This window comes from Lepidochelys kempii, chromosome 9 (genome assembly GCF_965140285.1).
Source record: "Lepidochelys kempii isolate rLepKem1 chromosome 9, rLepKem1.hap1, whole genome shotgun sequence".
Classification (NCBI taxonomy): domain Eukaryota; kingdom Metazoa; phylum Chordata; order Testudines; family Cheloniidae; genus Lepidochelys; species Lepidochelys kempii.
The window spans coordinates 64,811,014-64,949,515 of record NC_136388.1 but is presented as its reverse complement, the minus strand read 5'-3'; the positions used below and the strand labels follow the sequence as shown (position 1 = coordinate 64,949,515).

The 138,502-nt window shown below is 47.5% G+C and overlaps 6 protein-coding genes across 20 annotated transcripts; 4 read left to right on the top strand and 2 right to left on the bottom strand.

The window, feature by feature from the left end:
• The first annotated feature begins 5,114 nt into the window (after window positions 1-5,114).
• TMEM35A (transmembrane protein 35A) lies at window positions 5,115-9,738 on the top strand. The gene is made up of 2 exons (XM_073360818.2): window positions 5,115-5,370; window positions 8,467-9,738. Exons 1-2 carry the CDS (start codon window positions 5,251-5,253, stop codon window positions 8,851-8,853), a joined length of 507 nt encoding a protein of 168 aa, XP_073216919.1. The 5' UTR covers window positions 5,115-5,250; the 3' UTR covers window positions 8,854-9,738.
• A 2,939-nt stretch (window positions 9,739-12,677) lies between these two features.
• Window positions 12,678-41,507, top strand: CENPI (centromere protein I). Of its 3 annotated transcripts, XM_073360815.2 has the most exons (21): window positions 12,678-12,864; window positions 14,232-14,604; window positions 15,022-15,159; window positions 17,246-17,364; window positions 18,037-18,144; window positions 19,760-19,808; window positions 20,248-20,294; window positions 21,807-21,896; window positions 23,920-24,048; window positions 24,341-24,505; window positions 24,774-24,894; window positions 28,388-28,479; window positions 28,825-28,942; window positions 29,034-29,098; window positions 29,685-29,782; window positions 30,838-30,973; window positions 33,477-33,601; window positions 35,867-35,915; window positions 36,066-36,299; window positions 38,913-38,954; window positions 40,145-41,507. In XM_073360815.2, the coding sequence occupies exons 2-21, from the start codon at window positions 14,385-14,387 to the stop codon at window positions 40,274-40,276; spliced, it is 2,277 nt and encodes a 758-aa protein (XP_073216916.1). In that variant the 5' UTR covers window positions 12,678-12,864; window positions 14,232-14,384; the 3' UTR covers window positions 40,277-41,507. The 3 variants fall into 3 exon arrangements, with proteins under 3 accessions (XP_073216916.1, XP_073216917.1, XP_073216918.1); XM_073360816.2 differs by lacking the exons at window positions 17,246-17,364; window positions 18,037-18,144; window positions 19,760-19,808; XM_073360817.2 differs by lacking the exons at window positions 12,678-12,864; window positions 14,232-14,604; window positions 17,246-17,364 and having other exon boundaries at window positions 15,054-15,159.
• A 14,955-nt stretch (window positions 41,508-56,462) lies between these two features.
• On the top strand, window positions 56,463-104,464 carry DRP2 (dystrophin related protein 2). Of its 2 annotated transcripts, XM_073360814.2 has the most exons (24): window positions 56,464-56,887; window positions 69,980-70,145; window positions 79,175-79,308; window positions 80,399-80,555; window positions 81,655-81,775; window positions 85,567-85,835; window positions 86,434-86,580; window positions 87,104-87,182; window positions 88,763-88,823; window positions 89,770-89,831; window positions 90,268-90,342; window positions 90,962-91,163; window positions 91,505-91,590; window positions 92,040-92,197; window positions 92,516-92,682; window positions 93,778-93,889; window positions 94,436-94,572; window positions 94,976-95,041; window positions 96,143-96,208; window positions 96,500-96,643; window positions 97,559-97,796; window positions 98,028-98,148; window positions 98,594-98,680; window positions 99,562-104,464. In XM_073360814.2, the coding sequence occupies exons 2-24, from the start codon at window positions 70,026-70,028 to the stop codon at window positions 99,579-99,581; spliced, it is 2,829 nt and encodes a 942-aa protein (XP_073216915.1). In that variant the 5' UTR covers window positions 56,464-56,887; window positions 69,980-70,025; the 3' UTR covers window positions 99,582-104,464. The 2 variants fall into 2 exon arrangements, with proteins under 2 accessions (XP_073216914.1, XP_073216915.1); XM_073360813.2 differs by lacking the exon at window positions 99,562-104,464 and having other exon boundaries at window positions 56,463-56,887; window positions 69,980-70,133; window positions 98,594-98,745.
• A 2,528-nt stretch (window positions 104,465-106,992) lies between these two features.
• LOC140917608 (aryl-hydrocarbon-interacting protein-like 1) lies at window positions 106,993-114,039 on the bottom strand. Its single transcript, XM_073360794.2, has 6 exons — window positions 113,268-114,039; window positions 112,119-112,298; window positions 111,347-111,535; window positions 110,903-111,079; window positions 110,070-110,211; window positions 106,993-108,990 (listed from the first exon to the last, which is right to left on the bottom strand). The coding sequence occupies exons 1-6, from the start codon at window positions 113,361-113,363 to the stop codon at window positions 107,798-107,800; spliced, it is 1,977 nt and encodes a 658-aa protein (XP_073216895.2). The 5' UTR covers window positions 113,364-114,039; the 3' UTR covers window positions 106,993-107,797.
• Window positions 114,040-114,111: 72 nt separating this feature from the next.
• Window positions 114,112-125,709, bottom strand: TAF7L (TATA-box binding protein associated factor 7 like). 6 transcript variants are annotated; one of them, XM_073360808.1, is made up of 13 exons: window positions 125,616-125,709; window positions 124,981-125,031; window positions 122,772-122,845; window positions 121,747-121,825; window positions 120,762-120,895; window positions 120,229-120,355; window positions 119,880-119,938; window positions 118,593-118,665; window positions 117,990-118,106; window positions 116,570-116,758; window positions 116,315-116,427; window positions 115,868-115,927; window positions 114,112-114,876 (listed from the first exon to the last, which is right to left on the bottom strand). In XM_073360808.1, the coding sequence occupies exons 2-13, from the start codon at window positions 124,991-124,993 to the stop codon at window positions 114,832-114,834; spliced, it is 1,083 nt and encodes a 360-aa protein (XP_073216909.1). In that variant the 5' UTR covers window positions 124,994-125,031; window positions 125,616-125,709; the 3' UTR covers window positions 114,112-114,831. The 6 variants fall into 6 exon arrangements, with proteins under 6 accessions (XP_073216909.1, XP_073216906.1, XP_073216908.1 ...); XM_073360805.1 differs by having other exon boundaries at window positions 118,593-118,672; window positions 119,881-119,938; XM_073360807.2 differs by having other exon boundaries at window positions 118,593-118,672; window positions 119,881-119,938; window positions 125,193-125,705.
• Window positions 125,710-125,732: 23 nt separating this feature from the next.
• Window positions 125,733-137,678, top strand: LOC140917609 (magnesium transporter NIPA2). 7 transcript variants are annotated; one of them, XM_073360798.2, is made up of 6 exons: window positions 125,733-125,819; window positions 126,754-132,742; window positions 133,758-133,814; window positions 134,565-134,655; window positions 134,793-134,953; window positions 136,507-137,678. In XM_073360798.2, exons 2-6 carry the CDS (start codon window positions 132,544-132,546, stop codon window positions 137,133-137,135), a joined length of 1,137 nt encoding a protein of 378 aa, XP_073216899.2. In that variant the 5' UTR covers window positions 125,733-125,819; window positions 126,754-132,543; the 3' UTR covers window positions 137,136-137,678. The 7 variants fall into 7 exon arrangements, with proteins under 7 accessions (XP_073216899.2, XP_073216901.2, XP_073216905.2 ...); XM_073360800.2 differs by having other exon boundaries at window positions 125,743-125,819; window positions 132,595-132,742; XM_073360801.2 differs by lacking the exon at window positions 125,733-125,819 and adding an exon at window positions 125,829-125,941 and having other exon boundaries at window positions 132,595-132,742.
• The last annotated feature ends 824 nt before the right edge of the window (window positions 137,679-138,502 follow it).

Sequence of the window (138,502 nt, the reverse complement as noted above, 5' to 3'; positions counted from 1 at the left end):
TAAAAATAATAAACAAAAGAAATTGTATTTTTCAGTTCACCTCATATAAGTACTTTAGAGCAATCTCTTTATCATGAAAGTGCAACTTTCAAATGTAGGATTTTTTTGTTACATAACTGCACTCAAACAAAACAATGTAAAACTTTAGAGCCTACAAGTCCACTCAGTCCTACTACTTGTTCAGTCTATCGCTAAGAGAAACAAGGTTTTTACATTTACAGGAGATAATGCTGCCCACTTTTTAATTATAATGTCACCTGAAAGTGAGAACAGGCGTTTGCATGCCACTGTTGTAGCTGGCGTTGCAAGATATTTACGTGCCAGATGCACTAAAGATTCATATGCCTCTTCATGCTTTGGCCATTGTTCCAGAGGACATGCTTCCATGCTGATGACGCTTGTTAAAAAAATAATGCGTTAATTAAATCAGTGACTGAACTCCTTGGGGGAGAATTGTATATCTACTGCCCTGTTTTACCCGCATTCCACAATATATTTCATGTTATAGCAGTCTCGAATGATGACCCAGTACATGTTGTTCGTTTTAAGAACACTTTCACAGCAAATTTGACAAAATGCAAAGAAGATACCAATGTGAAATTTCTAATGACAGCTACTGCACTCGAACCAAAATTTAAGAATCTGAAGTGTCTTCCAAAATCTGAGAGGGATGAGGTATGGAGCACGCTTTCAGAGGTCTTAAAAGAGCAACAGTCTGATGCAGAAACTACAGAACCCAAACCACCAAAAAAGAAAATCAACTTTCTGCTGGTGGCATTTGATTCAGATGATGAAAATGAACATGCGTCGGTCCGCACTGCTTTGAATTGTTATCGAACAGAACCCGTCATTAAGCGTATGACTTCTGGAATAGTTGTTGAAGCATCAAGCGACACAAAAATCTTTAGCACATCTGGCATGTAAATATCTTGCGACACCAGCTACAACAGTGCCATGAGAACGACTGTTCTCACTTTCAAGTGACGTTTTAAACAAGAAGCAGGCAGCATTATCTTCTGCAAATGTAAACAAACTTATTTGTCTGAGCAGATTGGCTGAACAAGGACTTGTAGGCTCTAAAGTTTTCCATTGTTTTATTTTTGAATGCAGTTTTTATTGTACATAATTCTACATTTGTAAGTTCAACTTTCATGATAAAAAGTTTGCACCACAGTACTTGTAGTAGGTGAATTGAAAAATACTATTTCTTTTTTTACAATGCAAATATTTGTAATCAAAAATAAATATAAAGTGAGCGCTGTACACTTTGTATTCTGTGTTGTAATTGAAATCAATATATTTGAAAATGTAGAAAACATCCAAAATATTGATTTAAATAGTATTCTATTATTGTTTAACAATGCGATTAATCGTGTGATTAACTTTTTTAATCGTGTGATTAATTTTTTTAATCGCTTGACAGCCCTACATTGAACCAATTAGATAATTAAGATGAAAGAAATCCATGGTGACATTAAGTAGGATAAAATTGCAGGGACTATTAATCCTCATGCTTCATGGCAGAATCTGATCACCTGTTAGGGTCAGGAAGACATTTCTCATATAAACCCCAACTACAAAGTGCAAAATCTAACACTGACCACTGTTGGAGACAGGCTACCCCACTAGCTGGACCATCAGTCTGTTTGGAAATGGCTATTTGTATGGGGAGAAAATGAGGAGAAAACAGATTTCAGAGTATCTCCCCTCCACATATACTTCCTCTCCTATATATTGCTGATCCCTGCATTATGAATTGTCCCTGCAAGATGCCAGCAGCAAACTGCCATTTTCTTATTGCATTCACTGTAAAGTAGTCTGCACTGTCCCATTCGGAAATCTGGCCTTTCTCGTATTTGTACTGCAATCCACACTCTTTAACATTCTGTATCACTCCATTTACCCTTATACTTTGCTGATTAATAGCTCGCCCAGTTCTTCAAATGATGATGTTGTGACAGATTGGGGACATCAATTTGTCAAATTGTGAACCCCATCTTGTTTCAGGGGCTCTACTTTGTTTGTAATTTTCATTTTGGAGTATGACCTTTGATATATTGCAACCACCTCTGTGGATTACAGAATCCATTTTGTAGCAGGGGCTTGATACCCTGTGGAAACACTATGTCCGAGAAATTATGGCAGAGCCCTTGGTGTTGAATGGCTTGAACAATGGTTTTCTACCTGTTGGGCTATTTACTTTTAAATGACTCTCTATACAGAGCTGATGTGGACAGGGAGGGGCCTCCAAAGAGGACTACAACCCAGAACTTTCCCATAGTTAGCATATGGGTAAAAGAGGAACAGACAGTATTTTAGAGCCACTGTGACATGCAAAGAGCCCAGGTCTAGAAGGCAGGAAGGGCTGCCTGGCCTAAGGACTTGGACCAGACCCATGACTCACAGGAGGGATGAGATCAGACCAGAGGAACTGAATTCAGGATTTTGTTGTTTTCCATAGATATGTATCTCTCTAGGGTTGTTTAAGAGTAAAGTGTCTGTGGACAAGAAATTCCTTTGCTAAGTCTGTGTTCCTTACTGTACTGCCACATTATCTATAAAGGGGTAACTAAGAAACCAAAGCTCCCATGGCCAGGTGTACTCTGTGGAAAAACGTGTCTAAACCACTGGGGCTTGGGAAAGCTGTGGCAGTGGTTCCATGGTTTAGGCCAGGGGTTCTCAAACTGGGGGGTTGGGACCCCTTAGGGGCTCACAGGGTTATTATATGGGGGGTCACGAGCTGTGTTTCCACCCCAAACCCTGCTTTGCCTCCAGCATTTATAATGGTGTTAAATATATAAAAAAGTGTTTTTAATTTATAAGGGGGGTCGCAGTCAGAGGCTTGCTATGTGAAAGGGGTCACCACTACAAAAGTTTGAGAACCACTGGTTTAGGCAGAGGAACTATAGGTTTCCACTGCCTAAGAAGGGTGTCAGACACAGGGTCTACACCTCGGAGTGTGTCTAAGAGACCGAGAACAAGGAACAGTGACCAGTCACTATCCAGAGGCAGCAGGCTTTGGAGCAAGTGGGCCCAGGAGTTGGGTCCCTTAACAACAGGCTGGGGCCCATTCAGAAGAGGGGCCAGGCCAATTATTACAGAGGCAGTGTCTGACACCTTTCTTAGGCAGTGGGCCTAATTTTTTTGTTTTCCGCTAGCCCACTGATACAGGGTAGCCCTATGATGAATTGGGGTTCTGTCTGTACCACTTCTGAGTTTTGGATGATTGTATGAAATCGTATTGTGAATTTACTCTGTCATGGAAAGCCTATATCTACGGGAATCTACCACGAGTTAGAAGGGTTGGGTCATGTCGCTGCCAAGCCACAGACAATGGTGAATGATGAGCACTCAACTATCATCTATTCAGAGTAAAAAACACTTTAGGACAATTGGTTTGCTCTACCTGGGAGAAGATACTTCCTCCTCTTGTATGAAAGGAAGGGGATTTGGGAGTAACGGAAAATTATCACAAGGTGGAACAAAAGAAGCAAGTGACCCCAGCAGGAGTCTATAAAGGGGTACTTGGGGGGAGGGAGCCATCTTGCAGCAGATTAAGATGAGAAAGGCTGCTGCAGGGAAGGGTAGGCAAGAGGATGGAGGACCCTATCTGCCAGAACACAGATGATCCCCCAAGGGAACAGGAAGCTAGGAGGGACACTGCATTTAGGATGCTTTATTGTTTTGTGTGATCTAAATGTAACGAGCATAAAGTTGATACACAACAAAGTGTGTGCATGTTGACTGCTGCACAGCTACTGCATGCCCCAGGATGTTAAACTGTAAGCCATAAGCGTCTCACCTTTTGAGGTGGAATTCTGGGAGAGGGGTATGTTTGAGTCCTGGGAAGTCTGAATTGTCAGTTGTGCCCAAAAGGGCTAGACGGCTGGACAGCAGGTTCCTACACTTGGAGTGGGTGCCAGAGAGAAGGTCAGCATCCTGAGCATATGGTTCAGGACCCAGAGATTGGGGTAGTGGCTGGACTCCATTCAGGCTCCAGGAGCTTAAAACACCCCTAGGAATCCAAAGCTTGGCTTCTCTTGGTAGGATTCGAATAAATTCTGCTCAGCCAGGGTACATTTTTGTCAAAAAGAAAGTGACATTGTTTGCATTGTAAATTGGAGAAGAGATGATGAATTTAAATCAATGGGTAAAGGATTTAGAGAGACACTTCATCTGTGTATTGAGCCCTCGGATTAAACATATGGAGCAAAGAGCTATATATCTTGTCTCTGAGCTGAGGGTATGAGTTAGTGGGCTGAGTTTCAGCTTTTAAACACCAGACTCCACTGGAACCCGCCACAGACTCAAATTGCAGCAGGGATGACTCCATCTTTTATCCTTCTGATGTAGATAAATTGAGCATCACGCAATTTTCTGTTTGTAACATTTGAATGAGCCCTTGCAAACTGAAGTGCAGACTGCTCTGCCTGAGCATTAACAATCATAGAGCGCCTTTTCTAAGGATAGGGGATTGCTCCACTGCTGTTAGCCAAAATAGCCTCACCCTCCCAATGGGATTCACTGTGCTATGCACCTGGCTGCCTCTCTCAACCTCAGACTTCAAAAACAGACTTCAAAGAGAAACTGCTGAGCTACAATTCACCCTCAATTTGGGCTTGAATAGGGACTGGGAGTGGCTGACTCACTACAAAAGCAATTTCCCCTCTCTTGGTATTGACACCTCCTCATCAATTATTGGGAGTGGACTACCTCCACCCTGACTAAAATGGCCTTCAACATTGGTTCTCCACTTGTAAGGTAACTCCCTTCTCTTCATGTGCCAATATATATTTATGCCTCTATCTGTAATTTTCACTCCATGCATCTGAAGAAGTGGGTTTTTTTTACCCACGACAGCTTATGCCCAAATAAATCTGTTAGTCTTTAAGGTGCCACCAGACTCCTCGTTGTTTTTTTTCCCCCGAGGAGGGTGATTTATAAAGTACTTTTGGATCTTTGGAGAGGCAAGGTGCTACATAAATGTAACCCTGCCATAAATCATATTTATTTACTATTATTTATTTTGTTATAGGGCAAGTGGTAGCACAATGCAACTAACAGGTAGTATGACTGGTGGGGCATTAGGACCCAGAGGTTGCTGACTGGAAGAGGTAGAATCTCTCTCTCAGTGTCTGTCATTCTCACTGCCTCTGCAGCTTTGCTCCTGATCTCCTTCCATGGTGGCTGACCACCTCCTGCACGGACAGCGAGCAAGAGGCCTAGTTAGGACGTCCTCTCACTGGCCGAATGGCATCTCCCAGAACTGTAACCATTGTGGCTCTCTCGGTGGCTCTGGGGCTTTTCTTTGTCTTCATGGGGACGATCAAATTAACCCCAAGGCTCAGCAAAGATGCCTACAACGAGATGGTGAGTACAGCAGCAGTGGCAGGGACGGGAGACCTACCGCTAGCGGCTGTATGTTCTCTTCCCCACAACCTTGCAACAGGAGCAGCCATGCTGCAGGAACGTCTGCTGGAGGATACACAGCCAGCAATGCTGTGGAGCCTGGAATTCTGGGGCCGGGGGGAGAGGGCAGCGGGAAGCTCATTCTCCTCCTTATTTGGTGCTAAACAAAGAAACAGATAAAACCCAGCTGCTGAGAATCAAATCCTGCCGACAGGCCTTGGTCTGGTTCTGTTTGAGCTGATTTTGCAGGTGATCTCCGATGAATAGAAAGAGGGAGGACAGTGCAAGGAGGATGAAACCCCAAGCCAGTTTGGTGCCCCTATGGAAAGAGGGAGACCAGGACCAGTCAGTCATACTAGGGGGTGTTTCCATTCCCCTGACAAGAAAAGGACTTGGGGTGGAGAAGGGGAATGTGCCTGCTTTGGAAACCAGATACTCAAAGGTCCTTAAACTGTCTGTGCCTCAAAATGGGGGTGGTGACACCGAATGACCCTACCTCGCAGGGGTTGTGAGGACTAATTAACCACTGTAAAGCACTTTGAGATCCTGAGTCAGAAGGTGTTAGAAAAGGACTAGATATTCTCGTTCTCCTCAGCACCAAGCAGTGAGCCTGCCTGCCTGCCTCTCTGTAACACCGGAGAGGGCTGGAAGGAGAGCAGGGATCAGCATACGCATTTGTTTGTCTATCAGTCAGTGAGTTTCCTTCACTCTTTCGGCCCAGGGCCGAACCCGCTGCAGAAATTGACCCGCCGCGAGGTGCAGGCTGACAAAGCAGTTGTGCTTAATTCCTTCTTCTGTGGTTTTATGTGTTTCGTTGTCTCTTATTTACTAACATGACTGGAAGGTGTTGCATGCTGAGGTTCTTTGGATCACTGGGAAACAATGGTGGAAGCTTCCAGCACATTCTGTTCTCTCTCTTCAGTGCACCTGCTCAGCTGCCTTCCCCTTCCTGCCGAACAACATCTGCGTCTCCCTGGCCTTGCTGGTGCCCACAGAATGGGTTTCCCAGTAGGGGGAGGGTGTGAAGAGGTGGCTTGTGGGGCAGGGTGAAAGGAAGGAGAGAATATCCAGAAGCCACAGCTCCCAAGCTATGATAATGTAAATAAATAAGTTTTAAAAACAAGATTTTTAATTTAAACACACTTACAGAATCCTTGATCACTATGATTATAATCCTTTGCTCCTCTCTGCTTTGCAAACATTAGTGAATTAGGCCTCACAACAGCCCTGTGTGGATAGGTTAAAATTATTATCCCCCTTTTACAAATCAGGAAACTGAGGCATGCAGATTAGACATGATCTCCATCACCTGTACTATATTGTATTGTAATATAGCCGTGGCCCAGTAGAACTTCATGGTTTTTGTTATGCTGAATCCCATAGGGGACAATGGAGTTAGAACTCAGATCCTGCAGCTCTGAAAAGCGCAGGCCCCTGCCACCTGAGCTAAGGGAAGAACCTCTGTTAGCTGTTTACAGCATAGGACCTAACACTGAGCTGAGCAGTTCTAAGTCCATTCAAAGAATATACTTGTGAACCAGTTTATTATGGTATTAAAAATATCTAGTGATTAGGGAGTCCTACTGCCAAATTTCATTTTTAAACCAATATTTTTTACACATCTGATTACAAAGTTTGCTGCTTTGGGAAGAAGCTTTGCTTCAAAGCATATTTTTAAAGCCTGAAAATGTAGGCTTGGAACAGAAATGCTAACCTCTTTATAGCAACAAGAACACGCTGTGTGTGTGTGTGTGTGAAAAAAACACATCACCAACTGTCCTTGGAAGGGAGTGTCAACTTTACAAAGCTGAAAAAGCAAAGCTGTCTGAATGCATCTGACTGGATGTTCTGACCATGTTTCCATAATGACATTGAGAGTACTGAGAAATTGGCTAAGTCACTGATTCTTACCGGTCAGCTTTGCTGAGCTCATATTTGATCAGAACTGATTGGAATATCTATCATTTCTCTCCTCCTAAGAAATATGAAAATGGGGTGTGAATCCAGTATGTCAGGAATATCTGTGGTGACCAGTACGCTCCAGTGGAAGTGAAAATAGTGTTAGGCATTGTTAGTAAACCAGGGGCCTCTTTAAAACCCAGAAGAATTGAAAGTGTGCTCAAAGAGAAAAAAATTCTCACTGGGTGATGCTGGAATGAAAGAGCTTGAATATTTGTGGGGAGGTAAGTTAAGTTGTTCTGTCCAATACCTACTTTTCTCCCCTTGGCAATTTGGGGCGGGGGAACAAGATTGTTATTAATAAGGCTGTTTGTAAATCCAGCATAACCCTCAGAACCAGGATGACAAATGCCAGCCTGCTTTCTGTACAGGAAAGAAAAAATCATAAAAGGGTATGTGGAGAGAGACAGCCTGCTCTAGCAAATCCTACCTTTGACGTATAGCCCTCAGCTAAGTCTCTACTGTATGTGAAATTTAGAACCCTGGGAGTTTCTAGGCCATTTCGAGATTTGCCATGCATCTTGTTTTTATTTTCTGTCCCTTGGCTCTGCAGGGACTGAGGTGCGTTATTTGGGATCTTCCTTTTAATTAAAAAAGGCATTTCAGTTTGGGAGAGGGATTTTTTTTTTTGACAACCCTTTTCTGCATTGTTAATTTTAACAATAAATAGCATCTTCAGATTTTAGTAATTAATTTCCCAAGAACATGTAGAAAGTATGCCAACTACACTGTGTCTTAGCCAGTTCCTAGCCTGACAGTTACTTCCTTTTATTCCCATCTCAAAGAATTATGTTTTCCAGTTAGAAAAGAAGAGACCATGAAAGTGGATGTTGGGAGTTGGGGTGGGTGGGGAATATTGTTCCAACAGATTCCCTAGTGGGGATGCCAAACATCTGCTGTATACCACCCTAGAGGTATCTAGCTATACAACAGTGATGAGTGATGTGATCTTTATGTACAGTTTTATATATGAGGTTAACTCAATAAAAAATTGTGCAATCCTGTGGGATGAAATGTCAGATACAGTCTATCCTTCTCTACCCTTTACTGCTCTCTGTTAATGAGTGCTGTACCTGTACTGTTATTGTTTGATTCCAGAAACGAGCCTACAAAAGCTACGTCCGAGCCCTTCCCATATTGAAGAAGATGGGAGTCAGCTCAATCCTTCTCCGCAAGAGCATTGGTGCCCTGGAGGTGGCATGTGGCATTATCATGACACTGGTGCCTGGACGCCCCAAGGACGTGGCCAACTTTTTCCTCCTGCTGCTCGTGCTCGCTGTGCTCTTTTTTCACCAGTTAGTGGGTGACCCACTCAAGCGCTATGCCCATGCCCTAGTCTTCGGGATCCTGCTCACTTGCCGCCTACTGATCGCCCGCCAGCCTGAGGAGCAGCCACCTGAGAAGAGGATCCTGTTGGTGAATGGTGATGAGCAGCCACTTGCCCACGAGGCAGCTCCTGAGAAAGGCAAAGTAAAGGTGTCTTAGAGGAATGCATTTGAGGGACATGGACCCTCCAGGCAGCTCTCTCCAAAAAAAAAAAAAAAAAAAAAAAAGGTTTTTTTTATTCTTATTTGTTTCTTTATTTAAAAGGTTGCATTCGGGGCTTAGGAAACAGTCTGTCACGCAATCACCACATGTTGGCTTGTGCAACCCAAACACCGTAGAACTACCCTCTTCCCTAACCATATTCATACACATTGTCTTTTAATTAGTCCATGGGGGAAAAATGTACCTTGTTGAGTGTGTGTTCATGGGAGGGAGTCCCTACTCAGAACCACGTCTGTGACAAGTCTTCTGTGTGGACTGGTTATGAGGAAAAAGGTCGGTGATCCCTTTATACCTCACCTGCCTGGGTTTTCCCTTTTGTACAGGGTTTAACACTAGAGCAATGAACTGGACAGAGAAACTATTTTTCCTGCTTCGCATGAGCCAATTGTTGCATCCCTTCCATCTCTCTCAGTGGAGAATAAGGATTACGGATTAGAACTGTCCAAAGGTTGGTATTTGCCCAGTAATAAACCCACGTGCCTGTTGCTGGCAAAAAGAGGAGCCGTGGTCAGTGTCTCCCTCCAAAAATAAATAAATACCCTTTCCTACCTGCTCACCTACCCTTTCCTAACTGCTCACCCAGACTTTACGGAATTGCCAGCTATTGTTATGGGTGCCCAGGATCCTCATTTTCACATCCACACAGGAGGTCACTGAGCAAGTAGGAGACCAGTCTTGTCACAAAGCGCCTGATTCTCTGTGTTATATCTGAAAATTTGGCAGATGCATTTAAATTTTGTTGCTTTTCTTGGTAGTTATCTGTGGGTTGTTTTTTTTTTTTAATTATTCATGAAAATAAACTTTTTGAAATTTGGAGGAAAATGTCTTGGCAGAGTTGAATGTCTTTCTAGAATGCCATCTGCCCAAAAGTCCCTTCCTGGTTGAGTATGACCATTTCTATCATGGAAAGGAAAATGTAGAGCTGAAAAGTGCTAAATAATGTACATTGGAAAGAACAATCTGAACTACATCATTGTGTTCTAAATTTACTATAACCATTTAAGAAAGGGACTGACCATTATTATGAAGCAGTCATTGCCTCTCCACACTGAGCAGAGATTTTTTCAATCAGAAAGGCAAACTTGCTACGGTATGCGAAGAATAAGCTAGAGAGTAATACTGAAAATATTATCATTATATAAACCAAGGATACATATTGACCTGGAGTACTGTGTCAGGTCTAGCCAACCACTTTGCCGCTTTTTTAAGGATGTAGCAGAAATAGACTAGGTGCCTCCTATATTGCAGAAACCTTCAATCTCAGCCCTTGAAAAATTGTATTCAGCACATTAGACAGCATTCAGCTGCATATATGTTAAGGATGACCCCATTGTTAAGGGAGAGATACCATTTTTGTAAGTTTGTTCTGCATGTATATAATCTCCCCCATTTTTATTTCAAGTTCCCTGACATTTTGTCATGATGCAGTCATAAGGATACCTTGGAGAACAGATTCGGTTGGAGGTGAAAAAATACATTTATGGGGAGAACTGGATGAATATGGGGGATTGAGACTGACATTTGCAGAACTTCCAGTTGTGCTTAGTTACCTCTCACAACAGCTGTCCTGGAGAATACAGGGAAAATTATAAAAGAGACCACGCTTGTTATAGAATCTTCTGTTTTAAGTGACTATTCCAAAGTCAGCCCAAATGCATATGTAGTTTGTTCCACCTTCTGAAGTAATTTCTTACCTGATACCCAAAATTAAATGTCACTGTGTTTATTTTTAAAATATCTTTACAGAACCACCAAGACATGCACATGCTTAAACTAAGTGCCCACAGTTGTTGCTGTGATCCTCTGCATGGCTGCCATTCTCACTTGTGTCACATCTAAAATTTACATAAAGCTTTTGGGAGCAGGTTCATGTCTTTAGTGAAATATCTCACATAGCTTTGGACACCCTACCAAGAAAGCATAATCAGCATAAAATCTTGAAAATTTTATAAATTTGATGCAAACTCAAAGCACTTCATATGCCATGAAAGCCTGAAAACCTTCCCATCACTTCACTTCCATCCCCTTTTCAGAGCCTTTACAGTTCTCCCATATTGGACTATTATGATGATCCCCAACTGCAGCTACAACTTTCATTAAAGAACAAGATAAGGCCTGCTTTTTGGAGTCTACCAACAGAGCTCTCTATTTGCCTATATCGGGTTGCCCTCGCTGCCCCAATGTGTGTTGGCATGCTACTTTTGGAGCACTAGTCATTCCTGCTTGCTAGAAGTAAAGAGATAAGGGGCCAGAAATTGAATCCAGGCCCCAGCATGGCATCTTATCATGCTAACTTTCCCTTTCAGGTTCATAGAGTTATAGAATATCAGGGTTGGAAGGGATCTCAGGAGGTCATCCATTCCAACCTCCTGCTCAAAGCAGGACCGATCCCCAATTAAATCATCCCAGCCAGGGCTTTGTCAAGCCTGACCTTAAAAACTTCTAAGGAAGGAAATTCCACCACCTCCCTAGGTAACGCATTCCAGTGTTTCACCACCCTCCTAGTGAAAAAGTTTTTCCTAATATCCAACTTAAATCTCCCCCACTGCAACTTGAGACCATTGCTCCTTGTCCTGTCATCCGCTACCACTGAGAATAGTTCCTTTTTACTCCTCTCATTTTTTTCGCCTTTTGCCCTGAATTCAGCAACGTCCCCTCCCATCCTGCTGCCACCACTTCAGTTCTTCTGTGGGCAGCCCCTTTCAAGGGCCTATCCTCCCTAGAAACAACATAGGAGCTGCAGGAGAGAGACCTTGCTTGTTGCGACTGACACTGCAGCGACTTCCCTGCCAGAGACACAGGCTTGCAGGGCAGAGCCTCTCTCTGTGGGAGTCAAAAGGCAGCTTTGACAAAGCAAGAGGGATAGTGAGTTGGTGCATCAACTTCTGGCTTGCTGAAAACCACACACGCCTTCTGCTGTGTTTCCACTTGCGCAAGGCATGCCAGAGTGCATGTTGCTGTCCGCTATGCTGAGGTGCATTGGGGAATGTGCACAGGGGTGGGCAGGCAGATGGGTATGAGTGGGCAGGTATATGCATGTAGATGGGAATGGGTGGGTAGGAAGACGGGTGGGCAGGTGGGCATGTGTAAGTGGGCATGGGTGGGCAGGCTGGCATGTGTGAGTGGGCATGGGTGGGCAGGCATGTGTAGGTGGGCAGGTTGGCTTGGTCAGGCAGGTGGAGGCAGGTATGTGTAGGTCGGCATGGGCAGGCAGGCAGGCCTGAGTAGGTGGGCTTGGGCAGGTGGGTGGGCTTGGGCAGGCATGGGGGTCGAGGTGGGCATGGCTCCCCTGCATGCTCCTGAGCACACAGGTCTATTCGTGGGCAGTGGTGTGCGAACGCCTCAGAGACATCAGGGAGGAAACCTCTGGCGCCCCTGTACCCCCAGCGCACTGGGGAAGAGGCCCCCGGGGCTCCTCTGCGGGCAGGCACTACGCGGGCTCTCTGCCTGTTTGCCCCCTGCGGGGTGTGGCGCAGCCAGGGGAGGGGGAAGCCCCTTTGCCCTGATGAGGGAGGGTCCCCTACGTAGGCCTGGCCCGCGCTCGACCTCGCTCTTGGCTATCTAAAGGTTCTTCCTCCGCCCCGCGCGGCAATACCGCTGCAGTCACGTGACCACCTGACCCAACCGACAAAAAAAGTCCTCCATAGCACTGAGCAGGCGCATAACCCAGTCACGAACCTCAATCACCTTAATACGCATGCGTAAAGACATCCCGCTTCTTTCCCCCCGCCCGCGCGAGAATTGCGCATGCTCACAAGGAACATTGACGCTCTGATGAGGTCAGTTTTTGCCGACCAATCCGCACCCGAGGGCTCCGCACGCGTGCGCAATGATCATCTCCTCTCTCTCTGCTCCCTTACAATTGCGATCTGCGCATGTTTGGGGAGTGGCGCGGGGGTTTGAATTGATCGGACGGTTAAAAAAAAAAACCGGTACCAGTGGAGTCAGGTAAAGTGGGGGTGTTACCATGGCAGCGTGGGCAGCCACCTGAGGACGTAGATACTCGGGGGACAGGCGTGTTACCAGGGGGCCGGTCGGTGACCCTCTCCGTGCCCGGGGGGGTGAGGGAAGCGGGGGCCGACAGTTCTCGTGCAGGGCCCAAGGGCTTGCGGCGCAGAAGAGCTGGGGACCTCGCGGTCCTGTCCAGGGTCGGGCTCTGAGCGCCGCTGGGGCCGGGGCAGCTCCGAGCAGCCCAGAGGCCTTTGGGTGCTCCATGCAGAGGGCCCTGCTGCAGGGGTGTGCTGCGGGGGCCGAGCAGTGGCCCAGGAGGTGGGGAGCGTGGGGTGAGCGCCCGCGGAGCAGGGATCACTAGACGCGTGGGCGATGGCCAGGCTCCTGCCTGATTTGACTGCTCACGGTCCTGTTTCTGTCTCTGCACCGTTCTTTCCCCCTTCACTGGAAATTCAGAACGGTGGGTTATTTAAAGGGGCCCTGTCAACTTGAATGTTTAAACGCTGATTAATTGTAGAATATATGTGCTATGTGTTATTAGATGCCTGTTTTTCTGCTCTGCTGCTGATGTATCTAAGAACCTTTCCAGCCAGGGGGAGTTTGGTGGGCTGGAGAGCCAACAATACCAAACTGCTCGTGCCTGGGGTAGAATAGTAATCCCTGGTGTCATTTCTGTGGTGGGCTAGCAAGCATTCTGCTTGGTGTTTTGGTCTGAGTGCTAGAGGAGAAAGTCAGACTGCAAGTGCTAATCCATAGAAAAGAGCCCGTGGTTGCAACCTCCCCTGCTACTTAACTTCCCCTTGAAGGGAAAGCCAGAGAACAACAAGAGGTAGCTTAAGGCAGGTCCCTGCAGGACAGGGAGATAAAAAATATCAAGTCTCTGGCTGTGGCAAAATTGCAAATTCTACCTTGTAGGGGGTCATAACTCACAAGTTGAGGGTCCTTGGGATGGAAAGTTGTCCCCAATAAAACAATAAAACTGACAGTGCACAAATGGTGCCAAATGCACAAAATAAACTGGAAAAATAATTTGATTATTTTTGCTAATGTTTTCAGTGTTATATATTACAATTGTAAATGTCTTTCAGACATTTAATTTTCAAGATGACATTTCCCTTTAAAAATCCCTACTTGTGAGCTTTCCTTCATCTTTCTCTGCTGGAGGGAAGAATTGGGCTTGTATGTACACACTGGATGGCCTGTGTATATAGGTACTCTTCTAACTGGATTATCTGACCTTTCTGGGGCACATGATGCTCTAAGTGGTTTATGGCCAGTCATAGTTACATTATGCTGGATCCTTTAGTGGGTTTTTTGGAAAGGCTCTGAAACCTGTGGATAAACTGACTTTCATCTTCTTGCAGGCAAGTGGCTCTTTGATGTTCTTCAACTGCTGGGGGTATATCTGGCTGTGGGGCCTTGATTTATATTCTTGCCTCTTTGGGGGAAAGATTTGGAACCAGACTGGCAGATGAGTGAGTACTTAATTCGCCCTTCCCAGCTGGGAGACTGAAGGGATGCAGCAAAGAGAGAATGCCAAGAATCCAAAGCAGACTTTGCAGGTTCGCCATAGTAGCTTCTCTGCATGGCAAATAGGAGAGAGAACAACTGGCCCAAAGACTCTGGACTTGAAAAGTGCACAGAAACATGAGAAGGAGAAGCAGCAATCTGCCAGTGACCAGGCAGGCAACAGCACACAAGACCATCTGGAGCAAGCTCTGACCTATTTTGAGAGAGGTAAGAGCAGTGATATGACTTTGCTTCTGATATTGAAAAGGGCACTATCAACTTGAAATCTAGTCCATTTTTAAATGAGATTAAAATAGTTTCACATACAATTTGAGTCCATCTGGCTGTTTTTGTGGTGTTATAATCATTTTTCCTATCTTGAGTCTCTTCTCTCTCTTCTTCTCTCCCCCCGCCCCCGCAATTGCTTTGTAAAACACCCAGACAGAGAAAACAAACTATACAGGGGAACCATTAATGGGAGCTGTGGGTGGACAGAAGCTTTTGAAAACCAGGGTGTTTTCTCTTAAAGTGGTAAACTATGAGCAGAAGACAGATTTGGGGACAGAATGCATGTGGACATACACATTTCTCAGGAGGCTGATTATTAGGATGCACTTTAATCCCTAAATTTTTTTCTTCTTTTAGTTAAAGACTACATTCCACTGAAAAAGAATGAGGTTCTGCAGAAACACTTGGCTACTGTGGAAAACATTGCCCTGCAGAGAGGATTATCCCCAGAAGGACTTGATGTGTTGCTGAATGTTGCACTCAGTGGCCACCTTGGTAAAACATTCAGAAATTGCTAGCATGTTCACTGTGAATGTGGGAGGGAAGGAAGACGCCACTTTTTTACCATATCCATGGCTTTGAGAGAATATGTTATGATGGTTATTTTGTCATGGTTTGTCCCTTACTGTAAATTTACAGCATCCTTAAAGTTCTTTAATGTAAATTCTGAGTTCTTGCTAAAATAAGTGCAGCAAACTTAGTAGGGACAGGGAATGCTTCAGATAAAAATTGCAAATATATATAAAAAAAATATTGGATTACTGCTTGTCTTCAAATTTTAAAAAATTACTGCTGTTTCACTTACTTTATAAAATCTCTTAAAGGCTTGTAGTCCCTAAAAACCTTTCTCTCCTCTTACATGCTGGGGATTGTTTGGGTTTCTTCTCCCTTGACATGCAACTGACATGACTGCTTATTTTTAGCTTCAACTTTTGCAATGTCTCATAGGGACAAAGGAAAGGAGTGTCGGTGCAGACTCGATAAGTGTGTTCTTCAAAATTACTGGCCATCATTTTTTTTTTAAATTGGTGATGAGCCAATGGATTTAAAACAAATAACAATCCTCTACCTCAAAAAACTAAAGATGCATGTTAGAGCGTGGAGGATATTTTTCTTCTGGTTATTACAACTTTAGTAGGTCCCTTTTTGTTGGCCTAAAATAATTGGTTCTTTACAAAACTAAATTGATGTGCAACTGACAATCTCACATTTTACATGTAGATAACATTACAAATCATAAGTGAAATTTTAAACACTTAATTCAGTTCTCACTCTTACTCTGATATTTTTACTTTTCCCTTATCCTGAGTAATCACGATAGACTAGTCAGTTTCACTTTCTAGCTCTGGTGTACTAGCACCATGTTGCAAATGTTGTAATGAATGCCATTCAATATACTCTATTTGAAATTTTGAAAAGAGCTAGGGAAATGTTTGTTGGTTTTATGTTTACAAAACTCAAATTTTAGTCCATATTTGACCTGCCAGGTTCATTTAAATTTTCCCTTATGTCAGACTGGCAGAGACCCTGGGGGAATTCGTCTTTCTCTGTAGCATGGGGCATAGGTCACTTGCAGGTTTAAACTAGTGTAAATTAGTAATTCTTTGTAACATTAAGTCTTAAATCATGGTTTGAGGACTTCAGTAACTTAACCAGAGGTTAGGGGCCCATTACAGGAATGGGCAGGTGAGGTCCTGTGGCCTGCAAGGTGCAGGAGGTCAGACTACATGGATCACAGTCGTCCCTTCTGACCTTTAAAGTCTATGAGTTTAAAATAGGCACACTAGTGCTTTACATCATAGACCAGTATTGAATAGTGTTGGCTTGTAGTCCAAGTCCCTTTCAAGCACTGTCAAGCTACTGACTCAGACACTGTATGGCAACAAAAGAACAGCTGCTAATGTGTGTGTTTTGTATTATTTTCTTATGTTGTTTGTTCCTTAGTCAAATATTAGCTATAAAGAATTCATGTTACTTTTGCCTGACTCTAGTATTTAAATAGTGTTTAGTTCTTTAACTAAAGTCCTGGGGTGGTCCAATTTTATGTCCACTAGACAATAACTGTAGTTAGGATGAACTTGGAACTGGCTAATAAAATAGGAAAGTGGTGGTGGTTTTAGCTTTCAGGCCACTTGGATTTATAATCTGAAATGGTTTCGGATACTCTGACCTTGTGCTGATTCAAAGGAAATTCCTTTTTTTCCTTCAGCTCATACTTCCATAATACTCCAGGTATCTAGGCTAATAAAGGCAGTATGCATGTCAACTGGCTGTATTTTTTTTCCTCTTAGTTATGCTACTGTAAATCCAGAGTAACTGCATTGAAGTTAATGGAGTTGCACGTCTGTAAAACTGGTGTGAGGAGAATCAGGTTCCTACTTTTTGACTATTAACCAGTCTTAAAGCTTTTTGTAAGAATTTTTTCCAGTAAGTCCTTGTTAAATTCTTTTTCCAGCCTGTGATAGCTGCAAATAGGTAAATAATCTGTCCCAGAAAGGACATAATGGTCTCACCTGCATATGACATGCCAAAGAACCTGGAACTTGAAGCAATGTCTCACTCTACATGGTCTCTTTTCTAGCTGATACAGTAAATAGTCGGATCTTGAAGTGCCTGATTCCAGCCTCAGTAATAGCAGAAAATTCAGTGGTTTCAGCAGTATCCTGGCTCTGTGTTGGCAAATGCTCTGGCAGCACCCAGGTAACTTTACAAACACTTGTAGTAGTAATAGCTACTGGGGACAGATGATTCAGAGCAGGCTGCTTGTAGGAAGAGGAAATCCAGAGGCTTAATGTGCATAGTCATCACATAGTTGGTACCCGTTAGCAAAACTGCAGAGAAGCCTAGCACTGGAATAGCAGGTCTTTAACAGAGTTCTGTACTTTTGAGTTTCTTAGGGAAGCTACTTACATCAAGATGTTCAATATGCCTGTGGTGTCAAACATTTCCCCAAAAGGCAGCAAGACGTTCCTGCCTATCATGATAATTCAAGGTCTGAACAAAATATGGCCTCTAATAATCCTTGAAGGTGCATAGATTGAAGCCTTTGTCTTGGAATCCCATAAATCTGACTGGTCTGCATGGGAGACTAGTCAGAGCAGTCTAAATTCAAGTGAACAGTTCCCTAGAGGTTAGCATGTGCTCAAAAACAGGGCACTTTTTTCATTCTAAGTTTAGTGTTTACTGCTCTCCCAAGCTTTAACACCATTACAAAGAGATTGGCTATACCAAACTTCAAAATGTTCCCTGGCTGCCTTGCTGATCTCAAGGAGGGTGTACAACTTTAAATAAATCATCTGGAATGGGGTGGTGTTCAGTCTGTCTGGTCTTTTCCCTCATTTACTGCAGGGTGATTCTCTTGTTTCACTGCAGCTGCTCTTCTTAAGATGGCTGATTGCAATGTTTGACTTCATTGATCACAAAGAAAAGCTTCATGCGCTCTACGGCTTCTTCTTCTGCTCCCTGCAAGATGAGAAGCTGGTAAGGAGAACAAGAGAATGTTCCTTTGGCTCTGAACGAATTTAGAGTGTTCACCTGAACTGTACGTCTCATTTATGCTGGTCAGGAGTAACTAGAGTGGAGCCCTTTCCTCTAGTGCTGGAGTATGTGTTTATAGTAGAGTGACTGGCCCTCTTCACTCTGCTTTTTTCCAATGATTCCAAAATTTCTTCTGAACCTAGGACACCCAGCATGGAAGTTCAACATAAGATTACTCTAGTTTGGGCACCTACAGCAAGGTTGTGTAAATGATTATCGAGGACTTCATGCTCTGTAACAAGAGCAGAGTGACAGTGAATGCTATCTCAGTTCCCAAGAGACAGTGTGACACTGCAGTGTCTAGCATTGCCTTTAATGTCAGGCAGCGAACAGGTAAAACCTCCAGGTCCCAGGATGGAACTGACTGCACACCTTAGGCAAAAAAAGAGTCTTTTAAAGCAATGTTTATTTAATAAACAGAATCCAAATGCTATTTCACCTAAGATAAATATAACTTAAGTGGGAATCAGGCAGTCGTGACTTTTTTTTATATGGTAGTTACAGAAGTATTTTATGGTCACCACCCATTGTTTCATGTCGGGAAGGTGTGAAATACTGATCTCTTCAGAACTGTACTTGGGGTCAGAAAAGCATGTAACATTTTCATATGTTGCCCTCTGGGACTGTTAGAAAACATCAAACAAATGAAGATACATAGAGTTCTATAGAAATTATGCTAGAAACCTATAGAATTTGAGAGAATGAGGCCATTTCTGTAGAATTTTTTAATGGACATAAGGAATACTCTAGCAGGAGCATCATTCTATTTCTGTAGGGTTTTTAAAAATATAGTATAGTGAGAGTATTTTCTATTAAATCCTATAGGTATTTTCCATGAGAGAGCAGACACATTAATTGCTGTTCATTGTGAAAAGTCCTGCATGATGTCTGTTGTTTAAAATGTACTGCAGTACAGTAGACTTATATCCTCTTTGGTGTATTTCCTGCAGTATGTTTGGCTGGTCTTGCTCAGCTTTGCTTGTGACCTCTGCTGAAAATTGGATTCCTACAACTGAATTCCTACTCTTTAGGAATAGGTCAGTTGAAAGTGCAGCAAAGATTAATATCTGGCACAGAGAAATCAATGCCAGACCCCCAGTGCATTTGCCTCAATTATAAGCGCTGATAAAAGAAGCTGTTTTTGATACAATAATTCATGTCCTTTTGCTCACCAACTTCTGAATTGATTAGCCCTCATTTGAGAAACAAGGGCCCTCTCCCAAATGGACCCTGACTGAACAGCTTCACCAAGGAATGTGCATAATGGTGTCAAATGAAACTATTGGCATACACATTGGTTGTCAGTTCTAATGCAGAATTGTACTGGCACTGTATACATATGACAGCAAGGACTTCTTTCTGAGGAATCTGGTGCATGTTCTGCATCCTGGGAACTGATTGAAGCACTTCAACCTCGGTATCTCAGCAGGATCCTGAGGAGATTTACTTCAGTATGAGATACCAGCCTGTTAGTTGTGTCCAGTGGAAGTAGTTTCTGAATTTAGCCTATTAACCATCCTGATGAATCAGATTGCTTACTGATCCTTTTTCTCTGCAGTGCCCCTATGTTTGTCATCTACTGTATCTGCTAACCAGAAGAGAGAGCGGTGAGTCCATTCCGTCAGCTTCCTGACTGCTCCTATGGCTCCAGTTGATTTGGTCATACAGAACATAAATATGCATTGACCATCCATTTGTGTGATACAGGGCTGGTTTAATGTGCTCAGAAAAGTGATGACCATTATCTTCCCCAGTGCTTTCTTCCTGCAGTGCTAACATGATGGCTTCAAAAATTCATCAATTTTAAGACCAGAAAGGACTCATTATACTCTTTTAGGCTGACTTGTATAACAGGCCAAAAACCCTTGACCAGTAATTTCTGCATAAAGCTGATGATTGGTCTGTCTGTTCCTGCTGTTTCTGCCCTTTTCCATGTGTAGCTTGATCTGTTTTGGTGTATTGGCTAAGAAGCTTCTCGTTTGTACCGAAATGTCTGATATGTTATATTCTACCCATAATGTTCTTAAATGTTTTTTCTTTTCACAGTTAAGCCTTTTCGTGTGAGGAGACTGGTAGATCTACAGGCAAAGATGGTGAGTCACTAGAAATCCTGAAACAAGTAAGCAAGGTAACTGGAATTAGGCTTACAACTCTTATGGTTAATGTTTTCACAGGAATGGCAGATATCATTGCAAAGGATGAGGTGGTTAGACTTCAAAACAGTAGCTTCCAGCCTTTGGATTGCCACAGTTTGCGCACACAGCTTGCCATTTAGCACAAGGGCTGTTCCAAACCTGCACACATCCCTAATTTGGACCTTGTGTCCCTTCCAAGCACCCACACAATGATACTTACAAAAAAGTTACAAAAATTACACATTTTACAGCTAGAGAAGATAAAATTAAACAAATTTGAAAGCCATCTCTTAGCTTCCCTTTTCCTTTCCTGCACTCTCTCTCTTATCTTCCACTCTCCTGTTCACTTCATATTTCTTATACTTCTGTAGCACTGTTATCCAAGAATATCAAAACAGTGGGCAGATATCGCCATTATATGAAAGGGAAACTGAGGCACAAATGCTGTGACCTGCTCATGGTACCCATGTCAGTATCAGAGCCAGGAATAAAGCCTGGGATGTTGATGCCAGGTCACTTCTTCTAACCACCAAACTGCTTCTTCTAACCCATACTTTTATTCTCTATACCTTTTTTCTTTCTGTTTGATCGGTTCTTTTTGTGTTCTCTCTTTCCCTTTGCTGCCAATCCCCTGTCTGCCCTTCTCTAGGTGTCCTCCATTTCCTTGTCTTCTCTTGCATCTATAATCAATCTTGGACAGCATTTATTTTCCTTTGTTACATACTCTTGCGTTAGACTCCCAACTGCAGCAACTTTTTGGTTATCTCAACATCTCTTTTCCCCATACTAGAAAGGTAGTGGGAACCTGAACCCAGAGGGAGGAGCAGCTACTGCTCTTTCCCTACCTCCTACAGGCAAACTGAGATTTTTAAAAGATCTACCAAGTGAGATCATGGACCGTAAAACACACTGATGGCTAACAAGCTGTCCAACATAGTATTAGAATGCAGACACAGAATATAAATGCAGACACAGAATGTAAATAATTTGGGAGAGAGCTTTAGTCTCTCCAACTATAACACTTCTGGGTTTTATTGACTCTGAAATGTTTCACACAGTGCAGGACATAGGGGGTGGAAAACTGAAAAATGTGAAAGATACTCAACACTTGGATGTTGAGGACTCTCTCTCTCTCCCTCCCTCCCTTCTTCCACCCACCAAAGCTATTGCCATTAAAATAGCTGTCTTCATCTTTATGTTGGATTCTCAGAATACAAAAATGCCAAGAAAATAATTTAACTTTTTAAAACCATCAAACTGTCCACTTTCAGCTATACTGTTTTTTATTAGGATCTGGCAATGGCAGGAAGCAAATAACTTGGGGCTCTGCTGCTGAAGTTTTTGCAGAGGTTAATTAGGACGGATGGCTTTCTGTTCGAAACTGCTCAAGGCCACTGAAGCATTAAAGACCAAGTCTCACTCTTGCTGTTTCTTATGGTGCACATTTTAACTCTTTTCTTTTTCTTCCAGGGAATGCAGCCTCACCTCCAGGCTCTGCTATCCCTGTACAAACTTTTCTGCCCTGAGCTGGTGTCTATAACTTTGCCTGCAAAGATGAAGGTGAGGAATGGAGTGACTCTCATGTGTCCGTGTTGGGATTAAAGTGTGTACTGTCCTTCCTACATAAGCAGCTTTGCCTCATAATTCAGTGGTGAAAGAATAATTCTGTACCCTCTCTCCACTCAGTAAAATGAAACCATTAGTTTTCAATGGAATTTCTACCATTTATTTATACTGAAATGAGAAGACCTATAAAACAATTCAGCAGAGAAGGGCACACAGCAAGCAGGTGTAACCGTGTCCTTACTCTCATCTTCCCTTGCCTGTTTCCCTCCTATTGTTGTACTCTTTTTATGTCTTGTAAATATGATCATAAGTGCTGTGGGGGAAGGTAATATCTTCCTATGAGTTTGCTGGGCATTGTCCAAACACCTTTGGGTGCTGCTGCAGCACAATAATAATAATGGAAGACACCAGTCAGAGTAAACATTAGATCGGGGGTTCTCAAACTTCATTGCACTGTGACCCCCTTCTGACAACAAAAATTACTACATGACCCCAGGATGGGGGACCAAAACCCGAGCCCCCCTGAGTCCCACTACCCCACGTGCGGGGGCCAAAGCATGAGCCCCACCACCCCAGGGAGAGGAAAAGCCAAAGCCCAAGGGCTTCAGCCCCAGACGGGGGGGGCTTGTAACCTGAGCCCCGCCGCCCAGGGCTGAAGCCCTCGGGTTTCAGCTTTGGCTACTCGCGGTGGGGCTCGGGCTTCGGCCCTGGGCCCCAGGAAGTCTAAGCAAACCCTGGAGACACCATTAAAATGGTGTTGCAACCCACTTTGGGGCCCTGACCCACAGTGAAAGTTTTAGCTATATGAAAAGTAATGGTGGGGAAGATTACAATGTGTTCTGAGGTGGATTAGGGGGAGTTTCAAGGTAGGAACAGACTGGATGGCTTTATTTTCATAAATGTTTGTGTGCTGTGTACGCAGCAAGGTATTTGGTGAAGTTAAGATATGTACATTGACTCTTATTTATATGCTTCATACTATACAAAGACCCCCAAGAACTCTGCAGCAAACAAAACCTACATTTTGCAGCAAGGCTGCCTGGTTTTTCTGGCACTCCAGTGAGGCAGATTTGTCCAGGTCTAAAAATTGAGGCTTTTACTAACTACAGTATGAAAGCAAGTTACACAATCAGTCAAGTTTTCTTTGTGGCATTTGTTTTAATGTTCATTTCAGATTATTTTACGTTGCCCCAAATTTGCAGTTTTCATTGTGCTGCAGATTTATCGGTGGGAGTAGATGGAACTTTTGGTACCCACACATGCATTGGAGATAGATATTTCCAGGCTTAGGCCAGTTCACCTCATAAATTTTTTTTAAATCTATTTTAGTTAAATTGGTTCATAAGGCAACTTTAGAGTTGCCACATTAGGGTTGGGGGCTTGCATTAATTAAGGGTTATGATTTAAAAACTGATTGTAACTTCAGTGGTGCAGACTTTGTTCAGATAAAGACTTATGCTGGCAATTTTGCATTTGGTTTGTATTTCAAAAGCTTTCTTCACAGCCATGATATTTAGAAACTTAATCCAATGTTCAATGAAAGCTGTGATTACCCAGTTCTCTTCTATGGTAGATCTCACTGCTGTTTGAATGCATGGGATCTTCACTATAAACACACACACATACCTGGGCGGGTTTTATTTAATACATGAAATACTTTAGATCCAGTCTTTATGAATGGACAGCATATCAGCATCAAGATCCTAAAATAGATGCAAATTCCTATGCTTTTGAGATCCCGGGGACTTTTTTTTCTTACCTTTTAGAGAAAGGTCATATGCCTTGAAAATTACTTACACATCTTTCAGATTGTAGTTAAAGGATAATGAGTCCAGAGAAATAAAAGCTGTACTGTACTGTGACAGAGAAACATAGCACCTTTAGGACTGTCAAGCGCAGTCCTTACAATAGAGCACATAAATGTCACTGTAGTGACATGTATCAAATTGGCAATTGATTTTTCTGTCACTCTGCCTTAGTTTGGCCTCACACATAGGTGCCTGGATTGTGTTTTCAGACCTACTTCAAGAACTCAGAAAGCCTGTGGAAGGCAGCAATCAACACCATAAGGCGAAGAAATCAGGGAACGTCTCCAACATCCCAGCAACTGATTCTAGGCACATGTCACCCTCAGTCCCGGAAAAGAGTAAGTTATGAGAACTTATGTGAATCCTAGACAATGCCAAGCATGCTGAATTGTGGAAAGGAGCTGGGGTCTGGATAGACATTGGGGAAGGTAGTGTAACTTAATGGGAAACTCTGCCTTTATATTGCAAGTCTGGGATATGATTCACAGGATAGCACTTTGCAGGATAGCGAGTGAGTGAGTGATTCCCAGTTTGGGCTAATATTGGTTGTCTTGTTTATAGTGTATTTATCTGACTGCACTGAAATCCTGTTTGCTACTATTAATTTTGGTTTCCTGTTTCTCTCTCCAGAAATGGAATACCCAGTTGATTTTGCCTGCATGCAGCACCAACACGAACAATCCAACTAGGAGCAAGGAGATCAACCATGCTGACATCCTCAATCACAGTGAATCTTTCCCAGTGGAGCAGCTACACACCTTCTCCCAGCTCTTACAGAACATCCACCGCCTAGAGGTGAGTGTCATGAAGGCCTCAGCATGAGCATGTGTAATCTTAAAGGTGACCCAGGGATATATATATCAATAACCTATTTATTGGGGAATAGGTGCACATGTTCTCCATCTCCAAAGGGATATACTATATTGGGGAGTGATATGAAAACCTGGGACCTGTGTGTATTCCCTGGTGGAAAGGGTTTGGACTACTCTGATAGTGTCAGCTTTGTTCTGGCACCTTTCAGAAGCAGACATTCAATAGCTGGTTGTCCTGGTTTCTCTTGCAGTTTCCTTCCCAGATGGGCTCAGTGCTGAGGAACTCCTTGCTGCTTCACTACATTAATTGTGTCAAAGATGAATCTATCTACTTGAGGCTCTACTATTGGATGGGCCAGACTCTTCAAGAAGGTAAGAACTTAACATTACCAGGTATGGTGAGGAGGAAAAAGGATATCTTTGAGGCTGTAATGGTACTTAGCTGTACAGGCATATGTGATTGTTGTTTTACTGGTACATAAAAATATCTGAGATGACAGCATTGACTTTAACAGTACCCGTCCAGGGAAGGGGGGGTTTCTATTCATAGAATATCAGGGTTGGAAGGGACCTTAGGAGGTCATCTACTCCAACCCCCTGCTCAAAGCAGGACCGATCCCCGACTAAATCATCCCAGCCAGGGCTTTGTCAAGCCTGACCTTAAAAACTTCTAGGGAAAGAGATTCCACCACCTCCCTAGGTAATGCATTCCAGTGTTTCACCACCCTCATAGTGAAAAATTTTTTCCTAATACCCAACCTAAATCTCTCCCACTGCAACTTGAGACCATTACTCCTTGTCCTGTCATCTGCTACCACTGAGAACAGTCTAGATCCATCCTCTTTGGAACCCCCTTTCAGGTAGTTGACAGCAGCTATCAAATCCCCCCTCATTCTTCTCTTCTGAAGACTAAACATCCCCAGTTCCCTCAGCCCCTCCTCATAAGTCATGTGTTCCAGTCCCCTAATCATTTTTGTTGCCCTCCGCTGGACTCTTTCCAATTTTTCCACATCCTTCTTGTAGTGTGGGGCCCAAAACTGGACACAGTACTCCAGATGAGGCCTCACCAATGTCGAATAGAGGGGAACGATCACATCCCTCGATCTGCTGGCGATGCCCCTACTTATACATCCCAAAATGCCATTGGCCTTCTTGGCAACAAGGGCACGCTGTTGACTCATATCCAACTTCTCGTCCACTGTAACCCCTAGGTCCTTTTCTGCAGAACTGCTGCCGAGCCATTCAGTCCCTAGTCTGTAGCAGTGCATTGGATTCTTCTGTCCTAAGTGCAGGACTCTGCACTTATCCTTGTTGAACCTCATCAGATTTCTTTTGGCCCAATCCTCCAATTTGTCTAGGTTCCTCTGTATCCTACCCCTACCCTCCAGCATATCTACCTCTCCTCCCAGTTTAGTGTCATCTGCAAACTTGTTGAGGGTGCAATCCACACCATCCTCCAGATCATTTATGAAGATATTGAACAAAACCGGCCCCAGGACCGACCCCTGAGGCACTCCATTTGATAGCAGCTGCCAACTAGACATGGAGCCATTGATCACTACCCGTTGAGCCCGACAATCTAGCCAGCTTTCTATCCACCTTATAGTCCATTAATCCAGCCCATACTTCTTTAACTTGCTGACAAGAATACTGTAGGAGACCGTGTCAAAAGTTTTGCTAAAGTCAAGGAACAACACGTCCACTGCTTTCCCTTCATCCACAGAGCCAGTTATCTCGTCATAGAAGGCAATTAGATTAGTCAGGCATGACTTGCCCTTGGTGAATCCATGCTGACTGTTCCTGATCACTTTCCTCTCCTCTAAGTGCTTCAGAATTGATTCCTTGAGGACCTACTCCATGATTTTTCCAGGGACTGAGGTGAGACTGACTGGTCTGTAGTTCCCAGGATCCTCCTTCTTCCCTTTTTTAATGATGGGCACTACATTAGCCTTTTTCCAGTCATCTGGGACCTCCCCTGATCGTCATGAGTTTTCAAAGATAATGGCCACTGGCTCTGCAATCACATCCGCCAACTCCTTTAGAACTCTCAGGTGCAAAGCATCCGGCCCCAGGGACTTTGTGCTCTTCCAGCCTTTCTAAATAGTCCCGAACCACTTCTTTCTCCACAGAGGGCTGGTCACCTTCTCCCCATGCTGTGCTGCCCAGTGCAGCAGTCTGGGAGCTGACCTTGTTCGTGAAGACGGAGGCAAAAAAAACATTGAGTACATTAGCTTTTTCCACATCCTCTGTCACTAGGTTGCCTCCCTCATTCAGTAAGGGGCCCACACTTTCCTTGGCTTTCTTCTTGTTGCTAACATACCTGAAGAAACCCTTCTTGTTACCCTTAACATCTCTTGCTAGCTGCAACTCCAGGTTTGATTTGGGCTTCCTCATTTCACTCCTGCAAGCCCGAGCAATATTTTTATATTCATCCCTGGTCATTTGTCCAATCTTCCACTTCTTGTAAGCTTCTCTTTTGTACTTAAGATCAGCAAGGATTTCACTGTTAAGCCAAGCTGATCACCTGCCATATTTACTATTCTTTCTACACATTGGGATGGTTTGTCTCTGTAACCTTAATAAGGATTCTTTAGAATACAGCCAGCTCTCCTGGACTCCTTTCCCCCTCATGTTATTCTCCCAGGGGATGTTGCCCATCAGTTCCCTGAGGGAGTCAAAGTCTGCTTTTCTGAAGTCCAGGGTCTGTATTCTGCTGCTCTCCTTTCTTCCTTGTGTTAGGATCCTGAACTCGACCATTTCATCACTGCCTCCCAGGTTCCCATCCACTTTTCCTTCCCCTACTAATTCTTCCCGGTTTGTGAGCAGCAGGTCAAGAAGAGCTCTGCCCCTAATTGGTTCCTCCAGCACTTGCACCAGGAAATTGTCCCCTACATTTTCCAAAAACTTCCTGGATTGCCTGTGCACCGCTGTATTGCTCTCCCAGCAGATGTCAGGGTGATTGAAGTCTCCCATGAAAACCAGGGCCTGCAATCTAGTAACTTCTGCGAGTTGCTGGAAGAAAGCCTCATCCACCTCATCCCCCTGGTCTGGTGGTCTATAATAGACTCCCACCATGACATCACCCTTGTTGCTCACTCTTCTAAACTTAATCCAGAGACTCTCAGGTTTTTCTGCAGTTTCATACCGGAGCTCTGAGCAGTCATACTGCTCTCTTACACACAGTGCAACTCCCCCACCTTTTCTGTCCTTCCTGAACAGCTTATATCCATCCGTGACAGTACTCCAGTCATGTGAGTTATCCCACCAAGTCTCTGTTATTCCAATCACATCATAATTTCTTGACTGTGCCAGGACTTCCAGTTCTCCCTGCTTGTTTCCCAGGCTTCATGCATTTGTATATAGGCACTTGAGGTAACCTGCTGATCACCCCTCTTTCTCAGTATGAGGCAGGAGCCCTCCCCTCTCACGCGCTTCTGCTCGTGCCTCCTCCCGGTATCCCACTTCCCCACTTACCTCAGGGCTTTGGTCTCCTTCCCCCAGTGAACCTAGTTTAAAGCCCTCCTCACTAGGTTAGCCAGCCTGCTTGCGAAGATGCTCTTCCCTCTCTTCGTTAGGTGGAGCCCGTCTCTGCCTAGCACTCCTTCTTGGAACACCATCCCATGGTCAAAGAATCCAAAGCCTTCTCTCCGACACCACCTGCATAGCCATTCGTTGACTTCCACGATTCGACAGTCTCTACCCAGGCCTTTTCCTTCCACGGGGAGGATGGATGAGAACACCACTTGCACCTCAAACTCCTTTATCCTTCTTCCCAGAGCCACGTAGTCTGCAGTGATTCTGCTTCTGGTTGTTGCATCCTTGTCTGTACTCCTTGTACTCTGTTTCTTTATTCCCTCTGGTTTAGAATGCACTTGGTATAAGCTTGATAATCAGCAGTATGAAGAAGAGTTCAAGGACTTCCTGGATATCGTCTACAAGACGGAGTGTTTCTTGCAGGTAAGCACCTACTTAATGAAGCCCTGTACTCAATTAAGCCTTTTGCTTAGGATGTATTTGTGGCTCATCCATTTCCTGTGGGATGCCTTAAAGATTACAATCTTAGAAACAGCAATAAGAGATTAGCAAAAATGCATTCGCAGGGCAAGTCCAGGTTGCTGAACTGTCTCCTCTTTCTGGAAGAATGATAATTTGGGAAGCTGCAGTCATTAGCTGACGGATTGCATGAGGGAGGGGAAGAAGGAGGGTCTCTGCCCTTCTCTAGTGAATTGTGGCGGGGAATTGGAAAAGGGAAGGGATTGTGATTTTTTTTTTTTTTGAAGGTTTTAATCTTGTACCCTTCAGGAGGGGTTCTCTTCCTGTGAAGAATTCTTGTATAAGAGCCTTCCCCTCTGGGATGGTTTCTGCTGTCGATCGCAAATCCTCAGGCTGGTGAGCTGGATCCCCCTCAGCAGCTTCTCGGGTATGTAGTCTAGACTATGATCTTGAACTATATCTGGTCTGGCTGGATTGGATTCTTCCACAGATATTTGACTTCTCTCCTCTGTTTTCAGAAATGAAACCACATCTTTGTGAACCTCTGGCACAGCTTTTTTTCACATCATCCCTTTATTTTAAGGTAATTCAAGGACATTATATTGGTCACATGCAGATTTACTTGGTATTGCTGTTCCCACTAGGGGAAGTAGGTGAAGCAATCTACAGACAGTAAAATGGGCTTCCCAGTTTGGTGCTGGATCTGGGCCTGTCCAGCATGGGTCCTCTCCAGTTTACAGAGAGGGTTAAAATGTATAGTGGGGAGGTAACTATTTTAGGAAGCCCCTGGCCCTTTTCTTTTCTTATTTTTAATTAAGCAATTTCAACTGGAAATAAGGCACGGTGTTTGAATTGGAAATACAAATATATTTTGCACCCACCATGATGCTGATTTAGGTTGGTATAATCCAGCAAGACAGCTTTTCTTTTGTTTCATCGTTTCAGCCTGAGTTCTGTGTCCCTGCAGTTGTTACACCCTTTGTTAATCTCCCTGCCTTGAGTGCAGGTGTCCTACATGGAGGTTTCAGCTAGCTCTCTCTTTCTCATAGTCCTGATGATAAACTATCTGAAACCTTCACAGTATACTTTGAAAATGATGGCCTATTTTTATTTAGCATTCAGACATTCCTCTACAATGTACATAATCCACTGCTTTTTCCCTCTTGCAGTGTAGTGTTCTTGAGAGTCTGAAGGAGCTGTTGCAGAACTGGCTGAATTGGCATGTAATGCAGTTGGATATGGAGTCTGATCCTAAAATCAGTCCTTTGTAAGTTCATCTGAATTGCACACAATGCAGTATTTGTGTGTGATGCTCATGAAAATATCCTGTTTTTATTCCCCACCACAAATGCTGATTAGAGAGTCAGAAAATGCTTTACTGCTTCTGTGAAAATTTAGCTTAGTTGTGAATCCTGTTCTTTATTTTATTTTTAATTTATTGCAATCACTTCTATTAAGGTTGCTATGAAACAGTTTATTCATATCTTGTATCTTGCAGTAATGTCATTAAAAGTACATATCTTAATGTTTTGCATGTCTTTTCAGCAATGTAGTACTCAAAGTAGAATGAATGTACCAATAGCATGAACCACACTTACAGCATTTTTTTAAGGGAGTTCCGGAGTATGGCTGGATAGCCTCCGCATAATCTTTGTGTTCCCCAAGTCAAAATTCCTTTTTCACTCATTTCTACTTGACACAAACAAAAAGAAAAGGAGTACTTGTGGCACCTTAGAGACTGCCACAAGTACTCCTTTTCTTTTTGTGAATACAGACTAACACGGCTGTTACTCTGAAACTTGACACGCAGTATTTTCTAGGCTTAGAAAAGAACAATCATCTGCCTCGGTTCTCATACCCAACTCTTCATCATAGTATCTGAACATTTAATTCATATCCCTTCCTTTCTGACTTATGAGCGCTTTTTAAATTGTCAAAATGTAAATATCCCAACTTATCTTAGACCACAAAGCAGGCAGGTTGGGGTTAGTTTTTGTCAATCCAGGCTTGAGGCTGTAATACTGAAGCAGTGATGCAAAAAGCTATGTTAGTAAAAATACTAACATTGAGAACATACAGGCCCAAAAGTCAGCAGATTGAAGTCAAGAGCCCTCCAGCAATGAAGACGTGGCCATATTTTGTGTAGTATTTTGGATAACTCTGTTCTGTTTAATTTGTGAATGTATCCAAGTTAATGTTGCTGACTTCAACACTGAGGGTGGGGAAACCTAGAGTTCTCTTGTCATGCTGCTTAACTCTGTTCTGTATTTTAAAGCTGACGAGTTGTGTTAACATTGTCTGTTTCTCCGACTGCTGTTGTAGGAACACCACTCTTTCTGGACTGGTGAACTCTGTGGCTGAGCTGATCCACTTTGTAGGGTGGATCTCCACTGTAGCACTGCGTTTGGAGAACAATGCTACTTTCTTGCTGTACTTTATTCTGGATTTCTATGAGACAGTATGTATATCCCATTACTCTTAGCATTTTAAGATGTCCCACTTCTCTAAGAGCAGTTTCCACTCATTGTGCAAGAGCATAATGTATCCTTCCTTCTAATAATTTTTAGATGTTATGCTTGATTAAGTGCTAGAGCCTTCTAATTGCTGGACAGGTCCACTAGTCATAGATGATAGCTTCTGCATCCAAGTTTAAGGCCAGAAGGGACTACCAGATCGTCTAGTCTGACCTGCACATTTCAGGCCACTAAACTCCACCCAGTTTACCCCAAATTTAATCTAATCTAGATTTTTTTTTTTTTTGACTCCAGTACTTCAGTCCTCCTGGAGACGAAATTGTGTGCCACAGACAGAGAATAGGGGGGACCAAGACATATTAATGCCCAGGGTCTCTGTATTTGCACGGAATTGAGTAGGTGGGAGATGACCAGATGATCCTAGCAAGCCCCATGTTCCCAACCCATGCAACCTAAGGCCCATGTTCCAGTGGAAGGCAAAAAAATCAGAGGGTCCCTGCCAATCTGACCTGGGGGACAATTCCTTCCTGGACCCAAAAAGGGCAGTCTGATCCTGAGCATGTGAGCAAAAGCCAAGCATCTGAGAGAATTTTCTATACAGCCTGACCCTTCCAGGAGACCAGCTGAAGCCCTAAAGCATGGATCCAAGTAGCTATCCTAGAGAATTTTTGTATTTGTTTTTTTAGGGGGGGTTGGGTACTATTGATATTCTCTCACACACAATAGCAAGATATTAAAGGGATACTACCAACCTGAATCTTTTTAAACTAACTAGAAAAAACTCAAATTTCAATCCTTTTTAAAATATTTTTCTGAAAAAAGTAAGACCTTTTCTTTACTATTTGTTTCAGAGAGTTTAAAATGATTTAAAAATAAAGGGATTTTATTTAAATTACTTTTTCGTTTTAAAAATAAACCTATCTGAAACTGACGACAATGTTAGGGTCTAAACTTACTATAATCTATTAAAATCTTCTTAAAATTTAAAACCAACGCTCAAGTCCGTGTTTGTGGCCAAAGTTTTTTAAATAAAGTCAAACTACTAAACCTGGAGGAAGTCTCTGGCTAAACATCTGGAACCAGAGTTTATTGAAGTGCTAATCCAGCTTTTGACAGAACTGGTTGAATCAACTAGTTCATTCAAAGTTGAGAAATTGATGAGGAGCTGAAAAAGCAAAAAAACTTGTCTTCGTCTTTCAATCAGTGAATAAAAACAATGTGTGATATGATGAGGCATCCTAGTTCTAAAATCTTAAAGGATATTGTGACCAGAAGTAATTAGTTCAATTTACTAATACTTCCTTTATTTAACAGATCAGTTAGTTATTTAAACGTAAAACATATTTTGATTTTTTTTTCTTGTGTCCAGCACATTTAAGGTAGTTTTATTTAACTGTTTGTCCTTTGAATTGAATTTGTTTCTATCCATATACAATGTGATACAAATCATGAGTGTAAAATATTAATCTACTAAATCCAAAATGCATCCATCACCCTCTTCTAATGTAATGCATTAATTCAGATTCTTAATTTTTACTTTATTAATCTATATAATTGATTTAATAAATGCATATATAGTGTAATCTCGCAGTTGGCAAAAAGTACCAATTTTAGCATACATTTATTTAATTGCAAATCCTGTGTTTTAATGGTTACCCACCAATGAGAATCAACCTTCCTTTAGAAGAATAACCTGAAAAGTACAAATGCAAAATAAGATTAAAACTGATTTTAAATCAAGGTTTACTGCCTGCTGATTTTAAATCATGACTAAATCACATCTTTTCTGTATCAAGCTATATGTAGAGGGAAACAAATTCAATTCAAAGTGCACAAAAACAGCATTTTAATTTAAAATCTCTTGAGGGCAAAGCTTTCTGCTGTGGCCAATTATTGCTACTTGAACTGTCTAACTGATAAAATTTATTTGATCTCAATTATGTGATTCACTGGTAATACCTAACCCAGACTTGCTGTTAGCTTGGACTGGACCAGACCTGAGCTACAGATACAGAAGTATCAGAGAGAAAGTGGCTGCTGTATAGTCTCTAAAGGGAAAAATTAGATTTCCACTACCCAGTGCATGAGTGTAGGCCAATTTTCAGGGTTTAGACAGACATTTACACAAGCTCCTGCTCGAGGGTCATGGTGGATTCTACATCAGTGGCAATTTTTGAAATTAAGATTGGATGTTTTTCCAATAGATCTGCTCTAGGAATTATATTGGGGAAGTTCTATGGCCTGTCTTATGCAGGAGGTCAGACTAGATGGTCATAGTGGTGCCTTCTGGCTTTGGAATCTATGAAAGACTTGATGATGTGGTTAGGGAGGGAACAAATGGAATTGCTTCTCTCCCACCTTCCCTTCCAAGGTGTCAGTTAATAGGAGCGCAGACAAGTGATGTAATGCTCGTTTTTCTCTGTAGGTGTTGTAGGAATTGATAACGGTGGTTGTAACAAGCTGTATGGATTTGTTTCCTTCCTGCAGGTGTGCGATGTCTATCTTAAGTATAACCTACCCTTGTTGTTGATGCCTCCTCCTGGAGTTTTCTACCCAGCACTGCTCAGCATGGATTCTGTCAGTCTGAACCAGCTCTGCTACATTATGTACAGGTACCAAAGATGGGGAGGTCTTTTGACTTTATCACATCTTCTATTCTGATCATCCGTTGGGGAGATGCCTCTCTCTGTTGTCAAACAAGAGCATGGGAATTCCATGAAGTCTTCTGTGTTCTCTCCCACTCTCTGTGTGAAAGGGGCAGGAGTGGGAGTTCTTGGGCTATTCTGAGTGCTGGCCATATACTTTACAGCAGTGATTTTCAACCTTTTCTATATTGTTATCCCAAATAACAACAGAAACTAGTTTCAGGTCACTGATGCCATTTCGGAGGGAGGGAGGGAGGTATTCTCTTAATACTTTAAGACCTTAAGTAACTCACCTAACAGGTTCAATTCCTGACTGATGCCTAGAGCATCAAACTCCCAGGCTTGTGCTCTAACCCCGTAGTTCTCAACCAGGGGTCCGAGGTCCTCAAGCAGGTTTCGGGGGGCCTCCAAGCACGGCCAACATTAGACTTGCTGGGGCCCAGGGCAGAAAGCTGAAGCCCCACTGCATGGGGCTGAAGCCCAAGTCCCTGAGCCCTGCCACCTGGGGCTGAAGCCAAAGCTTGAGTAATGTGGCTTTGTGGGGGCCCCTGTGGCATGGGGCCCCAGGCAATTGCCCTGCTTGCTACCCCCTAATGCCAGCCCTGGCTTTTATATGCAGAAAATCAGTTATTGCAGCACAGATGGGCCCTGGAGTTTTTTAGCATGTTGTGGGGGCCTCAAAGAAAAAGGTTAAGAACCTCTGCTCTAACCATTAGACTCACATTTGCAGAAAGAGGAGTACTGTGCTGAGCTGCCCTGTTTAGGGCAGCACTGAGTATGAGGGGTTTTGCTGCCTCTGAGTCTAGAAGGCCTGGAGGCTGCCTGTAGGTCTGGAGAGAGCATTGTTCATTTCTCTGTAGGACCTACTAAACTGCTGCTGTTCTTGGTGGTGTGTGTTCCAGTGGTTGCATCAGATAAGAAAAGTAGCCAATTGCTGACAGCTGGCGTAGGGCTGTCCATGTGGCTTTCTCTCTAAGGAGACTGCAGGGTAATTAAAGTGACCGTGCGCTCTCCGAGAGATAAGAGCAGCTAGTGCTTATTTATACAGAAAAACTGTCAGGTTCTATTACTTGTTGAATGACAGGCTCCTTTTTAAAAGCACGTTGCATTTTTGTGCTAGATTTCAGGGCTGCACACTGCATATAGCCTGTTGAGTTGTATGAAGGTGATTTTGTCCCTGATTTGATTTGGAACACATTGCTCATGCAACAAGGAGGTCCCTTCCCGTCCTATATTCTCTGTTACTAAGGAACCTCAAAGTTTGTTAGTTGAACGAGAGCTCATCTCTTAGTATCTTCCTTCTCCCTAGTCCCTGGATGGAGGCTGGTCCTGTGCCAAGTGGTGAAGTCCCTTTGAACTCATCCTTCCATCAGTGTTTATAATTTAACGCTCCGTGTCCGTCACAGAGGTCACGGATTCCGTGACTTCTGCAGTGGCTGGCTCAGGCTGCCTAAACTGGGCAACCCCTGGGCCAGCAGCAGCAGTTTGGGAGTGGGAGGGGCTCAGGGCTGGGGTAAGAGGTTGTGGTAAGGGGTGGCACTTACCTCACCGGGGGGGAAGGAGGGAGGCTCCCCAGAAGCGGCCGGCACGTCCCTGCAGCTCGTAGGCAGAGAGGCCAGGGGGCTCTGCATGCTGCCCCTGCCTGTAGGCACCACCCCGCAGCTCCCATTGGTTGCGGTTCCCAGCCAATGGGAGCTGTGGAGCCAGCGCTTGTGGAGGGGGCAGCGCACAGTGCCCCCTTGGCCTTCCCTCCTGCTAGGAGCTGCAGGGACATGCTAGCCGCTTCAGGGGAGCTCTGCGGAGCTGGCCTCCCTCCTCCTCCCCCCCGCAGCACCAGCAAGGGTCCTGGGCCGCACACCGCTACCTGCCTTCCTTCCCCCTCCCGCCAGCACCAGCGGGGATCTCGGGCCACCAGCACCCGCAGCACTCCTGGACCGCCCCCTCCCCGCAGAGGACCCATGGCCCCCCAGCCCAAGTTTTAGTTAGGGGTATATAGTACAAGTCATGGACAGGCCATGAATTTTTGTTTACTGTCCATGATTTTTACCAAAAATACCTGTGACTAAAAGGTAGCCTTATTTATAATTGGAGGAGGAGGAAAGCTCGGTCTTACTAGTGTCGGATAAAAGCTGCCTTACTTGTTCTGAAGCAGCACACCTGTCTTTCTCTAGTATTTATCTGCATTAGAATTCAGAGGGCACTTAAGTCTCTTCCATTTGTTCATTCCTTTAGGTATCGAACCAACTTGGTAGCTGCGAAAGAAAATGAGCTGATTAAAAAGGTAGTATGAACAAACCTTTGCAGTAAAGTACTGTGGACAGTAATAAAAGGGTTATAAACAAGTTGTTGGGGAGGCAGTGCTTTAATGACACTGTTGCAAGGAATAAGGGTAGTACACCAGTGCAACAGAATTGTTTTCTGATCCCATCAGACAATACTGCAATTCAAGTTCAGTAGCCAGACTTACCAAGAGTACAACCAGTACATAATGGCCATGGTGGGCTGTCTGTGGACATCCAGTGCATTCCAGAAGGATATCCACCCTCAGGGCATTCGCCTAGATCCGGAAGTACTGAAGAAAACCAGAGTGCAGGAGGTCAGGAACAGCTTCAACATTGTCCACCACCCAGCCCTGACGGGCTATGCTATCCTATTCCTGCAGCAGGTAAGGGTGTGAGCAATGATTGGCAGCACAATAGTGGGGGGCCACTCTGAATCAGTCACTCCACCTTGAGAATTCAGCTAGAGAACTGTCCCCCCTCTTGCACTGCTTGAGTTGACTTGTGTTTTCAAGCATTGGTACTCTGCTAGGTGGGCTGAAACTAGTGCTTTGTGTTCATCTCAGCCAAGCAGCTCAGTCTGAACAGTTTAGTTTTGGTTGTTTGCTTGGTATAAAAGTACATAAGGCAATGGTTTTAAACCTGTTTTGCTTTTAAACTCCATGATTATAGTGTGGCCAAATCCTTTTGAGGCATGGGTAGAAGTAACATGGCTAAATATTAAATGTCCAAAAACTTCATTAGTGTGGAATTGAGGTTGCCCAGTGGTGCCTTGTGCCCTTCTAGAATGTGGAGAGAGTCTAAACTTAAACCTCTTGAAAATCAGGGAAATGCAAAACTGGGGTACATGCTCCCCCGCAACACAACCTTAGCTGTCCCCTGGAGCTGGCACTAACTACTGGCAATAGTTCAATAAGCAGTGGGGGAAGCATAATTAATAGAGATGAGGCTGTTCTATGAGAATTTGTGGCAGTCTCCACAGATTTGAATTCCAGCATTTTTATCTGCATGCATTCCAAATGCCTTCATTGTGTTATTTGTAGCTGTATTGAATGAGGGACAAATAAGTTGGAGGTTGACGGAGCTGCTGTTGTGATATGATGAGATGCATGTGTACTTGGAAGGATGAAGTATGCCCCATTTCAGCACTGAGTTTTGTACAGTGTTGCCACAGAGGTGTGCACAGGTGTCTTCCTTGGTTTGGAGATTGTCCGCATTCTGTGGCATACATAACAGTGGTCTTTAGGGCTTAATGAGGAGGAAATGAAGGTAATGTCTCAGAAGGAATCCTCAGGACCTGGATGAAAGGGCGGTAACGTTTAGCAAATCTGGGGTGGCTTATGTGGAGTAAACTCAGGTTATGCCTACACTGCAGTTAGACACCCGCAGCTGTTCCATGCCAGCTGATTCGGTTTGTGAGGCTCAGGCTAAGGGGCTGTTTAACTGCAGTGTTGATGCTCTGGCTGGAGCCCAGACTCTAGGGCTCTGAGATGGGAGAGTCCCAGAGCTTGGGCTGCAGCCTGAGCTGGAATGTCTACAACGCAATAAAACAGTCCCTTACCCTGAGCCCTGTGAACCCCAGTCAGCTGGCACTGGCCAGCTGTGGGTTTTTAACTGCGGTGTAGACATACCCTCAGTGTTGGAGTGTAGGCCAAGTGTAAGTAGGTTCTGTTTGCTACTCCTGTCTTAAACCTGAGTTTTGCCACAGCAAACAGGTTTTTAGACTTTGGCAAGACAGCACATGAGCACTAAGGGTTTTGCAGCATCTGTAAGGGAAGTGCTGGTATGTGTTTTATTGGCATGTTGGGACCTTACTCTGCTATCTTTGAGTTAAGGTCACATTGTGGGTGTGGCATGTATCTTAACTTTGTATTTCTGGTTTTCAGAGGTCTAACTTCAGTGCTCACCTGGGGGCAGGGAGAGGGGCTTATTCTCAAATAAATGTCTACACTTGGAGCTATTTATTTTGCTCCAAATTCACTCTCGATCTTAATCCAAGTTAACTTTCAAGTGTAGGCAAGCCTTCAATTCCATTGTTTAGGAAACATCATTACATTATTCTAACTGTCTTTCACCTTTCCTCTCTAGTCACTCACCGCTAATTTCCTTGACAATACTTCTAATGTAAAATCAAAGTCTGCATGTGTGTGTTAGAACACTTTTTAAAATATTGCTTTTAAACCAGAAGTCTTTGGTCTCAGGGCAGAATTTCCAAAAGGAGCCCATGCAGAATGCAAACAAAGCAAGGGACATGCATCATATGCATTCTCTGAAAACTGCCATGCCCTATCCTACCCTTGAACGTTCAGTGCATGGGTGCAGCTTATACTCCCTGAGGGAATTCTATGCCAAAAATATTTCTTTTCCTTCCATCTTTGTCCTGAGGTCCTCTTATACCTCCCCACACCCTGTAGAAGACATTGCTGATGGGCAGTGCTAGCATTCCTCATCCAGAATCACTGACTGTTCTCTACTTGGGAACCACAAACAGGTTTAAAGATTGTTAGCAAAACAAAGGAGAGGAAAAGTTCTTGTCTGCAGTGCCTGCTTCTCCTGAAAACATGCTCCATTGTTGAGTAAATCTTTCCAGAGCACCAGAGGGTGCTGCCCTGCAGCAGATTCAGAGAACAGTCCCTGAAACAGTGAGGCAATAAACTAAGCCTCATAGGATTCTCTATTCTTGCTCCCATTGGTAGTGTTGAGATGGTGGTTCCTTAGCCTTTGAGACACAGGAATTCAATAAGTTTATAAATATTCCTTGTTTCTGTCCAGAAGTATTGACTTCTGGCAGAGTATTTTCCATGGTACCTTGCTATTTATGGATTGGTGTCAGGAGAATGCTACAGCTCCATCCTGGTGCATATTCACAATTGCCATAGCTTCCTTGCACTCACGGAGCTCCTGCCTTAAGGGGACTCAGCAGGGCTGAGGCCTAACAACTCAGGACAGAGGGTTTTATCTGATCTGACTTCTGTTTACTTTTTTTTCCCCTCCACAAGGCTTGGCCCGAAGATAAAACTCTGAACTTCAACTTAATTAAGGTAATGTGTTTATTTTTAAATAGTATGTGAAAACTGGCTGTATTGAGCTATAGGTTAGTAATAAAAGTACAGGGGTGCTGTTCACCATCTTCAAAAATACCATGTCCAACGAGAAGGATAAGGAGCCTGAAAGGACGGTTTATGCTCTCGTCTGGTCATGACACATGAGAACTCAATCAAAGATGAAGACTCACTTGTGGATCCAGAGAAGCTTGCTTCAGTTGCATTCACTACAGAGTTCCAACTGTTCATAATGAGGACAGGACTGTGTGTTACCTGATGACTAGAGCAGTGTACTCTGGTCTGGGAGCATTTTGGTATAGCAGCCATGTACAGCCAGTGGACTTACACACCTCTGTCCTGAGGCTTCATTTATTGTAGGTCAAGAAGTTTTACTTAACTCTTAACTATTGGAGAATTTGCTCCTGGGGAAATTGTTCTCTCACAAATGGATTAAGCTTGTCAGAATTTCCAATATCAGTCTAAATAGCAAAAAGAAAAGGAGTACTAACAAATTTAGTTAGTCTCTAAGGTGCCACAAGTACTCCTTTTTGCGAATACAGACTAACAAGGCTGCTACTCTGAAACCAGTCTAAACAGCGTTCACATTCTGGGGTAGCAGTACATTCTTTTCTTTAATTTTAAAGTGAACGTACTGCTAAAGTGACCGTGAATGCTGCTAGACACAGAAATCCTCCACTGAATAGGATCAGCCTGGGCAGTGACGGTTCAAGCTTCCCCTTGTGCTGCCCTGTCAGTGTGCCTTAAAACTGAACTAGGGTAACTTCATTGTGGGACGGAGAGTTCTGTTTTATGGCTCATCCAATCCTCAACCACTTTGCTGGACCTGCCAAGGAGACAACCAGTGGGCTTCTGTCTCCCAGAAATGGGATTTATGTAGGTCCTGAATAGTTACCAAATGATAATGACTTTAGATCACTATCAAGATAGGCCAGATTTGAAATGGTGACCTATAGGTAAAAGGCTCAGTGTCAGATCCTATGAGGCATCCAGTCACTTGGGAGCCTGGGGTAGGATGTAATCTTTGTGCAGTGCATAATCATGTGGCAGGGCAGGTGTATTCAGGCTTTTTATAGTCTGTATTTGCATATTTCCAGGTTAAGGCAAAAAGAGGCTACAACTGCATCTATGGCCCCAGACACTTAACTGCCATATTTCTTTTTCTATAGGGGAGGAGGTGGAACTGGTATCTGGAATATCTCTACATGCAGGGGTTACAAGGCTTGAAACTCTTCATCGAAAGCAGCATCAATCGTGTTTCCCAGGTCTCCCAAACCAAGTCAGGGAATGTTCAGGTGTAACAAACTGGTTCATAAGGATTCTTCTGATTGTCCAGACCAAGAAAGCAGAGTATAGCAGGCTCTGCCTCTGACACCTCTGTAGTCTAGGGAAGAAGTAGACTGAGCAGCTAGCTGTGTTACATTTTGATACTGACGTCTCCTTAGCAAAACAAGGACAGGGAAAGAATGGTTGAACTGACTTCAATCAACAGTGCACTGAACCTGGATGTCCCTGCCAAACTTCTGTGGTTTGCTGCTGCTGAGTCTGTGTCCTGTGCAATGTCACTGTTCACTATCCATTTCCTCATACTGGAATGTCTACTTCAACTAAGCCACAAACACTTCTGCTTTTCTTATTTCATTATAGCACTTAGCAGTGCTCCTTCACATAGAAGTGATTCCTGACTTCCCTCTGCAGTGTGTAATGAGGAACACCGTGTGTGTGTGTAAACGCATGCATGCGCACACACCTTTCGAGGGTATTGTATATATTGACTCGGGGACTTTAAGGAACCTGCTGGGTCCTCTGTGTTGGTGTCTGTTTATACTGGTTTTGAGGGTCTGTAACAGGCTGGCCTAACTGACCCCTTAGATTTTGCTTTCAGTATGAAACCTCCTGAGGATGCTTTCCTTTGTACCACTCTGTAGGATATTCTCACACAGTAGCTGGAAGATTTTTGTGCTGAAGTTCATGTTTTATGGATGCTTTGAGCACCCTTGGGGCATTGCTAACAGCTCACTATTTTCTTGTGACAAGTCTAAATGCAGTTTTCCCTTTTGTGCTTGTAGCGATGTACATAACTGTGTATTATATGTTTATATTATGTAAAATACTGCCTTAGTGCCACTGCAGAGGAACTCTCTTGAGATATGTTTCTTCCTTCCCACCCTTTTTAAAACTCAGATCCAGTTAAAAGAAACTGAACTCCATTTCCTAAGCAGGATATTTTCAGTGAACTTCACACTGATGTTGTAAAGCAGGGTCGGGGCTCTTCAACTTCCATGCTCAGAGGACAAGAGAGAGAACACTGATCATGATTCCAAGTAGTTTGTACTTTCTTTCTGCCTCCGAAAAGGAGACACTTCAGGAAATGTTGACGTGTTTTTCCTTTTTCAGCAATGGTTACCAAGAGATGGTGGTGTCTTGCCTCTGAAAGATCCTGCTTGTTCCTTTGTCTCCAATACCGTATTAACCTTGGGGTCATGTTGTTGGCTAATGACTTTGTTAATAAACACTTATGTTCAAACAGTGGATCTGAGAAATGGCTTTTTACTTTCTCATCAGTGGCTATGCCCACAAGTGTGGCTCCTATCTTCTCAGAGAGCAGGAGAACCTTTTGCTGAAAGACTTTCAGAATAACTCTTGACAGAATGAACTTTTATTTGAAGTTAATGTGTGATGTTTTGAGACCTTTCCCACCCCATCTGTGGGGGCATAAAACTAGGTCACCCTCATGGAGTCGTAATAGCAAAACGATATCTCCTCATCCTTCCCCTTTAAGGGGTAGCTCAAGGCCCAGAATGCATCCTACTGACATTCTCACTGTGCTCCAGTCTCTATGATAACGGTTCCTCAGTACTGAAGCTCAGTGCCCACCACATCAGTACGAATGGCCTCTGTCCAGCTCTCCTTGGTATCATCAATCCCAGTACCGAAAGCTTTTATGGTGTCACATGATCTTACAGTGTAAGCTCTACCCAAATCACCTCTTCTCTGTGGTGAAAATACCCTTCATGGTACTGGCCACTAATACCATGCAATAGTAGTACAGAGACTGGTTTTGCCTGAAGTGCCTGTTAACTTAACTCCACTTTTAGAGGTGGAATATTCATTTTCAGCCTCTGAAGATAGCAGGGAGATATCACCTAATTGCTCTTCAAGGTCTCTCTCATTTAATTCCTTTTTCTCCAGTAGGGAATTTAGAGCACATTTTAATAGTCCTAGGTGTTCACTATGGCCATTCCCCATAGTGGATCTCAACTAGTTATAGACCCATCCACAAATATCATGAGCTTGTCTCTGACTTCTAGGGCATGTGGCTTCCTGTGCTTATGTAACATAGCATGCCAGACTTCACCTGCTCTGTGCAGTGAGTGGTTGAAATCTCTCTGCCCAACATATATCATCTAGAAGAAAAGAAACAGGTTTCCCCAGTTTTCATTTGGGGACAGGGAACATCTTTGCTGTGTGTTTATACAGTGTTTTTAGCACAATGGGGTCCTGCTCCATGACTAGGACTTCTAGATGCTATGCTTATGCAGATTATAATTGAACTTGTGTTAGAATCCTCTAAAGATATGCAAGGGGGGTACCCTTCTTTTTTTCTACTGTTGCCATCCAGGCTGCTTCTGACAAATGCTTCCATTCTCATGGGGCGCCCCCAACCCACCATCTTGACTTCCCAGGAAGTCTGCCTTGAAATAAGCAAGCTGGAGTTTAAGAGCGATTTATCAGGCATGCACAGCATTCCTTTCTGTAATGAAGGAATGGACAGGTCAGATCAGGACAGACAATGCCTCAGTAATGTGTTAGATCATGCTCATCCCTGTCTGCTGATATTTTGTATTCCTTCCCTCTCCATGTCAGAAAGCTGAGAGTCCCAGGAACTGATGCAAAAAGAAAAGGAATACTTGTGGCACCTTAGAGACTAACCAATTTATTTGAGCATAAGCTTTCGTGAGCTACAGCTCACTTCATCGGATGCATTCACCATGAAATTACTCCAGGAGCTTTCCACTTAGTCCTTGCAGACCACCTCAGCAGGCAATTTGCAACCAACCACAAGTGGTCAGTCAAAGACACCATTATATGAGGTATAGTCGCCCATTTACATTTTGCTGCATGGGCCGGGAGGGGGATGTCAAAGCTCTGGTTTCCTGTCAGATGCCTTCCTACGTGTCTGTACTCCCGGGATGATCTATGCTTATGTGCCAATTGCTTTGATACCATGGGTTCTAACAAAGCTCAGCCAGAGCTCAGTCACAATGATCATGTAGCACCACCATTGCCTTGGCCAACTCAATTCTGGTTCTTGGATCTGAGTGATTGTGGTGGACATAAGCTGAACATAAGCTCCCTTGGTGATGGTGTGGCCAAAAGACCCAATTTGATCATGGGATGCATAAAAGGGAATCTCAAGTTGGAGGAGAGAAATTATTTTACCTCTATATTTGGCACTGGTGCAACTGCTGCTAGCATACTGTGTCTAGCTCTAGTGCCCACAATTCAAGAGTGATGTTGATAAATCTGAGAGGATTCAGAGAATGATTAAAGGATGAGAGAGCCTGAATTTAGAGGGATAGATTGAACTCCTTGAGTCTATTTAGCTTAAAAAAGAGACTGTTAAGGGGTGCCTTGATTACAGTCTATATGTATCCACATGGGGGAACAACTACCTAATAATGGGCTCTTCAAGCTAGCAGCAAAAAGTATAACACCATCCCATGGTTAGAAGTTGAAGCTAGACTGTAACATGGTGGCTGGCATCTGAGCAGTTCCTTGTGGCCAGGGTGCCCCACCCTAGTTTTCCCCTAATTTAGGGCTCCTTAAACAAAACTCACTTGGGGACAGGGACCATCTTCCCCAGCATCAACACTCTTCTTTGGGTGTCTTTGCAGGAAAGCTGCAGTTTTGCCCTCACTGAATGTCCTCTGACCCTTTATAGCCCAGGTGCTGCCCTGCTGCATTAATTGGCTCGACTGGGAGCACCTGTTCTGACACAGGGGCCTGCCACTCTGTGACAGACAAATTCAAACCAAAAATAAGCTGTAATTTTTTTAACATGTACTGCATGAGAGTAATTAATCACTGGAAAACGTACTAAGGGTTGTGGTGGATTGTCCATCACTGATATTTAAATCTAGATTGGATGTTTTTCTAAAAGATCTGGTCTAGCAATTATTTTGGGGAAGTTCTATGGCCTGTGTCATACAGGGAGTCAGACTACATGGTCCTTTGTGGCCTAGGAATGTATAAATCTATCTATCCATCCATCCATCCATCCTCTACTACATTTACTACTTCTTCCAGAAGGAGGTACATCTCCTTCATTACACATGGATGCCAGCTGGCTAACCTCCAACCGTCTTCAGAGGTCCAAAATATACTAATTCATCTTAGGAAAGTGTTTTACCAAACTTACACATTCTACCAAATGGAAACTGTTCACTATTTGGGCTTAACACCAATTATCATTTTTGGAGAGTTGGACTATCTGTCACTAAAGAGCTTGGAGTTGTCTATCAGCTCCTCTAGGAGTCCACCAGGCAACAATAATAGCTAACCATCCCCGCATACAGAGTCACACAGTATTCTCCCACTTGATGGTAGCTAGATTCCTTAAAAGTCTCTTATGTACTTCCCCCCGCTCCTCCACACCCAGATAGGGAGCAGCGTTCCTCTACTAGAGTGTCCTTTAACAATTAGATTTGGTATTGCCAAAGGAACTGAGGGACAGTTGGCCTGGATTTGCTTTTTATGACCTTTGGTGGGGGCCCATGAGGGCGAGGGCACAGGCACAGCCCCAAGAGATACCGCTGGTCAAAAGAATCTGAGCCCGAGTGTATGGGACGCATGCACACCAGGAGTGGAATCTATACAGAGAACACATCTCTCAGAATCACAGTTACTGTGAAGTAAGTAAGTGAGTCTTTGAACTCTGCCTGGAGGTCAGGTCTGGAAACCATGCGGAAGAGGAAAGAGTGCGAGATGAGAGTAGAAAAAGACTGGCTTGTCTGATTAATGCCATAGACAGGATTATCTTCAAAGATCACTGGTAATATCCAGCTGCCATGTAACCTTCCTGTTAGATGGGTAGAGCTAAACAAGCCTAGAAGAGGCTTTCTTTCATCCACTACAGGTGTGTGTGTGCTCTCATCCATGAAGGGAATGTGTACAGGTTCTAGCACAATAATGCATTTATCCTGGTACATGCTGACTACTCTAGCAATATTAGAGTTAACGGTTCCTGAGTACACGTGTGCCAGTATTTCCTTGGAGCACACCACCTAAGTGTTTAGTTTGGAAACTGTAGGTTCATCTCATCATGCCTTGAAACAGGACTTTTGCCACCTTGCTAATCCTTAATTCTGTCCCCATGTGCATATGTGTTATGGTAGTCTTTCAACACAAGAGCACACACTCTTTTCTCACTCAGTGCACAGATTGGATGCTCAAAGGGCCAGAATGAATGTTGCATGGATAAATAACTTTGTTTCTTTGTCTAGGCATCTTTCATACTGGTCAGTGAGGTGCCCTGTATTGTACTGAGTAGCATGCTCATGAGTATTGAGTAGTAGCCCATTTGTGCAAAGCCATCTACAATGTCATGCACGTGGCCCAGAGTCACAGTCTTTCGGAGCAGGATGCAATTAATGGCCCTGCACACTCCTGTCAACACAAGTCCAATGGTCGACTTTCCCACTCCGAACTGGTTAGCAACTGATCGGTAGCAGTCTGGAGTAGTCAGCTTCCACAGTGCAATCGCCGTGCGCTTGTCCAATGGCAGGGCAGCTCTCATTCTCGTGTCCTTGTGCCACAGGGCTGGGGCGAGCTCATCACACAGTCCCATGAATGTGGCTTTCCTCATCTGAAAGTTCTGCAGCTACTGCTCATCCCAGATGTGCATCACAATGTGATCCAACCACTCAGTGCTTGTTTCCCGAGCCCAAAAGTGGCGTTCCACTGTGGTCAGCACGTCTCTGAAGGCCACAAGCAATCTCGTGTTGTAGCTAGTACATGTGGCGAGATCAATGTTACATTCCTCTTGCCTTTGTAGTTTAAGGAATAACTCCACTGCCACTTGCGACATGTTGGTCAGAGCGAGCAGCATACTGGTTAACAGTTCGGGATCTGTTTCTGTAGACCGAAGACGCAGGGCATGCAGTACACAAACCATTGAAAGCCAAATGTAGACAGAAGCACAGAGATTACTGGGATGCAAAGCAATGCATCACGGGGCATTGGAACAGGACCCAGGATGCCCCATGGCACCTCCATCTTCCCACAACTCTTAGTGGCAGAAGAGGAAGAAATGCTCTGTGGGATAGCTCCCCAGAGTGCAACGCTCCAAATACTCCTGCAAGTGTGAACATGCTATTGTGCAGGCAGCTGACAGTGTGAACACACAGCAGCGGTTTCCCTTCAGTGCTCTCTGAGCGGTGCTGTAACTCTGCCCGTGTAGACATGCCCTCAGTCTTGGACTTTGTGCCTTAAGGCCTTCTATACAGTTTTTCTTAGTAGTTAGTGTTAAGTACCTGTTAATAGTTTAGTTGTTTGTACTTTAAGGTCCCTGTCTCCGGGTTTCAAGCCCTGCGAAGACTGTAGCAGGCCTATGCCTGTTAGTGACCCTCACAGCAGTTGTCTCAAGTACTTTGGAGAGGCACCCGTCAAAGATAAGTGCCGTATCTGTAAGAATTTTTGGCCCTGCATGCAAAAATAGTGCGATATTTGACTCCGGGCTCTCCTCATGGAGTGCGCCCTCTGTCCAGCATCCGAGCCATCTCGGCACAAGTCACTGAGCATCTCCACATTGGTAAAAAGTGCAACCCCAGCACTGGGCTCTGCACAGCACTGCTTCCCGTCGCCGGTACCAAAAAAGAAGGCTTGAAAGCACGGCTCCCCAGTACCAGTGAAGAAAAGCCAGGTGGCAATGGGCAAAGGATCTACCTTGGGCCGTCCACTTACCCCAGAGCCCTGCAGTTGGCCTTCTCCAGTTGGGGCCATTAGCTCAATAAAAAGTCGTCCTCCGATTCCTGCAAGCGGTATTCGACCGACTTCCTTGCCAGCACCAATGCCAACACATGCTTCTCAGGTGTCGAAGGAGCACAGGCCGCTGCTAGTGCTGAAGGTGCCGCAATCTTCGGAGAAGGCTTCCCAAGAGGGAAAGCCAGCCAATAAGGCTCCCCAGGGAGCAGTGGAGCACCACAGATCCCCTGAGGCGATGACATGCTCTCCACCGATGCACCGACGGAAGACGGAACCTCCCTCCAGGTTGGCAGATGTTCGCCATTGGTCACCAGCACCGCAGTCATGGTTACCATCATCCTGACTCGGTTTTCTGAGAGGGAAGGCACCGATCCCCTACTACTGGCACCAATCACCGTCCCACAGGTCGTCGTCTTGTCACCGATCCCAGTTGCTGACGCCGTGGCAGTGTTCTCCTTCCCGCCTTCAGTCCCCCTGGCACCAACTTCAGTCTGCACACCGTAGGTACTTGTCCCCCCATGCAGGGTACCGGTCACTGTTATCGGTGGTCTCAAGGCAGACTCAGGTGTCTACAGCCCCTCCATGGGGGATCCGCCAGATCCGAGGGTTGCTTCAGCCCATTGCCTACAACCCAGCAGCGAGAATGGGCTATTGAGCTGGCAGTGGCAGCAGCAGCTGGGCAGTGGCCTTGTTGGAATGCATGGGGGGTTCCAGTCATGGCTATGCCCCCTTTGCTCCACTCGTCGGCCACTGTCTCAGAGCACCAGCTACCGGCACTTAGCCCGGTACCAGATAGGGATGTAAATATCTGTTTAAAAAGTTAACCGGTTAAATTATTAAAATTATATTGTTTAACCGGTTAACCATTAATGGAGGTCCCTCCAGCTGGCCTGGCATGGGCTGGGACTGGGGTTCCTCCAGCAGCCCCACCGGGGCTGGGGTCCCATCAGCCCAGCGTGGCCAGAGCTGGGGCTGCTCCGGTCTGGCGCAGTCGAGGTTGGGGTTGCTCCAGCTGGTATGCCTTTCCACCGGTGCCGTTAATCCACAGGGTCCTGGTGAAAGTCAAGCATGACCGAGCGAGCGTTATCCTCGTGGCCCCTGAATGGCCCCGTCAGCACTGGTTTGGCATGCTGTTGGACCTTTCGGCAGCTGCCTCTCTTCCCCCACCTCTTCACGCAGACTTGCTGTCACAGAACCATGGCAACCTGCTACATCTGAACCTGGCGGTGCTGTATTGGACGGCTTGGCTCCTGCATGGATGAGTGTGGAAGAACAGGTGTGCTTGGCCTGTGTTCAACAGGTTTTGCTGGGCAGCAGACAACCCTCAACTAGGGCAACCTACCTAGCAAAGTGGAGACGGTTCACGGGTTGGGCTTCGGAGTGTTGCCTGCAGGCCTTGCTGCAAGATGTCTTGGATTACTTGCTGCATCTCGAGCCCCCAGGGTTGTCTTTCTCTTCCATCAAAGTCCACCTGGCAGCCATCTCATCGTTGAATCCCCTGCTCCAGGGCAGGTCTCTCTTCACCCATCTTATGACAGTAAGGTTTTTAAAGGGTCCGGACATCCGGGACCCTGTCCCTTCTTGGGACTTGAGCCTCGTACTGTCCAGGCTCATGGGTTCTCCCTTTGAGCCTTTGGCTACCTGCTTCCTCGTGCTGCTGTCCTGGAAGGTCTCTTTCCTGGTCGCTATAACCTTGTCCCAGAGGGTGTCTGAAATCAGGGCATTCACTTCGGATCTGCCCTATACGGTATTCTTCAAGGACAAGGTCCAGCTGCGCCCTCACCCGATGTTTCTGCTCAAGGTCGTCTCCTATTTTCATAGTGGCCAGGACATAAACTTACCAGTCTTCTGTCCAAAGCCTCATGCGATGGATGAAGAGTGAAGACTTCACACTTGGACGTCAGGAGAGTGCTGGCATTCTACAGAGATAGAACAAAGCCATTCCACAAATCGACGCAGTTGTTCATGGCAGTGGCAGACAGGATGAAAGGTCGAGCAGTATCTGCTCAGAGAATCTCATCCTGGATCACAGCCTGCATTCGCTACTGCTATGAGCTGGCAAAGGTGCCCCCGCCGGCGATTATGACAGATTACATAACTACGGCGCACAGGCATCATCGTCAGCCTTCCTGGTGTAGGTGCTGACCCAGGAAATCTGTCTGGCTGCAACCTGGTCGTCAGTCCACATGTTCACATCACATTACACGCTAACCCAGCAAGCTCAAGACAATGCTGCCTTTGGCAGAGCAGTGCTCCAAACTGCAAGACGGTAAAGTCTGAGTCCACCTTGGAGGATTCTGCTTGTGAGTCACCGCCAATGGAATTGACATGAGCAAACACTCGAAGAAGAAGAAGAAGAAGAAACCGTTACCCACCGTTTCATAACTGCTCTTCTAGATGTGTTGCTCATGTCCATTCCATTATCCGCCCTCCCACCTCTCTGAACTGAGTGGGCGTAGGGCCAGCAGTGCCCGATATATCAGCACATGAGCGTGGCACTCAAAGGGGCACCACAGCTGGCCCTATGGATAAGCTAAGGCAAAAATCTCTGATGGCCACGGACACCTACAATGGAATGGACATGAGCAACACATTTTGAAGAACAACAGATACGAAAAGTTGGGTAACCGTTTTTTCCCTCCTTCATTTCTTCTGCTGGTTATGATTTGCCCACCAGTCCCATAATTTTGATGTGTTATTCCTCTGACTCCACTCCAGCTATACCCCACATGGCACTTCGGAAGGGGCGCACTTGGCTAACGTTGCCATTGCCAGAGCCATACAGGTGTGATGTTCTTCTGTCGCTGTTCTACAAAGACTCTGAATTGTGAGAGGCTTCTCCTTATTTTCAATTTCATGTTCATGCTCCTGGTCAGTTCCCCCTGACTATTTTAAGTTCAGGTCAACTCAGCAACTGCTCCTTGAGGGAATTGCATACACCCTGCTTAATTTTAAATGTGTAGATTTTTGGCTACAAAATATTTTGGGAAACTAAATTTGAGATTTAGGTTGTTCTTGAACCTCATCTTTTGCACAGCTTTCATTCACCAGCAAAGCATGTACTTTTCTCATGCTACTTGAGTTCCCCTGCTCAGGATAATGTGTGCGTATGCAGTGTGGTGCCAACCCAGCAGATTACCCTAAGTTTGGAGAGTGTACACTGCCATCTGATCCAGTGCAGGCTGCTTTATCTCCCCACTCTCTCCCCCATGAATACATACCATAGAATCATAGAATATCAGGGTTGGAAGGGACCCCAGAAGGTCATCTAGTCCAACCCCCTGCTCAAAGCAGGACCAATTCCCAGTTAAATCATCCCAGCCAGGGCTTTGTCAAGCCTGACCTTAAAAACCTCTAAGGAAGGAGATTCTACCACCTCCCTAGGTAACGCATTCCAGTGTTTCACCACCCTCTTAGTGAAAAAGTTTTTCCTAATATCCAATCTAAACCTCCCCCACTGCAACTTGAGACCATTACTCCTCGTTCTGTCATCTGCTACCATTGAGAACAGTCTAGAGCCATCCTCTTTGGAACCCCCTTTCAGGTAGTTGAAAGCAGCTATCAAATCCCCCCTCATTCTTCTCTTCTGCAGGCTAAACAATCCCAGCTCCCTCAGCCTCTCCTCATAACTCATGTGTTCCAGTCCCCTAATCATTTTTGTTGCCCTTCGCTGGACTCTCTCCAATTTATCCACATCCTTCTTGAAGTGTGGGGCCCAAAACTGGACACAGTACTCCAGATGAGGCCTCACCAATGTCGAATAGAGGGGAACGATCACGTCCCTCGATCTGCTCGCTATGCCCCTACTTATACCAACATCATGCTCCAGAATGTAAGAAGTATACAGATGCCATTACCACTGCTTTCCCTTCAAAGAAGGAGGTCCTCCCTGTGTTTAATGTGAGAGGTTCATTATGTCACAAGCAGGATAGATCAGCAGCTGTTTAGCTTTATACTGCATTCTGCTGCTTTCTAGTTAACCAGCTTTGAAACTTCCAAAGAGTGAAGCCTTTCACTTTAAGAAAACCACTATGTAGATCTTCTTAGTGTATATGCAACATGGCTCAGGTGGCACTAAACCAGGATTCGTCACCGAATTTAGTCCACTGGTTGAATCATTAGCTTGCCCAGGCCAAGTACTGATGGGGAGTGTGACATGAAGGCTGATCGATCCCCCCACTATGGAGGTATTGGACTGGATTTCAAGTTACAAGGTCAGAGCTTCAGCTGATATTTATTGCCATAGCTCTACTGACTTCAATGGAGTTATACTGATTTATGCCAGCTGAGCATCTGGTCCACAATTTGAAGGCCAAGAGCCACTAAGCCCTCCAATGCCAGGCATATTGACCCGAACATAATGCATCTGGAAATGTAGATGCCTAAGGGTATCAGGCTGAACTGTTTTCTGAAGCTATTTTTCTGCAAATTAAAATTTTCTTTTGTGGGGAGAAGCTTCTATTTGTGCATTGTCTTAATTCAGTGGGATCTCATTCCTTAGCCAGTGCTGTCCTCTCAGATCCACTTGGCCTGTTCTGAAAGAGTTAACAGCTTCAACCCATTTTCTGCTGGAATGAAGAAACCGGTTCCTCTGTGTTCCTGCTTTCTATTCTCTTGTTGGCCTACTTCCGTGTGCTTGCATTTTGCATTCCTAATGCTATGAATAAATGAGGACCCAAGGATTTAGAAGGTGGCACAGCTGTAGCCACTCAGAAAATTGAACCTCTGAGGGTTGGATAGCAGCTCTAACAACTGCCAATGTGTATGCTCGTGAAGTCTTCTAATGACATGTAACTGGTACCAAAGGACAACGATTAATGCTTACCCCTATCAATTGAGTTTAACCCCTAGCAGTTACTTTAACCACCATCTCCTGCTGCCTTTGTCTGAGTTAATGCTCCATTATAAACCCCAGTGCTAAGCAATAACCTCCTGGGCACTGTGACAAAATGATTTATTGCTAATCTTTGCCCACAGAACAGAAGAGATGAAGATGGTTAATTATGGGCTCGGACCAGCTGATCAAGTGTCCTACTTTGTCCACACAAAAACCTTGCTACCCAGGTGAGCTGCTTATTTCTGTGGTGAGGCAGTTCCTGAGCAGGAGGAGTAAGGTGGGTTCTATCTGCTTTTCAGCCATGGGAGGCACCTGGTCTGTAAAGAACAAAGAGCAGCAGTAAGTTTGCTCTTTATGATGGTTATTCTGAAAGGTAGACCAGAGTCCTGGTGCATTTTTTCTGTCCAGAAAAGTTCGGCTCAGAGCCTGCAATACCTGGTTCTCTTTTAATGCAGTGATTTTTACTCTGTAGTTTCCAGCTGGGTAGGCTGATGGGGAAGGAAAGTGGTTTGTCTTCAGTCACGCAATCAGCAGCTGGTTTACTGAAGATTAGAACCCAGGTTCTTCTCAGTGGTTTACTCCATGCCCTAGACATTGTGGCTTCTTAATATCTGGCTGTCTGAAACCATTTACTTATATACTAAAATCGGTGAAGTTCTCGAGACACTTACTGGTCACTGGTGCTGGTTTGTGCTACCAGACTTTATTTTAGAGAATCGTAAAGGGAATGGTGGTGTGGTTCCAGCTAAGGATTATCCAGGAACTCTACAGACAGTTATGTTACACAATTCCTGAGTAACAGCCCAATCCTGCAATCAGTTATACATGTGGGTAATTCCATTGACTTCAGTGCGACCACTATGAAAAAGTTAAGCACATGCATAAGCAATGACAGGATTTTGCTCAAGATACTGGACTGGGCCTTGAGAGACTTGGGTCTGGTTCCTTACTCTGTGACAGACTTCCTAATCTGTGACCTTGGACAAGTGGTTTAATTTCTCTGTGCCTCAGTTTCCCCAACTGTAAAGTGGGGGTGGTACTTTCCTGCCTCATAGGGGTATTGTGAGTCATAGGGATGTCTATGCCGCATTTTAAAACCTATGGCAGAGAGTCTCGGAGCCCAGGTTCTACAGACTTAGGCTCCTGCTACAGCACTAAAGACAGCTGCTTTGAAGCCAACCTCCTTCCCTGGGCTTAGACCAAGCTCCAGCCCGAGCAACAATGTCTGTGCTGCTGTTTTTAGCACCATAGCACAAGCCCCGCTAGCCTGAGTCTGTAGACCTGTGCTCTCAGATTCACTGCTGCGGATTTTCAAAGGCAGTGTAGATGTACCCTTAGTGGCTCAGGGTAAAATTTCCAAAGGTGCCTAAGTACCATTTTCAGAAGTGACTCAGGAGCCTAAGTCTCACTGACGGTCAATGGATCTTAAGCTCCTAAGTCACTGAAGTGCTTTTTGCCAGTTTTACCCTCGAGGTCTAATACACTTGAGATCCTCGCCCAGAAGGTGCTATATATGTGTAGAGTTAGAATTTTCCTTATTTTTTTTTTCATGTGTAAGTTGCGCTGTCACTCAGTTCAACCTACTTCTCCCCACCAGCTAGACTTGTAGCAGGCCCTGGATATGATCTCACCAGGAAGAGACTGATCTCTAGAGAGGGGGCCAGGAGAAAGCCTCAAGACTTTCTGGGGCTGCAATGTGGTACATTGTGCATGCATCACTAAACAGTTTCCTTTCTCTTAGGGCACCTCTGTTCTGTGTCTAACCGAATTTCCAGCAGCTCCTGTGTGATGGCTCTCCTCCTCCTGTGTACAAAACCCAGTAAATAGGGAGGGAGATGGAAAGGCACAGCATAAACATATTGACAGCCTTTGAAGAACAAAAAAGAGCCATGAAAGCTGTCTGTGCTCCATTCCCTCCACCCTGCTACCATTGTCTCCTCTCTCATTCCCTGATTTTTCCTTTTTCTATTTCTCTTTGCCCCCTCCTTTTCCTGTTGCACTCCTTCTCTCTCCCCCTCCGCACCCCACTCCGCAGTCTTGGATGCTATATGCCCTGAAAGGATTTTTCCTCCTCCTCTGTAATCTTTCTCATTTCCGCTTATTCAGTAAGGACCCTTTGAGTTGTTACGCAGGGGCAATCATAAAGGGAGCCAGTCTGATTTCTGAGCATGTGTAATCTGTCTGTCTGTATTTGTTCCGCCCAAGCAGAATGCCACTAGAAAGAACTCCACTGTTTTTTTCCCCCCAAACAACTTAATGCAAAATGTTGCCAGGATAAAATCAGCGCTGAGGTATTCTCCTTATGGTTATTCGTGCTGGGGATGAAGGGAGAGGAATTTACTTGATATCAATTATTTAAACAAAGTAGCAACAATCTAGTGGGCAACAAGTCTTCGATTCTCTTCAGTTCAAAGTCAGAACCGCCAGTTCTATTTTCATTCCTTGCCCTGGAACAAGGGACTTTTTGTCCTCTCCTACTTGCAAAGAAGACATGTTTGATACTGTACTGGAACATCACGCAGGTTCCGATCCTTAGGTGTGAAAAGTACACCATTCTCAGCTATCCCTCTGCATTGTGCTGAGCTACTCTGTGCCCAGTTACTCATTCTGTGGTGAATGCTTGGAGAGGAGCACCTCCTGCATCAAAATAGTATGCAAATTTCTCGATGCCAGATAGGGATGGTGTTGACACAATGTTTTTACATGCATCCTGCATCAAAAATCACTCAGACCCAATTTCAGGCACATGAATATGTTCCATAGGGAACAGCCCTCTGCACTTCTTCTGCCATTGACACATATTGTGTTCCTTGGATCCTTCATGTTCCCTGAATTCTCCTTTTTCAGGGTACCAGTTAGTAGCAATTATGATGTGCACACTTTGTTCACTGGGAACTGTGCTAAGACCTATCAAATTTGTTTCACAGAATATTGTAATAGTTCTGCCACCCTCAACCTGGACCAGATTTAAACTGGTGATTTAAAGGTGAAAGGCTTCATATCCTGTTACCATCCCCATTTCCTCCACACAGTGGGACTAAGGGCTTGTCTACACTTAATGCTACAGCGGCACAACAGTGTAGACACAATCTACCTCCCTGAAACATGGCAGGTAGGTTGACAGAAGAATTTTTCCATCAACCTAATGCTGTCCACCCGGGGACTTAGGTCAGGTTAACAATGCTGCTAGAGGTGTGGATTTTTCATACCTCTGAGTGATGTAGCTAAACTGACCTAATTTTGTTGTGTAAACCAGGCCTAAAAGGCAACTAGTTCTGTTCCTGGGGTCCTAAAGGTGTTGAGGCACCAGCTTGACCCCCCCCCCCTTCCCTTAACTCCTGCAAACCCCTCTGTGAACACCACATGGACCTGGTGTTGAGTGGATTAGGGGCATAGCTGCTTTATGAAACAGTGTCCCCTGGCAAACAGACAGGAAAAATTCCTTGTTGTAGCTGTGTTGATCTCAGATATGAGAGAGACAAGGTGGGTGAGGTCATATCTCTTACTGGACTAATTTCTGTTGATGAATGAGACAAGCTTTCAAGCTATTCAAGGCTCTTTTTCAGGTCTGGGAAAGGTATTCAGAGTGTCACAGCTAAATACAAAACTGTACAGGTTATTTAACATAAGGATTGTTGGAGACCATTTAAGATGAAGTGGACACTTAACATCTCTGCAGTCATAGGACAAAGGAGAGTAAGTGGGTTTCACAGATTGTTGTAATGAGTCATATAAAATCAGTATCTTTGCTGAGATCATGATTTTTAGAGTCTTGGCAGAGTTATGAATTTAAGCTCCCAAGCTTTCCTTTTGAATGTGTCATGTAGGCTTCCTTTGAGGATGAGGACAGGTCAGATATGGAGTGATCACTTTGTGAAAAGTGTTTGGCTACAGGTCTCTTATTATTTTTCTGAGAGTTCATTTGAGAGCATAGTGATTGTCTGTCTGGTTTCACCCTTGTAGTTATTGGTGGGGCATTTGATGCACTGGCTGAGGTACACCTCATGTTGTGCTTGGCATGTGTAGGACCCCTGGATCTCAAAAGGTGTGTGTTGTGGGGAGCACTGATCATCGTAGCAGTGGAGATAAAAATTATTAAATAATAGTATAGTGCTTTGAGATCCTTGAGCGGAAAGTGGCAAAAAAATGCAAAGTGTAACTGTAGCTATTTATTTGTTACATATGGGCACAAATCCAAATCCCAGGTCTGAATGTGGTTTCAAAGTCAAGTTAGTGCTCAAGCCCTCTGTTTCTAAGGGGCTGAATCCAAACACTGCCAAACGTGGCAAAGTCTGGGTTGGGATTTCATACCCCAAGTTGGGATTGTTGGACTCATCTAGTTATTTTCCTTTTGCAAGAGAAACAGAAAATGGGCCTAAAACACAATGATTTTTCCCCTTTGACTTTAAAATAATCACATTTTTACTGAAATTATTAAATTTGTGTAAGAGTAAAGAATGCCTGGGTTTTTATTTAAGCTGCTTTATTCCTTAACTGAGAACTTGTCTAGCAATTTCCAGCACACACATGGACACATGTATCCTAAAACAAGAGCTGCCACACCACCCCAGAAATGCTGTTGATAGACATCGGCAGGCTGCATGGGGTGTGTGTGTGTGTGTGAATCCAGCAGACTGTCAGGTCTCCAGAGGTCAGGCTGTACTGCCTTTGTGTGTCTGTATTTTTCTCGCTCTACCTCTGTGTGTATTTTGTCTCCTCCTCCCTCCGTGTGCGTCTCTCTTCCTTTGTATCTCCCCGCTTCTATTCCTTCTTTTGATCTCCAGCCAAGGAACCTCCAAAATTCCAGGCACTTCACAGAACTGCCCTTGGTGCGTTCCTGCATTACCCAGTCAAGGATATCTCTGCCTGAGGTTGGAGAGATGCTGTTACTCCTGGTGATCTGATTGCATAGCAACACAGAAGCCCAGGGTGGTGGAGGAGGAGAGACAGAGAGCATGCACACAGCAGCACTGAGCCTCAGCATGCATCCCAGTCACAGGGACTTCTTTGCTGATTCACAGAGGCAGCCCCAGTCCCTGCCACTGAAGCCCGGCTGCTGCCTTCATTTCAGACCTGACGGAATCGGAAGGTAGGCCGCAGATAAATGGTTTTCTACCCAGCTCCTGGCTCTGCACGGAGAGGGAAATTACCATTGTACTGTATGGTTAGCCTCAGCATTGTGCTGTGCGTGTGCATCTGACCGTGCACAGTATACTGTGTATGTATGTCTGGGGAAACTTGCATGGAAAAGATAGGGGGTGGGGGAAAGATGGGCAGCCAGGACTTTGGTTCCACAGGAAAGAGCTCAGGGAATGGTAAGTAGATGCAGATTCTTGAGAAAAACAGCAATAGCAAGCTTTGCAATTATCTCCAGCTTTGATTCTTTTTAAATCAGAGGTTTATTTACACCGAAAGATGCTTTCTGCCAAGCTGAAGGGCTGCTCGGATCAGGGCCTGGTAGCCTTCCAGCATTCTCCTTAAAAGACTACCCTGCAGGGCAAAGCCGAGCCTAAAGCTCTTTTCAAGTAGTGAGCTGGGATCAGATGAGAAGCAATAGGGACTATGGTCCCAGCTCTGGCCTTTCATTCACTTCCTTGTTCGGTCTTGCCGCTGCTTTTATATTATTCCCTCTCCCCCCCTGCTCTTATAGCCACTTTTTCTCCTGCTCACCTCTTCTCCCACTGAGGACCCATATTACAACTACCATTCTTCTGCTTGAGGAAGGCTAGCCAGGATTACTTCCAGAAACCATCAGTTCTACTCCATAATAGTCTAGAGAGGACATGGGCCACTTCCTGCTCTCCAAAGCTGAGCACTCTGCTTCTACCTCCTTCCCAGTCTCAGCAGCCAAGACCTGGGTATTGCATAGCACTGCAACATATTTACTAGTGCCCCAACCCAGCCCTGTTTCCAGTTACCTCCTGTTTCTTCTCACCTACTCCCTTGGTATGGCAAGCATGTAGTACTGGCAGTGGGTTTACCAACAGGGCTCTGGCAGGCCTCCTTGCCAAGAAGCATGCGTGGCATTGCTAGAGTGGTGGAGAGCTGTTGAATTGCCCTTGGGTTTTTAAATGTTGTGTTGGAAGTTGGGGAAAGCCACTTTTGACAATTTGTGGTTTGGTTTTTTTTAATTTAAAAAACAAATCAAACCTTTAGAAAGTTTGTGTCCTCCCTGTGTCCCAAGACTGGGTCCTTCACATCTTGGTTCCTTCCCCCTCCACTAGCTAATCTCTCCTGAGCAGCTAGAATTTGCTCTTCAGTTAGTCTTTGTGTTACCCCATTGGGGGGATCCTTTCCCTGAATACACAGTTCAAAGCCTTGAGGGTCCTGATCCCCCAAGGGGATTCATTCCCTGGCAGACCTGTTCTGTGCGTTCACCCCTAATGCCTTGGGGCTCCCATTTTGCACTCGTGCATGGCAACACCTGACATTTCCAGGTGGTGAGTGTTCCTTTTCCTGGCAGTGCATGTTACACCATACAAGTCCCTGATGATGCACCCGTGTGCAGTGCCCCGACAGGAAAGGGCTGTGTTATAAAGCCATGCAATTTTGAACTGCCTCTTATCCAGTGACCTGTGCTCACTGATACTTAAAGGTGTTGTGTGTTGAGTAATAGAAGGCTTTATCCTGGTTTTATTTAACCAGAGAAAGACTAGGACAGTCTCTTTCCAGGTCACAACCTGGGACATATAAACCACACATATAATTAAACTCTGTGTAAAGTAGAGATGACTAAATATAACCAGGGACACAGCTGATCAGAGGGCAGGACAAGAGACAATGGGTTCAAACTACAGCATAGCGGATTTAGATTAAATCTCAAGAAAAACTTCCTAGCTGTAAGAATAGTAGGACAAGGGAACAGACATCTCAGGAGGTTGTAGAAGCTCCTTCACTGGAGGTTTTCAAAAGGAGGCTGGAGAGCCATCTGTCTTAGATGGTTTAGACCCAACAAATCCTGCATATTGGCAGGGGGTTAGACTAGATGACCTTTGCGGTCCCTTCTAACCCTATGGCTCTATGATTCTGTGATCAGACTGAAATACATCTTTAAAATTATATTTGACCATCAAGCAAGGCTAGGCAAAATGTGATGCTTAAGGAGTTAAGTGGGTTCCAGTAAAACAAAAGTTCCAAGTTCTCTAAATTGCCAGTGAATTTCAGACTATAATGATATTTTAAAGAATGCTGCATACAAGGCCTCTGTTTCAGGCTGGGTGGCTAATGCTAAAAGCACATAGGTGCTATTGTAAATCTTGTGTAACAAGACATACCTAGTAAAACGAATCCACTCCTCAAATGGCCGGATTGGAGTGCTTAAGAGTAGACTGTAAATTGCTCAGAGCCCCCTTTCTTTCCATGTCCTATAAAACAAGAATAAGATAGCACTTATACATTCAGGGGAGGGTGAATTACTTCACACCGCATACACTCCGCCTACAAAATTCACAGCCTCCCGAGGCTGGAGAACTACATACTGTGGTTGGATGTCTGAGAGAGCTTGGGTGATTGTGGGCCAGTAATAGTCAATGCACAAAAATGTGTATTAATGCAACATTGAGAATGAGAGATCAAGCACCAGGAAGTTAACTTGGCTACATGGCACGTCTGATGAGTTCTCTGTATTATTACTAACCATTTATATAGCACGATAAATGGATGGTGCATATTTCAGAACCGAGTGTAAGATTCATTCCTTCCCTCAAAGAGCAGGGAAGGAAGAGTACAGAGTGTCTGAAAGACAAAGAAGAGATTCAGGACAGTAGTTTATTTAGGGAGAAGCAGCATGGTTCCATGGCTAGAGATGTGTACTGGGACTCTACAGATCAGAGTTCAATTCTTGATGCTACCACAGACTTCTTTGGTGACTTAACCTCTGTGCTTCACTTCCCCCATCTGTAAAATTGAGATACTGCTTCCTTTTCCTGTCCTATCTACCTAGAGTGTGAGTTCTTCGGGGCAGGGACTTTCTCTGTCTATGGGGCCACATGATCACAGTTGGGTCTGCTAAGTGCTACTGTGATAAATAGAATTACTGTGAAATAGAGGAGGGTGAGAAGAGATTGGTGAGGAGAATGAAGTAGGAAAGATAAGCTTAGTCAAAATGGGCTTTAATGAGGGAGCAGTTTGGCAAACTATTTCAAGCATAGGGGGAGGCATACGAAAGAAGTAGCATTTAACCTCCTCCTAAATAATATGCTATGGATTTCATGTAGCCAGACAAAGAGGCTACATGGTGAGTGTATGTGTGTGCAGCATGGCCTAGTTAACGTTGCTGTAGGAACACTAACTTCAGCATTCCCTGACTTTTGTATGTGCAGTTTCTCAGCTTGAGTGCTGTATTAACAGAACAGAACATATTTTTTTCCACGTTGAGGGGAGAGAGATTCTGCTTCTTAAGGAGGACCCTCTCCTTAGCATTTTCTATATACACACCGAGATCCACCACACTGGTCCCCTTCCCTGGCCTATGGACTCAGGGCCTGATCTTGCAAGGTGCCAAGTGCTGTCAGTTACACTGATGTCAGGCCCTTTATTTCCCCATGGGATCAGGGTCCAAGTTTCATTCATTAGATGACCCAGCACATCTAATGTGGCACTGGGGTGATACCAGTTGCGTTAGAGGTTTCATTTTACTTTAATGGGGGTAGCGTGGCCTTTACACATTAAATGTTTCAGTACATTTAATGCAGGGGACCTAGATGCTTAGTTCAGTGGGGGGGAAAGGAGTTTTCTCCTGCCTAAAGAGGGAGAGAAAGGAGCTACAAGTTCCTAACAGCTAATTGTCCCAGGACATGCCTGGTGCTAGGCCCGGCCACATTCCATGTTTAATCATTGGCAGCACCTCTTCTTTTTTTCCCCATGGGTTGAGGTTCCTGTATAGGGTGTTGTCTCTGGTCTTTTCTTTCCTCCCGAGGAACAAGCAGAGGTGTGCCTGTGACATGGGGCACACAGGGTGGTTCTAGAGAGAAGACCAAAGACACCCACTCCAGGAAGGAGCTCTTCCTTACTTGCAGACCAATTCCTAGGCAGCAGTATCTCTTCTTCTTCTGCCATCAGTCCCTGACTCCGATGTCTCAGGAAGGAGTCCTGGTTCCCAGGAACAAGCACTTACTGCATGTCCAGTAGACAACTTTTTATTCTGGAACAATACGGGTTAGTGCAGTATTGCGAGTCCAGCTGTCTCAGCTCGTTCAGGATCCTGTTAAGGTGTAACTAAAACTGCAATGAAAGCTTCTCTGCTACTTATGCATAAACATATCATTTGAACTTTGAAATATCCTAAACCGTCCTTCCTTCCCCTTCTGAGTACCTCACTTATTCTTCCACTGTGCAGTAAAAATTAGCCAACAAAAAAGTCATTAACCATTCTAGCAATGGAGAAAATATGTATTTGTATTTCCATTGCTACAACTGGATAATGACTAAGAAACCTTAGCTCAAACATTCACCAGATAAATGGTTCCCTTTAAGCCAAGACCCCAAATTGAAAGTTTGAGTCTCAAAGGAACATTTTTGAGGAAGTTAGTGATTGGAAAAGGGGGGTTGTGATAGGAAAAATTTTTTAGCCTTTCCTGCAAGCTACACTGTGAAGGTATTGTGTGTTCAGTACATGAAACAAGTCACATAGAGTCTGAAGTCCAAAGTTTGGATCCAGTCCAAACTTCCCCAAAGGTTGAAGGTTGCTTAATCTAGTTGGCTATAGAGCTATGAACCAGCTACACAATTTGTCTTGAGATGAGAACTTCTCTGAAATTTGAGGGGGTTCGGCTTAGGCTCATTTCTAAAAATAAGGGCAATCAAATTGTATGCTTCTGGGGTCAGGTGTGTGGTTTGTAGATGAATGGTCATCTTTGTCTCAGACATGAGGTGGGATTGTTGCCGGAGGCAGGACGCCAAAAGAGATGGAGCAAAGGTCTGAGTTCATTCAGCAAATCTACCTAAATGCTGCCACTTGAGCAAATCAACAAATGCTGCTGAAATGGGCTTCTGAATAGAAGCAATTCTGTAGACTAGATTCCCCAGTGAAGCAATAATCCATATTCTAGAGTTTGAAGCAGAACTGGTTTAGCAATGGCTGTTAGTTTCTTTTGTCAGACTGCTTTTCAGCCAGTACAATAGGCCAATCTTGCCTTTACTGATTTTGAAACAGGTGCAGCTTGATCAGCAAGAGGAAAAATCTATGGGGTGTGTGTGTGTGTGTGTTTGTTTTTAAACAACCACCCAGTTTATCTTGAAACCACCTTAACGCTGCACCATTCTGGCATTTAAAAGTAATGCCAAGACCTGCACGTTATTTATTTCTCAGCAAAGTGATTATTGAGATCTGAAATATGACTGATCGCTGAAGGTGTAATAGCGCTTTGAAGTCCTGGTGCAGCCTCATGAAATGCGTAACACTATCGTCTGCACATAGTTTATACTTACTGTACTGCAAACTGGGGGAAAGATTGACTAGTTTCTGCTGGGGCACTCATTACTAGGGAAAGGACCATCAGTGTTATGGGGGAGGCCTGCACCATTGGAGAAAAGTGCAGCCTATGTTACGTGGGGGTGAGTGCCCCAGGAAAAGGGCCAGTTGTCATTTCAGGGTTTGTACTACTGGGGAAAGGCTTTCACAGACATGAGTGCAAGGCAGTTCTTACCAGCCCCTGTTCACACAGGTCTCAGCATATTTCCCTTCCTCTTCAGAAAGGCACACAGGGGAACCCACTCATCTCACACCCAGATGGGTTCAACGGCGCAGCTGTCAGGCCTGTGTGCCACTGCAGATCCAGAGGGAATGCTTCATGGACAGGGTCTGATTAGGAGGTGGAGGCTGGAGATGTATGGGAAACCCTAGTCATACACCCACAGTGTGTCTCCTCGTCCTCCACCCATCACCAGTAGCATAGGCTGCTTCCTCACTCTGCGCCCCTCTGGTGGGGGGCAGAGCCCACAGAATGATTGATTAGTGCTGCTCCGAATAGCATTAATATGGGTCGTTTTTACATAGTGCCCCAGAAATAATCAGAGTGGGGGAGGGGGAGGTAAACCAAAGGCCTAGACGTCTTAGCACTCCCCAGTGCATGCACACCTGCACAAAAACAATGGGGTCAGCCGTTCTGCACTCAGTAATGTGGCTGCAGGTCCAGGGTCCTGACCTCTGCTCCATCTCTAAGGATGTGCCATTAATCACTTCACTGCACACAGAGGGCCAGCGTAGATTCCCTGCGGTGAGATAAACAGCTGCTGATGGGTAAGTATTTATCTCTCTCCTCCACCCATGGGGGTGGAGCTCTAAGAAGCACTCTCCCCACAGGACTATGCCATGGAGAAAAGAAGGTTTCAGAGTAACAGCCGTGTTAGTCTGTATTCGCAAAAAGAAAAGGAGTACTAGTGGCACCTTAGAGACTAACCAATTTATTTGAGCATGAGGTTTCGTGAGCTACAGCCCACTTCATCGGATGCATTTATATTTAAAATATATAAAATCTCCTCATTGTATTTTCCGCTGAATGCATCCGATGAAGTGAGCTGTAGCTCACGAAAGCTTATGCTCAAATAAATTGGTTAGTCTCTAAGGTGCCGCTAGTACTCCTTTTCTTTTTGGAGAAAAGAAGGATTCCCAGCTGATGCAAGGCTGCAGCATCTCACAGCATGGGAGTGTTCCCTATAGCAGATTAGCTGATCTGTCCAGTCTAGTTTAAATATCCTGAGTGATGGGCCTTCCACCCTTCCTTTGGGACCCTATTCTACAGCTTCTGAGAGCTCACTGTCATCCTGAATTTTGCTTCTTCGTTTCACTTCCAGTGATTCCCCTCCTTGATGTTAACAGCCTTTGAATATCTGAATTTGTCTATCCTTGGTTTCAGAGTAACAGCCGTGTTAGGCTGTATCTGCAAAAAGAAAAGGAGGACTTGTGGCACCTTAGAGACTAACCAATTTATTAGAGCATAAGCTTTCGTGAGCATCCGATGAAGTGAGCTGTAGCTCACGAAAGCTTATGCTCTAATAAATTGGTTAGTCTCTAAGGTGCCACAAGTACTCCTGCTCTATCCTTGTGGAGTGGCCACTTAGCCAGGCTGTTATAATGGTCATCCTTTAAAACACTTCAGTAACAGGTTCCCAAAGTTCATGGAGCTCTTGCTGGTGGGCAGTGGAGAGCTTGTTGGTTAGATGGTACCACCTGTCCACCCCCAGGACTCTCTTGGCATTCTCATCACTCCCACAGAGTATCTGTTTCTTTGTCCCTAGCTGGATGTCGACTGGCTATTTGCTACATGCTAGAATTCCATGCTAGGCTTTGTTGCTGACATGTCACAGGGATTGTGAGTTGTAGCATTCTTGTCTTGTTTTAAGGTCTCTGTGGGGAGAGTGATGCAGAATCTACCTGTCTCTCGCTGGGCATGCTATTAGTGGTGGCAAAGACATCCAACTAGCAGGGCTGTTGCTTGTATTTCCAGCCCTGTCTGGTCTGTGCCTACTGAGTTGGAAAGGCTTTGTTCCATTATGGTGTTGCATAGGGTGTTGTGAGGCTCTCTGCTTGACCCATGTCACTCGTGAGGGATCTCTACACAGCCCTCCCCTTTTTTGCATCAGAAATCCAGCTTCTGTGGAGAGTGGGCTGGCCCCCTGCCATTCTCTTTCAATACAGCTACTAGGGAACATGGAATCCATGTATGTCCTACAGCCCCAGAATTATCCCCTGACCTCTCTTCAAAGGAGTGGCTGTCTTGTGCAGAAAGGCTGATCCAAAAGCAAGGTGTGGGAGCTGATGGCAGGCATGGGAAACCATGGTGCACTGCATACTCCACAGAGGGTTGGAGAGGAGTGTGCAGCCCCTAAAACTATAGTCACATTGCACCCCACAAGAGCAGCTAATTAAGCAGTGGTCCAAGGTGGGCGGACTGGCCAGAACATAACGCTGTAACTGTATTGTACTGTGTAGTAGAGACTAATTAAGGAAAAGAGAGCCAGACCCCCTGGTACTACGGCCAGACTGAATGCATTATGGACTCTTTCATCAGTGGTATGACCCTGATTTTCCAGTCATATCATTGTGTGCACCACTGATTAATCTGTTTGTACATGAAGAGGATATCCAGGGCCTCAGACTTTCAGCCCCATTTTCAGCTGTGGTGCCTGGCCTGGCCCATTGAGAGATGAATTGGGGGGCCAGGAGAAGACCATTCCCTTTCAGGAGTTTGTGGGGAGTGTGTACAGGGAGATGTGGAAGAATCTGGTCTTAGCAATTCTGATACATAAGGCAGAAGTCATCCATTGTTTCACTGGAGTTACACCAGGGGGTAATTTGGTCCATGGGGCTCAGGGAACTCAGGATCCTGGAACTCTAGCCATAAATGCATCAAATTAATAACTTCCTCCAGGGCTGAGGAGGGGAGTCACTGCAATGTGCAATATCTGACATTCATGCAGACGGGCAGGGAAGGTTAGGGGGCAGGACCAGGGGATTATCAGCATATTGAAGAGCTCAGTACAGACTGCTCTGTGGGAGATGGAGCCAGAAACTGCTAAAGGGTTAAAATAAATCATAATAGAATGAGCTGTTCTCTTAGTGTGTGTGACTGGGGAGGGGAGAGAGTGCGAGAGCACGAGCAAACGGAATAGAGACCTGCAACCAGAGAGACAGACACAGCTGTGGCCGGAGGACTTTCTCTTCGCCTGGCTGCCCAGTGCTATCAGAGGCTTTGTAGAATGTACTGCCTGCTTCTGTCTGACAAGAACCCATCAGAAAATTTCTCCATGGCTCAGAGTGGGGCCATGTGTGACAGCCACCCACCCCGAGGGAGGCAGCCAGGCTTTCTTCCAGCTGCCTCACTTCTCCTTTCTCACAGACCCCTTTTGAAACAGCCCTTTTTATGGCTTTAAAGTGAAGGCTGGTGGCTGGAGCTGTATTAGAATTCCCTGGGGAAACCCAGCTTTTAGGTGGTAGACCTGGGAGAGGGGCAGAATCCCTCGACACTGCAGCGGGCATATGCAATACTAAGCCACCCTTCCCCGCTTGCCCGTACATTTCACCTCTTGGCGTGCCCCACGTGATGTTCAGATTTGTTGTATGTTTAGCCCCGAGACGAATCCCCTCTGTTTGTGCTCAACTGGTCTGTTCCTCTCATGACACTGGTGCTGTCTTGAGGTTAGAGTTGCGATTTTTGTGTGCTTTGCCTAGAGATTTCCATGGGAAAACCATTTAATTTCAGAATATGAACGAGAGGCTGCTAGACAACTCTCTGACACCACATTCTACAGGCCATTACCCACTGAGCGTTACCAAAAGAAACTACACCATCTGCTCAAGAAACTCCCTAAAGAAGCACAGGAACAAATCTACACAGATACACCCCTAGAGCCCCAACCAGGGGTATTCTATCTGCTACCCAAAATCCATAAACCTGGGAATACTGGACGCCCCATCATCTCAGGCATTGGCACCTTGACAGCAGGATTATCTGACTATGTAGACTCCCTCCTCAGGCCCTACGCTACCAGCACTCCCAGCTATCTTCGAGACACCACTGACTTCCTGAGGAAACTACAATCCTTTGGCAATCTTCCAGAAAACCCCATCCTGGCCGCTATGGATGTAGAAGCCCTCTACACGAACAGTCCACACAAAGCTGGACTACAAGCCATCAGGAATAGCATCCCCGAGACTTTCACGGCAAACCTGGTGGCTGAACTTTGTGACTTTGTCCTCACCCACAACTATTTCAGATTTGGGGACAATTTATACCTTCCAGTCAGCGGCACTGCTATGGGTACCCGCATGGCCCCACAGTATGCCAACATTTTTATGGCTGGCTTAGAACAACGCCTCCTCAGCTCTTGTCCCCTACCGCCCCTACTCTACTTGCGCTACATTGATGACATCCTCATCATCTGGATCCATGGGAGGAGGCCTGTCATAACCATAGGGGTAGCCTAAATTCCTCCTTCCCTGTAAGGGGTTAAGAAGCTCAAGTAACCTGGTTGGCACCTGACCAAAGGAACCAATGGGGACAAAAGATACTTTCAAATCTGGTGTGGGGGAGAGGTTTTGTTTTGGGTTCTTTGTTTCTGTGGCCGTTCACTCTTGGGACTAAGAGGGACCGGACATCAATCCATGTTCTCCAAATCTTTCTCAGCAAGTCTCTCATATTTCAAACTTGTAAGTAACAGCCAGGCAAGGTGTACTAGTTTACCTTTGTTTTCTCAACTTGTGAATTTTCCCTTTGCTAGAGGGAGGTTTATCCCTGTTTTGTTGTAACTTGGAAACTAAGGCTAGAGGTGGTTCCTCTGTGCTCTTTGAATTTTCTGCTACTCTGTAAGGTTAACTACCAGCCTAAGTTTACAGAGGTGATTCTTTTACCTTTTTCTCTTTAAATAAAATCCTTCTTTTTAAGAACCTGACTGAGTTTTCTATTGTTCTAAGACCCAGGGGTCGGGGTCTGGGTCTGTAGTCCTTTTGTAACCAATTGGTGAGGATACATGCTCAAACCTTCCCCAGGAAAGGGGGTGTAGGCTTAGGGGAATAGGACTCCAAGTGGTCCTTTCCCTGATTGTTTGTTAAATCACTTGGTGGTGGCAGCAATCCCAAGGCAAGAAAGGAATCTGTGCCTTGGGGAAGTTTTAACCTAAGCTGGTAAGAATAAGCTTAGGGGGTCTTTCATGCGGGTCCCCACATCTGTACCCCAGAGTTCAGAGTGGGGAAGGAACCCTGACAAGGCCCTTGAGGAATTCCACCAGGATTTCAACAATTTCCACCCCACCATCAACCTCAGCCTGGACCAGTCCACACAAGAGGTCCGCTTCCTAGACACTACAGTGCTAATAAGCGATGGTCACATGACCACCACCCTATACTGGAAACCTACTGGCAGCTATACTTACCTACATGCCTCCAGCTTTCATTCAGACCACATCACACAATCCATTGTCTACAGCCACGCTCTAAGATACAACCGCATTTGCTCCAATCCCTCAGACAGAGACAAACACCTACAGGATCTCTATCAAGCGCTCTTAAAACTACAATACCCACCTGGTGAAGCGAAGAAACAGATTGACAGAGCCAGAAGGTTGCTCAGAAGTCACCTACTACAAGACAGGCCCAACAAAGAAAGTAACAGAACACCACTAGCCGTCACCTACAGCCCCCAACTAAAACCTCTCCAGCGCATCATCAAGGATCTACAACCTATCCTGAAGGACGATCCCTCACTCTCACAGACCTTGGGAGACAGACCAGTCCCCGCTTACAGACAGCCCTCCAACCTGAAGCAAATACTCACCAGCAACCACACACCACACAACAGAGCCACTAGCCCAGGAACCTATCCTTGCAACAAAGCCCGTTGCCAACTGTGTCCACATATCTATTCAGGGGACACCATCATAGGGCCTAATCACATCAGCCACACTATCAGAGGCTCGTTCACCTGCACATCTACCAATGTGATCTATGCCATCATGTGCCAGCAATGCCCCTCTGCCATGTACATTAGCCAAACCGGACAGTCTCTATGTAAAAGAATAAATGGACACAAATCTGACATCAGGAATTATAACATTCAAAAACCAGTCGGAGAACACTTCAATCTCCCTGGTCACTCAATAACAGACCTAAAAGTGGCAATTCTTCAACAAAAAAATTTCAAAAACAGACTTCAATGTGAAACTGCAGAACTGGAATTAATTTGCAAACTGGACACCATCACATTAGGCCTGAATAAAGACTGGGAGTCTGAATAAAGACTGGTTGGGTCTTTACAAAACCTAAACCTAATTTCCCCCATCCTAATTTCCCCCTACTGTTACTCATACCTTCTTGTCAACTGTTTGAAATGGGCCATTCTCATTAACACTACAAAAGTTATTTTTCCTCCCTTGGTATGCTACTGTTAATTGAATTGTCTCATTAGATTGACCTCACACTTAGTAAGGCAACTCCCATCTTTTCATGCATTTATACCTGCTCCTGTATTTTCCACTCCATGCATCTGATGAAGTGGGTTCTAGCCCACGAAAGCTTATGCCCAAATAAATTTGTTAGTCTCTAAGGTGCCACAAGGACTCCTTGTTGTTTTTGCTGATACAGACTAACATGGCTACCACTCTGAAATCATTTAATTTTGGTGTCTCTTAGCATCCCCGTAAAACTGGGCAAATTAATGTTGTGAGCATTGATTTATGTTTGTAAAGCGTGTTGAACTCCTCATAGAAAAAGTGCCATGGAAGGGCAAACGCTGATGATACAACCTGTGGGCTTTTCAAATTGTCTGCCTTGATCTATTCCCCCTTAGTAATGGCCCCAAACCCTGTGGTATCACAAATATAAGCTGTAGTATTTTGGACCTGACTGTAGAATGTTGTTCTCCCTAAAATAAGGGCTCCTAGTTTCACAGCTGCTTTGCTGCCTAAACTGAAATGCAGAAGCAGCACAATGGCCAGAAGAAAAGAGTGAGGTTAGTGGAATAGGTGAGAGATCAGAGTTAACCATTACGAATGCCTTTTTCTTGGAGCATTAATGACCCCATGATGGGTTATATATATTGTCTGTCTGTCTCTATGTCTAGAGCTCTAGACATATGGCTTTACAATCAATTTTCCTTCCAAACACAGGATGTATTTATTATTCCTGTCCCTCTGAGATCTTTGAGGGTAAATGGCAACAGTGCTTAGTGCCCATGACAGTTCTGGTTCCTCCTCCTTTCCTGCTAAGCTCTATAGCTCTCTGTCTCACTTGTCATAGTCCAAAGAAAAGACATTTTTGCATGCTGTAGTATAATCTGTGGAATTCACAGCCACAGGGTTTTGTTAAGGCAAATTGCTTACAAAAAGGATTTGATGTTTATATGAGCAAGAAAATAGCATCTTCAGTGACACTAACTCTATGATAAAAATGACAAGGCCTTTCAGTCCTCATGCTTCAGGGCAGAAACTGATCTGGCAGGTGGGATCAGGAAGAATTTTCCCTCCATGGTTCAGTATTGTACAATGAGTGCATTGTGGAGGATATATGCCTTCCTGAGAAGCATCTAGGACTGGCCACTGTTGGACACAGATTTCTGGGCTAGGTAGACCTTTGGTCTGTCCCCTTATGGCAAGGCCTGTGTGTCTAGTTTTCTCCCTGCAGCTCAGCCAGCTCTCCTGAACAGTGAGACCTGAGAGCTGATCCAGTGGATTCCACACTGTGTTTCAGGTGCCTTTGCCCAGAGAAGTCTCCATCCCCATGAGCCTTCGTTCTGATGCAGCCAATGGTCATGCAGGGATGCTCCTACACCCTCCCACGATGTCATGATTGGCATATAGCAGACCAGTCACATCACAGCAGCACCACCCACTCTCAATCTCAGGTAAGCCCTGAGGTAAGTGAGGACATGAGATACCGGGAGGAAGCACGAGCAGGAGAACGCGAGAGGAGAGGGCTCGTGCCTCATACTGAGAAAGAGGGACGATCAGCGAGTTATCTTAAGTGCCTATACACAAATGCAAGAAGCCTGGGAAACAAGCAGGGAGAGGGATTGGGGAGGAATAGCTCAGTGGTTTGAGCTTTGGCCTGCTAAACCCAGGATTGTGAGTTCAATTCTTGAGGGGGCCATTTGGGGATTTGTCCTGCTTTGAGCAGGGGGTTGGACTAGATGACCTCCTGAGGTCCCTTCCAACCCTGATATTCTATGATTCTATGAACTGGAAGTCCTGGCACCGTCAAGTAATTATAATGTGATTGGAATAACAGAGACTTGGTGGGATAACTCACATGACTGGAGTACTGTCATGGATGGATATAAACTGTTCAGGAAGGACAGGCAGGGCAGAAAAGGTGCAGGAGTTGCATTGTATTGTAAGGGAGCAGTATGACTGCTCAGAGCTCCGGTATGAAACTGCAGAAAAACCTGAGAGTCTCTGGATTAAGTTTAGAAGTGTGAGCAACAAGGGTGATGTCGTGGTGGGAGTCTACTATAGACCACCAGACCAGGGGGATGAGATGGACGAGGCTTTCTTCCGGCAACTAATGGAAGTTACTAGATCACAGGCCCTGGTTCTCTTGGGAGACTTCAATCACCCTGATATCTGCTGGGAGAGCAATACAGAGGTGCACAGACAATCCAGGAAGTTTTTAGAAAGTGTAGGGGACAATTTCCTGGTTCCTCCTGGAGGAACCAAGTAGGGGCAGAGCTCTTCTTGACTTGCTGCTCACAAACTGGGAAGAATTAGTAGGGGAAGGAAAAGTGGATGGGAACCTGGGAAGCAGTGACCATGAGATGGTTGAGTTCAGGATCCTGACATAAGGAAGAAAGGAGAGCAGCAGAATACAGATCCTGGACTTCAGAAAAGCAGACTTTGACTCCCTCAGGGAACTGATGGGCAGGATCTCCTGGGAGAATAATATGAGCGGCAAAGGAGTCCAGGAGAGCTGGCTGTATTTTAAAGAATCATTATTGAGGTTACAGGGACAAACCATCCCGATGTGTAGAAAGAAATAAACATGGCAGGCAACCAGCTTGGCTTAACAGTGAAATCCTTGCTGATCTTAAACACAAAAAAGAAGCATACAAGAAGTGGAAGATTGGACAAATGACCAGGGAAGAGTATAAAAATATTGCTCAGGCATGCAGGAGTGAAATCAGGAAGGCCAAATCACACTTGGAGTTGCAGCTAGCAAGAGATGTTAAGAGTAACAAGAAGGGTTTCTTCAGGTATGTTAGCAACAAGAAGAAAGTCAAGGAAAGTGTGGGTCCCTTACTGAATGAGGGAGGCAACCTAGTGACAGAGAATGTGGAAAAAGCTAATGTACTCAATGCTTTTTTTGCCTCTGTCTTCACGAACAAGGTCAGCTCCCAGACTACTGCACTGGGCAGCACAACATGGGGAGGAGGTGACCAGCCCTCTGTGGAGAAAGAAGTGGTTCGGGACTATTTAGAAAAGCTGGACGAGCACAAGTCCCTGGGGCCAGATGCGTTGCGTCCGAGAGTGCAAAAGGAGTTGGCGGATGTGATTGCAGAGCCATTGGCCATTATCTTTGAAAACTCATGGCGATCGGGGGAAGTCCTGGATGACTGAAAAAAGGCTAATGTAGTGCCCTTCTTTAAAAAAGGGAAGAAGGAGGATCCTGGGAACTACAGACCAGTCAGCCTCACCTCAGTCTCTGGAAAAATCATGGAGCAGGTCCTCAAGGAATCAATTCTGAAGCACTTAGAGGAGAGGAAAGTGATTGGATTCACTGAGGACGGGTCATGCCTGACTAATCTAATTGCCTTGTATGAAGAGATAACTGGCTCTGTGGATGAGGGGAAAGCAGTAGACGTGTTATTCCTTGACTTTAGCAAAGCTTTTGACACGGTCTCCCACAGTATTCTTGCCAGCAAGTTAAAGAAATATGGGCTGGATGAATGGACTATAAAGTGGATAGAAAGCTGGCTAGATTGTTGGGCTCAACGGGTAGTGATCAATGGCTCCATGTCTAGTTGGCAGCTGGTATCAAATGGAGTGCCCCAAGGGTCGGTCCTGGGGCCGGTTTTGTTCAATATCTTCATTAATGATCTGGAGGATGGCATGGATTGCACCCTCAGCAAGTTTGCAGATGACACTAAACTGGGAGGAGAGGTAGATATGCTGGAGGGTAGGGATAGGATACAGAGGGCCCTAGACAAATTAGAGGACTGGGCCAAAAGAAATCTGATGAGGTTCAACAAGGATAAGTGCAGAGTCCTGCACTTAGGACGGAAGAATCCCATGCACCGCTACAGACTAGGGACCAAATGGCTAGGCAGCAGTTCCGTAGAAAAGGACCTAGGGGTTACAGTGGACAAGACGCTGGATATGAGTCAACAGTGTGCCCTTGTTGCCAAGAAGGCCAATGGCATTTTGGGATGTATAAGTAGGGGCATTGCCAGCAGATTGAGGGACTTGATCGTTCCCCTCTATTCGACATCGGTGAGGCCTCATCTGGAGTACCTATGATTAGGGGTCTGGAACACATGACTTATGAGGAAAGGCTGAGGGAACTGGGATTGTTTAGTCTGCGGAAGAGAAGAATGAAGGGGGATTTGGTAGCTGCTTTCAACTACCTGAAAGGGGGTTCCAAACAGGATGGATCTAGGCTGTTCTCAGTGGTAGCAGATGACAGAACAAGGAGTAATGGTCTCAAGTTGCAGTGGGGGAGGTTTATGTTGGATATTAGGAAAAACTTTTTCGCTAGGAGGGTGAAGCACTGGAATGCGTTACCTAGGGAGGTGGTAGAATCTCCTTCCTTGGAGGTTTTTAAGGTCAGGCTTGACAAAGCCCTGGCTGGGATGATTTAGTTGGGGATTGGTCCTGCTTTGAGCAGGGGGTTGGACTAGATGACCTCCTAAGGTCCCTTCCAAACCTGATATTCTATGATTCTATGATTCTAAGAGTGCCAGGGCTCATTAACGATCACACCTTTTCTCTTTCAATTCAGAGTTTTGGTGACAGTTGCCAAACTTCTGTTATTTATAGCAACGTGGCACCTCCTACATTCCTGTTAGTGGTGGGGATGTTATTTCCTCCGTCTCCCCCAGCTTCTACTTAGCATGTTCTACTCATATAGCACTTTCCAGATGCACAGTGCTTCACAAACAAGAGATGGGCTTGAGTGACAATGTGCAGTGTTGGGATCAGTTCTGGGTTTCAAACCTCCACCACCAAAAATTGTGTGTGGAGATGTGTGGGTGGGTGGGGCTGAGGGGGTCTCTGTTGTCATCTCTCGTGATTTGATGGTTAGTCTCGCAATATTTGTTTTTCTTGAAGTCCCAGCTCCTGGACGCATGTGACTTGAGGGGCAGGAGGAATTCAGCTATCATTTTTTAAAAAAGGAAGTTTCTGCAGAGAAGAGGTGGAAAATGTGACCCTGGTGCTAAAGGCTCAGAAGGCAAAAAAAAAAATCCAACTGTTTTTAAGTCTCATGATTTTTAAGCTGATCTCATGATTCTTTGGGGCCTGCCTTATGATTTTTGAACACTTGGGGCTGGCAATATTGGAGGGATTGCAGAATCTACTTCCCTTCGGCCCTTTTGGAAATCCCAGGTCTTTGGTTAGGAGCAGGCCTGTGCTATTCTTGGCTACATGGGCTGGGACCAGTAGCTATCCTAAGGGGTTTTCTGACCTGCATGGCCTGGGTTTCTGACCCTCACATACTGCGTCAGTGCTCACTGGATGTGTGTTTGCCTTGCACTTCTTGTGCTGAACGTAGCCAAGGCTGGCAGTTTGTCCTGCCTGCAAAAGGGGAATGAGCCAGTTAACCCAAGACCCCAGCCGATGGCGGAGAAGGCACAGAAGAGCCTGCATTGCTTGTCTGATCTGGAGGTTCAGCAGAGATTCTTCAGGGCTCTTTCCCTTCCGCCCTTCACTGCCCCTTTCCATTCCCTCTCCCTCTGGCTGAAGAGTGCTGGACCAGCGCCCTGTGGAAACAGCAGTGCTGATCTGAGGGAAGCAAGCCCCCTTTGGCCTCAGCACTCCTCTTCTACAGCAGAGGTTCTTAAACATTTTCTTTCTGAGGCTGCCCCCCAACATGGTATAAAAACTCCACAGCCCACTTGTGCCACAATAACTGGTTTTCTGCCTATAAAAGCCAGGGCTGGCATTAGGGGGTAGCAAGCAGGGCAATTGCCTGGGGCCCCATGCCAGAGGGGCTCCCACGAAGCTACATTGCTCAGGCTTCAGCCTCAGCTGACAAGGCTCAGGGACCTGGGCTTCAGCCCCACGCAGTGGGCCTTCGGCTTTCTGCCCTGGGCCCCAGCGAGTCTAATGCTGGCCCTGCTTGCAGGCCCCCCTGAAACCTGCTCGAGGCCCCCTACAGGGCCCTGGACCCCTGGTTGAGAACTACTGTTCTACAACACACCCAGGTGTTTTTTGCTGGCTCCAAGGAGTTCAGGATGGCTGAGTCTGGGGCTGGATCCCAGCACCATGTGTTGCCGTTGCACTGGCTGCCCCAGCATGGAGATCTGCAGCTCAGGGGAGAGAAGCTGGGGGAAGTGTGAGAAACTGGCATCTGTCTGTCTGAGCCAGTTCCCAGGCTGGAAGCGGGGCTTATAGATGAGCCCGTGACTTTTCCCTGCTGGTTCTGAGTCAGTGTTTATGTGGAGGGGGTGGCTGTTATGTAGCTATTACCAGGAGCTGTAAGGGGGTTAATAAACGACCCAGCAGATTCAACAAGGAGCAGAGGGTTGGAGGGAGAGCAGAATGAGCTGAGCAGCAACCTCCACTGCCTCCTGCCTGCCATGAACATGCTGAGGAGCTATCCGTGGGTCGGGCTGACTCTCCGTGGGGGTACAGGAGTGGAAGAGGGAATAAGTAGGGAAACAGACAGAGGCAAGGGCAACCTCAGGGACACTTGCAGCAATCAGCAGCTGCACTGGAGAGAGGGTGTACGAGGGGCACTCGTTGCTCTGGGCTTATAATCACTCACCCAAAGCCTCTCCTGACTTCTGTGCTGCACAGGGCTAGAGTATTTAACTCCACATGCAGGCAGAGTGCCAGGCCACTGGCTTGCTCTGCTTGCAGGGCAGCGATCTTAATAGCAGCTCTGCCTTCCACCCTCCAAATACCGTGCACTGTCTGCCCCCTTCCTGGGATGGGCCTTACTCAGGGTTGCTGGCGTCGCTATTGTCTTGGCTTCAGAGTCCAGGGATCCCACTGGGTTGGTGAAAACTGAAGAGCGTGTTGGTGTGAGAGCCCCCTGATTGCAAAGGGCAGCCCAGCACAGAGGGAGGGAGGAGGGGACAAATGGGTAGAGATGGCAGGCATGCAGAGAGAGAGAGAATGAGAGAGACCAATGGGAAGAGGGAGAGATACAGGGAGCTTTTTCATAGTGTTCCTGTAGGTGGAACTGAGCATGGAAACAATGCCGAGCTGCAGAAACTCCAGAGAACTCTGTGGGAGACAGATGGGAACGGGGACGAAATCCTTTTGGCAAAAACAAGATGTTTTCCCTGGGTACAGATGGGTGTGAGCCAAGCCCAGGAATGTTGATGTTGACATGTGAGGGAGTCTGGCCCAGGGAGTCCCAGCTGTGAAGGAGGGGAGTGCTGAATCTGCAGAGGGGCTTCCCCTTCCCACCCCTTCTGTCCCTAATGCAGGCCCTGGCCATCACTGTGATGCACACCTCTGCTGGGGCTCACCCAGGTGAGCTCATGGCTTGTCCAGGAGGTGTGGGCCAGGGCAGATGCTTCTCCACTGAGGCTCTTGACAGGGTTTCTGGTAGCAATAGGGAACCCCTGTGGCTCTTTCAGTGTAACCTCCCGTCCTCCTTCTCGTATAATGGGGTTTGAGGAGTTTCTGTTTCCACCTCCCATGCTCCCCCCACACCCTGTCCTCTCCCACCATAACGGGACTCAGACAGAGCCCCCAGGTACGCCCCGGGTCTGTCTAGGGGACTAAAAGCTTGCATTGACTGTTCCTTCAGGAATCTGTCTATTGACGAACAAACGCTGAGACCCCAGCACTCCATTTGCAGTAACCAGAGGACCTGGGGGCTGCTGCACCATTGTCTTTGCTATTACCCAGGGGCCCCGGCCCCGGCCCTGTACAGTGCCACCTTTGCTATTACCCGGGGTGGCCCTGCCCAGCGCTGTGTTCTCTTATATGTGCAGTGATTTCTTTGAATGTGGCTAGCTGTGGTACCTTCTCCCCCATCAGTGCCTGTCACACACACGTGTGCACAGGGTGACTCCTGGTGACACCCTGCCCTCCCTCACACACAGACAGCTGCCGTGGTACCCGTGGGGGTTAAGGCAGGTTGGAGGGAGCTGGAATTCCACCCGGACAAAGCTGTGATTCACTGGCAGAGCAGCTGCTGCCGCCGCCTCCCTCCAGATTCCTGGGGGGTCAGTAAACAGGGCAGCAGCTCCTCTCAGCCCCCCCATCCTGCTCCTTGCCCGCCCTCTGGTCCCTTCCACCCTTCTTCTCTTCCCTGTGGTGCTGCTTGCCTTTCTCCTGCTGCTGTCTGCCTGGTGCTGGGTGATGGCACTGGGAAGAGAGGGGGACAATGTTCTCTCCCGTGCAGCTGGTGGGCAGCCACGCCATGGATCCCTGGCTCTGCACAGGTAGGGGACGTGCTCCACAGCCTCTGTGTGTGTGTGTGTGTGTGCACACACATCTAAAAATACAGCTGTTCACATGCATCTGACTTCTGGAGGGAGAAGGATCCAACCGGCCTGCCACCTCGGCAGCTGCAGCCGGTGAAACTGATACTCGATGTGGAAGCGCTGCTTTCCCCCACTCACCTGCAGGGGTTTTATTCTGGGGGAGCAGGCATTGCACACCTGGCCAGTGCATGGCTGCTTTCCCTCTGGCTCATCTATAGGACATAATCGGTGAGTGGCAGGCATTGTGGACTTTGACCCTTTTCCTAAACTAGGCTGGAGAGGATCACGCTTCCCGTGGAGTTATATCCACGCAGTTCCGTTTACCCCTAGATGGAGAAAGGCCATTGGCCCTGATCCCTTTGCAATCCCCCTGGGGACAGAGGAGGTGGCTAGGGCCATGCAGGGCTAACCTACTTTGGCAGCGTGAGTATTTGCACAAGAAATGTATTGACTTTCAGTATACAGGCAGCAGCGTTAGTGTGAATGATTTATGGTATTCATGTCTAGGATTCCTCTGTACTCTGTGTTTGATGATTTTCGGGATGCTCTCTGGAATGACATGGCAGATCAGGGGCAGAAAATTAAATGTGCTTTCGGTGAAACATAAAACATGCTTCTTCCCCCACTGTGATCATTAAGTACCTCCCAGTTCTTTTCTGGGGAGTAGAGAAGTGATAGCCCTAGTGACCTGGCAAAACCCCCTTTGGATAGATTATAAAGCCAGAAGGGACCATTGTGATCATGACCTACTGTGTCACTGCCCTGAATTAATTTGTCTATTCTGCCTGGTCCTGTCTTTCCTTCTGTGCCATTAGCATATGGTCCCCTCCTCGCTCAAAACTGTTACAGGGTAGCTGTGCTCTTTCAAACAACTGCCACTCCCCTCAGAGGTGGCTGCACTCCAGTTGAGTGAAGTGATTCCTGTACCGATCATTTGGAAAACACTTTGGGTTGAAAGGTACTAATGCATATTAATTGTTATCACTTCTGAGCCCTGCCAACAAATTAGAACTGGAGGGAAAGGTTGTGATTTCCCAAGCAAAACACAGCAACTTCCCACCTGTGAAATTGGTAAATGTTTGTGTGTTTTGACAATAGGCAGTAAGCTGCCATTGTGGTCACACACCAGCCCTCCACCTATGCACCCCAAATACACAGTGGTGAGAGTGTTTGTGTTGCACGTAGATCATGCCTCCCTCTGATTGTTGTTTGGTGTGTCTGGCAAGTAGGATAGTCTTTGCTGTTGTCATGGGACGGAGCACAGTCTAGCGATCAGAACTCTGGAGTGGGAGTCAGGAGACTAGGTTCAACTCATAACTCTGCAACTGACTCACTGTGCAGATCATTTCCCTGTGCCGTGCCCCACTTTCCCCCCAGTCTGTGTTGATAATGCTTCCCTTCCTCCCAAGGGATTGAGGCTACATTCCTCATTGTAAAGTGCTTTGAGATCCTTGGATTTAAAGCACGCTGAATGCAAAGAGATATAGTGTGATCTCCTTTCTTCAGATGACTGGAATTCTGAGTCTCTCCCTAATTTTCACACGCATGCACTCTCTTCCTTCTGGAGTGGGTGCAGAGGAGCTGCAGAGTCTCTGGCAGTTGGGCCCCTGGACTGCCAGAGAATGTTCTCACCTGCAATCTTCTACAGGTGAAGCAGATGGGAGCTTATAGTCTGTTTTTTGTGGTAGCTCAGGCTGCACAACCAGGGCCATTAATATTGTAACAAATCCGTGATCACCTACACCTTCCTGGTTGTCACTGTGCTGCACACTGGGGCCGCTCAGAACTTAATGGCAGCAGCAGGAACAGAATTTGAAGCCTGTGCCTCTTTGGTGCTCCAAAAGCACAAGTTCTAGCCACTTAAGCTGAAGGGGAATATCCATGTAGAGTGGTATGGAGTCTATGCCACACAGCTGAGCAACTCTGACTCAATCCAGCAAAAAAAACAAACCAAAACCAACACACACACACACACAGAGCACAAGAGTAAAAACCCTGCATCCCCTTGCAGTGTTGTAAATGCTGATCACTGTATAATATGTCACATTGATAGAACATCCTTCAAGTGTTTTAAATCCTTAACAAAATCTCAAGGTCTTTTGTGATGCAGGCCGGCATTTCAATCCCTTTGTACAGATGGAGAAGCTGGTTCATTAATGTTAAGGGTTGTGCCCAAGAACACACAGTGAGTCAGTGGCAGAGGTGAGAGCAGCAGTCAGTCATGTGCTCTAGCCACTAGACATCCTGTGTCTGGACTCAGTGTGTCAGGTGTTTGTGCTTCCACCTAGGTTAAAGCAGCAGAAGATGGTGAAGGAGCGCCCTGTGTAACCCAGCAAGCTTCCAGCAGTGCCCTCAGGCCCCAGGCACCTCTGGAGATGAATCTTTGTTGGAATGAAATCAAAAAGAAATCCCACAGCCTTCGGTAGGACTCCCCATGTGAAGTGAGCTTGCTGGTCTTTGCCCCGGGATTGCCTGCTGGAGATGTTAGGCACAAGCCTTGAGATCTTGTTCAGTTCATTTGCCACCCAAGTTCACTGTAACCTTGGAGCAGTTTTCCCTCTCGGCCTCTAAAGCAGAGACAAATCCCTGAGTCACTAACTCTTTTCTCCTCTGCTTGAAATGTGTTTTCATTTGCCCTTGCTTGTGCTCTCACTCCTTCTTTCCCCTTGTTTCCTCCTGTCCCTTTATCTCTTCTTCCCCATCCATTCCTGCTTTCTCTCTGCCCCTCTCTCCAGTCCTCAAGCAGGGTGTGTGTGTGTGTGTGTGTGTGTGTGTTCTTATTGCCCAAGATAAGGACTCAGGAACCCATTCCCTTCACATCACCTTCCTCTGTGGCCTGCCCCTTCCCTCCAGACCCCTCTAGGAGCATGTGCCTTTCTGCAGCCTTCTGTAGTTGCAGATCCACCGCCAGCATCACTGAGAGTTCAGTTGGGGCATATTAATTGTGCTTTGCCTTAACACACACATCCTGGTCCAGGTAAATGGTCCAGGTGGCTACAACGTATAGCCAAGTCTCTGCCAATATAGGCATAGCCGGAGTTCAGGCTGTTTATACACACAAGTCCAGGCAGGTTCTTCTGCTCTTCCCCACTACACACTTGGAAATCAGAAACAGCTTAAGGGAGTCCTCTCACCTGCCTCTGCTAACACCAGCAAATACTTCTAATGCTGAGCCTCATGGAGGGTATCCTCTACTGCATGCGAGGCCAGGGCAGCATCCATGTGCATGCTCACCTGGGACAGGCTGAGGGAGCTCCTCCCTCCTGACACCAGTGCAGGATATAGCCATTCTTTAGTCACTGGACAGAGAAAGTTTTCCCTTAGCCTGGCTGCCTCTTCTCAGGGCAGAAGGCACACACTGTGTGAGATTGGGCTGTGCCCTCTGAGCCACAGGCTGCAGGGGCCCAGTGTACTGTCCACTCTTCCCTTTTTGAAAAGCGGTGAATTCCCATCGGGCCTCATCCTTTTTGTCTGCTCTCTATAACTGTTGTGTTCCCATCCATCTGGTGCAGGGCTCGTCTGGAGGCCTTTTCAGACCACAGTGGGAAGCTGCAGCTCCCCCTCCAGGAGATCATAGACTGGCTGGGTCAGAAGGATGAAGAGCTGTCCGCACAGCTGCCGCTCCGGGGAGATGTGCTCTTGGTACAGCAGGAAAAAGAGACGCACACGGTATGTTTCCAGATACACACTCCCTAGAGCCCTATCTTCGCTCACCAGCTAGGATGAGCTCCCGCCCCAGGTTCCTTGGCATGGAACCTGGATACCTGACCTGGTCTCTCTGCCCACAACTGTACTTGCAGGTTCCCCTGTGACTTATGTTTGGGGCCAGAATGCTGGCTGTCACTTGCACCTTTCCCCTTCCCTTATGAGGTGGAGCCAACGTTCTGACAAGCTCCAGCCTGTATTTTCCCCAGTGAATAACAGATAGGATCAGTTCAGTTTAGAAAGTGAAGAGGCATTTAGTGTAAATGACAGAAAGTAAATCTGCATTACAGATTTAAAGTTAAATCTATGAAGAGATCACAGAACTGGATGCTGAGCCTCAGGCACTGACTATTTCCTGTTTCCCAACTGGCTGCAATATCCGAGCTCTCAGACAGACAGATGCCTTTCTTTGGCCACACTCATGGGGATCCTGACACTTGCCTGCTGGGATCCGAGAGACCAGTTTGGGTCATCTGTCTGACTTAGATCTACAGCAGACACAATGACGGGGATGTGAGAATCCTTGTGGTGTTACAGCACATAGCAGTTCTGATTAACCAATGTCATCCCATCTGAATTCAGGAGAATCATAGAACTAAAAGGGACCTCGAGAAGTCATCTAGTCCCGTCGCCCTGCACTTGTGACAGGACTAAGTATTTAAAATATTTACAAAGGACCGTTTCCTTCTCCCTGGACCTACAGTGCAAACTGGCCATGATCAGAATGCCTCCCCTTTAATAATTCGTGGCCCAGAACGCGCCAGTAGTTGCCTATTTCAGAGACACTGTTGATCTACAGATCTCACCAAATCTCTCTCCTCCTTCCATGTGGTGGGATCTTCCTTGAATCCCAGGGCTGTTTATCCATTAACTTTCCTTTGTATGCTAAAGATGTTCACGTACCATCTTCTGAGGCGGAGCTTCTTTAACATGTCAGGTACGTGCTGGTAGTTCGCTTGTGCACTGGAGCGAGTAATTCACTGCACAGTTCTTGGTTGAGGAAGGAGCCTTTCAGTTCTCTAACTCAGCCTTTGTTTTGTCATGCTGTGCCTCCCCACTGCAGGCTTTCATGGAAGAGGTGAAGTCTCGGGGCCCATATATTTATTCCGTCCTGGAGTCGGCGCAGGCCTTCCTTTCCCAGCACCCATTCGAGGAATTAGAGGAACCCAATTCTGAAAGTAAAGGTTTGTGGAGCCTCCCACTCTCATCCCCCTCCTTGTCCTCATGCCAGCATGGCCTAGCTCTCGGATCCTGCATGCTGTTGTTCTGAGAGAGGAGACGGGCAGGGGGCAATGTGGCATTGTGTACCGCAGTGCAGCATGAATGAACTGAACGGGCAGTCCTATAGCACAGTGTTACCTGGCATTGGCACTCCATGTGTCACCATAGGTATGCCTGCACTGCCATCGTAGGGGTGATTGCAGCACCTGTCGACATACTTGCTTTGATCTCGCTAGCTTGGGTAGCCATAGCAGCAAAGCTGCAGCAGCGCGAACTTTGGCATAGGCTCTATGGGCCCGCCTGGGACCTTAGATCATTACTGGGGTGGCTAGCCTGCGCTGAAGCACATCACTGCTGTGGATACTGAAGTTAGCTCAAATAAAGCTAGCCTTGGGTATGTCTGCATGTGCTGCCATCACATCTCCGAGGACAGCGTGGACATACCTTATGTCATGCTACTTTGTGGTGGGGCGAGGCACACAGCAAGCACGGGGTGTGATGGGCACAGTGTGTGGCTCGTCCTAGAGAGATGCAACATGGTACACGAGGGCATTGAACAGTGATTTAATTAGCATGCCTGCAAAATGAACTCTTGTCCCAGCCCTTCAACTGAGCCACACCCCTTATGTGAAGCCAGGGCCTCTTCCCTCCAGAGGTGGTGGAGAGCTCTCCCTTTTCTTGGTGACTCTCTTCCTCCAGCCCCACCCGCAACGGCTGGGAAGGAAGAAGCGCTCTGCCAGTCGCTGCTCCTCTCTTGGCCGGGGGGCAGGGTACAAATCCACTCCCAGCATTTGTGTGGGGTCCTGGCAGCTCCTGTGCTTTCCCCACTGATAGGGAGGAGGAATGAAGTGATCTGGCCTGGCCAATAATAGGGCCCCTTTGCTGAGCGCTGGGCTCCCTACACTGATTGGCACTCAGCTCTGCCCCTGACCTGCTTTATGTCCTTGGGTAAATCATTTAATCTCTCTCTGCGCCAGTTTCCCCATCTGTGTAACAGGGATAACACTCCCCTTGCATTAATGGGCCCAGGCAAAGCTGCCTGTAACTTGAGGGGCTGTCTCTGCCTGGGGAAGGCATTTAGGAGTTGTGCTTTAAAGGCAATAGGGCCATCTTGACTCCTTCAGCGGAGTACTCACCTTGGTACCACAGGTGCAGCTACTGGTGGGCGCAGTCCTTCAGAGGTCCTTTGTCAGACCGGCAGCTCCTGGCTAGGATGTAGCAGCGCTGGCTGCAGGGTCACTGTGTCCAATGGAATGTGCATGCTGTACCCTGATACTCTTTTAGGCAAGCTGCTTGGAAAATAGCTTAGCCTCATGGGCCAAAGCCATCACTTGTGAGTGCCGGCCATGATCAGACGGATGTTGGTGGGCAGGAAGCTTGTGACTGGCAGCGGGAGAGGCTGAGCTGTAATGCTGAAAGAGGAATGAATCTGAAGAGGGAAGGCAACCTGGGTGAAAGTGATCTGAATGATAGATTTCATGATTCTAAGGAAAGCCAGGAGTGAGAGCACCAGAATAAGGACGATGGATTTAAAAAAAGCAGAACTCAGAGACGTGGTAGGTAAAGTCCCTTGGGAAGAACATCTAAGGGATAAAGAAGTCCAGGAGAGCTGCCTGGCAGTTTTTCAAGGAGATAATATTAAAAGCACAACTGCAAACAATCCTGATAGGAAGAAAGTTAGGAAGAATAGTAAGAGACTAGTAAGAGACTAAAATAGTAAGAGACTAATATGGCTCCATCAGAAGCTCTTTAATGACCTGAACATCAAAAAAGAATCCTACAAAAAGTGGAAACAAGGACAAATTGTAAGGATGAATACAAAAGAATAGCACAAGTGTATAGGGACAAAATCAGCAAGGCTAAGGCACAAAGTGAGTTACAAATAGGAAGGAACATAAAAGACAGCAAGAACAGGTTCTTTAAATACACTAGTAGCAAGAGAAAGATGAAGGAAAGTGGAGGTCCTCTACTTAGCCGGGAAGGAGAACTAGTAATTGATATCAAGGAGGATGAGGTGTTTAATGCCTATTTTGCTTCAATCCTCACTAAAAAGGTTAATGGTGACTAGATAGTCAACATAACTAATATTAACAAAAAGGAGAAAAGAACACAACCCAAAATGGAGAAAGAACAGATTATAGAATATTTAGATAAACTAGATGCATTCAAGACACCAGAGCCTGATGAAATCCATCCTAGGGTGCTGAAGCAATCTCAGAACTGTTAACAATTATTGTGGAGAATTCATGGAGGACAGGAGAGGTCCCAGAGGACTGGAGAAGGGCAAACATAGTACCTATTTTTAAAAAGAGGAACAAAGAGGACCTGGCAAATTACTGACCAGTCAGTCTAACTTTGATACAGGGAAAAGGTACTGGAACAAATTATTAAACAATCATATTGTAAGTACCTAGAGTAGGATAAGATTATAAGGAATAGCTAGATTAATTTGTCAGGAACAAATCATGCCAAACCAATTTAATTTCCTTCTTTGACAGGGTTATTTTTACCTAGGGGATGCGGGGAAGCAGTAGATGTGATATATCTTGATTTTAGTAAGAGTTTTTTGAAACGGTCCCACATGACATTCTCATAAGCAAACTAGGAAAATGTGGGCTACATGAAAATACTATAAGGTGTGTGCACAAGTGGTTGAAACACCGTATGCACAGAGTAGTTATCAATGGTTCACTGTCAGTCTGGGAGGGGTGTATCTAGTGGGGTATTGCAGGGGTCAGTCCTGGTCTAGTACTAGACAATACTTTGGAATACTTGGATAATGGAGTGGAGAATATGCTTATAAAATTTGTGGATGACACCAAGCTGGGAGGGGTCACAAGCACTTTGGAGGACAGGATTAGAATTCAAAACTATCTTGACAAATTGAAAAATTGGTCTGAAATCAACAAGATGAAATTCAAAAAAGACCAGGGTAAGGTACTGCATTTAGGAAGGAAAAATCAAATGCCCAGCTACAAAATGGGAGATAACTGGCTAGATGGTAGTACTTCTGAATATGAATCAGCAAGGTGATGTAGTTGCTAGAAAGGCTAACAGCGTGTATTGATAGGAGTGTCGTACTGGGAGGTAATTGTCCTGCTCTATGCGGGACTGGTGAGGCCTCAGCTGGATACTGTGTCCAGTTCTGGGAAATTGGAGGAAAGGTTAATAAAACTGGGCATGTTTAGTTTTTGGATAAGAAGACTGAGGGGGGACCTGGTGACAGTTTCCAAATATGTTAAGGGCTATTCTAAAGAGGATGGTGATCAATTGTTCTGCATGTCCATTGAAGGTACAACAAAAAGTAATGGGCTTAATCCGAAGCAAGGGAGGTTTGGGTTAGATATTAGGAAAAGCTTTTGAACTCCAAGGGTGGTTAAGCTCTGCAATAGGCTTCCAAGGGAAGTTGTGGAATCCCCATCACTGGGGGCTTTTGGGAAGGAGGTTGGACAAACATCTGTCAGGGCTGGTCTAGGTTTACTTGGCCCTGCCTCAGCGCTGGGGGCTGGACTTGATGATCTGTCGAGGTCCCTTTCAGCCCTGCATTTCTATGATTCTATGACATGTACTGAAATTGTCCTCTTTTTCCTTTCTCCCTTCTCTCTGTCCTTTGTTCTTTCTCTTCCCAATTCTCCCTGGCTTCTCCTCTCTTTCTCCTCTTTCTTCCTCTTGTCACCCCACCCTTGCATTGGCTGTCCCTGCTGTGGCTGGGATCTCCTGGTTGTTCACTGTGGCCCTGCTGCTTTTCTCATAGATGTCTCTCCAAGGCAGAGGATCCAGAACATCAGCCGTTTTGTCTGGAAGCAGGCGAATGTGGCCAGTGAGCTGTGGGAGAAGCTCACTGCCCGCTGTGTTGACCAGCACCGTCACATTGAACGGACACTGGAACAGCTGCTGGAGGTCAAGGGAGCCATGGAGGAGCTTAGCACAACACTGGACCAGGCCGAGAGTGTGCGAGAAACCTGGGAGCCCATTGGGGACCTCTTTATCGATGCCTTACCAGAGCACATCCAGGCAACCAAGGTACATCTCACCCTTTCTCTGTCCCTAAGGGAGACCAGTTGTGTCTCTCTTACTGGAGGAGATCTTGCAGTCTGATAAAGTCACTATTCAAATAGGACTGTGCCAAAATCCTGTCTGGACACCGATAAAATCAGAGGGACCAGTTCATCGCTAGTGGTGACTCCACTGACTGATAGGGCAAATTTGGCTTGTGATGTCTGGAGGGATAGATAATCCTGAGGTCTTCTCCAGTGGAGCATATTCCCCTCACTGTACCTGCTCAAACCAGGCACTCTCTGGATAGGACTCTTCTTCTTGTTGGCTACTAGTTGGGATCTGATTAGTATCCCAAGCAAGGGGACTCAATTCCATCATAGCGCTAGTGTGTGCATCTTCAGTCTGGCTTGCTGGGTTCCTTCTGCTGCTCTAGCTCTCTCAGAAAAGGAGGGTTAAGCAGTGATTCCCACCCACCCACACGCTCTCCCAGGCAGTGCCAGCTGCTGGTGTACCCAGGCCCGCATCAGGGCATTGCTAGTGATGTTACAATGAAAGAGTAAGGTGAGTGGCTTTTCTCTCTGTCCCACCTTGTGTCTCTTCTCTTTGGGATGGGGGGCTCTAGCTGTTTAAAGAGGAGCTCTCCCCCATGAAGGACGGGGTGAAGCTAGTTAATGACCTCGCACACCAGCTTGCTATCTCAGATGTGCATCTGTCCATGGAGAACTCCCGGGCTCTGGAGCAGATCAACACCCGATGGAAACAACTGCAGGTAGGAAGGGGCAATGTGGGGGCAAAGTAGGGAAGTTGGGTGCCCTGTGAACAGTAGTTGGACATTATGGGGAAGGGGCTGTCAGAGTGCAACAAGGGTAACAGAGATCTGGGGTCATAGGTCTGAATGGGCCTTTTCTAAGAGAGACGGAGATAGCAGGCCATTGGGACAGGGAGGTGGTGAGTCTGCAGTGGGATTCTGGAGAACAGAAGCAACATGAGGGACAAGGCACAACAGAGGCTCATAGGGGCAGGTTCTCAGCTGGCGTAAATGGGTGCAGCTCAGGTGACTTCAGTGGAGCCATAGTGTGGATCTGGCCTGTGGGGACTGAGAATTAGCTAGGCGAGGGAGTGGGCAGGAGGGTTTGGTTGTTGGGGGATAGGAATCCAGGAAGGTGGTGGATGTGGGGGAGGGGTGGTGCATTGCAGTGCCATGCTAATACATGTGCAATGCCTCCTGGCCTGTCTAAAAGCTGAAGTCCTGGGGAAGTTCACTTTTAAGTTCCAGTTTCCCCTTCTCCCAGGCCTCGGTTAATGAACGCCTGAAGCAGCTCCAGGATGCCCATCGGGACTTTGGACCAGGTTCCCAGCACTTCCTCTCCAGTACGTGAGCAGATCCTCCCAGTGTCCTCACCATCAGACACCCCCCTGGCCGGAGAAGCTCAGCACTGTGTCTATTGCTTTGTACAGATTCACACCTGCCTGCCTTTCTTACTGCCTTGGCCACACAAGATTTCCCCCAGAGACATATTCCCCTTGGCCTAGCTCTGCCAGGGCAACCCCAGTAACCAGCTTGAAAGAGGCACTATTGAGTGGCAGTTCCTAAGTGACACATGGCATTACTCAAGGTTGATAGCATCATGATACCGGCGGGGTACAGGATTTAGGTGCTTGTCTATATGGGGACACTCAGGAAAAATACGACAAATCCAGTAAAGTGTGAAGTCATTTGGCATCAGTGAGAGTGCTTTAAACCCATGTGGATGCTCGTGTTTGGAAGTAAAGTGGTCTTTGTTCCCTGAATCTTAACTCTCTCTGGAGACAAGCCCTTATGCAGGAGGCAGCTCTCCAGGCTATTATGATCCGTATTTGCTAACCACGTGTGCCCGTCAGGTGGAGTGGCGCCCCATTCAATGACACAGACATGGTGACATGAGCCTGAAGCAGCTCCCAGTTGGCACTTGGGGCTGTGCCAAACTCAGTAATCCTGTGACTCCACAGGGCTCGATGGCAGATGGCAGCAAAAAGTCAGCTCCCATAGCCCACAGTGGTGGGTAAGGCGGTGAGAATGCGCCTGTTATTTTCCATTGTAAAGCAGGATGCTATTCTCACGTCAGTGAGCTGGCTCTGTCAGGAGGCTGTCTTGGCACCATGGCAAACCCTGCAGTGGAAAGCACTTAGGACAACATTTCCAAACCTGGATATCTGATGTTACATAAAAATGGCTTGATTCTCTACGGGGTTGAGCACCCACAGCTCCCAATGACATCATTGGGGTTAGTGGGTGCTCGGCTCCTCTGCAGAGCAGGTCACTTGGCCTGGGTGCCTGCACATGGATTTAGGAGCCAGGTTTAGAAGCACTGACCTTGGTACTGTACTTATAAAGTGCCCGTGTGGAGGTGAGCTGTTTGGTGGTGGTGCTGGAGGTGAAAGGGTTTCCTTTCCCCGGACAATGACTGGTGCTGCAGGCAACCAATGCAGTTATAGTAGGTCTCCTGTCCATTCTGATCTTTCTGCTCCAGAAAAACAGGCCTCTCCTGAACTGACGGAGATCTCTAATGAGAGTGAGAGAAGCAGGTGTCTCTCACGCTGTGGCCCAGTCATTAGAGGGTAGCAACACACCCTCCAGCACCCAAATCCAGTGCAGTACACCCACCCACACTGATGCACATTGGGGTCTCAAGGATGGACCTTGTAAGGAAGGATTTCACTGACCAGGGACCACTGCCTGGGGCAATGGCAGTGTCCCAGTGGCAGGGTCCTGTCCGTAGCCAACTGTGGGGAGTGGGGTGAGGCTGGGGGCACAGAGATGGTTACTCCATTTCTGCATTCACAGTACAAGGAGTGCTGCGTCCCTAGCCCCACCTCATCTCTGCTCTCAAGAACAGCACTCGGTAGGCTGCAATCTCTCATCAGAGAGGAGTTTGACTGACAGGCACGTCTGTATCTGTCTCTTTTTGCAGCCTCTGTCCAGGTTCCCTGGGAACGAGCAATTTCACCCAATAAAGTGCCGTACTACATCAAGTAAGTGTACAGTCAGAGCCTGGAAGAGTGGCTGGTCTCTCTGTCTCACTTTCCGGGGCACTCTGTCTGTCTTCCATCCCCTGTGTGACTTTCCCATTCACCTCCAATAAGACCTACGTGGTCTTGATGGGGCAAAACACAAATTCTATCCATTCCAGGATCTCATGCGGTGAGCTCATCGCCTTCCAATCACACCAGACATAGCCCAAGTGGTCCTTTCTCCCCTTGGACAGAGATCCTCCCTGGGCAGTCTCTGGTATAAGTAGGAACCTAGGTGGGTCCCCACATTCAGCTGTGGTTGGGCAAGAGATGTGTTCCCTTGCAGGATTCCCAGCTCTGTGGACTCTCATTAGGTTTTGCAGGGGGGACATTTGCAGATATTAGAGGGGGGTGTTTGTGTGTGTGTGGGGCGTAGTTTAGCAAGTGCTGTTTTTAGGCACCCCCTAATGGGTGTTAGCAGGCGTTGGGGCACTGGAGAGTAGTGGGTGCATGTTGTAGGAGGAAGGACCCTAGCAGTCAGCCCATAAGAGGTGGGGCTGGAGGCGAAATTAACAGTGATGTTAGAACAAACTCATCACACCTGATTCCACCGGGGTGGACCCCCTGCCACCAAAATGCACCCCTGCCTGTGTGCACTGGGAATCCCCTTAGTATTATCACTGCCCCTTCCTCCCTCCCCACCCCCCCCGGAAGACAGCATGTGGGATCTCTGTGCACCATTATGCTGAGATGGGAGGACGGGACCGTCAGGTGATGGGCAGAGGCCTGCAGGCATCTGCTGCCTGGTTTGGGACCAGAGGGAGCTCCGATCTGGGAAGTGCAGCACAGACTTTGGGGACCCTTTGCAATAAAAAGGGGGTAATGGCTGGCTGCAGCCGTCTGCCTGTTCACATGTCTGCCAGTTAATTTACAGGTTTAGTGATTTGGTTTCCTTCTTTTTTTTCAGCCACCAGGCTCAGACGACATGCTGGGACCACCCCAAGATGACCGAGTTATATCAAACGCTAGGTAAGAGCCACTCTAGGCACCTCCCTTGGGGACCCCACTGCATGAGCCCATGGAGAGCACTGATTCACACAGCCTCTCCTTTCCATGCCCTTTATACGACAGGACTCGGAGCAATCCCCCAGTACACCCTGACAAGTGGCAGAACTCCCTCCGCTTAGATCCCCTCAATATAATGGATCCAGAGTCTCGCAGAGACCTGGTGTGATTCTGTGCTGTCTTCTGTCACGCTCGCTCCTCCTCACCTTTTGTCCCTGACAGAGGATTGATCCTTTTGTTTGTTAGAATTGGCACAACATCCTTTGGCTTGGGTTCTGTGCTAATTCAAAGGACACTTTCCCCTGCAAAGTCTGTGACTGGTGAGTGCTCCTTTCCCTGCCTCTGAGAATGAAGATGCACAGGCCACAGTTATATTCAATTCTTTCATGTTGTTTTGCAGCCGATTTGAACAACATCAAATTCTCTGCGTATCGGACAGCCATGAAGCTGCGCCGTGTCCAGAAAGCTCTGCGGTGTGAGTACCAGACACTGTCCTTGCCTCTCCTGCCCTCCTGTTCTGGGGAGCTTTTCAGTTCTTACGAGGAGAGGTTGGAGCGCAGCAACTGATTTGGGTTTGGGGTTGGTTCGATGAGACTGTCAACTCTCTCTGATCAAGTTCAACAATTATGTTAATGGTAGGGTCAGTCCTACCCTCACGTCAGAGCCCCTGTGATTCTTTTGGCTTTTCAGTCCCATTTTCCTCTGCTTTCACATCTTTTTCTCTGCCACGTTGCTGTGGAAGGCCAACACAAAGAGGGGAAACTGACTCGCTGGGCAGTGAGACGCTACACAAAGTGCTCTCCAATGGCCAGAGTAAACACACGGAAAAAAACAGTGAGACACGGCTTCCCTGTAATCTTTCAGTGACTGGGATCTTAGCTGTTACCTGTAACCACAGTAGGGGAAAGAATGCCAGACAGAAAGGTGGCTTTTAAATAGATGGTGGCTCTTTGATGATGTATTTTTGTAGTGTTTGGGACTGATGTCTTCAGAGAAGGTGTCCATACCTCTCCTCTTCATTCTGATCTGTAATGTTTCCTTTCCCTGTTCCCTGCTCCTCCAATCCCTCACTTCTCTGCCCCTGGCCTGCTCAGTGGACCTGGTGACTCTGGACACAGCCTTGGAAATCTTTAATGAGCACGAGCTACAGCCCAGCGATCGCGTGATGGACGTGGTGGAGGTCATCCACTGCCTGACTGCCCTCTATGAGCGGCTGGAGGAGGAGAGGGGCATTCTGGTCAACGTGCCGCTCTGCGTGGACATGAGTCTCAACTGGCTGCTCAACGTTTTCGATAGGTACCTGCTCTCAGCTTCCCTGACTCCTTTCAAAGCCATAAAGCTGCCGCTGCTGGAGCCTGCGCACTGCCTGGGCACTGCGTGGAGGGGAACCTCACTTCTGGAGCTCGAGTGGGTACAGCCAGGCCAGTGCTGCAAGGAAGCTCACACTGCCATGGGCTGGGGCCCAGCTGGCATAGGCAGGGCACTCCTGGGAAGAAGTTGGCATTGCAGTGGTCCAGCTGGCATTGCTGGGAGGAAGCTCATGCTGTTGAACACCCAGCAGGCACTCACTGGGCTCTGTTAAGAAAACGACCTTCGCAGAACAGAGGGGCTCAGCGTTGTGCCTCTCTGTTTTTCAGCGGTCGCAGCGGGAAGATGCGAGTGCTGTCCTTCAAGACTGGCATTGCATGTCTGTGTGGCACAGAGGTGAAGGAGAAATTCCAGTGTGAGTCACCACCCAGGGTCCGTGGAATAACTAGGTCAGAGCAGGAGTGGGAGGCTTCCGGGCTTAGTGAAGTTTCTGAGCAAGGAGGCCTGCCTGATGGGAGCCTCCTACCATGACTAATCTCTGCATTACGACTCCCCCTCTTTCTCTGAATCCCATACCTCCTAGATTAGTAGGCTGGGACTACAATGCTGCAGTGCAAATATAGACACACTTGGGTGAACTCCTCAGCTCAGCTGTGGCAAAGAGTCAGTCTCGGGATCAGAGCTCCAAGCCTTGCTTCATCTCCGTCCTCTCGCTTCCCTTCCTCTTGCCCAAATAAAGCTGCATCCCCAGCCATGGGGTGGGGGGTAGGCACGCACCTGTACAACTGTAGTGGGAGTGTCTTTGCTGTTGGTCTCTCACCCTTGTTCTCTTCATTGCTGTGGTGCTGGGCCACCTCCCGGCAGATCTCTTTGGCCAGGTGGCGAATCCCGGCGGTCTGTGCGACCAGCGGCACCTCAGTATCCTGCTGCATGAGGCCATTCAGGTTCCGCGCCAGTTGGGAGAGGTGGCGGCGTTTGGGGGCAGCAATGTGGAGCCCAGTGTCCGCAGCTGCTTCCGCTTCGTAAGTAACGTCAGTGGCGATGCATCCTTCTGCCTTTTCCCTTCCTGTGAGGGGTCCATCCAATGGGCAGGGAGGCAGTGGCAGCAGCTCTGGGAACGGCTCCGGGGGAGATCAGTGTCGGAGCTACCTCCTGTGACGTATATGCCTTTTCTGAAGTGGGTATGGTACCAGCTCAGCAGGGAGAGGGACAGAGATGCGGGGATGGAACAGGAGCCACCCCGGGTATTGGCTAGCAGAGATCTCTGCCTCGCTCCGTGCTTGGAGCCATGAAGGTGTTTCACAGCGTGATCTGCTCCTATCTCTCTCCTCTTTCCTTAGAGTAACGGGAAGCCTGTGATCGAGGTCGTCCAGTTCCTGGAATGGGCCAACCTGGAGCCACAGTCCATGGTGTGGCTGGCTGTTCTGCACAGAGTGACCATTGCTGAGCAAGTGAAGCACCAAACCAAGTGCTCTGTCTGCAAACAGTGTCCCATCAAAGGCTTCAGGTACGAAGAGCCACTGTGTGTGCAGTCCCTGCAGCCAGTTTAGGAGCAAGGGGAACTCTGCGGGAGCCAGTGATAGTGGGGTTACACTGGGATGAATCTCACCCAAGTGCTAGACAAACCCACTCCTGGCAGAGACCTCATCTCCCAGCCTCAGGGGAGAGTGGGGACCCTGCGTGGAATGGGACCTCAGCCCAGTCTCCTGGAGGTGGTCTGCTGGACCCTGGCTCAGGGTGAGTGTGACAGAAAGCTGACCCAGCTGTCAAGTTCATGACCTCTGTGAAATGACTTGATAGACGTTTATCCCCTGGATGGAGACCATCACAAAGCACCAGCTGCAGGTACTTTATGGGACCCTTAGCTGGCTACCTCAGCAGGGAGACTGAGCTGCTTTCCCATGCCAGTAGGGCAGAGGCCTGTCAGCAGATCCGAGGGAAGCTTGCGCTGCCCAGGCCATGCCTGATGTGCAGATAGCAGCCGCCAACCCAGGGCCACAGTTACACCAAACATGTTAAAATAAAAAGGGTGTGCTGGGGCCATGGGGCTGGGGTGGGTGGGGTCCCCACCCTCACCCACTCTCCCCTGAGGCTGGGAGATGAGGTCTCTGCCAGGAGCGGGTTTGTCTAGCACTTGGGCAGGCTGTGGCCATTCTGGAGGCATTACTGGTGGGCCCCCACCAGCAGGGGCAGGTCAACAGCTGGACCCTGTGCTGAAAAGGCCATTTGCCCTAAACTTGCAGTAGGTTTTAGATGTGACCTCTGACCTCCATGTCAATAATTTGGGCATTCATATCAGCAGTGCCTCAGACAGGTACTGCCACAAATATCAAATGGAGAGACCCTTTGTCCCTGCAGGAAGAGAGGGAGGGAGCTGGCTGGCTTCTGGGGACAGTGAATGGGTCAGCGCCTCTGAGCCGTGCTTTAGGTTCAGTGATGTACAAGAAAAACCAGAGCTGCCGTGATCTGTGAGGAGCACACGGTGTGAGCCAGACATGCTACCGCAGAGCGGTCCCCTGCTGAGAGCCCCTGGGGGCGGGAGGCTTGGAGACAAAGCATCAAAGATTGATGCTGTCTCCCTAACTGCACTTCATCTTCCCAGGTACCGCAGCCTGAAGCAGTTCAACGTGGATATCTGTCAGACCTGCTTCCTGACCGGACGAGCCAGCAAAGGGAACAAGCTCCACTATCCCATCATGGAGTACTATACCCCGGTACGGAGCTGGGGTGCCCGCTGTCGTGCTGGGAGAGCTGAGCACTCGCTGTCTCACGTGGCTAGGGAGCCAAGGGCAGCCAGCCTAGGGTATTGCAGGAAACTCTTCATTCAGTGCTGTACCCCCCTCCTGCTGTGGGTAGCCTTGTGCAGTGCCAGAAATGGCTTAGCCGATGTTTTGTTCAGCTCTGCCTGTGCGTGACAGAAGCTGCCTACACAAGTGCATTTTGCTGATTACAAAGCTGTCACGGTAAACACAGGCTCTGCCCCTCCAGCCCGTTCATGCAAAGTGCAGAGACAGTCCCCGATACTGTGCATGTTGGCATGGCCTTGCACTGTGATATGACCAGCCACACTCCTGATTCCATGTGCAGCTGTTTGCTCGTGCTCTTCCCTGCTCGTTGCACAATTCTTGCATGCATCTTTGGCCTGTGCTCTGGAAACTCTCCCCCTCTGCCCTGTTTGAGGCTGGGCTTGAGGGATTTCTTTCCTCTGGATGTCCCCACCCCTTACTCACTAAAGCCTTGGTGTGTCTGTTTCTCTGCAGACCACCTCTAGTGAGAACATGAGAGACTTTGCTACGACTCTAAAAAACAAGTTCCGGACCAAGCAGTACTTCAGCAAGCATCCACAGAGAGGCTACCTGCCCGTCCAGTCTGTGCTGGAAGCTGACTTCAGTGAGACGTGAGTGCTACTGTGGCACCAACCAGCCCTGTCTGATACTCCTCCCCCGCCCTCCCAGATACACACTGATGGGGACCTGCCAGTTGCAGGGGAGGGGGGCAGAAATTCAAATTGAAATGATCCCACTGCAGGGATCAGAGGGTGAAGATGGTTCATGTTTCACTCTAGAGGCTGGATTGGTGTCTAGGCCTTGGAAGAAGATCTGGGATTCCCATCGCTCTCCCTTGATGGAGGGTTTGGTGGAGATGCTGCTTCCAGCTTCCTGTTTAACCTCACGGGAGTGATGCTTCTCCAAACTGTCCCTGGCACTTCTAGACCCAAATGGGACCAGGGTAGCTTCTCGTAGTCAGAGGTCAGAGTAAGGAACCACAGAGCCTCACTGACCTGTGTGTGTCTCTTCCAGACCAGCCTCCTCCCCGATGTTACCGCATGCCGATACCCACTCCCGGATCGAACACTTCGCCAGCAGGTACCACACGCCGGTGCAGGCTGCCCAATGAGGTCTCCTGTCCGCCTTGTGTGCAGCCCTCACTCTGCAATTTGCAGGGTGAAGTAACCCCAACAATCCAAGTGCCCCCACCTCCTCCATACACGCCTCTGCTGGGGCTTTCCAGGCGACACTGACTAAAATCACTTCACAGGCAGGGATCGTGGCTAAAATTGGCTCAGGTTAGTTCCAAAACATGGAGCCCTGGTCCTGGGAGGGGAAGAAGGGTAGTGACGCAGCTGCAGGGCCCCCCTTTGGAGTGGGATGCCCAGATGGGCTAATCTGGGCTGGGATGCGACCATTCTGTTTCTATGGAACCTTTATTTTCATTCATGAATTTTGTATTTAAAGAAGAGGCCTACTGAGCTACCATGCTTCCCCTAAGAGACAAGCCAGACCGCTGTCCAAGCCAGTTACACCCTCACCAACCCCCTTGGGGTTTTTGTTTCCATCCACCTGCCTCAGGTCATCCCATGGGACTTCATGGGCCCCACTGCTGTAGCTTCCCAATCCATAAAGCATTGTTCCACCCAACACCCCTGTGAGACAGGGCAGTGCTATTGTCCCCATTACCCAGGTGTGGAACTGAGCACAGAGATGAGGGCCCTGATCCACACAGGTATTTAGGCTTCAATTGCACTTAAATCAATGATTTAGAAATATAAACACCTGTGTGGATCTGGGCCTAAGTGCCTAGGGCAAGGCCACACCGGGGCTCTGTGATGAAGCTGGGAATTGACCCTGGGTCTCCCAGACCAGTGCCCTAATACTACCCCACCCTCCAGGTAGGATTGAAGTCCATATGCTACATGGAACAGCTGCTCGGTTGTGATGAGCCCTGGGTGGCCTCCACATGGAGGGCTCATCTCTCTCAGGACAATCTACCCATGTTTACAATTTTTTTCTATGAAGGACAAAAATGTTTAGAACAAAAAATAGTGACAGGGACACTGGGGGCAGAACAGCTGAGAAGACGTCCAGTCTAGTTGTCTGCAGGAGACCCCGGGAACTGTGGTGTATAGAACATACAGACACATCCACTGGTTCTCCTGGGCACGTATGAACACAGTTTTGTTTCCCCAGGCTCGCGGAGATGGAAAGCCAGAACTGTTCCTTGTTTAATGACAGCTTGTCCCCAGACGATAGCCTGTGAGTTGATGCATCTCTCTATATTTTGAATGTATTTCTCTGCAAAGCTTGCATGGGGAGATATACTGAGGCTGGCTGTCTGGGGCATGTGAGAAGCTCCTCCTCTATTATCTGTCCTGCCCTATCTGTGGTGCATAGTCACCCTCTGTACCCAGGAGTTCGATTCCCCTGTTCTAAGCAATACAGAACCAGCCTCTCTTGTACAAAAATCCCTCCGTACAGCTGTTCCTTCCACTCGCGCTCCCATCGCTAGAGTTCCCTCACCGATCTCCTCCTGGTGTTTTGTGACAGGGATGAGGATCAGTACCTGTTGCGTCACTCCAGCCCAATCACAGACAGAGAGCTGGTGTGCAGCCCAAAGGTCGAGGACAGCCTAAACACAGAGGATAAGGGGGAGCTGGAGAGAATCCTGGCCCACTTAGAGGATGAGAACAGGTATGTGTGTGGCCAAAAGCCATGGCTAGCAGGTGAGACTGGGGTTGGTTCAAAGGGGAAAGGAGCCAGAGAAACACTGTCTTAGCTGGCTCACCAAGGGCTGGACGAGCAGGCTGGAGTTCAGAGAGGAGCGATGGAAACAATTGCAGGCGCTGGGGGGAATGACTGATGGAAGGGGATGGATACAGCACAATATGTCTAGCTTGACTGAGATGTGAGAACTGTCTGCAGGTGTTGGGAGGGGACGGGACACATCACAGAGCTGCATTGTTTAGCTCCAGTAAGTATAACTTGGAGTAATGGGGTGAAGTGGAGGAAGGGGACATGTAGGCTCACTAGTAATCAAACTTCTGGAGAGCAAGTGGTATTAAAGTGGCACAGTCTCCCGTGGGAAGTGGCAGGAGCCCTGTTATCTGAGACATCTAAAGCAAGACTGGAAAATATTCTGCAGGGAGCAGCTTTGTTCTGACCTAGGTACTAGCTGAACAAGCCATTGTAGGTCTCTTCTGTCTCCCATTTCTTTGATTTATCACCATTGCTGGGCAGCTATGGCCCAAGCACTGAGGAGCCATCTGCCAGGCACAGAGCTACGTTCAGAGGGAGGCTTATTTCCCAGAGCTGAGCTGTTTGTTTCCTGCAAGTTTAGTTCATTGCTGACGTGTTTAGGAAACTGTTGGGAACTGGTACAGAACGAGGGGCAGGTATCAACTTGGTGCCAGGCAGAGAATTCAGGGGATGCTGAATCCTGAGCTCTCAGACAAACGTGGTGGTAAGGAATCAGCCCAGTGGGGCTTTCTCGGTGGCGGGTTGTCCATCCTGTGCCCACAGTTGCTGCTGGGGGCCAGTTCAGGGATTCCAGTCTTCTCCCCAGAGCTGGTGGAGTCACTGCTTGGATCCTGACTGTCCCTTCTGCAGGATCCTCCAAAGAGAGCTGAGACGTCTGAAATGGCAGCACGATGAGGCAGTGGAGTCCCCCACTGTGGCAGAAGGGTCTCCGGAATCAGCCCAAGAGCCACACAATGATGAGCTCCTGGCTGAAGCAAGGATCCTTCGGCAACACAAGAGCCGCCTGGAGACCCGAATGCAGATCCTGGAGGACCATAACAAGCAGCTGGAATCCCAGCTGCATCGCCTCAGAGAGTTGCTACTGCAGGTACCTCACAGGGATCAGATGGAGAGCATGGTGCAGAGTCCAGTATCTGAGAGGGCTTTGGTATGATGGGGTTGGGAGAGGAGCTGCAATACTGCGGGCAGGGAGGCTGATGTGGGCGGCAGGTTCTGGTAATGGATGTGCAGAAGGTTGCAGGCCAACAACAAGGAAGGAGGAACGTGGAACCAGGGAGCATCAGAAAACTTTTTTATGATGTCTCCTTTCTCTTTCCAGCCACCGACTGATTTGGACGTCAATGGCTCTGCGGCCTCTTCCTTGGCTTCCTCGCCCCATCCGTCGGAGGGAAGTCAGCCCAGGGAGAAGGAGCACAACACCCCTGAAACTGAAGCTGCAGGTGAGGCTCTGGAGTTGGATGTTAGATCTCTTGTGCCCCTTGTCAGCCCCGGTCACCTGCCTGGGGCCTCATCCCCATTCCCTGTGACATGCCAAGATATGGGTGGGCCATTGTGCTACAAGAAAGGCCCATTCATCTGCTGATCAGAGTGGAGAGCTGGAGTGTCCAGTCGCTCTGCTGTCACCAGCCCGTCACCTTTCTGGTCTGCCCTGCTATGAAACACAGATCTTCACTTTCTAGGTTCTCCAGCCCTCTGCTTTATGAGCAGCCGTGCACTGCCTAGCCCCATGAACAGGGCATCTGTCTGCAGTGCTGCCAGTCCCTAACCTGTCTCCTGATCACACTGTCCTGCCTTGTGGATCTAGCCTACCTGGTATCCGTAAGGAGTTAAATCTCTGAAAAATGCCTATAATCGCAGCTTTGCTTTTTCTCTACCCCTCCCCAGATGAGGTGGAGACGAGGGCACGGGATGTCAGTCTGTGTTTGGAGGACATCATGGAGAAACTGAGGAGTGCCTTCCCCAACTCCCAAGGTACTGGAGTGAAATCCCCTTCACTGGTTTCTTACTGCTCTCTAAAATGAGTGTCTTACTTGGCTCAAATGAAGCCCTAGCCCTCGTTCAGCCAATCCTGCAACAATTGGCTCCCAGCAGTCACGCACTGCCAAAGAGCTGCTTGGACTTGTGGTGGCATAGATTTCAGGGAGGAGGAGAAGGAATTCCCCCTAACTGTGGAAAAGCTCTGCAACTGCTAAGAACTGTAGCCTTTGGCTCAGGAGAGTGCAACTAGACATAGGGGCAGCCTTCTGCCCTGGAGAGAGACATCAGTCACGGGAGCCCTGTGCTCCAGATGGTTTCCACTGCTGCTGAAAAGGAACATACCTGACTCCATCAGGTTCCTGGTATCGCTAAATCTGATCACCTTGAACCAACTCCCCTCTCTCCATCCCAGCCTGGAGCCACTACCCATCACCCTAATGAGGCGGCAAAGACCAGACCCCTTCACATATCTGAAGAAATCACTCATGTCCTCCTAGATACTCAGAAAAAGCCGATTCTCAGCGGGGAATGTTTAGTAGCTGGTGTTACTCTGAATGGCCCACTCTCTTCTCACAACACCGGCATGGTCTTTGGATAGGGCTTGGGATTTAGCACCTCTAACACTGGGCTATTGCTTGAGCAATGCCTCTTTAATAGCTACTGGACATGGCTGCTCTTTTAATCTTGTGTTATAGCTCCATAATCCTTCATGTGAACCTCCTTTCCTGCTCCAGTACAACAGACCAGGGGTTCCTGTGTGTGTGCTGGGGAGAACTTTCTGGCGAATCTCCGTCCACTCAGTTTATTGATGTGATGGTTCTAACCAAGGTGGCTTCCAAATTCCATCTCATGTGACCTCTTGACTTTTCTTTCAGGTGTGACCTCCCGTATCTAACACCTCCTGCGGGTAAGAGGCTTTGTCTAACCAGCTTCTTGGTTGCTTTCCTCCCCCACCTCTCACCCTCTTACTCTTCCTGGGATGGGCTTCCCTCAGACCCTCTTGGGGGCACTCCAGTGAATGGCCTCCATGAAGTCCACCAACGTCAGAAGATCTCAGGGGAACGGCTACTGGCCACATGGGAATGTGACTGCAGGATCTGTGGAGTGCTGGCTGGAGCCATCCTGAATGACCAGCCAGTTCTGACCAAGTGTTCTGGGGTCTGGTTTTAAGGAACTCTATAAAGCATTCAAAAGAAACCCAGGAACTGAAACCCTGAGATGGTACTGAACATGAAACACAGGCAGAGACTTCCCCCTCCCTCGCTGGTCACAAACTGTCGCCCTCCTTATAAGGAAAGGTAAGGTAAGGAAATCGCCTACAGGGGATGGCAGAGCCCTGCCCAGCCTTGACTCACTTCAGCTGTGTGGGCTGCTTCTGCTCCCAGACAGTCTCCTGCTGGACACCAGGCAGCCTAATGCTCCCGCAGCAACTGGACAGTAAACAGCCTCCGAGTATCTATTTTAATACCTTTTTTGTTAACTGCCAAAGGCTGTGAATCTGACTAACTGAACTCTGTCAATTGCCTGGTACCCCGGGATCTCCAGGTCCAGGCTGGGGGTGCTTGCCTAGTGGGAACAGTGCAGGGAGGGCGAAAGGGGGAAGGGAGGAGTTAATAAAACAGCTTCAGCCCAGCTAGTAGCCTTATCTGGAGAGGAGCTTTATAACAGAGAGCCTTAGCATTTAATTTACCATATATATATATATAAATATATATATATAAAAATGTACTTAAATACTATCGTGGACTCACTCACGCATTAAATTCTAATACCTTGTTCAGTGATAATTTCCGCCTCACTCATTGGGTCTATTCGAGCATCTGCTTTTGAGAGGACAGTACCTTCTGTGCTATCATTTACTCTTACAACTCCCCATCAGAGGCATGGTTTGTGCTGCCCCTGGCCTAGAAACTCCCCCTAGGTGATCTCAGTGCAGTGGGATTGACTAGTGGCACTAGGATGCGAATCCAGGGTTCATTTCCCTTCCGAGCTGTCTGTCACTATAACACCGGAGTCAGGGCTGGAACAACCTCCCCTCCCATAGTTATAATAAGGGGCCCCAGCTCCTCCCAGGATGGAAAATTAAACTAAATAAAACAGGTGGCCCCGATCTATCAGCTGAATCCCGACACATTGGCAATGGGGGTTATCCCAGCAACAAAGACGTGTGTCTAGTGGGTTCTTCGTATTCATCTCTCCTGAAACCGTTAGAGACTTTAGCTCTGGTCCCCTGGCTGCTCACCGACTTTGTTATGCCCATTTGGCAATTCCATCCCATGCGGCAGGCTCTCCTCCATTTCATAGAATCATAGAATATCAGGGTTGGAAGGGATCTCAGGAGGTCATCTAGTCCAACCCCCTGCTCAAAGTAGGACCGATCCCCAATTAAATCATCTCAGCCAGGGCTTTGTCAAGCCTGACCTTAAAAACTTCTAAGGAAGGAGATTCCACCACCTCCCTAGGTAACGCATTCCAGTGTTTTACCATTTCTACATCTGGTAGGTAAATGTGCTCCTTTTCTTCTAGGGTGTTGCAAGAGAAATGGGCAGGCTCACATCTCTTGGTGACACTTAGCCATTGTGATGTATCAGGACATGATGTTGTGAGGCAGTGGCACTGGCCAGAGCCATATCAGGAAGGAGATGGAGCTGTGCTCTGGTGAGCTCCATCATGCTTCTAAAAATCTCTCCCTCTTCATCTGGAGCTAGGGCCCCTAGACCATTTGCTGCATCCCAGGAAGCTGTTTGGTTTGGGAGCCCAGAGGGTACAACTGGGGTCTCTCCTTAAATGAGGGAACTGTTTGGCACGGGGTGTGTGTGTGTGTGTGTACAAAACTTGTGTTGCAAGCATGCAGGATTGTGTTGTGTCTTGTAGCACAGCAACGTGTTCTCTGGAACACTTGGATCTGGAAGGCTCCAGAAAGTTGTCTGTCTGGGACAAAGTGTTATGGTTGAGAAGACTGCAGAGCTGGGGGGCTGCAACATGTTCTCCAGTGGGGAAAGGTACCCTGGGAATGGGGTGGAATGTTCTATCTTGGCGGGGAGGGGCTGTGAGGTGCAAGGCAATAAGGTTGCAGTGTAGTAGAGGCATAATAGGAAGTTTTATGAAGAACAGCGTGGAATGTCATATGCAGACTGTGTGTGTTAGGGTTGCTACATTCTCCAAAGCTGATGACATTAGGCATATTATATGGGGAGCTCATCACAGAACTCCAGAGTCAAAATAACCTGTGTTGTGGGGATCTGACTGCTGCAGCTGTGCATTGGAAAAGTTCTGGTTTGCTTTGCTGTTTGCTCTTGTGTATTGAAGGTGCTGAGAAGACTGTGGTGTTAGGACTGCAGTAGCGTATTGTGGCCTGGTAGGGTGGCTGCAGTGGGGTGGGTATAAGGCGCTTAAGAGTGCTGTGTTAGGTTTGAGGGAGTGCTCTGGTGTCTTGGAGGTTCTGTGTGATACTGACTTTGTGGTGGTATATTGTGTAATGTTGTAGATCTTGTTTGGTGCAGCATGTTGTGGATTATGAGGCTTGCTGTAGTACACTGTACATTGTGCATAGGAGTTCCTGTGATCAGTGATGTTGTGTAGTAAAAGGTCCTGTGGATTTTGGTGTCTCTTCATAGCCCAGTGAATTGCTGTCCTGTGAGGTATATTGGAAGCACTGTAGATTGCTAGGATTGCTATAGCATGCTGTTTACTGGAGGCGCTGTGGATTGCGGTATTAAGCTTACTGTAGCAGGTAGGGCAGTAGGGTTAATGTGTATTGAGTGGCCAAATGTGGGGACTTGTCCTGTGTGAGGGCAGCGGATTGTGTGGGAGGAGCAACACAATGTTCTCTCAGTGCTGCCGCGATGGAAATTGCTGTGGCCCATTCTCTGCCAGGAATGTCATCAGTGGAGCCACTCATGAGTGGGGATTGACCAGTCTAGTGGAGGAGCATGTGTCTCTGCAGGTTCTGCGTTTGGGACCAGTGCAGAAGGCTCAGGCTGGGTGATGCTGCCGGAAGCTGGGGAGAGCTCTCACGGATGGGACCGCCTGAGACACAGACCCTGACAAAGTGAGAGCACCCTCTGTAGTTGCTGTTCCCCAGAGGAATTGCTGCTGGCTTTGCCCTTGGGAATCTCACCAGCCCACATCAGGCTCCATGCTGGTCCCCCTGGCTCCAGTCCATCAGGGAGGAGCGGCTTTGGATTCATCCAGACCAAACTGTTGCACTTCTCCTTCTAGGTAGAGGCTAGGAGAAAAGTAGAGGAAACCGCAATTGCACCCTCTCTAGCCTAGTCAGGCCCTAAGTGAGAGGAGCAAGTCAGACAGGTGGTGTTCACCTCATCTGCTTTACCACCATGCTTCACAGGCACAAACAACTTAGCCCTAGTGCTAGGAGAGCCGGGAAAGGTTTGTTCCTACCATGGCCTGTGGCTTCCAAGGCTGCCTGCCACATGGAGACCCAGGCGGAGGGCCCTGTTGCAGTGATGATTGGAACCACCCGTTACCAGCTGTGGGATGGGGCAGGAGATGGCTCCCTCTGCTAGCAAACTGGAGAAGGGCTAGCAGGGATATCGTTTTGCCTGTGGAAGGGTGAGACTGGGAAGTGGCTAAGAATGAGAGAGAGAGGCAAGATTCGGGCAAAGGCACCTCTAAAAGCATGTTCAGGAGTTGTTGCTTTTCCCTGCATGAAATCTCCCTTCTGGGGAGCAGAGGCCAGGGCCTGCTCATCTCCCCAACTGGTTTAGAGCGGTGGCCGGCATGATCAGTGACAGAGTTTAAGGCCAGAAGGGACCACTACCTCCTGTTTATCACAAGCCACCAACACCCCAGGCCCCGCATACAAAACCCAGCAACTGGAATTAGGCCAAGTATCACAGGACACTAAACTATGACATGCCACAGGCAGAGGACAGAAGGACTGAGGTGCACCAGTGCCCGAGGCCCCTGCACTGTCAGGGAAATGATTAAACGAGACCCCCAGATAATCCTGGCAAGTGACCCATGCCCTCATGCTACAGGGGAAGATGGAAACACCCCAAAGGCACTGCCCATCTGAGCACCTGGGTTAGTGTCTTAGTGTTCCATCTGAACACAAAACGATTGATAGTTATTGACAGTGCAATAAGCCCAGAGAGTGGGACCCCCTGCAGCTGAAGGGTCCCACTGCTTTACTAGACCCTCAACCCTGGGTGCTCCTTGGTGTCCCCTGTGCTCTGCCCTCCTTGAATACAAGTGTTCCTGGACATTCCCCAGTCTCAGACCTATCTACAGCATTCTCCCTCTTCCCCTGCCCAGGCTTGGCTCCCCATCTCATGATGGCTCTGCGGCACTCCAGAGCTTTCTTTGCTATGAGTGCTAATCTAGGCCCTGATTAAAACCACCTGATACACTAATGTAATTAGTGGGGTTTTTAGCTATAAAATGACAGGTCTCCATTTTCTCTTGTACCTCCTCTGAGCTCCTTCCCTTAATCACTGAGGCCTAGATCCTCAAAGGTATTTGGGCACCTAATTCCCATGTGTTAGGTGTCTAAATACCTTTGAGGCTCAGACCTGATTGCTTTGCCCTCTTTCGCTTTGGAAAGGGCAGCTGTAGAGAATCAGATCTCTCCCTGAGCTAGCTCTGCACTGTAAGTAAATATACAGCCAAGGCCAACCGGCCGAACCTCTAGGACATTTTCTTTATAAGCTAAGATTGTATTGTGCATAAGTGAGTTCAGGATTTCTGTTAAAGCTGGGAAGGGAACAAACTAGTTAACTCTGGGTACTGTTTGCTGTGGTGCTGTCCTCACTGGCTTCTCTCTATTTCTGCTTTAGAAAAAGAGAATAAATTTGTATTTATATTGATACTTTGGCTGGTGCTTTGGCCTTGTTATTTCTGTTGTTTTCCCCTCCTCTCTCCCTGGGAAGCTGCCATTCTGGGCTTCCCTGTCTGCATCCCACTACTAAGTGCCAGAGTATGGAAAGCAACTTCCCTTGGAACTGGAGTATGTTACTGCACAATCATCCATCCCCTCTTTTCTCTGCTTCCTTTATTGCAAGAACCTGGCACAGGATGCTCGGATGAGTGACCCACTACTCAGATTCTTGTGGGTTGCTATGGTCCTACTCTAGACCAAATTTGCTTAGCTTACAAGTGGTGGTTTTCCTCTCTGCCAGTGCCACAAACTCACCCTGGGATCTGGAAGCAGAGCTCGCTTCTTTGGCTCATGCATCATTGCCAGGACTAATGGCTCAGCAATGGGAACTTCATTAACAATTCTGTATATGAAATGAGGCCAGACCAGAATCCAGCTCCCTCTCCCAGGGCACTGCTGGCTCTGCAGGTGTGAATGTTTGTCATTAGCAGCAAGTAGTTAAGAGTCTGGATACACAAAGGGGCCACTACATAAAGGAGGTGCCTGTTTTTCCAGGCTCTTCTCTGATTATAGCTCAACTCTGTTCATGCATCCGCTGAAGTGAGCTGTAGCTCACAAAAGCTTGTGCTCAAATAAATTTGTTAGTCTCTAAGGTGCCACAGGTCCTCCTTTTCTTTTTGCGGATACAGACTAACACGGCTGCTACTCTGAAATCTGTTGACAAAATCTGCTCAATTTTTAAAAATAGCTAAAACCCAGGGCTCTAGTTGTAAAGTCCCATGTTCCTAGCTTAGACGATTTTTCTTTGCCTGTTGTGTGGAAGAACCTTACAAACAGGAGATCCCAAGTGCACGAGACAGGAAACCCTGGAAAGAGATTTCTCCTCCTCCTGCCGAACCCTCTCTGTCTCCCCACTCCAAAACACACTTTGGGCACTAGTGACTCCAGGATGGTATTTGTTTTACCTAGCCTTCTACTCTTTCAGCCAGGAAAGTGGCTTTTCAGTTGCCTTTAGCCTAACAGGTCCAGGCATATTGTCCTGAGAATCTCAACGTTCTTTACAAGCACTCCTGATTATGCCTAACCACCCCAAATGAGGGAATTAAGGCATAGATGAGCTGAAGGGCTTGCCCAAGGTCAGAGGCTGACAGAACTCCTGGATTCTAGTCCTAGCGCTAACTCCCACCCTATCCCTCCGTCCCTCCCTTTTAATTTAGAAGGGGCAGAAGCCAGGTCTCTGCTACTAATGGTGGAACAGCATGAGCTCTCAGTAGGCCTGGTTGTAGTTCTATAGGGGCCTCCCCTGTTCCCTTCCCCAAGCCTCCTCCCATGGTCAGTTCAGTCACAGCATTTGGGAGCCCCCTCCCACCATATGAAAAAGGGGGAGCTGAACTGGGTCCTGACCTGCTGGTGCTGAACTCCAGTGCAGACAGAGCTCTGGGCAGATCAGAGGCCTATAGACACTAATAACTTCCCCATCCTGCTTCCCACTCTGAATCCAGCCTTTGGTCCCATAGATTACACCAGTAAATGGGGATAATTTCCCCCCTTCTTGCCTGCTGCTCCCTATACACCCCTCCCCCACAACTCTGCCCTAAAGGCAAAGTGAAAACAGTGAGTTCCACCCCTTTCAGACAGGTTTCAGGGTGGTAGCTGTGTTAGTCTGTATCAGCAAAAAGAATGAGGAGTCCTTGTGGCACCTTAGAGACTAACACATTTATCTGAGCACAAGCTTTGGTGGGCTAAAACCCACTTCATCGGATGCATGCAGTGGAAAATACAGTAGGAAGACACACACACACAAAAAATGAAACAATGGGTATTGCCATACCAACTATAACGAGAGTGATCAGTCAAGAATTATAACATTCAAAAACCAGTCGGAGAACACTTCAATCGCCCTGGTCACTCGGTTACAGACCTAAAAGTCACAATAATACAACAAAAAAACTTCAAAAACAGACTCCAGTGAGAAACTACTGAATTGGAATTAATTTGCAAACTGGACACCATTAAATTAGGCTTGAATAAAGACTGGGAGTGGATGGGTCATTACACAAAGTAAAACTATTTCCCCATGCTTATTTCCCCCCCCCCCCCCACTGTTACTCAAACCTTCTTCTCAACTATTGGAAATGGGCCATCCTGATTATCACTACAAAAGGTTTTTTTTCTCCTGCTGATAATAGCTCACCTTAACTGATCACTCTTGTTATAGTTGGTATGGCAACCCATATTTTTGTGTGTGTATGTCTTCCTACTGTATTTTCCACTGCATGAATCTGATGAAGTGGGTTTTAGCCCACAAAAGCTTATGCTCAAATAAATGTGTTAGTCTTTAAGGTGCCACAAGTCCTCCTGTTCTTTTTTCCCTTTCAGACAGTGAGCTCTGGGGGGCAGATGGCCTTGCTCCTGGGAGCTCAGATAGGGCTGTCTGTGTTTTAATAAATAACCCCCTCCTGGGGCTGGTTGGGAGGCTGGGACAAAGGGGAGATCCATGCAGGGAAAGTAAAGCTTTTCAGGGGCCAGCAGTGTTCTTGGTCTCCGGGGCAGCCTAGGAGCCTGCTGGCTCAGAGACACCAATCGTAGCCGGGAAAGAATCCTGCCAGAGCCTTGCCAGGAACACACTTTATTTCTCAGGGAGCAAGCTCAGCAGCAGGAAGCATTACAGGGGTTAGCACTGCTGACTCAGCACAGGGTGAGCACAGGCTCGAACACCAAGCAGAGGGCAGGCTGGGAGAGCAGGTGCATGAGGCATTGGGCCGATTCATGAAGCAGCAGGTCGAAGATGAAGTTGGCAGCCTTGGCTCCTGCACTTTTGATTGAGGTTACGTGGTCAGATCCCGGTTTCATTGGTGGCTCAGCAGTGACAGGGTTTGGGAGGAAGCCTGCCCCGTATAGATAGCAAAGAGCTCCAGCCAACGCCCAGTCACCTTTCACTGAGCCAGGGATCTTCGTTCAGGCCAGAGTCTAACTACTCACAGAGCAGCCCAGCTGGACCTGCTAGTCCCCCACATCTCAGCCTGGCCCTGGGCCCCCTGTATAGCACTTCCCTCCCTGGGCTCTCTGCGGTCCTGCACTACACTGATAGTGGCTGGGACCCTTTGCCCACCTCTCTTTGCCTGCCTAGGCAGCCCTTGTGAGCAGCAGCATTGTCCCTCAGCGCTGACCTCCCTCCAGTGTGTTAGCAAGGAAGCAACTTGTACTTCTCAACATTCATCTCAAAGCAGCCTGCTGTTCTCTGCCCCAGGCCCAACCCCTTCCCGCGAGCTCTACCCTGCTGCTTTCGTGCTGGAGCATCCTTCTGCTCTCCCTCCCCGTTCTTCATCTGCCTCTGAGCTCCTTTCTCTGGCTCCTGCCCCATGACTCTCCCTGGCATTCTCTTCTCCAAGGCCTCTCTCTAGTGGTCCCTTCTGACCTTGAATGCTATGAGACCCTGCCACACAATCACCTGGGCTTGTTCTTTCCGTCTCTGCTCTGGAAAATCCTTCTTCAAGGCCTGTCTCCTCTGTCCCCAAGTTTCCTTGGCCTCTCCCTGCTCCATCAACTCCAGAATTCCCTTGGTCTGTTCCTTCCCCTGGCTCTTCCCTCTCTGCTTCTATGTTCCCTTCTCCCGATCCTGTCTCCTCCATCCCACCATCGACCCCAGAATTCCCTTGGTCTGTTCCTTCCCCTGGCTCTTCCCTCTCTGCTTCTATGTTCCCTTCTCCCGATCCTGTCTCCTCCATCCCGCCATCGACCCTAGAATTCCTTTGGTCTGTTCCTTCCCCTGGCTCTTCCCTCTCTGCTTCTATGTTCCCTTCTCCCGATCCTGTCTCCTCCATCCCGCCATCGACCCTAGAATTCCTTTGGTCTGTTCCTTCCCCTGGCTCTTCCCTCTCTGCTTCTATGTTCCCTTCTCCCGATCCTGTCTCCTCCATCCCGCCATCGACCCCAGAATTCCCTTGGTCTGGTCCTTTCCCTGGCTCTTCCCTCTCTGCTCTGGCACTCTCTTCCCCAAGTCCTGTCTCTGCCCCAGACTCTCCCAGGCCTTGTTCCCTCTTTGCCTGTGTGTTCTCTTCTCCAAGTCCTGTCTCTCTGGTACCCGCCTCTGCTCCAGAAATCCCTTGGTCTTGTTCTTCCTCCTTGGCTGTGGAGCTCTCTGTTCTCAGTCCTGTCTCCTCTCTACCTTCCCCAGAATCTCCTCCCTCCTGCCTGCCAACTCCAGCATTCCCGTCTCCTCCCCACTGCCCCTTCCCTTCTGTTGCCCCTTTGAGCTGAGGCTGCTGGAAGAGGCCCTGGTATCTCTGCCGGTCTTCCACACGTTTTTCTCTCATCCTCTCTCCCAACAGCCTCAGCTCTTTCTTCACAGCTGCTGCCAGTGACGGGTCCAGTTGAGTCACCCTCAGGAAGTCTTCTCGCGCCGCCTCCTCATTCCAGACAGCGGCATGGGCCTTTGCGCGCTTGAAGTAAGCCTTCACGTTCTCTGTCAAGTGCAGAGAAGCATGGGGTTATTTCCTTTCCTCTCTCACCCTACTCGGCCATCACGTGCCACTGTCCTGCCTGCAGAAGAGGGCCACAGGAGCCGCCTGCTGCAGGTGCTGTACCAGAGCAAAGATCTAGGCCCCGCTCCCTCCTACAGCAATCACAGCAGGGCATTGTAGTACTACACCGCTCTACAGCTTGGCTCCCATTGAATTCACTGCCACGCAGTAGGATTCCAATGTAGGAACTGCCAGAGCACCCATTTAGTCCTGTGTCAGTGTCTGGCCAGTACGGCTGCTTCCCAGGAAGGTGCAAGAAAGCTCGGAGGGGACAAGTAAAGCATAGCTTGCCCACTGGGGGGCGTTTCTTAGTAGCCCCTCTCAACCGCCTGTTTGCTCATGGCCTGAAGCGTGAAGGTTTCATAGCCTAACTGGAGATGTTCTCATCGTCCAAGTCTGGCTTCTGTAATCTTACTAAGCTCTGGGCCTGCGGATCTAGTGGCAGTGAGTGGCACAGGATGTTATACCTGGTGTGACAATATTCCCTTTCCAGGACAGAGTTCTCACAAGGGGAAAGCAGCAGATGAGAGAGATTGGAAAACACCCAGTGACCAACCCAAACTCTCAGTCAGAGTGAAGGCTACCAGCCTATTCCTGAATCTGCCACTCTGCACTAGCATGTCCGCTTGCATCACTGACTCTGCCTTCTATGGACCAAGTTCAAGCTGTGCTCCAGCTGGGTTTGAATTCCATGGAAAGCAATACCCCTCCAGTTAGCAGGTCCACCCCTGAAACGCTTTCTGGACGTAAATGTAAGTGCTGGAGGAAGGGAGCAGAAGCCATCGAAGGGAGCAGCTGAAAACAAACTCTCAGGGGCCTGGCAGCAGGGAGGAAGCCCCTAGGGGCCTGGCAGCAGGGAGGAAGCCCCTAGGGGCCTGGCAGCAGGGAGGAAGCCCCTAGGGGCCTGGCAGCAGGGAGGAAGCCCCTGCGTGACAGGAGCGCTGGGTGCAGAGTCTCATGAGAACAAGAGCCCCTCTCTGGGAGCCTAGTGGAAGGTTGGACAGGCCAGTGGAGTGATTACCATTGTTCTTCTGGAGGAGGTCGGTGGTGTGCTCTAAGACCTCATAGTACTCCCCCAGCTCCAGCTGACACTGGCAGTAATTCAGCACCAGGGGCGTGATGAGTTTCTCCAGGCTCAACCAGTCTTCAGCCCAGGGCTTCTCCTGTTCACAAAACCAGCAACGTGCAGCGTGAAAACACTAGACCCCTCTGCCTGGGCAGAGAACTCTCAAAGGGACAGAGTGCCTGTAGCCAGGAAAGAGACAGAGTGCATCCTGTGGGGGCTTTGCAGGCAAGCTGTGGTAAATGGAGGGCAGTAGCTACCCTTGAAGTGAAACAGTCAGCATGGAGCGTGCTTGCTGGGAGCACCCCAGTGCATGCATGACCTTCAGCCATCTGGCTGAGTATGCCGTTCAAAGAGCCGCTGTTGGAGCTCTCTGGCTCCCCTCCTTGCTGGAGGCCACAGCCCAGAAGTGGCCTTTCTCAGCTACTTGCTTTCATTTAGTTTGCAGGACTTTGTACCCTGAAAACATCACCGCGAAGGCCTAGGAGTGCAGGTTCTCCCAGCCGCAGGGATCCTCGGTGTGAGCACAGCGACAGGCAGGTGTGACTGTTGTCTTAGGAATCATATTGGCTGCTGATGGGGGGCACTGCAGCCAGCTCACTGCTGCATGCTGGGCCTGTGCAGACGGTACGGGCTCAGCAGAGGAGGGAAGTGGTGCTAGGCATGACGTAACAGTGCTGTGGGGTTGGGCACAAGAAGCCAGAGCAGGAGGTGGCCGTCCCTGCTCCAGCTGAGTGCTGACCCGCCGCCCAACCCAGCCCTCCCCCCACCCCATTTGGGGTGGCTCTCACCTTGGCCTGGAGGTTCCGCAGGCAGATGACTGCTTCCTGATACTTCACCGCTGCTTCCTGGTACCTCTTGAGCAGGACCAGCCGGTTGCCCTCACTGTGCAACACGGGCACCGCCGACAGCTTCTCCTCTTTGTTCATGGCCCAGGTGTCCCGTTTATAGGACGAGGGATCATCCACCTGGTGTGTGTGGGCAGGGAACAGACCTTCACACTGCTGGCCATATACGCTCCTCAGTCCACACCCAGGAGAGCTGGGCCCAGGGCTCCCCCTGCCCCAGAGGGACTACCAGCCCGAGCTGGGCCCAGGGCTCCCCCTGCCCCAGAGGGACTACCAGCCCAGGCTGTGCCACGCTGAGCATTGCCACTTAGAACAGGTTGCTGTGGTCTGTCCTGACTCTGCTCTCGTTCACCCCAATTGCCTTTCCTCCCCCGGCCCAGGCCTTACTTTGAAAAGCTCCATGATGAAGATGAGAGGCTGGGGGGCCCTCTGCAGCTCATCCAGGTCTGCATACCCCGTGCTGTGGTAGTCGAACATGTTCCCCATCCCACAGCGGTGCTTCTGCCCCTCCAAGGGGTCCTTGCCCTCTGCAATCCTCCTCATGCCCTTGGAGACCAGCGCATACATACCTGTGTGCTGAAATATGGGGGGGGAAGAAGGGAAAGCGCCTTGGTTCAAGCATATGTACAAAACATTCCCCCTAGCCTGGAGGCCAGTGAGAGCAGATGCGGTGAGATGGTAATAGGAGGCACTTGCTCTCAGCAGGGAGGAAGTGGGGTTAAACCCCCTGCTTAAGGGCTGGGGCCTGGAATCTGGGTTAGGTATTCAGACGGCAGGGCCAGGAATACTGTAAAAGCAGCCGCCTGCTACAGCAGAAATAAATGGCTCCTCTCCCTACAGGGCTGAGCTGGGGCTTTTCAGTCTGTCCTAGAGTTAGAACCTGCACCCACCAAACCTCAGGAATAAAAGGACTTGGTGAGGGAGGACATGCTGCTGGACTGAGCAGCCCAGTGCTCCAGCTCCCAGTGGGGGCAGGACGTGTGTGTATGCCAGTGCCCGAGCGATCCTGCCCAGAATGTACCTGTGGGCTGTGCACACGTCTAAGTGTTGGTACCTGTGTATGTTTTGGTGTCAACGCGTTGAGCATGCACAATGTGTGTGTGTGTATCTATCAGTGTCTGAAATCTAGGTGTTCCCAGCCAGAGGGGGTGTCACTCACAACAGCATCACACCAGAACTCTGCCACTTCTCCGATCCTCATGGAGGTTAGCAAGGTCTCCCACACCTCAATTTTGAACAGCTTCCCCACGATGATCTCCATGGGGATGCCAGCCTGCCGACTGTCGTCTATCACCGTGCGCTCAAAGTCATCTTTTAGCGTCTGAAAGTGGAACGTGAGCTGCACCAAAGAGACAAGTGCAGAGTGGGTCAGCTGCAAACGTGACAGTGTGGGATCAGGTCACTGGAGTAGTAAGTAGCCTTCTCTCCCTCCCCTCTCCACCCTGGATCTTGGCTCCATCCCACCCTTGGGTCACTGAGAAGGGGTGACCATGACCCCAGCTTAGTGTTAGTTCACTCAGCTGCTCTCATGGGGTGAAGGGATAGGCCTCAGAGGCACTCCACCATCTGCTGTTTATTCATATTATATACAGCTGCTCTCTGCCAATACCCCTTTCTAACCCTACTCAGATAGGGCTCCAGTAGAGTGAACTTCCTCACAGCAGTGCCCTGCAAATATAGCATGCAAACTTCATAGCAGGGTTATTGCAAGCAAACCACAAAGAAACCCTTAGGTCCCACTGCTAGAGGCTTAGAACGCTGGCTATATGTACACACACACAAATGGCACCACATTATTCCCATTATCTGCTCCCTACATATATCCCTTAGCTGTGGATGTCACTGGCAAGCACCTTCGTTTCTTCTGTCTGCTGTGCTAATGTGGCTCCAGGAGCCTGAGCTGGATTACAACGTACAAAGCTGTCGGCTGGATTCCGGTGGCAGAACCTATTAGTGCTGTTGATGAAGGAGGCAGACAGAACACAGCTGGAATCTCAACGCCTGCAGCTCTGGCAGTTAAAAAAACCTGCCACCAGGTAAAGTCAGCTAATTTGATCTGGACTCAATGAGAAAAGAAATCAGCTGTTTTTATTTTTAGAGTCACTTCTGACTATGGGTGCTTTTAAAGGAGACACACATGCACAGAGGATTTCAGTAATAAGGGCTCTGAATCACCATCTACAGCCGGAGAGCCTGGGAGGCAGCTGCTGGGGAACTCAATACTGGCTGTCATTCGAGGGCATGGGCTAACATCTGATGTGCTCTATCCCTGCTCAGCCAGTTTGAGATGCTTGTTGAGAGTAGTTACCTTGCTCCCATCTTTGAATTGCGGCAGCTCCCCACGGCCTCCGTGTAAAATCTTTTTCTTGACTCCTTCCACGTTAAGCAGGTACATTTCATCCATGCTGAAGCTGTTGGTAGATCTCCCTCCTCCCCTCTTCGGTTGCTGGTCACACCCACTGTTGTTCTCTCTCTTCCTGGACCTGAGTGTTTCTTCGTTTCTTGTCCGTTGGGATGAGTTTTCTTCCTCCTGTGGCTCATCTAACAGTCTTTAGCTACTGCATCCTGACTTAAAGCTGCCCACCCTGAATGAGGCGGAGACTGCACTGTCCCCTGAAGCCTTTTCTCCCTGGACTTCCCCTCGGTGGAGTTCTGCCCTTCAGGAGCAGAGAGAACTGAGCTGTACGGTAACCACCTTAAGGAGCCAGAGTGGCCCTGTTGTCTGCTATACTTCCTTACCCCTCTGTCTTCCCCTGTGGTACAGAAGACACTCCCACCCAACACTCTGTGGTGCATTCTGACAACTGCTGACTGGACTGCCTTTCTAATCCCCTGCCAGGTTAATCTAGGATTGGTCTCCCTAATCTACCAGGGATTAGAGAAAGCTCCCACCTCACAAGGGCTCTACCCAGTATGGGGTGGGAATCCCCCATACTGACAGCACAGTAGCAGCTTCCCACTTTTCCCTTGGGAGGGTCCCTCTTGTACCTAGCTCCCTCTCTGAGTGAGAAGGCAAGGCTGCTGCAGTACCCCACGACATTTACATTGACAAGCTCCAGGGAGCTCTGCTGCCATCGGTCTCCAGCTGGCAAAGGGACAGTGCCAGTCACAGCACAATTCTGAGGAAATGAGCATTACAGGACAGAGCAGGGTTGGAAACACACACACTTTATTCATTCTAGTTTTGTTCAAGCAGATGTTCCCCAAGCATGGGCACAAACTCCCACCACTGCAGATCCCTGTCAGAAAGTCTGTTAAGGAAGCAGATGTCCCCCTCAGAGAATGCTGGTTTGCAGGTTCAGATGATAGCAACAACCAGGTGATGCCCTGACCTGGTTCTGCACCTCCAGGCCTGCGCAGTGCATGGGGGGGTTAATCCTGCCCTTTGCTCAGCACAGCTTTCTGGCACCATGAGCTAAGGTGACCCAGAGCGACAGGGCTGTGGATTAGCCTGTCGGGAAGCAAAGTGCCTTTGAAGGAGTTTTCCAAGGTATGAATGATTTCCACTTCGAGAAAGATGGGTCAAACTAGTCAAGGAACTATCTCCCCCAGTGGTGCAACTAAACCACTACCCATGTGTTTCTGCTGCTCTCAGAGGACCAACTCCAGCTTAGTGCCTTTCTTTCTTCAAAGGTTAATGGTTTGGGCTACACTGTCCAGCACAAGGAACATCAGCCAGCAGCTCTAGAAACAGTGTCCAGGAGAATATAGAGTTCCAACATTAACAGGAGTAGGCTTATAGGCAGTGAGGTCGTGGCAGTAACGTCAGGTCTTCAGCACAGAGGATGGCTCCAGAACCCATGGGTGAAGCATCCATCTCAGCACTATGCCCGCTTGGCGGGTACAGCTTCTGCCCTGATCAAAAGCCCTCCTCACTTCTCCATAAGGGATTCCAGTTGTTCTTGCAGAGAGGTGAGCTGTGGAGAGAAGGTTGGAGGGGGAAGAAGTGAAGCATTAGAGATATTACATGTTTAAAACTTCTTAGATCTCTCTCTCATACCAAAGGGGTAATAATACTCTTCTTTCTATTCAAAGGGATCCCCAAAACTTTTTACAAACTATAGGTCTCTATAAAGACACCTACATGTAACTGCCTGAACAGAAATACCCATGTCTAAACGAGGTGCAGAATGAGCATGAGTCTCCTAATTCTGCCCCCAAATGGCATGTTAGATAACCAGTTACATGCACAAACATCTGATTCGCTTACACAACTGGAGTAGCTGTATGCACATATTCGGAGCATGTTTTTAAAAATCAGACTCAGATGTATGAACTGCCTTGTTCACAGCTGAAATGCAGCCACTTCTTGCACGTAACGCTGCAGCTGTCTACAGCAAACAACATTACGCCAGCCAGTAAGGGGCTGGTGGGGGACGGACGGACGATAGTATCCAACTGAAACTGCAAGGAGAGATGCAAAGCAGCAGAATATAGTTACCCAGCTTAGTAATGTGCCAAGTGACCAGAGCTACGCCTGCTCTTCAGAAAGTGCTACTGTATCTTTAATGGACACACGTCATCAGGGTCTTCATTTTACATCTCACTCTCAATATGGCACCCTCAGCCTCAGAGCACCCTCTGGAACAACGCGGCTTGGCTCACTAGTGTTCCGGAGAGACAACCACCTACGGAATCACCATTTCCAGCAGCTCCGCTGGCCGTAGGCATTCTACTATGTTGATGCTGATCAGGTACAGCCCTGCTTAGCTTGTGGTAGCTGATGAGATCACAGCCTGAGGTGGTGTGGTGCAGGGCTCAGAGGGCTTTATACATTAAACTACTGGACAAGCGTGCAACGTGTTGCTTCCTAATGCTGAGAATCACTCAGCATCACCCCACAACACTACACACTCGTTGCTTTCTTCTACAGGAATGTGGAGGAGACAGTAACAGAGGCTTCCTCACCTGCTGCTTCTCTCGGTCTTCCTGCTGTTTGAATTCATCCAGCACAGCCTGGAGACGGGTCTGGAAGAAAGACACAAGCAAGAACATAACTGTTGGTGCTTCTCGACAGCGGCCGTTTATGTAAAGAGAACAAATCTGCAGCCAGCAAATCTGACAGGCAGAAGAGTAAAGGGAACATAGCATGGATTGCAGGACCCTTATCTTCTTCTGCACAGTTCCATGGTTTGCTCTGCATCAGTCTCAGGTCATCCATGGATGACAGGCTGGAACGTATTCCTATAGCCACTTTCATCTTAAATTTCACATGGCAAGGCCGTTGGCTGCTCCGGGACAATAGAGTTAGATGCCTTCTGGTTCCATGCCTTCACTGCCTCAGCTGAGCTGAACAGGACCCCAGAAAGAATGCATGGTTTGGGCTAGAAGGACCAGATGGTGGACGGCACTCACCTTGAGGGCAAGATTCTCTACTTTCATGATGAGATCTTCCTGGCGCTTTCTCCGTTCCTGGGTCTCCTGGAGTTTACCCTTCAGGTTGTCAATCTGCTTTTGGATCCCCATGGCTAAGGGAGACAGCAGAAATTATCCACACCATAGTCTGAATTATAGCGCTAGCAGAGCAATGTGCCAATCCCCCATGGCACCAAGCCTTCCAGGGTACTGCCCATCCTCGGCACCAACCCACCACTGCCTAAGACTGCTCACCTATCTGGTTTGTTCCCTCGTTCTCCTGCTGCTGCCCATCAGATTCATTCAGTTTGTCCTGAAGTTGCCTCTCCAAGTCTTCTTCTGTGTCCATGATATTCAAATCTTCATCATCATGATGATCTCTCTCATCTTCATCTTCGCTGCTGCTGCTGATGTCATTAAATATCTCCCGCAACTCATCATGTTCTAGGGGTGTGAAACAAGGAGAAAAACATTGAGTTGATGAACTCCCATCAGGTTCTGGTGTGTCCTCAACTCTCCCTGAAAGGCACTGCACATCCCTATGGCTGTCAGGCATAGTTTTCTGTATTCAGTGTCTATTGTGACAGAGTTGGGCCAGATGGCTACAGGAGAGTGATAGAAGGCAGATATATTAGCCCCAGATTAAGCAGATCCCTTTTCCTTGGGTAAGGAAACAGGGGCAGTTCCAGAACAATCCCGAACTTGCTGGAATCATTAAGGCAGGCAGGCTAATTAGGAGCCAATTGGCGCTGGAGCCAATTAAGAAGCCGCTAGAATCAATTAAGACAGGCAGGCTAATCAGATCACCTGGTTTAAAAAGGACCTCACTTCAGTCAGTGAGGGGTGTGCAAGGAGCTGAGAGTGAGAGGGTGTGCTGCTGGAGTTCTGAGGAGTACAAACGCTATCTGGCATCAGCAGGAAGGTCCTGTGGTGAGGATAAAGAAGGTGTTGGGAGGAGGCCATGGGGAAGTAGCCCAGGGAGTTGTAGCTGTTACAAGAAACACAGTAGACAACTGTGATCCACAAGGCCCTGGGCTGGAACCCGGAGTAGAGGGCGGGCCCAGGGCCCCCCATCCCCCTCTCCCCTATTGGATATAAGAGGAATTGACCTGGACTGTGGGTCCCACCAGAGGGGAAGGTCCTGGGCTATCCCCCAACCCACTAGGTGGATCAGCAGAGACTGCAGCGATTGTTCTCCTTCCTTTTTCCCCCTGCTGGCCAGTGATGAGGTTAGCTGAGTGAACGGCAGGTTTGAGCCACTAGCAAAAGTGGCCAAACTGAGGGCTGCCATGAATCTCCAAGGCGATCAAATCTGCCAATAAGCGCAGGACCCACCAAGGCAGAAGTGGAACTTTGTCACACTTATCTAAACACGCCTATCGTCCTTAACCTTCCTTATGGGATCCAATAGACTATAAGTAGATTAATTCAAGACCCAGAAAATATTGATTTTCTCTCTTCTGCCATGTTCACTAGAATGGCAAATGCATATCTGCTTGAGCAAACTATTATTGTCCTGTTATCTCATAACAATGAGCACAACCTCAGCATCCAACTCTGCTCCTACAGTAAAGTACCACTCATGTGTAACTACCCCATAGAGACCAAAACCAGGTGACCCTGCCTTCTGGCAGCAAAATGACGTTACTAAAAGCATAAGCCTTCGTCAATGTACCCGATGAGCCATGGCCTTGCTTGTGTCCAGACATCCCAGGAGAGGAGATGTCCAAGCCGGTGAGTGAACCATGGTTGTCTGCTTCCTTTGTTTCATCTTCAGCAATAACTTCCCAGCCTGAGAGCAGATACAGAAGAGTCAAGGAAAAACCAGAAGAATGACAGAAGGTGGTACCAGCAAGAGCCCACTGACAGCAAGGTGCTAGAAGATTCTCCAGCTGACACTACATCAGGGATGACTCCAGTCTCTCTTGGTATGCCTCTCTAATTCTGCACTGTGTTGGCAGGGTCACGCAGGCCTATTTCTGTGAAGGCCTGTCTTCTGGAGATGATGCAGCCAGTTACCCCAGCGTCAGGAGTAGCAGATGCACGTGTGTGGACACGCCCACAAGGAGGGCTGACGAATGCCAGAGAGAGGTCCTTGAGGAGAAGCAGCAGGTTTTGAATAGGGTAAAAGCTCAAGCTATAACTTCAGTGTCTGTCACATGCTCATGTCCTGCCTGCTGCTACCCATGTGTATTGTGAGATTAACTTAACTTCTCTCTCCTCTGAGCCTCCCTCAGCCACTCTCCTGCTCTGCAGAGTTAATCAGAAGAAAGGATACGGACACTGACAGCTTCAGCATCTGTACTCAGCAGACGCTTCACCTCCTTTTCCACGTCTGGAGACTCAATGTACTGGGCCAGAGAGGGGAAAGAGAGAAGAGACGGTGTTAAACACCCCTGGACAGACAGTTCTCCAATTCAGAGATATCTTGGCTGTTGGCCGCCTCCCACACCCCATCCCAGCCCCTTATTTTAAGGCTCTTTTATCTTACTCTTTTACTTTAGACTTTGAGCTCACTCATCCCACCGGAAGACTCTCCCTTGCCACTACCTGCCTTTCAGGACAGTGTTCCATCTTCCTCACCTTTGCCTCAAAGCTCCTGGATGAGCTGAATCTTCTCACTGCCCTGACTTCGGCTCCATTCTCACACTCCCAACACCACCTCTGAATAAAAGCCAGCCTGATTGTATGGCATATAAGAACTCCCCAAGGCTGAATTCATTTCTGAATCCTCAATAAAAGGCCTCCTCATTACACCCCCAGGTTTGAAAGTCAGCTGCTGAATCACAACAAGGTTTCACTTTTTATGATTATTAAATTTGTTGGGAACACTGGCAAGTGCTGCTGCACTTCTCCTAGGGGAAAGTCTCAGTGCTTCCAGGGTCTGGTTTCCCTAATGTTCAACTGAAATATTGCTCCATTGTGTCAAAGTGAAGTGCAAAGCAGAGAGCAATTAATTCTCCCAGTCTGTACCACAATGGGCAGCCACTTAGCATAGCCTTCATTTCCCCTCCAGAGTCCTTTATTACTGGGGGCTTCTGCACAAAGACAGGATTGGAAGGGTTCATCTGCTCTCACTTCCCTTCTGAAGTCATGATTTTCTGGATGCTGCATTGTAGCTGGTTGCTCTGAAAATGTTTGGGCCCCACCCAGAGGACTGGGATTTCAGGTGAGGAAAGAGGAGGAGCAGATAAACACTCTTGTGTCCATGCAGATATTTCTAGTAATTCAGAAGGAGAGACACACTGTATACAAAATGGACACACAGAATTGATCCACTCCTGCACAGTGAGATTTCCCCACCCCAGGACATCTTTCAAAATTCAGCCAGGAGATTGCCAAGAAAATGTTAAAATGTCCTAGCTGCCTTCCCCCGTGCTCCATCCGAGTGACGTGTGAAGCAAAGTTAATAAAGCCCACGTTATAAGAATTCATAGTGCAAAGACGGATTGTTAAGCGCCTGACCCACCTAGGCACAGTACTAATGTCTTCTTCTGTCTCCCACCTTTGGACATCATTCCTCAGACACCATGGGTGCCACCATGGATGAGGAGATGCAACTCACCTTCTTCTTAGCTGTTTTCCTGAACCGCCTCTTCCTTACATTCTTCAGAGGAAGAGTAACTGGAACAAAGGAAACAGGCTTTGTGTCAGGCATGTGATCTCAGGGGAAAGTCTCATGCATGACAGACTCACTGCATCTGAGTACAGGAAACTCCCACTTCAGGATGTGAGAGATCCAGCAGCATTTTGGTGGCCTGAGGGCAACGTTCTCAACTATACAGCTGAGCGAGGAGCCCTGGTAGACTACCTCTGTGTTGTCCAGGATGGAGGAGCAGGCCGGGGGCGGTGAGCCGTGGGACCTAGGGGTCAGGCCAGCGTAAGATAGGTAAAGCACCCTGTACTCTACTCACTGCCATGGTTCCAGATGAATTTCTTCTCTCTGTCCTTGTCCTTTTTCTTGTTTGCCTTGGGGTCAGTACTCACAGCTGGCTCTTCCAGAGGAGGGTAGAGATCACCGTCCACAGTACACACGAGCATCTAAAGCCCAGAACATAAAGGAGCTGATTATAATGTGAGAGCAGAGCTACTCAATTAAATTAAAGGCTGGTATATTTACAACATATACAAGGAAATGCTACTCCCTGCAGCATGTAATCAGCTTCTGGGATTCACTGGCATAGCTGACAAAACCACCTTTTCTGGATGGATCAGTTTATGTCCAACCTCCTCTTCAGTTAGAAGGGTGCAGAAGTCAGGAAAGCAATTGCCAACTACTATGCTGCGGTGGGACATTTTACACCACAGCTGCTCCACTCACATTCTGAGGATGTGGAAATTAGCAGTGGGGTTCCATAAGTTGCACTGCCATAATGTAATGGGTCAGACTTTTGTCTGAAGGGAGCAAGCACAGGACACCAGAGTAAATATAATGGGCAGCCCATACCTGACAAATATCTGCTGTCTTATAGAATGTTTTCTTATCTATGGTTTTTAAGCTCTCGGTGATGCAGGGCAGGTCCACCAGCTTGGCAGCTAATGGGACGCGATCTACACGGACAATCCCATGACGCCCATCCGCTGCAGAAAAAAACAAGAGACAAATTAATGCAGCGGCCAACACAGTAAATGGCGAACCCCTTATGCTGCATTCCTGGGCCAAACACTTTAAAACTCCTGAGTGAACTGGAGGTGCACAGAACTGTCTGGCATTTTCCTGTGAAATCTGTGATGCTCTTAGCAGCAAGATAACTACAGATAGACTCACAGAAAATACCTTTGAAGGAGAGGAAGGAACAGTGGGGTATGCTCTATAGCTATGGCTCTACTAACAGCTAGAGGCAGAGCTTTCTTGCCTTTGAATCCTCCAGGGCAGGACTGAGGTAGAAAGAAGATTCTTGGGATTTCCTCCAGGGCCAGTGACTTATGCCCGTGTTAGTAAGATGGCTCTACCCATGTGATTAGTATTTTACCTTCAGAAACACAAATATTCACATCACAATCTCTGGCAAACAGTGAGACGCCCATTAAGTGAGGTGCAGAGAAAAGAGAAAGGCAGCTCAGGCCAATCACATTAGAGAAGAGGTGGTCTATGCATACCCTCTTTATTGAGGTTGTTGGCCAAGCAGGTTTTCACAGGATGTGAAACTTGTCCAGCTGGGGAGTGTGCAGCTTTCATCTACTTCACTAAGATGAACTTCTCCTCTGGGTCTCCCAATAGGAAACCAGTTCTTGGTTAGATGCCAGGCACATTTCCACCAGAAATCAGACACCCACATTGCTCAGTGCACCCTTCTCAACATGTCTGCATGATCCCCAGGGAATCCCTGATGTCTCTTCCCACTCTGGGCTCTGCAAGTCAAGTCACACTCTTTCAAAGCCTACAGTACTCCCTCCTGAGCTGAGAGATTAAAGGCTACTTGGCTACTCACGGTGTAATTCGATAGTAAGTCTATCCTTCAGGTTGACACTTCCAGATTGTACTGCCCTCCTCACAGTGGAGGCATATTCCTGAGAAAAAGCAGATGAATGAGACAGGACTAGACCTGTGTGTGTTACCTGGTAGAATGGCTAAAGAGATAATCTGCTTTCAAACCCAATTTTAATCAGTACTTTCATCTAAACACAGAAACCCACTGAAAAGTGCCATTAAACACAGGAAGAAAGCAGCATTTCTCCTAGAAGTGTGCATTAACCTCATGGCTATGCTATTCCCAATGTACCTTACAACTAGCAACCTAATGTAACTTGGGAAAGATTCTATTGCTGGTTTAAGGTCCCTTGTTTTTATGGTACCCCATGTTTTTATGAACTGCTCATGTCTATTTTATTTATGGTGTGTGACAGACCCTTTCAGCAGAACTCAGATGCCCACTCTTACAGCTCCTCTACAGTGCCCTTGTGGATAACCAGAGGGGCTCCATCAGGATCAAGGGGAAGATGCCTCATCAGCGTGTTATTTGAAGAAGCTTCTTCCCAGATTAAGCATTTATTGATTGAGATTAACTGCACCAAAAGTGAATGATAGAACTGATCACTGGCAATGAGGACCAACTGAACTATCACTTGTAAATGCTTGGCCTTGATCTGCTGCACAACACCATAGTTTCTCCAAGCAGCAGTGCACCCGGATGCATCTCACAAGCATAGTCATGAACAGGAATGGGTAGAAGGCTGGTTTATGAGGGATCATTTAAGGTAGCTACAGGCGGGGTTCAGTAAAAATAGCCAATCTGCTTCAATATTTCAGACAGGGTCTGTAGAATTCCTATTGCTTTCACCCATCTCTTTAAACCCTCTCTACCCTGAGTTGCTGCTCTACACCTTCGAAACTGGGGCTGGACTGGATGGGTGCCTTGGGAACTTGGTGATTTTTGCAGAGCAATGGTAGTCTTGTGTGGGAATGCTCCTCCCACTTTGTCCTCGTTAGTCTGGCCCAGATCTAAGGGTCTCTTACCGGAGGCAGCCGCAGAATAAACTGGCTTTCCAGCTCATGGGGAGCGTCGTCCTTGTTCTTACTCATCTTTAGTTCTTGAGGTCAGAAAACAAAATAAAACACAACGTCACCAAGATGTTTGTTCAGTCTGTTTTGACCTCCCACAGTTGATGGCTACTAAGCGTTTATAAATAAAGTGAATATTCTCCCTGTTATATTACTAGGAACTGTACGTGCCGGCCGCTGAGATGCAGACCGATGGGATAGACACTTAACTCAGAAACTCCTTAATTGACAAAGCTAAAGAATTTCTGCTGCTGGTCCCCAGTGTTTACATTCTGTCACCAAATTTCTGTAGGCCCTCCCTTATATGAATCAAAAGAAAGTACAAAATAGTCCTGATCACAAGGATGCATTTGGGACGTGATATAAGAATTTATGCCTACACACACACAGCAAGGAAGAGCTTAAGTGAGAGACAAGAGCTGAAAAGAGCAAGAGCAGTTTCTGTGACCACATGGGATTCATTTCTGAAGTTATTTAGGGTACGATTTTCTAAAACACTCAGTGTTGGCCTAACTGCTCCTACTGATATCAGTGTACAGCTCTCAGTTACTTAAATAGGAACAGAGTGAGGCCAACACTTTGCACTTTTTAGCATCCCACCCTTAAATTCTATCAAATAAGGTTCTGCTCTTAAAAAGTACATGATCAATATTCTGTTTTCATGACAGCAACTTTAATATAACATTACAAAGGGGGAGAGAGTGGATGTCTCTATCAGTTATGTATCTGATGTTACAATTACCTGTGAACAGAAGAACACAGAGGTGAAATCATGCATTGACTGAAGTATCTGGTATACTGGTCTAATAGGTCTGCACAGCTAGGTGAGAAACTCAGGGTACTATTTCCTGTCCTGCTGTCTTGCTCCTAGAATGGTGGTGCTTAGTGCTCAGCCACATATAGCACAAGCCTCCTGTAACAATATTCAACCCCAAGACCTCCAGCAACACGAAGGGCATCCTGCCCACTTTTACTCGCTAAAAGATGCCATTAACACAGTAAGACAATAACATCATCTTCAGGTCACAATAAGAGACAATGGAGAACTTGTAGGAAGAAAGACACACTTTTGATTCTGCTCCATTAAGTTTATCACATGCACTAAAGATATGTTTTCATTATACTCAGAACTTCTCTGAAAGGAGGACATTCCAGGTGTATAACTCTCAAGCAGAAGCCCAGGAAGAGGCACCTGAGGGAGGCAGCATTCTGTGCATGTGAATCTAACACAGAAGCACAGGAACCCTGCACTCCACCTTAGAAACTTTGTGTTTAAGTATCAGGAGTCCTGGACAATGGGAATATCTCCTTAACGAAGCACCAATGGTGAATCCATAGCTAAGGGCTTGTCTACACTGGGGGGAGGGAGGGGAAGGGAGAGGAGGAAATGGAGCAGGGTGTTTCAACAGGTGGTGATCAATGCATTGGTGGTCGATTTAGCGGGTCTAGTGAAGACCCGCTAAATCGACCGTTGATCGCTTTCCCATCTACTCCTGTACTCCACCTCCGAAGGAGAAGAGCAAGGGAAGTCGACGTGGAATGTCTCCAGTTGACATTGCATAGTGTGGACCCCGCAGTAAGTAGATCTAAGTATGTCGGCTTCCGCTACGTTATTCACATAGCTGAGGTTGCGTAACTTAGATCAATCTCCCCCCGTAGTGTAGACAAGGCCCATGGCTGCATCAGGATTTTCCTTGGGGGCCTTAGAAGTCATATATACATGGAGCGTATGTTGTTTGTTCTACAGATTCGATTTCAGCCCCAACAGCTTGCTGTTCTCCTTTTGATACTTTCAAAGAGTCAAAGGGAACACAGTGAACTTATTAGGCTATGTCTACGCTACCACGGTAAGTCGACTTACGCTATGCAACTCCAGCTACGTGAATAACATAGCTAGAGTTGACATACCTTAGGTCGAGTTACTGCGAGGTCTATACTGTGGGGGGTTGACAGGAGAAATTCTTGTCGGGAGTAGAGTAAGGGGTCAATTGGAGAGCAATCTGCAGTCGATTTGGCGGGCCTTTACTAGACCTGCTAAAGCGACCGCTGATGGATTGATCTCAGAGCCTTGATCTGCCCTGACTTTGGAGTATCCTTTTTCCAGAGAGGAAACAGAGACAGAGAGACCCAGCACCAAGGAGACATAAGCAAACAAATTCATTACTTGTAGATGTCATCTTGCCTCTTCTTGCTTCACACAAATGTTTATAAACACCTGTATCATTCAAAAGCCAAATACAAATGCCCAAAGGGAAAAAAAAAGAAAAGAAAATCAGTTTTTTAAAAAATAAAATAAATGAAATAAAGTGATGGGGGTAGAATAAAAAAAGAACAAAATAAATTTAAAAACCGCATTTCTAAGTGAGAAGCGATTACCTGCTATTGCAAGAGCTGAGAGGGGAAATACCAGTCCTCCCCTCCACCCCACATTTCAGTAGCCCTGACAGGACCCTGCAAGCCTTTGGGCGGACCCCTCCGACCACCCCCCATGTCAGTCAGCGGCCGGGGGCGGGGCCGTTCACACGGCGAGCGGGGACCAGACACAGGCTGTAATCGCGGTGCCTAGGGCGGATCTGACATCTCCGCGGCGCGTCCCCGGGCTCAGAGCGGGGCGAGCGGCTGGGTCCCAGGACACGAGCTCGGCGGTGTCCTTGTTCCAGCACCGGGGCAACTGCCGGGCAGGCGAAGCGATGGGGGCGGGGGCACTGGCTGAGACGGTCCCGGAACCCGCGCGCAGCGGGGGCTCGCGACCCCGAAGGGCCTAGGCCGGGGCTGCGCGCCCGGTTCCCCGCTACTCACCGGGCCCCAAGCGAGGGCCCCTCGCAGCAGGGGCGGAAGGCAAAAGCGACGCGCCCCCCTCCCGGCGCCGGTTCCGGTTCCGGTTCCGGAGGAAGGGTTTGGATGACTCACCGGAAGCGGAAGTGAGGGGCGAGGCGCTCCCACGCTGGCTCTGGAGCAGGGGGTTGGCTGAAGCTGCGGAAGCGGTCCGGGGAGCTGCAGCAGGTACCGGCGAGGAAGGGGCGGGGCGGGGCTCTGTGCTTGCTGCCCCCGGTCGCGGTACCGTGGGCGAGTGGTGCTACTCTGCGTTGAGAGGACCCGGGGCTCCTGCCCCCTTACAAGCTGTGGTGTGTCTCGCGGGCCCCGCCCCTGGGGCTCCTGGGTTCCCGCGGTGTGGGGTGGGGCCCGCCTGGTGGACGGGGCTGTCAGCAGCGTATCACGCGCAGCGCTGCCTGCGCTCCCCCGACCGTGTGAGGCCCCCCCGGGACAGTGCCCTGCCCGCGGAGATTGATGATCGCCGGGCGGGGTTCGGCACTCGCTCCGGAAAGGGGAGCCTGGTTCCTAGCGGGGAGCAGCACTTGGGGGTCGGTTGCAGTTGGGCTCTAAGGGTATGCCTGCACTACGAAATTAGGTCGAATTTGTAGTAGTCGATTTTTAGAAAGGTTTCAGAGTAACAGCCGTGTTAGTCTGTATTCGCGAAAAGAAAAGGAGGACTTGTGGCACCTTAGAGACTAACCAATTTATTTGAGCATAAGCTTTCGTGAGCTACAGCTCAAAAGAGAGCTGTAGCTCACGAAAGCTTATGCTCAAATAAATTGGTTAGTCTCTAAGGTGCCACAAGTACTCCTTTTTTTTTTTTTTTTGCGATTTTTAGAAAGCGATTTTATACAGTCGATTGTGGGTGTCCCCACTAAGCGCATTAATTCAGCCAAGTGCGTTCTCACTACCGTGGTTAGTGTCGACTTTCGGAGCGTTGCACTGTGGGTGGCTATCCCACAGTTCCTGCGGTCTCCGCTGCCCACTGGAATTCTGGGTTGAGCTCCCAATGCCTGATGGGGCAAAAACATTGTCACAGGTGGTTTTGGGTACATATCGTCAGTCGCCCTTCCCTCCGTGAAAGCAATGGCAGACAATCGTTCCACGCCTTTTTTCTGTGCAGGCGCCAAACTGCCTTCAGCAGACGGTACAGTAGGACTGCTAAATGTCGTCATCGAACCACCGCTTCAGCTGCAACTCTGCTCTCCTGCTTTTGTCTCGATAGCAAATTTCTCCATGTTGTCGCTCATGGGCTCCTGCTTCCGCTGCAACTCTGCTCTCCTGCTCTTGTCTTGCCATAACATGGCAAGCGTGCAGCCCGCTCAGCTGTTGTGTCCTGGCAGTAGACTGTGCAGTAGGTCTAGAAACCATTGTCACTGAACGACCGCTTCCACTGTCATTCTGCTCTCCTGCAGACGCTATACCACGGCAAGCATAGAGCCCGCTCAGATCACTGCTGCAGTTATGAGCATTTTAAGCACTTCACGCATTATCATGCAGTATATGCAGAACCAGAACCTGCAAAAGCAGGCGAGGAGGCGATGGAAGCGCGGTGACAAGAGCGATGAGGACATGGACACAGACTTCTCTCAAAGTACGAGCCCCGGCAGTTTGGCCATCCTGGTGGCAATGGGGCAGGCTCATTCCATGGAACGCCAATTCTGGGCCCGTGAACAAAGCACAGACTGGTGGGACTGCATAGGGTTGCAGGTCTGGGATGATTCTCAGTGGCTGCGAAACTTTCGCATGCGTAAGGGCACTTTCATAGAACTTTGTGACTTGCTTTCCCCTGCCCTGAAGCACAAGAATACCAAGATGAGAGCAGCCCTCACAATTCACAAGCGAGTAGCGATAGCCCTCTAGAAGCTTGCAATGCCAGACAGCTACCAGTAAGTCGGGAATCAATTGGGAGTGGGCAAATCTACAGTGGGGGCTGCTGTGATCCAAGTAGCCAACGCAATCTCTGAGCTGCTGCTATCAAGGGTAGTGACTCTGGGAAATGTGCATGTCATAGTGGATGGCTTTGCTGCAATGGGATTCCCTAACTGTGGTGGGGTGATAGACGGAACCCATATCCCTATCTTGGCACCGGAGCTCCAAGGCAGCCAGTACATAAACCGAAAGGGGTACTTTTCAATGGTGCTGCAAGCACTGGTGAATCACAATGTACGTTTCACCAACGTCAATGTGGGATGCCTGGGAAAGGTACATGATGCTCTCATTTTCAGGAACGCTGGTCTGTATGAACAGCTGCAGCAAGGGATTTACTTTCCAGACCAGAAAATAACCGAAAAATGTTGGTGTACTGTGGGGCCATGTGAGTACCCATAGCAGTGCCGCTGATTTGAAGGTATACATTGTCCCCAAATCTGAAATAGTTATGGGTGAGGACAAAGTCACAAAATTCAGCCACCAGGTTTGCCGTGACATTATCGGGGATACTGTTCCTGATGGCTTGTAGTTCAGCTTTGTGTGGAATGTTGGTGTAGAGGGCTTCTACATCCATAGTGGCCAGCATGGTGTTTTCAGGAAGATCACCGATGGATTGTAGTTTCCTCAGGAAGTCAGTGGTGTCTCGAGGATAGCTGGAAGTGCTGGTACCGTAGGGCCTGAGGGGGAGTCTACATAGCCAGACAATCCTGCTGTCAGGGTGCCAATGCCTGAGGTGATGGGGCGTCCAGGATTTCCAGGTTTATGGATCTTGGGTAATAGATAGAATACCCCAGGTCAGGGTTCCAGGGGTGTGTCTGTGCGGATTTGTTCTTGTGCTTTTTCAGGGAGTTTCTTGAGCAAATGGTGTAGTTTCTTTTGGTAATCCTCAGTGGGATCAGAGGGTAATGGCTTGTAGAAAGTGGTGTTGGAGAGCTGACTAGCAGCCTCTTCTTCATATTCCGACCTATTCATGATGACGACAGCATCTCCTTTGTCAGCCTTTTTGATTATGATGTCAGAGTTGTTTTTGAGGCTGTGGATGGCATTGTGTTCTGCACGACTGAGGTTATGGGGCAAGTGATGCTGCTTTTCCCCATTTCAGCCCGTGCACGTTGGCGGAAGCACTCTATGTAGAAGTCCAGTCTGTTGTTTTGACCTTCAGGAGGAGTCCACCCAGAATCCTTCTTTTTGTAGTCTTGGTAGGAAGGTCTCTGTGGGTTAGTATGTTGTTCAGAGGTGGGTGGGAAATATTCGTGGAGTCAGAGTCGTCGAAAATAGGATTCTAGGTCACCACAGAACTCCAACCCCTCAGACAGAGACAAACACCTACAAGATCTCTATCAAGCATTTTTACAACTACAATACCCACCTGCTGAAGTGAAGAAACAGATTGACAGAGCCAGAAGTCCCCTACTACAGGACAGGCCCAACAAAGAAAATAACAGAACACCACTAGCCATCACCTTCAGCCCCCAACTAAAACCTCTCCAATGCATCATCAAGGATCTACAACCTATCCTGAAGGACGACCCATCACTCTCACAGATCTTGGGAGACAGACCAGTCCTTGCTTGCAGACAGCCCCCACAAGATGCCACAAGAACTCCTTTTCTTTATCGTTATTCTTGGGGACCCAGCCTACCCCTTAATGCCATGGCGCATGAAGCCATACACAGGCAGCTTGGACAGTAGTCAGGAGCTGTTCAACTATAGGCTGAGCAAGTGCAGAATGGTGGTAGAATGTGCATTTGGATGTTTAAAAGCATGCTGGCGCAGTTTACTGACTCGCTTAGACCTCAGTGAAACCAATATTCCCATTGTTATTACTGCTTGCTGTGTTCTCCACAATATCTGTGACAGTAAGGGGGAGACGTTTATGGCGGGATGGGAAGTTGAGGCAAATTGCCTGGCCGCTGATTACGCGCAGCCAGACACCAGGGTGGTTAAGAAGAGCACAGCAGGGCACCCTGTGCATCAGAGAAGCGTTGAAAACCAGTTTCATGGCTGACCAGGGTATTGTGTGACAGTTCTGTTTGTTTCTCCTTGATGAATACCTGCCCCCTTGGTTCACTCTACTTCCCTGTAAGCCAACCACCCTCCCCTCCCACCTTTGATCACCGTTTGCAGAGGCAATAAAGTCATTGTTGTTTCAAATTCATGTATTCTTTATTAATTCGTCACACAAATAGGGGGTAACTGCCAAGGTAGCCTGGGAGGGGTTGGGGAGGAGGAAAGTACCAGGTGGGGTAGGGGAGGAGGGATGGACAAGGCCACACTGAACTTCAAAACTTATTGAATTCCAGCCTTCTGTTGCTTGGGCAGCCCTCTGGGGTGGAGTGGTTGGGTGCCCTGAGGCCCCCTCCACCACCACTACATTCTTGGGTGTCTGGGTGAGGAAGCTATGAAACTTGAGGAGGAGGGCAGTTGATTACACAGGGGCTGCAGTGGCAGTCTGTGCCTTTCCTGCACCTCAACCATACCCCGGAGCATATCAGTTTGATCCTCCAGTAGCCTCAGCATTGCATCCTGCCTCCTTTCATCATGCTGCCATCACCTCTCCTGTTGCTCTAGCTATCTATCCTCTCGCACATCCCTCCTGTCCTCGTGTTAATTTTGTGCTTTCCTGGACTCTGCCATTGTCTGCCTCCACACATTCTGCTGGGCTCTTTCAGTTTGGGTGGACTGCATGAGCTCAGAGAGTATTTCATCGTGAGTGCGGTTTTTTTTGGCCTTCTTATCTGCGCTAGCCTCTGGGACGGAGATGCTAGTAGCAGCGTTGAAACATTTGCAGCTGCAGGAAACAAAAAAGGGAGATTAAAATTGAAAAAGATACTTTGGCCATTTAAAAGGAGGGGCTGATGTTTTCAGGTTAACGTGCAGCACAAACCCAACTAACCCCTCCCCCCACCCAATTCTCTGGGATGATCGCTTCACCCCTCCCTCCACCGCGTGGTTAACAGCAGGGATGATTTCTTTTCAGCCACAGGCAAATAGCCCAGCAGGAACAGCGACCTCTGAATGTCCCTGAATAAAATTCCCCTATTTCAACCAGGTGAGCATGAATGATATCACTCTCCTGAGGATAACACAGAGAGAGAAAGAACAGATGTCACTTGAATGCCAGCAAACACCGGGACCACACGCTGCCATGCTTTCTTATGCAATGATTCTAGACTACGTGCTACTGGCCTGCTGTGGTAAAGTGTCCTACCATGGAGGATGCAATAAGGCTGCCGTCCCCAGAAACCTTTTGCAAAGACTTTGGGAGTGCCTCCAGGACAGCTTCATTGAAATGTCCCTGGAGGATTTCCGCCCCATCCCCACACAAGTTAACAGACTTTTCCAGTAGCTGTACTGGCCGCGAATGCATCCCAAGTCTTCAGGGCAAATTAGTCATGAAAAACGCTTGCTTTTAAACCGTGTATTATATTTACAAAGGTACCCTCACCAGAGCTGCCTTCTCTGCCTTCAAGGTCCGGGAGCCTGGGTTGAGAGGGTATTGGCTCCAGGGTGATAAACAGTTCCTGGCTGTCAGGGAGAACGGTTTCTCCGCTTGCCTGGTGTGCGCTATCTTCAACCTCCCCCTCCTCATCATCTTCCTCATCCCCAAAATCATCCCTGTTGCGTGAGACTCCCCTCTTGGAGGAGTCCACGTACAGGGGTGGGGCAGTGTTAGGGGTATGCAGCTCATCATAGAAGCAGCATATCTGGGGCTCTGACCCCGAGCGGGCGTTTGCTTCTTGGGTTTTTTGGTAGGCTTGCCTAAGCTTCTTAAGTTTCACGTGACACTGCTGTGGGTCCCTGTGATAGCCTCTGTCCTTCATGCCCTTGGAGATTTTTTTCAAATATTTTGACATTTTGGAACGGAGTTCTGATAGCACGGATTCATCTCCCCATACAGCGATCAGAGCCAGTACCTCCCGTTCAGTCCATGCGGGAGCTCTTTTGCGATTCTGGGACTCCGTTGTCACCTCTGCTGATGAGATCTGCATGGTCACCTGTGCTGATCAGCTTGCCACACTGGCCAAACAGGAAATGAAATTCAAAAGTTCGCGGGGCTTTTCCTGTCTACCTGGCCAGTACATCCGAGTTCAGAGCACTTTCCAGAGCGGTCACAGTGGAGCACTGTGGGATAGCTCCTGGAGGCCAATACCATCGAATTGCGTCCACACTAACCCAAATTCAACCCGGTGATGTCGATTTCAGTGCTAATCCCCTCGTTGGGGAGGAGTACAGAAATAAATTTTAAGAGCCCATTAAGTCGACAAAAATGGCTTCGTTGTGTGGATGGGTACAGGGTTAAATCAATCTAATGCTGCTAAATTCGACCTAAACTCGTAGTGTAGACCAGGACTAAGGGTTTCAGCCCGCAAGTTGAACAAGCAGGAGCTGCAGAGTCAGCTTCGGGCCCCTGTGCACCCTGAGGGTTCCTGGGTCGTGCCCAGGTTCATGATTATTACTGAGACACTGCAGGTACTACTGTCTTCTCAGGAGCAAAGTCTCTCCTCCCACCCCCCATGTAGATGTCCATTAGGACAGAGATTGACGCTCCCCCCCCTCACCCCCACACACTTTGCTACTGGACGTAGCATTCATGGCACCCGTGCACATGCCTACAGAGCTAAGTAACCATACCATGCCATCCTTACTTTTGCACTGCTGCTGGTGCTAGCTTCAGAGCTGGGCAACTGGCCGGTAGCCACCACTCTCTGGCCACCCAGCTCTGAAAGCAAGGGAAAAGGTCATCATGCAATCCCCCTACAATAGCCTTGCCCCACCCCCTTTTCGGTCAGGACCCCCCATTTGAGAAATGCTGCATTAGGAAATGGAAATGTCAATGGCCCTAGCACTTGAAGGTGTAGAGATAAGTAAGAGCCCCCCAGGAGCTGCCCTACAAAGTGTTTATTTCATGTACAGCAATCTTTCACATTCCAGGAGAACACCCTGCAACTGGGGTTTGCCTTAGATTTGTGTGGTGGACATGCCCAAACCTCTTTTCTCTCTGAATTTGTGTTCTTCCTTCTTGATGCAGGGGGCTGTGATGGAGGGTGTGTCAGGTCGCTATGACTTCTATATCGGACTAGGCCTGGCTCTATCCTCAAGTATTTTTATCGGAGGAAGTTTTATCCTAAAGAAGAAAGGGCTTCTCAAGTTGGCCAGCAGGGGCTCCATTAGGGCAGGTACTTTCCGTCTTTATTGCTGCAGTTGGCTGTACAAAGTTATGTTCCCGCCAAAGGCATTGTTCTTATTGTCCTAGTAGAACAATAAGAGAGTTTTCAGGGGCTCTCTACACACTTGGAAAAATTGAACTTCAAGAAGTTCTAATTGCTATTCAGCTGGATGATGTGAAAACATTTCTGGCTTTAATACAGCTCTTAGTCACTTTAGGATCAGCCAGAAGGGACATATTATTTTCTTGATCTTGGAGCTGTTAATACGGTCGAAATCCTAGACTGCTGTAGTGGGTCTTGTAACCAGGTGTGGTCTAATATTGCACAGTATTGTGAGCAGAGAGCTGGAGAAATGCAGCTTTCAAAATCTGTCGAAGGCTGGGACAAATGACAAGTATTTGAATGAACAGGGAAGAGAAATAGAAATACCTAATCTGGGCAGAGGGAACTGGATGCACCATGGCACTATTTCAGCTCCAAGTCTGACCCAGATCAGTAACCCAAAAACATTACTATCTAACAACCGCTTAATGGTGTACTATATCATGTGAGTTTGGTCTCAATCCAGTTCTTAGTAGACAAGTATTTGCTTCATAAAAACACTTACTTCAGCTGTTACCCTTGACGGTATCTTCACCAGAGATGGAGTGAAGACCAAACTATCTCCTTGTGTTGTAGATGTGATCCTGGCATGGTTGGGCACATAGCTGAGGCAGAGTGGAGGAAGCATGTGCTGCCACTGTCCATGCTGTACTTATTCTTGAGGATAAATTGGACTTCTGTCCCCAGGGATGGCTAGCCAGCACTCTTCACCAGCATCAAGCTCTTTTTTTAAAGATGCTAATATCATCTGGAAATTGGCTCCTTTACAGAGGAGGAAGAGGAGTGCTGGAGGATTATCCCACTTCTCAGAGGAAAATTCATTCCTTTCTTTATAAGCAAAAGAGATCCTGGTTCTTTGTATAGCTTGTGCCATTGGAACCTCACCCTGGATTTTTGTTGTTGCTCTCACTTTCTTTCTCAGGACAAGGAGGTCATGCATACCTGAGGGAGTGGCTTTGGTGGGCAGGACTACTGTCCAGTAAGTACTTGCTGTGAAACTGAAGTATGAGCGAGAGACGTTGGTTGTCCAAGGTTTTTGATTGTTCACCTTTATCTTTGCCTTGTTCTCTTATTTCCTTTGTCATAATTGAGGCTCAGCTGCCTTGTTTTATCATTGAGCAGTTTGAAAGTGGTGTTACCTGTCTAAACAAACCATGTTGTGTGCTCACATCTTACATATTTCTAAATTTCTCACTTAAGAGTTGAGTACTGAGTTAATCAGGTGATTGGGCCATTTTGGAAGTTCTCCTATCACCATGCAAAGCATTCTAGAGCATAGTTGGCTCCTTAGCTTCTGGTATTGCTGCGTAGTCAAGAGAGCTTCACGGCAATTCACAGACGTGATGCTAAGTAAAGACTGGAATATGTCACAATGGACACCACAACAGGAAGGCAAAATTATACAAATATATGTTGAACTGTAAGGATGTTAGTATTTCTTTTCTGCACTGATGCTGGTTAGCAGTATATCCATATGTAAATAAGCTTTCTCCTTTGCCATCCACCTCTTTGTGTCGCTCAGTTCTTGTCTATACTGTCCATACAACGCTCAGCAGATGGACTGTGCTATTGCAGATAACGAATTATGGCATGATGATGGAATCAACAAGTGGTGATGGTGCCTCTGTACAATGACTAACTGCACAACGGCTATGAGCTGACGTGAGTTGTGCTGCATTGGCTCCCATGTTACGCTGCTCTCCTGTGACTGACTGGGTCTCTTTTGCAGTGGGAGTTGGAGAAGCAGCAAATTTTGCTGCATATGCCTTTGCCCCAGCAACACTAGTAACTCCATTGGGTGCATTAAGTGTTCTAGTCAGGTAAGCAACACGAGAACGAGCGGTACTTGTCCCTTTGCCCTTTACCACTGGAAGTAGCTGTCTAACCTCACCCTATCTTTTCCCTCAAATACTGCACCCTCTTGGTGTTTGTGTTTCCTTTGCTTTCAATCCTACAGTGCAGTTTTGTCGTCCTACTTTCTGAATGAGCACCTGAATGTCCATGGAAAGATTGGATGCATCTTGAGTGTTCTGGGCTCCACAGTGATGGTAATCCATGCCCCACAGGGGGAGGAGGTATCCAGCCTGGAGTCAATGGCAGAGAAGCTTAAAGATCCAGGTATCCAAACAGAGGGCTTTGTTAATTTCTTCCCCCCCTCCCACGTAAATGGCAGTGGAAGGTAGAATAACTTGTCTAGCCTGAGAAGAATTGAGTAAATAATCCTTCCTGCACTGAAGTGATAGAAACGTGCCCATTGATCCATGGTAGTTTATTAGTTTCCTTCTCTGTGATGGAAAAGATTAGATTGCTCATGTTTTTTGGAGAGTAAGAGTGAAAGCCTGTGCTACTGAGATGGATAAAGGCTAGTTATTGTCAAATCTGACACAAGAGGTATGATGCCATAGGCGCTGACTTCTTCTGGTGCTGGTGGGTGCTCGGCCCCGCCCCCATTCCAACCCTTTCCCAAAGTGCCCGCCACAAGGAGTTGGCACCTATGTATGATGCAAGTGTTTGCTATATTTGCATTTTATTTTAATAAAAAAGAAATGTCACTTCTCATCTTCAGGATGTTTTGTAAGATGGAGGTTAAGTGACTCTCCCAAGGCCACAGGAGTCTATGTCAAAGTGGGGATTAGCACTCTGGTACTTTTGGGTCCTAGGCCTGTGCTTAGACCCCTATCCATGATCCTTGTGGTTATAATACAGCCCCTTTAATACCAAAGTGCTAAGCAAGAGTTACAAAGGAAGAATAACCACAAAACTAGTAGCAAAATCAACAGCAATGACAAGTAACCCTAATATAATGCTAGTGTAGAAAAGAGGATTGCCAATACATGAGGGGCAGCATTAGTGGGAGGAGGAGAAGAAAGGCCAGAGAAGAAACTTAAGGTGAAAATAAACAAGAGAAGCAAAGAAGGAAATAGGGAGTTGCAGGGAGGGGGAGCTTTGAGGAAAAAATCCCTCACAATATGAGAAAGGAAGTTGGAATCTAGGGAGTGATTTGGGCAATAGCATGATAGGAAAGAATGAGTGACAGTACAGAGAGGAAGCCTGCAGTGAGAAGGGAAGGGAGCAAATCGTGTCAACCCCTTCCCCCCAATACCCACAGGCTCATGCTGCAGTTCATCACTGACACACTGTACTAATGCCCCAGAACACCTGCCCTGCAGCACCCCTTCCTATCCCAGGAGAGTCCTAATCCCAATCTGCACAGCTCTGCTAGTACCACTCTGGCCTGACTTGCAGCATTTTGATGTTCCAGTCCTGGGCTCCATGTAGCTCTGCCAATACTTTGCAATCCCATTTACAGCACCCCCTGGCATATTATTCCCTACCCCCAGCCAATTCTGCGTCTCTGCCTCCATCCGGACCTGTAGTTTCCCTATTCCAGGCTTTCTTGTAACATAACAGAATCTGTTAATCATGCCAACTTGTGTGGTAGTCTTGTGACTTGGACCATAATGCACTAATGAATAGAGAGAGCCCTAAAATCTTTGACGTGTAACCACTTCTTGTTTTGAACCCGTCACTAAGGTGAAAGGTGAGTATACTGACCCATGGGGGCACATGCCACCCTATCTTGCATCTTCACTCACTGTTCTGTAACATAAATGTACAATAGTGTTACCCACTCTAATGCAAATCCTAATGATTATTCCTTCTTATCGAAGGGTTTATAGCCTTTGCGGTGTGTGTGCTGGTGAGCTCCATTCTCCTTATCTTCGTGGCTGGGCCCCGTTATGGGCGGAGCAACGTTCTGGTGTATGTTTTGGTCTGCTCTGCCATTGGCTCGCTCTCAGTGTCCTGTGTCAAGGGCTTGGGCATCACACTGAAGGAGCTGTTTGCTGGGAAGCAGGTCCTGAAAGAACCGCTGGGCTGGATACTCCTGATTTGCCTGGTGCTCTGCATCAGTGTCCAGATTAACTACCTGAACAAGGCCTTGGACATCTTCAATACATCTGTGGTCACACCTATCTACTACGTCCTGTTTACCACAGCAGTCATGACTTGTTCCGCCATCCTATTCAAGGAGTGGCAACACATGGTCCTACACAACATAATTGGCACTATAAGTGGCTTTCTAACCATAGTCTCTGGCATTTTCCTTCTGCATGCATTCAGAGACATCCCCTTCACCCCAGACCTGCTGCCCCTCTTCCTGAAGCAAGGAAGGGCAGACCTGCATTCTTTTTGGAGGGGAGCAGACAAACACCAGTCATGTCTACATCAGCCTCTTCTGGGCCCAGAGGACATCCACAAGGGTTCTCAGAGTGTGGAGGATGAAGGTGAAAGTGTATGACGACTCATGAACCTGTTGCCTGGGAAAGCCTTTGAACTTGTACCCAAGCGCTTTCTGGTCTCACTACTGAGCTCCCCTTGATGAGTTTGCTAATCAGACTCCACCAGCTACAGCTGCATTGTTGGGAATAAGTAAACATCTGCTGCCTATTCTGTGAGAGTGTTCTGTGCTTCCACTGCTGGGGACCTGAAGGGCAGGTGAAGAGACCTAATTGCAATTTCCAGCTGTTACGAACAAAACCTGGAAAAGATTCCCACCAACACTATAACCAGTAGACTTGAGTTCCCTTTGTAAGAACATGCTGCAGCTGCTATCAGGCCACAGGCTTATGTGGGAGGAGACCCAGCAGTAACCACACTAATCCTTACTGAATGGAAGGACCACTCAGTTTAGGTGGCCTTAAAACAAAGCTTTTTTTAATGTTTAAAGATTGTTTACAAAACATTCTAGCCACGTGCTGAGATTCTTGTATGTTGTCACTGCTCCTAAAGCAACAAGGGGTAACGTGTTTTAAAATGATGTGCATAGCATGTTATTTCATAACCGCATCTGTACTTTGCTTTGTCAGGTGCCAGCTCTGCTCATGCAGAGGTTACTGACCCAAAGCTAGAAGCAGAATTAGATTCCCCAAACTGATGACTCTCTAATGTTGTTGCTGCCACTAAATGATGTGTTTTTTTTGGATCAGATTTCATTATGGAGTGTGATCCCTTCACCGTGGCACTTACTTTGTTGGGTGGGAGGGATTATAAATCTGGTTTTGGTAATTCCTTAAAATGCATTTGCTCAGTTACCAAGAGTGCCCCATAAAGCATTGCAGCTAATTGCTGCAGAAGCAGCATAGCGCATGTGAGAGACTAACTACAGGGACAGGTATGAAAGCCTGAAACTGTAACTGGAGGGAGAGTTCAAGAGTTTCTCAGAGATTGCTTATTGTAAGGATGGTTGTGACTTAGCTACTGGTTTTAGTGCCTGAAAGAGGAGTATATTCTGTTCTCTCCTCTTTGAATTTGATCTCAGAAAAGTCCCACTGTTATTCTAAGGGTATATCTACTCTGCACAGTATAGATACTCCTGCTTGTGCTGGGGCTCTGAAACCTGGCAGGAGTAGGGGGAGTCTTGGAGCCCAGGGGGGAGTGTCCATAATGCTATTTTTAGCCCCAGAGCCCAAGTCAGTTGACCCAGGCTCTGAAACTCAGTGCCTTGGGTTTTTCTTTGCAGCGTAGACATACTTTGTGGTGTGAATTTACATACAAGAATCAGAAAGCTGTTGTTTAGAGGTTAGCCCTGCCCTAGGATTGGCTTTAGAAAATAAGAGTTGACTGGTCTCATTGGCCCAGACACTTGTTCTCTGGAGGATATCGGTT

Excerpts from the sequence above, each read along its gene's own strand:
- TMEM35A (XM_073360818.2), top strand. The coding sequence starts at position 5,251 with ATGGCATCTCCCAGAACTGTAACCATTGTGGCTCTCTCGGTGGCTCTG. Across the intron at positions 5,371-8,466 it reads AAGATGCCTACAACGAGATG|AAACGAGCCTACAAAAGCTA; the intron begins GTGAGTACAGCA and ends GTTTGATTCCAG.
- CENPI (XM_073360815.2), top strand. The coding sequence starts at position 14,385 with ATGCAGCAAAGAGAGAATGCCAAGAATCCAAAGCAGACTTTGCAGGTT. Across the intron at positions 33,602-35,866 it reads CTCTGCTACATTATGTACAG|GTATCGAACCAACTTGGTAG; the intron begins GTACCAAAGATG and ends TCATTCCTTTAG. Across the intron at positions 38,955-40,144 it reads TGAACTTCAACTTAATTAAG|GGGAGGAGGTGGAACTGGTA; the intron begins GTAATGTGTTTA and ends CTTTTTCTATAG.
- DRP2 (XM_073360813.2), top strand. The coding sequence starts at position 70,026 with ATGCAGCCAATGGTCATGCAGGGATGCTCCTACACCCTCCCACGATGT. Across the intron at positions 92,683-93,777 it reads TGTCCCATCAAAGGCTTCAG|GTACCGCAGCCTGAAGCAGT; the intron begins GTACGAAGAGCC and ends TCATCTTCCCAG. Across the intron at positions 96,644-97,558 it reads CACTTAGAGGATGAGAACAG|GATCCTCCAAAGAGAGCTGA; the intron begins GTATGTGTGTGG and ends TCCCTTCTGCAG.
- LOC140917608 (XM_073360794.2), bottom strand. The coding sequence starts at position 113,363 with ATGGATGAAATGTACCTGCTTAACGTGGAAGGAGTCAAGAAAAAGATT. Across the intron at positions 112,299-113,267 it reads AATTCAAAGATGGGAGCAAG|CTCACGTTCCACTTTCAGAC; the intron begins GTAACTACTCTC and ends TCTTTGGTGCAG. Across the intron at positions 111,536-112,118 it reads AGTTCTGGTGTGATGCTGTT|CACACAGGTATGTATGCGCT; the intron begins GTGAGTGACACC and ends CCCATATTTCAG.
- TAF7L (XM_073360805.1), bottom strand. Across the intron at positions 118,107-118,592 it reads TGCTGAAGCTGTCAGTGTCC|GCTGGGAAGTTATTGCTGAA; the intron begins GTATCCTTTCTT and ends ATCTGCTCTCAG. Across the intron at positions 116,759-117,989 it reads GCAAGGCCATGGCTCATCGG|AACATGATGAGTTGCGGGAG; the intron begins GTACATTGACGA and ends TCACACCCCTAG.
- LOC140917609 (XM_073360798.2), top strand. The coding sequence starts at position 132,544 with ATGCCCAAACCTCTTTTCTCTCTGAATTTGTGTTCTTCCTTCTTGATG. Across the intron at positions 133,815-134,564 it reads GTGGGCAGGACTACTGTCCA|TGGGAGTTGGAGAAGCAGCA; the intron begins GTAAGTACTTGC and ends TCTCTTTTGCAG. Across the intron at positions 134,954-136,506 it reads AGAGAAGCTTAAAGATCCAG|GGTTTATAGCCTTTGCGGTG; the intron begins GTATCCAAACAG and ends TTCTTATCGAAG.